At 45.9% G+C, this 144,179-nt stretch overlaps 2 long non-coding RNA genes and 1 other non-coding gene across 3 annotated transcripts; 1 reads left to right on the top strand and 2 right to left on the bottom strand.

Annotated features, from left to right (window-relative positions):
- Positions 1 to 28,610: 28,610 nt before the first annotated feature.
- On the bottom strand, positions 28,611 to 28,713 carry LOC112206454 (small nucleolar RNA U13). The gene has a single exon (XR_002940823.1). It is a non-coding gene; the product is annotated as a small nucleolar RNA U13 (small nucleolar RNA).
- Positions 28,714 to 84,741: 56,028 nt separating this feature from the next.
- LOC134809043 (uncharacterized) lies at positions 84,742 to 91,337 on the bottom strand. Its single transcript, XR_010153564.1, has 3 exons — positions 90,831 to 91,337; positions 87,041 to 87,116; positions 84,742 to 86,597 (listed from the first exon to the last, which is right to left on the bottom strand). It is a non-coding gene; the product is annotated as an uncharacterized LOC134809043 (long non-coding RNA).
- LOC107969713 (uncharacterized) lies at positions 90,451 to 107,860 on the top strand. Its single transcript, XR_001711718.2, has 5 exons — positions 90,451 to 90,551; positions 94,791 to 94,838; positions 102,197 to 102,350; positions 107,480 to 107,555; positions 107,638 to 107,860. It is a non-coding gene; the product is annotated as an uncharacterized LOC107969713 (long non-coding RNA).
- Positions 107,861 to 144,179: the final 36,319 nt, after the last annotated feature.

Raw genomic sequence — 144,179 nt, 5'->3', positions numbered from 1 at the left:
GAATGTGTGTTCATAATTCTAGTCTATTATAAAGTAATTAGTTCCCCACCCCAAAATTTTAAAAAGTCCTTTATGTAGTAGGCATATTCACTCATTGCCTGAAATATACATTGCAAATATTTTATCCTGTTTTGCCATTTGACTATTTGCTTATTTTTTCTATTGCTACCAGAAAGGGGTCCCAATCCAGACCCCAAAAGAGGGTTCTTGGATCTCAAGCAATAAAGAATTCAAGGTGAATCCACAGAGTAAAGTGAAAGCAAGTTTATTAAGGAAGTAAAGGAATAAAGAATGGCTACTCCATAGGCAGAGCAGCAGCTTGGGCTGCTGGACTAAGGATACTTATAGTTATTTTTTGATTATATGCTAAAAAGGGGTGGATTATTCATGAGTTTTCTAGAAAAGGGGTGGGCAATTCCTGGAACTGAGGGTTCCTTCCCATTTTAGACAATATAGGGTAGCTTCCTGACACTGCCATGGCATTTGTAAACTGTCATGGCACTGGTGGGAGTGTCCCTTAGACTGCTAATGCATTATAATTAGTGTATAATGAGCAGTGAGGATGACCAGAGCTCACTTTCATTGCCATCTTGGTTTTGGTAGAATTTGGCTGGCTTCTTTACCGCAACGTGTTTTATCAGCAAGGTCTTTGTGACCTATATCTTGTGCTGACCTCCTATCTCATCCTGTGACTAAGAATGCCTAGCCTCCTGGGAATGCAGCCCAGTAGGTCTCAGCCTTATTTTACCCAGCCCCTACTCAAGATGGAGTCACACTGGTTCAAATGCCTCTGACACGATCATACTAAGATCTTAAATATTTTATTTATTTAAATTTACCAAACATTTCTCTTACGTTTTAAAATTTTATGTTAGGAAAACATTTCTTTACTCCTAGATAATAGAAAAGTTCACCGAAGTTTTAAAAATTATTTTGTTGCTTTTTTTTACATTTAAATATCTGATATATTTAGAATTTTTTGGTATTGAATGTAATGAATAGATCTAATTTTATCTTGTTCCATATAGGTATATGGTTTTTCCAATACTGCTTTTTAATAATTCTATTTTTCTCCACTAATTTGAGATGTTGCATTTATTGTATACTAAATTTCCACTTATATTTGGCTATATTTCTGAAGTTTTGATTCTGTGATTGGATTTTTTAATTTCCATAAAGATAAGACATATTGCAAAATATGTGAATCTTTATCACAATAAAGTTGATTACGGTAAGGGTTGAAACAGTCATTTTTCCTCCACTCTTCTATTTAGCTAGGATCCCCTGTAAAACAAACAAACAAAAAAAGGACAAAACAAACAGAAGTTTATTGACATGTATTCTTTAGGTGTGCATGGGAGATACTCAGGAAAAAAGGGGAAACATAAAAGAAATGGCTTAGAATTTAGGCTTAAATACCATCTTCATCTAAAACAAAGAAAGAAGACTGTGGGGGAGGCCAGTCCTGGGGAGTTGACCAGGGAAAGCACGATAGAAAAGGGTGAGGTTTGTTATGCAGATTTAAATTGGTGCTTTCTCCATAGATGAGTCTTTTGTGATTTAGCCATCCTTTCCTTCCTGGTACTGAAAGGAAGATATCCTTACAAAAGGAGATTTTCATTATAGAAGTAAGTCTTCCTTGCAAAAGAGTAACTTCTACTCTGTTTCTCCGGTGTCTGCTGTTTCTCAAAAATAGTTGGCTCAAAATAATGCTTATGCCAAAGAGGCATATTTTGAGGTGGTATATTTTGGTCTCTTAAGTTATCCAAAGGTGGAAAAGCACATTAGACATGCTTAACACATGAGAGAGGCTTAAAGATGTCATCCAGAGTGTGGAGCTAATAATGCTGCAATGATTGTTTAATTACCAAAGAATTGCTCAACAGTTAACATTGCTGGTACAAAGAGAGTCTAGAGAGTGGAGAGGAATAGCCCTTTGAATGGTGTCTATTGCTCTCATGGAACAGGAGGATGCTAGGCCATTGTGGTGTACCAACCTTAAACAATGAGATTCAGAAATTATGATTAAGTATAGAGTTTATCTGAGCTTGAAGATGGCCACCTGGGAACATAGCTTCAAGTTGTCCTGAATATACACTCTCATTGTAGCAGTTACAAGTGAGTTTTTAAGGAAAAAAAGAGATAGTTTCTAGAGTTTACATTGAAATAATATGTTATTAATTGGCTATTCATTGTTCTTTGTTTCATATATTACAGGAACATGAAGGTAATGGGCTGGGCGGCTACTCAGGAACAAAAATGTCTTAAAATAATTGCCCCTGGGAATGGATGCAGGGGAAGGACTGAAGTCCAAAGCTCATGCCTCTCTGGGCCTGATAAATTTCGCAGACCTCACACAGCTCAATCTGCTATGAGCTGCTTTCCTTCCTCAGGTGGCTGTTATCTTTTGAGATCCTCTATACAATACTCAATAGGGGTGCCTTGGGATGCACTGAGGTGTGAAAGCCTTCTGAATTTTTGCTCCTGCTCATGAAACCAAAACATTACCTGCCCACAGCATCCTCTGAATACCTCTCACAGCCGTGCTCAGACAAGAGATTCAAATGCTACCATTTCACAAGTCTGCAATAATGACAGCTAACATATTCTGTATTCTGGAGAAATGGCCCAACCATTTTAGAATAATTAATCTTGGGACAAAGGAAGCTTATGGGAGGAGTGGAATAGCCAAATATTTAAAAAATAGAGGGTGGTTTTACACATCTTGTCATTTCCAGTGGTTAATAATTTATTACCAACTCAGCCACAGCTTTGCAGAAAGAAACTTTTTAGGATAACCATATAATTTTTTAGCATTGACACTGCTGCTCACTTATTCTAAATATAAATTCTAGGAATTCTCCTACTTTTTCTCTTTTGCCCACCTAAAAAGAAGAAAAGGAAATGCAAAATGAGATTTAAACAGTTTACTTGAGACTGAGAAATAAAAATCCTAAGTCCCTCAGTGGACTAAACGGATTCCCCTGTTGGCCAGGAGAATCCCAGATAAACCTTAAAAACTGAGTTCCTGGCCATGATGGGATGGGAGGTCAGACACGCCTCAGTAAGTCCCTTCCTCATTAACCTTTAACCAGAATTCCTTCCTAAGGAGTAAACAGAAACCAGCTCTAGAAAGCAAGAAACAGACAACTCATTTTTTAATCACCTTTAGCCAGTCATCTGAGGCCACAACTGGATTCATTTGACATAGACACATTTGACCCAACAGCTCGGCAGTTTCACGATGCTTCCCCGCCTAAAAACTGACCATCTCTGGACTAGTTTTGGCCAACTTGTGGAGGATGCTTAGTGAGAGTTTTTGTGTCCTTCTCTGTGTCACCTTTCGGATATCTGAGGGCCCAGATATCCACTCTTAGATCATGCCAACATCACCATTTTTTAAAACATGTGACCCACGAAGAAGCATGAAGCTCAGTTGCACATGTGCTTGTTTCTCCTTTCACAGATATTCATGATGTCTTCTATAGCTTGTTAAATACTTATGTTTAGCCAGCCTGTTGAGCCTAAATTCCTGTTCCCTCCACACCTCCCTCAACGTGCTTGCTTTGGGCTTTGGCTGGAGGCTACACTTCCCAGCCCGTGGGATGGCCAGCCTGCAGGTTGCAGCCCTTCATGAGAAATAAAGATCTCCTTTCCAAAGTTGTGAGCCTTGTGAGTCTTTAGCTCACATTCTAAGATAAGGACAGCTGCCCAGGAGGTTCAGGTCCAAGTAACCTTGGATATGAGCTTTATTTGGCCTTTGTTACAGGCAGGCTTTTAAAGGAAAAAAAAAGAGAGAGAGAACGGGAGACAGAGAGAGTGTTGGTGCAAGGTTCTGTGAGGAATTCTTATTGGTTTACAGAAATAAAACTGATCACTGATCAGCTATACATTCTTTACACTGTGGGGTGTGGAATACAGTGTCTGGTGAAGCATTATTAGTTTAATTCATAGCTATCTGTGACAATAGCAAGCTGTTTCAATAGGTGAATACATAGCTTAAAGGCAGGAGTAGGATGTGATTGCTGTCTCATTTTCATGTCTCTCTAGGCCTGATCATTTGAAAGGGCTTGCATTCCTCCTATAAAACTTCTTTTCTTTCCTCACTTGAATTTGGGAGACAAATAACTTATCTCTTTACACTACTCTAGTTCCCTCTCATGTCTTCCTTATACATTTTCTTGACATTATAATTTTATATTTAGTTATCGTTTTAGTTATTTTCATGACCATAGGTAATATACATGTATCTCTATTTCTTACTCTATTAATAGTTTAGAGAGTATGAATTTCTAGATTTGAAATTCCACACTCTTTATCAGAGTTTATCTGTCTCAGATAGTTCCCCTAACTATGTAATCGGGCAAATTTGGATAAGGAAAGATATGGGTATTACAAGATGTGGGTGACGTTTAGGAAAATCAAAGGGATCATGGCAGATCCACTGCAAGCCCAAAGAGAGAGAAGATGAACAGGGAGGGCTTCCTGGTTTGACCTGTGGTCTTGAGTAGAGAGATGCAGCCAATCTGCAACTCTCTGGCAGGAACATAAGGAGGGGATACATACTTTGACTTCATTCTCTTTCTCCTCTCAGTCTTCTACTTTTGTCTCTCATCCTTACAACCCAACTGAAAGCCAGAGGGCAAGGTAACACATAGCTGCTGGTCTCCCGGGGCACAAAGCAGGATGGCAAGAACAGGGAAGCCTGGAAATACCCAAGCTCAAAATAATTTTTCTTCACAACATCATGTCTCTGCCTTCTCATGCCTACTAGTGGCAGTGAAATATTTCTGTACCAGTCTGAAGTTTCTGGTTCACTTCTGGAAGTGAATAAGCTTCTCTTGACACTTGGTGCTTTGAAATTTCCTGGGAATAAGTTTATGTCTAGGTCATTTGCTATTCATGCTACCAAGAAATCAGTGGACATTTTAAATCTAAAACCTCAGATACTCTTAGAACCTCAGTTCTAAGAAACATTATTCTTTTTCTGCAGTAGCCTCCCTAATTTTTTTCCACTTCTCTTTTTCTAGAACATTTATTAGATGGCGACTGCCCTCTCAATAAATTTATTGCCAGTGCTCCTCAAATTTTATTTTTCTTTTGTATTCCTTTGTGTTTTGCTCTATACTTTGAAAGATTTGATGACTTCTACAACTTTTTAATTGCATTTTTATTTTGGCCATGGTATTTTTCATTTCCAATGATTTGTTCTCATTTACATATTGTTTCTTTTATATAGCAACTTGGCTTTGTTTTGTTTCTATGGATGTGATGTTTTCTTGAATTTCTCTGGAAAAATTATTTAAAGTCTATAAGAAATTATATCCTTTTAACTTTCTCTGTTCTCTTCAGAGCCACGCAGTGTATGTTCATGACAGACAGAGAACCTGGGTTCTCATCCCAGCTCTAGCATTCGCTTGTTGTTGACCTAGAGCGAGCCACCTAGGCTTTGTGCTTTGGTTTCCTCCTTTGTGAAAACCACTCCAGAGGCCAGGCGTGGTGGCTCACCTCTGTAATCCCAGCACTTCGGGAGGCCTAGGCGGGCGGATCACGAGGTCAGGAGATCGAGACCAACCTGGCTAACACGGTGAAACCCCGTCTGTACTAAAAAATACAAAAAATTAGCCGGGTGTGGTGGCGGGTGCCTGTAGTCCCAGCTACTCAGGAGGCTGAGGCAGCAGAATGGCGTGAACCCGGGAGGCGGAGCTTGCAGTGAGCCGAGATCACGCCACTGCACTCCAGCCTGGGCGACAGAGCGAGACTCCATCTCAAAAAAAAAAAAAAAAGAAAAAGAAAACCACCCCAGAGAATGGATGTGAGAATTACATCAGTTAACATTTGCAAAATCTTTAGAAAAGTGCCGGCACAAAGTGCTCAGCGAGTGCTAACTAGAACCTTTACACACCTCTCTTCTGTGCTCTGTTTACCACAGCAGCTGGCAATTCTTCATTGTTTCAAAGTATTTATAAATTAGGGATTTGTGAATAAAGGAGTTTCTGTTTTATTTCTGGCCATTCTCTCACAAGGCTGACAGTGAGCTCTGGGTGGATGGGTGGATCTTGTTCACTGGTGGGATTTACCTCAAGGCTGGGGATGGACAGGCCTACAGGCTGCTCTGCTCTTATCCCACAAGCCCATGGAAGAGGGCATGTAACGATTCTACTCACAGGGCCCTGCCACCACTGAGAAGCAGATAATTCACTGTCTTGCTGCAAACTCCGTCTCTCCATACGTGTGTGTTAGGCAGGGCCACTTTCTTAGCCATCCACCAGGCAGTTCTTCAGGTAAACATTTCTGTGTGTGCCTCTTATCTTGCAAGTGTCTGTACCTGCTCATTCAGGAATGGGATTCTTCCCTTCTTCCCCCAAAAGAGAGCTCCTACCTTTCCAGAGCCTTGTCCTGGGTCAGCTCAGTCAGCATCCACACTTGAGATGCTGGAAGTCTTTAACAATTCTCCCTCCTCTGATATTTTTCCACTCTACGCTGGTCTTCTTGGAAATTCATTCCCTTTCTGTCTCTTTACTCCGGTTTTTTAGAGAAAGAGAAAATGTCTTAGCTTATTTGGGAACGCAAAATAAATAAATAAATAAATAAATAAATAATAATGGTAATCATAAATAATAAATTACTGTGGCTTACACAACAAATATGCATTTCTCTCAGCTCTGGAGGCGAGAAACCTGAGAGCAGGGAGCCAGCACACTCAGGTTCTGGTGAGGGCCTCTTCCAGGGCGCAGACTGCTGAGCTACCATTGGATCCTCACATAGTAGAAAGAAGGCAAGAGAGTGTTCTGGGGTCCCTTTGATAACAGCACTAATCCATTCATGAAGGCTCCATCCTCATGATCTCATTAACTTCCAAAGGCCCCTCCTTCTACTGCCATCATGTAGGGGTTTGGGATTTCAACATATGAATTTTGGAATGGCACATTCAGTCCACTGCAGGAAATAAATATGTGCTCACTCTGTCAGCTGAACCAGACACTAAACTCAACTGAAAATTTTTACTTCTTAGATAGATGATATTCCATGCTGAAGGGATACTTCGAGTTTTGCTATCTAGGAACACTTGGCTAGCTGCTGGTTTACACATCCTTCTCGCAGGTCTCCAGGCACCTTGTGCACACCTATGCTGTAGACGTGGTCTCACTGCACACCCATGTCTGCTTGTCCACCTCTGCCATTATGGCAGAATGGGCAGGAGCGTCCTCCCAGCATTCACGGTCACTCACACAGCACCTGATACATGCTCAGCATCTTCCCATGCCTTCACCTGTTCCCCACCTCACTACACAACAAGAGGATTTGACAAGATCACAAATTTATACTGAACCAAGACAGTGGAGTTCTAAAACATTTGGGCCAAAGGAAATGTTCAGCAGAGCTGAGGTATAACACCAGTTAAAGGAGTGAGCAGTGGGGAAGAGATGACATTCAGGGCCTCAGGGCCTCTACAGTCATGAAAACTGGGCTACAAATGTGGCCTTTGGCCTCTGGGAGGCCACAGGAAGAGTGAAGCACATTAGAAACACTTATTTTGTATATAATGTGTTGTTGAAAGCATGCATAAAAGACATTTCAAAACAAATAGTATTATACTTTTAGCTGTGGTGGCAGCTGGGTGGATGTGCTCTGTTGCCAGAGACTGAAAACTAGCTTAAAATATCTGAACACATTGTGCCTTTCAGGCACAATATTTAACACATTTCATTGAATCTAGTTCTTTTCCTTTATAATGCAACCATCTGAAAGTCTATTGAGATGGAGACTTACGCATGCAGCTCATTGATCAATTCCATCTTGGCCTTAATTATATTACAGAGATGGGACCAACATCTTTGTTACTAGTATCAGCGCTTCATTTTTCTGTTGTAATTTATTTTTTGAAGCATAAAATAACAGACACATAAATAGTGGCACAAACACTGGCTTACTGAGCTGGACCTTTGGGAGGCGGACATTGCTGCACCTGAGAAAGCTAACACTTGTCAACTGATGCGCAAAAGTCCAAATTCAGACTGTGAAACATTTAATTCTACCAATATATAATTAATGCAAGTCAAACACATGAACGTTAAAGAAGACTGTAATCACAACATTTACATTTTTTCCAAAAGAAGAAGTAACTCAATTTATGACAATAAACAATCCAGGCCTCAGAGTCTTGTACATTAGAAAGTGGGGCCCCCCCCCACAAACACACACACACAAACACACACACACAAACACACACACACAGGTGTAGTTTAGAAGACAGACGTAGGTGTAAATGTTTTTACTAAGGTTTTCATTTGCCTGGGTAAGCTAACATACAGAAGGAAATGTTTTCTGATAGGTAATATGTATTCTTACCCTAAATAAATTATGATTATTTATATATTTTTTAAAAGCAGGGCTTACCCACGGATGAAAGAAGGTTAAAGTTGAGATTCGTTCTCCAAAATGGCATTCCTTCTGTTTGAGTTTTGGTGGGTACCTCACCAATATAGATGCCAACTATTTCCATAATCCGCAGCAAGTTGCAAAATCACCCGTTTTAGTTCAGGTAGTACTTGCTGCTTTAAAAAAGAAATCCCCACATCTCGAAACTTAAAACAGAACTTCATAGCCTGGCATGGTGGCTCTGGCCTGTAATCCCAGTGTTTCAGGAGGCTGAGGTGGAAGGACTTCTTGAGGTCAGAAGTTCGAGATCAGCCTGGTCAACATAGCAAGACCCTGTTTCTGCAACAAATGAAAAAAATAACTACGTGTGGTGGTGCATGCCTGTAGTCCTAGCTACTCAGGAGGCTTAGCAAGAGAATTGCTTGAGGCCAGGAGTTTGAGGCTGCAGTGAGCTATGATTGCACCACTGCACTCCTGCCTAGGCAACAGAGCAAGACTCTGTCTATAAAAAATAAAATAAAATAAATTGAACTTACAACATCTGAATTTTATTCCTGGACATAGACCATCTCTTAACCCCTCTGGCCTCAGCTTTGGTATCAGCACAATGGGAACAGTATTACCCACCACCCGGCAATGTGGTCAGTGTAAAAGAACATAACAAATATCAGTGAGCCTCCCACCCTCTTATATCTGGAGTGGAATGTGCTTTCTGCGTGGAGTGCCACGTGTCTCTGAAGTTCCCCACAAGCCATTGACCCTCACAGACTTTGTTCTTCACTGTCATTTCCAAGTCTGTCCTGGTTACTGTTGTGTGTGGTGTAGATAAAGCACTTCTCATTTTCTTAGTATCTCGACTACAGGGGAAAATTATAGTCATTAACGCATACTATTAAATTATGTCAAACACTAGACTCAAAATTTCTGCTGAATACCAAGTAGGTTTTGGTTAAAAGGAAAATCTGATGTAGATTTAGGACTCTGCTTGGGATTGTCCCTCTAGCCTCCCCTCCGCTCTGCCCCATCTTCTTCAAGGTGGTATAATACGTTGCTGAATTTCAAAGGAGATAGGAATAAATAGCCCGTGGGAGATCTGGGCCAGGGGTAAAGTCCAACCTTGAACCTGGCAGTGTCAGACTGTGGACCTGAGTCAGGGGCTGCGGTGCACCAGCGCAGCTGTGGGAAGAAGCAAGTGCCCTCTTCCCATGCAGCCTGGCTGTGGCATGTCTCCCATGGGCACCCTCGTGTCTAACTTTGCGGCAACCTTGCAGCCCCCAAATGCAAGCTCCTTTTAAAAAAGTGGCAGTCACGTGTTTACCAAAGTTTTCACTGGGAGACCCAGAAAAAGGTCTCTATCACTCACCACCTGTCAGACAACTTCAGAACCTGCCCTGTAACATTGCAGCCCCCGTCATTCCCTTTTCCTGCTACCCGTCTGCCAGCCACTCAATTTCCCCTGGCCCCACCCCAACCCTGTGTTAGCCACTGCCTTACTTTTCATTTATTTTTCTGTGTGTTGGAAAATTCAGCTCTGTACCAACTCCTCCTCTCCTGCATCTCCATACTCATCACCCCCTCAGCAGGGGGCCCTGATGAGGGATTCACCTCCCCGCCATCTCCATAGCCATCACCCACTCAGCAGAGGGCCCCTGATTAGGGATTCCCCTCCCCTACCTCTCCATACCCATCACCTATTCAGCAGAGGCCCTGATGAGGGATTCCCTTCCCCGCCGTCTCCGTATCCATCACCCACTCAGCAGAGGGCGCCTGATGAGGGATTCACCATCCTGGGAGGCAGCGGGGGTGGTAATGTACACATTTATAAGTGCTTTCCTTTCTCTCTATGGTACCATGGGTGGCACAGTGTGAGGCTCTATGACTCCAGCAATGATTAAGAAGCAGGTCTTGGCCAGGCATGGCGGTCACACCTGCAATCCCAACACTTTTGGAGACCAAGGTGGGATCATTGCTTGAGGCCAGGAGATCAAGACCAGATTGGACAGCACAGCAAGACCCTGTCTCTACCAAACACTTTAAAAAATAAACTTTGTGTGGTGTTGTGCACCTGTACTCCCAGCTTCTCAGAAGGCTGAGGCAGGAGAACTGCTTGAGCCTAGGAGGTCGAGGTTGCAGTGAGCTGTGATCCCACCACTGCACTCTAGCCTGAGTGACAGTGAGATTTTGCTGAAAGAAAGAAAGAAGGAAAGAAAGAGAGAAAGAAAGAAAAAGAAGGAAGGAAGAAAGGAAGAAAGAGAAAGAAAGGGAGAAAGAAAGGAAGAAAGAAAGAGAAAGAAAAGAAAAAGAAAGAAAGGAGAGAGAGAAAGAAAAAGGAAGGAAGGAAGGAAGAAAGAATCAGGTCTTGTTCACAAAGTGCTCTCCCTCTGTGGGGTGAGCAGCCGGCTTTCTGTGCCTCTGTGGGGTGAGCAGCCAGCTTTCTGTGCCTCTGTGGGGTGAGCAGCCGGCTTTCTGTGGTGGCTTAGTTTTTCATCATGCATTTAACGTCATTCATCACTGTTTGTGCTCATAAGAACCCCCTCCAGGAAGACAGACTTCCTCATCCGCACACAGCAGCAGGTGATGCAGGGCCTGTGAGTTGTGGCTCCTCTGGCATCACATGGGGGTCTCAGGCAGAATAGACCACAGCCTCTCATGTTTTAAGAAAATGTGGTTTTGATTCTATAACAGAAAACTCACAGGCCATCCAAGAGAATTCCAAATGACGAAATGAACAGAGCAGGCTTCATTACCACACGGAGCCTCCCTCTCTGTGGAGGCATTTGGAATTTGGTGAGGACTCACCATGTCCCTATAACAAGAACCAGGGCAGTGTCTGGAGCCTGCACCCCAAGGCCTCCCAGAGAGGAAAACAACAGGGAGTTCCCAGGGAATCACGCCTTCCCCTTGCTCTCATCTCCAACCTGCCCCATCTCCTGGAAAAACATGGAATAAACTTTCTGCTTTGAGTCTGGAATTTGGAGCCAGCTCTGGTGGAAGGAAGAGGGTGCCAGCCCTCCAGATACCCAGCCGCCAGCCCTGGGCCCCTTCCCAACTTCCGTGGTGCCCCTTCCTTTCTGGCAGAGTTGCTGATGGGAGCTGAGCAGGGCCATCCATCCGTGCAGCTGCGTATGTTTAATCAAGGGTCTGTCTGACGGTGCTGGGACTCAGCGAAGCAGCTCCCCCGCTGCGAAAAAGCGCTGATCGATGCTCCACTGTTCTTTCATTTATGGGTGGCTCTCCCCCTCCCGTGCCCTCCCCCTCCCCCACTGCTGCTGTGCACCCATGACAGCGTGAGAGGCTTGGGAGAGCAAGACTGCTCCAGCAGACGCCTTCTTGCACATCCAGAAAACCAGGGGACAGTTTCCACGTGGACTTGGAGGGGCTGGAGACGCAGCTGCACCAGGCCGCCCTGCAAGTAGAGGGAGGAGGTCCCGCGGAATGGCTTCACTATAGTCTTCCCAACTGTCGGGCACTCTGCCCTCTTCCTTTTAGGTGCAGATTCCTGTACAGTTCAAAGCAGTAGCTGAAAGAGGCATGTTAAGTAGTCAACAAGGCTCCTGGAAGCTTCGTCACTCACCTCCAGTGTTCAGATTTCCCGTCCTCGTAGACCAGGGCTTTTTGACCTGGGCCCCACAGACATTTTGGCTGGATCATTCTTTCTTGCAGGGACTTTCCTATGCATTGCAGGGTGGTTAACAAGGTCCCTGGCCCCCACGACTGGATTCCAATAGCACCTCCCTCAACAGTGTGAACAACTAAAAGTGTTTCCAGGCATTGCCAAACATCCCCTCTGGGTGAAATCACTCCTAGTTCGGAACCACTGACCTAAATGGTCCTGACATGGCAGAGCCATGTTCTTTCTTGTGTCCTCACTGTTATCCCATCGTCACAGCAGCAGCGTAACCACACCTTCATCATCACCATCACCACCATCATCATCCCTTAGGCAGCATCTGTGTCAGTCATGATTACTAACATCTGTTCATGATGATGGAGGACCTTGTGAAGGAGCTGTGCTGCTCCCCAGGTGCCTGGCATGTTCCTGGAAATGTGTGCAGACTAACCCAAGATCCCTGGGAACCCTAAGAGGTTAATCCTACTGTGCCCATTTTAGAGATAAGAAAACTGATGATCACGGAGCCTAAGTAACTTTTCTCGAGATGCGGCAGAACACAACTGTGCCACCGTTTAACCTAAGCGGGAAATTTTCACTGTACTCTGCTGCCATACATTTCTCTTTGTTCCATTATCTCTGCCCTTAAGCTCCTGGCAATGGTCAGGCACAGGCTTGGCATCCACATCAATGTAAGGAACAGGAATCAAGTCATTCAGCTTAGCTCAAGTAATTCAAATTAATGTTCACCTTGTCTGTTGAGGCAATAAAGAATTGTTTGCAGCACAGGACTAATCCCAGAATTCTGATTCCAGCTTTGACTTGCTCTGTGAGCTTAGACAAGCCACTTGACCTTTCTAAGCCTCCCACACTTTATTTGTAAATGCACTAATACTTGTAAGAAGATAAGAACCACACCTGGATACAGTTAACCCTCAGTGAAAGCCGCATGTTACTATTAGTGACAGATGCTCTCCGGGTAAATCAACATCTGTCTTTTTGTTCTCTCTGCAAAAGTGGTTGGGGAGGTGCTGTGTGAGCTTAGGGGAGATTAGAACCCCAGTGTTGGGGTCAGACAGGAAGATGCCTGGCTTCTTCTCTCAATTTCTCCTCTGAGAAATGGCAGCTTGTCTTGGACAGAGCCCAGCCTGGGTGACAGAGGTCCTGAATTTCAGTTTTGGGAATGGACCACATACAGCAAGACCGAGCAAGTCATGTACCTGCCAGGGCCCTGATTTCCTTATCTGCACATTAGGCTAGATAATCACAAAGCTCCTACATCAGCATGTTGTACAACAGACAGTTTTACTCACCTGCTATTGTAATGCGTACACTAGCACCGTCTATTTCAGCATTGGATGAGGTATTTCTCCAGTGCTGACTGGGCTGGCTAAGGCCAGAGAGTGGTCGGGCTCCCTCCCTGGAACAGCTCTCCAATGGCTGACACCCATCCTTGCCCATCTCTGATGGCAGACACCCTGCCCAGGATTAAGGACCAGAAGTGTATATATGTATAATGGATAGATAGATAAATCAATAGATGCTTTTTCCTTTTATACACATTTTATCTTTTTCTTCCCTTTAATCCTTCTACAGCAACAGATTCTTCAAACAAGCTGCACTCTCATGTGTACTCAGTCGGGTGTGCTTTTCTTAGGCAAAAAGCAGGACATGCAATCAGGTTCATACACAGCGGGTGCGACTTCATGAACGCATCTGAAGAACCGATTGGCTGGACACGTTTTTAAAGATGTCTCCTCTTGACCTGTAATCTGAAGATTGATTTTGCTGAAAGAAAGGGCTGAATTGCAGGTCAATACCTTTTTTTAAGAACCTTCTCACTTTAATTAATTGTCCTTACAAAGTCCTAGATTACAGCTGAGGGATAGGTGATAAGAAAGTAATGAAAGTGCAGAGCGTAGGGAGGAGGTAAGCTCTGACAAGATTATGGGGTGCGGGAGAGGAGGATTTGGGAAATAGACTGAGAGGAAGCAACGTCTTGGGTGGTAGCAAAGGGATGATTTCCTGTCTGTCTGTCTACTTGTCTATCCATTTGACAGCACTGTCTCTAGGGCATTTTTTTCAGGGGTGCTGGACACAGCTCACACCATCACCGTTATTTATAAGACACACGGTTATTGGAAGGAGCTCGGGGTTTGCAACCACACGATCATGCTGGCAGCTCCAGGTCTGTCCATTGCTCACCTTGGCTTGCTTCTCTGGTAAATGAGTATAAGAATTTCTACTGCATAAGGAAGCTACTTGGCTCTATAGCAAGCAGGGGCTGTGGATGGGCCAGGGAGGAGGCTGGGAGACAACCCAGGGTCACACCAAAGTCATGCCTAGCGTCTGCCTCCTCCCTGAGCTCCCCGAGGCACAGTGTGCTTCTCCTGCCAGGTAGGGAGAAAGCCCACAGGGGCTTTGGAAGTCATTACAGTGGCGCTCTTCCACAGAGTCTTCATGCATTCTTTCTGCTTTTCTGTTTCTTTCACTTCCCTTCCTTCAGGGAGGGTTGGGTAATGAAGTGCCAAGAGTAGAGATCTTTGAAATCAGACAGCCACCATCCAGCTCTGCCTGGCTTTGTGAGCTTATGGAAGGCATGCATTCAACAGAAGACACGCATGCCAAAGCATGCTAGGAGTTCTGTAAACCATGCAGGAAAACTAGATGGTGGTCACTAGCCACTGGAAGCTAGACTGGAAGGTCAGCAAAGCTTTCTCTGAGGAAGTGATATTCAAAGACTGAAAAGACAGCTGGGAATCAACCAGGACACAAAGAGGCAGGGAAAGGAATGGAGAAGAGTTCCAAGGGAGGGAAGAGCCTGCTCAAGGCCCCAAGCAGGGCAGAGGCCAGTGTGTGAAAAGCTGAAGGCCTTGCCAAGCAGGACTGGCAGAAAGGAAAGTGCAAGAGATGAGGTTGGAAACTAAAGGAGCAGAGGGAACATGAGGGTTTATAGATGCAGTAGAAGTTGGTGTCATATCTAAAGGGCAAGAAGAAGCTCTTCACAGATGGTGACTTCTTTTTTTTTTTTTTTTTTTTGTTTTTTTGTTTTGTTTTTAAAGAGGCAGAGCCTTGCTCTGTTGCCCAGGCTGCAGAGCAGAGGCACAATCATGGCTCACTGCACCCTTGAACTCCTGGGTTCAAGCAGTCCTCCTACCTCAACCTCCTGAGTAGCTGGGGCTACAAGCACATGCTACCATGCCTGAATAATTCAAAAAAAAAATTGTAGAGATGGAGTCTCATTATGTTGCCCAGGCTGGTCTCCAACTCCTGGCCTCAAGCCATCCTCCCACCTCGGCCTCCCAAAATGCTGGGATGACAAGTGTGAGCCACTGTGCCTGGCCTCTAGAGACTTCGGTGCATCAAAGTTTATGGTTTCTACAAAGGCTCTCTATTAAATACCAGAGATATAAAATTAACAAGTCCCTACCCTTGAGGAGCTCCTAAAGTTGTGGAGTATCATCTTTATAGATCTAACATATAGTCACCCACAGTCTTTGCTTGTTAGATCTGCTATGTACTGGGCTCTACACCAGGAGAAAATCCAGCATAATCTATGCCCCACAGGGCTTACTGCCGAGTGAAGACACAGACATTGAACAAATAACCCAACAAAGCTATGGGACATTTTAACTATAATCCAAGGCCATTGCAAAGAGGAGTAGAGGACTTTAGGGAAAGCACAGCGTGTGCGAAGGCCCCGTGGCAGGAGGGGTCCAGATGCATCTGAGGGGCTGCAGTGGGAGTGATGAGAGGTCACTCTAGGAGGAAGGTTGGGGGCAGACCCTGCAGGTCTGCTGGGCCTTGTGAGTAGCCCTAGACTGTGGTCAGAATCCACAGTGCGTACAATGCACAGAGGGAGCAGGGGGAAGAACGACCCCAGCTGGAGGATGAGGGAAAGGCCCCTGGACAGGGATCTGGGTTTAAAGGATGCCTTGTCACTCTCTCAGCCTGGTATAGAGAAAAGTATATGAACAGCAGGATCAGAACATGTTCAGAAAATTCCTGTGGCCGGAGGGCCAGAAGGTGGGGGTGGAAAGTGAGGTTACAGAGGGAGGCAATTGGGGTCAGATCCTGAGAGCTTTCTAGACTAAGCCAGAGCAACTTGGAAAAAAGGATCCACCAGCTTCTCGAAAAAGCACTTAGCCTGTGAGTGCCAGGGCAGGCCTAGAATTCAGGTCCAAGGGAGTAGCTTGTCCAACATCTTCTCTTTAAGCGGAGACTGAGACCCCTTCCAGCTCTGACATCCTCTGACTCTCGAATGTGATTTGCAGACTCAACCATTGCACCCTTGGAGACTGCTGTTGGATAATTCTTACACAGTTCGTGGCTTCAGTGACAGAAGTGTGATCTGTCAAAGCTCTGGGCACCAGAAGCTGGATGTTGGCAGGGCCATGCTCCCTCCCAAGGCTCTAGAAAAGAACTCTTTCTTCCTCTTTCAGATTCTGGTGGCTCCAGGTGCCCCTTGGCTTGGGGCAGCTTCTCTCCAGTCTCTGCCTCCACTTTCAATGGCCCTCATTTCTTCTGTGTCTGTTATCCTGGGATTTATGGCCCATAAATTAAACCAAAATGATCTGCTTCTCTTGAGAACCTTAACTCAGTTACATCTGTGAAGACTTTTTGCAAATAAGATCACACCCACAGGCTCTAGAGATTAGGACGTGGGCATATTGTTTTAGGGGCCACCATTAACCCACTACTGACCAGCCTCAGAGTCTACCACTAGATTGTTTTTCTGCAAAGGTGTTCACGTAGTCTCATAGGACTTTCTAGTATTTTAAACCTTTTTGTTGTTGTTGTTGTTTTTGAGATGGAGTCTTGCTCTGTCATCCAGGCTGGAGTGCAGTGGCATGATCTCAGCTCACTGCAGCCCCCATCTCCAGGGTTCAAGCGATTCTCCTGCTTCAGCCTCCTGAGTAGCTGGGATTATAGGTACATGCCACCACCCCAAGCTAACTTTGGTATTTTTGGTAGAGAGAGGGTTTCATCATGTTGACCAGGCTGGTCTCGAACTCCCGACTTCAAGAGATCTGCCCGCCTCGGCCTCCCAACGTGCTGTTAAACTGTTTTTTAAGATCTTTGTTTATGCCAAAGCAAAATGAGAAAAGGGGAATTCTCCACAGTGGCAAAATTTTTACTACAAAATTTTCACTTGGATTCCCTCTACACCCAAGTCCTGTGCCCATACGTGGGTTGTGAAGGTCTGGCCACAGTTGATTTTCATCCAGCCTCAATAACAAATACTGTGCCACCTCTGTAACCAAATGCAAGGAGACAAGAGGCAGGAAGCCTCATGAACCCACTGGGATTTCGAGGCGCCTTGGTGCCCACTCCCGAATGAGAGTCTCAGCGAATGCTTGTTGGCTGCGGGGCTTGAATGCATGAACCCTGCTTAGTGAGGCTTCCCTCCCTTAACCAGCACTCCGTGGTTATCTGATGCCTTTCTCCACAATACCTGGTTCTGAGAAATCAAATTAAATATAAAGTCCCTCTGCCGCTGAGCAGTTCATTGGAACCCTCCTAATAAAAATTCTTTTGAATGTGCCACTCAGCGGAATTCTGTGTAATTCTAGACAAGAAAAATTATTTCAGAAATATGTTTCTGTATTCAACGGTGTAATGAATACAATCCTTCTTATCACCCAGCACCGAGATTGCGGGTGTGACTGCATGTTAAAGACTGTTTGTAAAAGGGGCGCCTTAGCTATCCTGGCAGCACACCCAGCCACCGGTCCACGTGGGATCTGCCTTATCTCCTTTCTACGGCAACGATTGTGGGAGAGGAAGATAATGAGGTTTTTTTGTTGTTTTTTAAAAACCATGTCACAAAAGGTAAATAGAAACTTAAGCCCCAAAAGAAATTTCTCCATTAACACAACTTCTGAAAACATTCTGTACAAAGAAGTCTGTCATGCTACCTCTCCAAAACCCTTGCAGAAGAAAAACGTGGAAATTCATCTAAAAACAAAGTTGGAGTGTTCCTTGTGGCTTGTTCAAGACATCGTTGTCCTCGAAAACTCTTCAATCTTCTCAGAGGCCAGTCTGGATGACTGAGGTTCACATTAGACACTATTTGAAAATGAGGACTGTTTCATTCTGCAGACCTTACACTACACATAACAATTAAATATGATGTCAGAGAAGAGTGGGAGAAACAGAGCCTGCTGAGCCAACTTCAATGAATTGATAAAAAAGACTACAATTAATGCCACCAAAATTTATATTTCATGTTAAAATCATGTATTTTCTTACATAGGTTAAACATATTCCTTACAATGTTATTTTCCCCTTCTACAGAGAGCACACTTATGGCTAATCAAGGCTGAGTTCTTAGTGCCTGATTTTTCATGTGCATAGATTCATATGTTTCTCAGGTTCCTAAACGCCAGAAGTCAGAAGCCAGAGCACTTGGAATGTGAACTGAGCTCACAGATTTACCACTGCCAGTCGAGACATTCCAACATGTTTTCCTGACATATCTGTGTCAATTGTCATCTCTACAATTAAAACTATTTTAAAACTAAGTTCCCTTCCTTAGACTGTTTCCATCACTGCCAATCTCAAAAGAGTCACTTGAAGCATGATTCAAATTTTAAAACATGTTAGGGCCAGGGAAGTGCCTCAAAATTGGTGTGACCTGCTCAGGCGTGGGAGCTGGGTTCAGAGCATGTGTGAGCCCTGCCTGTGAGCAGTGTACCCTCATGAGCTCTGTGGTTCCAGCCTTTCCTGCAGAGCTGAGTCAGACAGACAGCACTATGCAGGAACTCCTTCTCACACTGGAACTTTGCCAAAAGATACTCACGGGCTGGAACTGCCAGAGTCACTTTTTGGCTTAGAATATCACACAATGTCCGTATGATCATTTGCACAATGGAATCTATGTTGTGGAACAGCCAAGGTAAAAGAGGCAGATTCAGCAAGGGGGACTCTCACTCTGATTCATAAGCACTTGGCGTTTAATGTAGAAACTCTCTTGGTCCAAACTCTGCTCTCCTTTGACTCCCTGATCAAGTGACAGGCAATGCATCCTCCTCTCTGTCCCACCAAACCACAAAGAACCTGTTCATCCCTGAATTTCTCCACATTCCCCAAACCTGGCCAAAGCCTTTGGGTCAGAACTTTCTCCTACTATACCTGCTTTCTAGCTCCCCTGCTTCCCATTCCTTCCCTTGGTGCTATGATCTTAGTTAGATGCCGGCATGGGCTTCTTTTTGATTAAAAACCAAAGGCCACCCTTATACCTCAGTGTCTTTCATCATCTCCCAACTCCCTGCCAGAGCAAGTCCGGCCTCTTGAGGGTGATTCCTGTCTTTGCAGCATCTGGTCTCAACCTGCTCCCCCAGCCTCCCTCTTTGCTCCCCTCTACCAACACGCCATGCCCTTTCTCACATGAGCATGGCCGTCTCTGAGCTCTAAGGAATACAAAGCCTATGAACACGTGAGCACAACCCCAGGTATTCCCAGCTACCAATAATTAAGCAGGTACTTTGTTAACCCTGACAACAGCTATGAACAAAGCTCCAGTACACAGAAGTTGCAATTTCCTGTCTGTGTGGCAGATATGAGCTGCTGTTAACATCTGTGCTAATTATTGAAATGTGCCCTCTCCATTCTGAAAAGCATTCTTTTTCTCTTTTTTAATTTATTTTTTATTTCAATAGGTTCTTAGAGAGCAAGTGGTGTGTGGTTACATGAATAAGTTATTTAGTGGTGATTTGTGAGATTTAGGTTCACCCATCACCCAAGCAGCGTACACTGTACCCAGTGTGTAGTCCTTTATCCCTCACCCCCTCCCACCCTTTCTCCTGGGTCCCCAAAGTCCGATGTATCATTCTTATGCCTTTGTGTCCTCATAGCTTAGCTTCCACTTGTAAGTGAGAACATACAATGTTTGCTTTTCCATTCCTGAGTTACTTCACTTAGAATAATAGTCTCCAATTCCATCTAGATTGCTGCCAATGCTATTATTTCATTCCTTTTTATTGCTGAGTAGTACTCCATGGTGTGTGTGTGTGTATGTGTGTGTGTGTGTAAGTATTATGTAACATATGTGTGTGTATATATATATACACACACACACACACACACACACACACATACCACATTTCCTTTATCCACTTGTTGATTGATGGACATTTGGGCTGGTTCCATATATTTGCAATTGCAAACTGTGCTCTGGGCAGCATTTTCATGCAGACTCATGGGGTCCTGCTGGCTGCCCAAGCATGACATGCTTCACTTCTCATTGAAACTCAACTTCCCTTCCAGCTGACTTTCTGCACATTGAAGGAACCACTGAGTATGCATGTCAGAAAGTGTGCTCCATGGAATGCCAGTTCAGCTGCAGGCTAAAGACTGTTTATTGAGGCCATGGACTATTCACTTTTCTCTCTTTGTAATAAGATACTACTGGTTTGTTTTTCTCTAGGATTCCTAAAATCTTTAAATCAGTTTTTAAAGGCTGGGTAGCAGGGCATTAGAGTGTGTAAACTTTCCCAAACTTTGCTGTTCTTCAGCCTCTGCTGGTGATACCCAGGCAAATAAGGTCTGCAGCAGACCTCCAGCAAACTCCAGCAGACCTGCAGCAGAGGGGCCTGTTAGAAGGAAACTAACAAGCACAAAGGAATAGCATTGACATCAACAAAAAGGACGTCCACTCATAGGCCTCATCCAAAGGTCACCAACATCAGAGACCAAAGGTAGATAAATCCACAAAGATGGGGAGAAACCAGCACAAAAAGGCTAAAAATTCCAAAAACCAGTAGGCCTCTTCTCCTCCAAAGGATCACAACTCCTCGCTGGCAAGGGAACAAAACTGGATGGAGAATGAGTTTGATGAATTGACAGAAGTCGGCTTCAGAAGATGGGTAATAACAAACTCGTCCAAGCTGAAGGAGCACGTTCTAACCCAATGCAAGGAAGCTAAGAACCTTGAAAAAAGGTTAGACTAATTGCTAACTAGAATAACCAGCTTAGAGAAGAACATAAATGACCTGAAGGAGCTGAAAAACACAGCACAACAACTTCATGAAGCATACACAAGTATCAATAGCCAAATCAATCAAACGGAAGAAAGGACATCAGAGATTGAACATCAACTCAATGAAATAAAGTGATAAGACAAGAATAGAGAAAAAAGAATGAAAAGAAACGAACAAGGTCCCCAAGGAATATGGGACTATGTGAAAAGACCAAATCTACATTTGATTGGTGTACCTGAAAGTGACGGGGAGAATGGAACCAAGTTGGAAAACACTATTCAGGATATCATCCAGGAGAACTTCCCCAACCTAGCAAGACAAGCCAACATTCAAATTCAGGAAATACAGAGAACATCACAAAGATACTCCTTGAGAAGAGCAGCCCCAAGACACATAATCGTCAGATTCACCAAGGTTGAAATGAAGGAAAAAATGTTAAGGGCAGCCAGAGAGAAAGGTCGAGTTACCTACAAAGGGAAGCTTATCGGACTAACAGTGAATCTCTTGGCAGAAACCCTACAAGTCAGAAGAGAGTGGGGGCCAATATTCAACATTCTTAAAGAAAAGAATTTTCAACCCAGAATTTCATATCCAGCCAAACTAAGCTTCATAAGCAAAGGAGAAATAAAATCCTTCACAGACAAGCAAATGTTGAGAGATTTGTCACCACCAGGCCTGTCTTACAAGAGCTCCTGAAGGAAGCACTAAACATGGAAAGGAACAACTGGCACCAGCCACTGCAAAAACATACCAAATTGTAAAGAACATTGACACTATGAAGAAACTGCATCAACTAACAGGCAAAATAACCAGCTAGCATCATAATGATAGGATCAAATTCACACATAATAATATTAACCTTAAATGTAAATAGGCTAAATGCCCCAATTGAAAGACACAGACAGGCAAATTGGATAAAGAGTCAAGACCCATCTGTGTGCTGTATTCAGGAGACCCATCTCATGTGCAAAGACACACATAGGCTCAAAATAAAGGGATGGAGGAATATTTACCAAGCAAATGGAAAGCAAAAAAAAGCAGGAGTTGCATTCCTAGTCTCCGATAAAAGAGACTTTAAACCAACAAGGATCAAAAGAGACAAGGAAGACCATTGCATAATGGTAAAGGGATCAATGCAACAAGAAGAGCTAACTATGCTAAATATATATGCACCCAATATAGGAACACCCAGATTCATAAAGCAAGTTCTTAGAGATCTACAAAGAGACTTAGACTCCCACATAATAATAGTGGGAGATTTTAACACCTCACTGTCAATATTAGACAGATCAATGAGACACAAAATTAACAAGGATATTCAGGACTTGAACTCAGCTCTGGATCAAGTGGACCTAATAGACATCTACAGAACTTTCCACCCTAAATCAACAGAATATACATTCTTCTCAGCACCACATTGCACTTATTCTAAAATTGACCACATAATTGGAAGTAAAACACTCCTCAATTTTTCTTTAAAGTAGCAGTCACACTGGTTTTCTACAGAGCTTATTTTGGAACACACCATCTTAAGTTTTCTGTTGTCATTCCTGTAGGCATCCTGTAAAACCCTGCCATCAAACGTCATTCCCACAACATTTACTTTTCTGTTCCTGGATCCATTTTTCAAGTGGGACATCTGGCCGTTTGCTGTCTGTATTAATTTTCTGGGGCTGCCATAACAAAGTCCTGCAGTCTGGTTGGCTTAAAAAGCAGAAATTAATTTTCTCACCATTTTGGAGGCAGGGAGTTGCAGATAAAGATGTTGGCAGATTGGTTTCTTCTGAGGCTGCTTTTCTGGAATTGTAGATGGCCATCTCCTCCCTGTGGTTTTCTCCCTGTGTGTCCAAATTTTCTCTTTCTATAAAGACCAGTTATAATGGATTAGGGTCCACCCTAGTAACCTCATTTCAGCTTACCTCTTTAAAGACCCTGTCTCCCAATGCAGTCACATGCTGTTATGAATTTTTGGGGGATAGCCCATAACACTGCCAGAGCATTGCAGTGCTAAATAGGGGGCATTGCAGGCAACATGAATAAATCACTAAGTTCAAAGTTTCAGGATGCTGTAAGAAAATACATAATCAAAAATACATATGTAATCTGGCTAGGTGCAGGGGCTCAAGCCTGAAATCCCAGCACTTTGGGAGCCCAAGGCTGGTGGATCACCTGAGGTCAAGAGTTTGAGACAAGCCTGGCCAACATGGTGGAACCCTGTCTCTATTAAAAATCCAAAAAGTATCCAGGCATGGTAGTGGGTGCCTGTAATCCCTGCTACTCTGGAGACTTAGTGGGGAGAATCGCTTGAACCCAGGAGGTAGAGGTTGCAGTGAGCTGAGATCACACCACTGCACTCCAGCCTGGGCAACAGCGCAAGACTCCATCAAAAAAAAATACATATATAATCAAAGTGTTCAATCATATAGGAAATTCCATTGGAAAAGTGGATTCCACAAAGAAAAGAATTTCCTGGCTTTGGTGGATGTGGCAGGAATAACATACACAGCAGCATGTTTTTATGGATCAGGGTTTCCAAAACCTAAATCAAAAACAGAAGGTAGTGGATTATCTACCTCATCTGAAATACACATCACCTAGTCCTCTTCCTTAGAATACACACAAATCACACTCATACATACACACACTCATATATCCTGCTGGAATTTAATTTTTGAAATTTCATGTAAATTTTTCTAAGAACTCTGACGTCTTTTATCCTGGCTGGTTTCTAATGCAATCCTATTAAACAAATACAGATAAGTTCATTATTTTCCATTGACAGATAAGACCACTCAAATTCAAAAGAAATTAAGTGATCTTCCTACAAGATATTCCCCTCTCGGCTCTTTTAATAAATCTATTAGGATTCTTTGGGTAGCAAATAGTGCAAACCCAATTCATATTAGTTTAAGTAAACAGAGAAAAAATAAGCTTATGTAACTAAAGACCAAGGGTAGATCTTTTTGACCAAGAGGATAGCTAGGTCCAGGTTTGGAAAGGACATCATTAGAAATTAGTCTCTCTCTGTCTCTTGGCTCTGATTTCCTTGATTTGTCTTCACTTTCAGCTAGCTTCTTGCCTCTTGGTGACAAGATGGCTACCAGCAGCTTCAGAATTCTCTCTTCATCTGAGCAACCTCAATAGAAACCATGTGCCACTCTCCAACATAAAACATACTTTGTTTTAGAGAAGAATTTAGTGAAGGCTGTTTTTTTTTTCTCATAGGCTTTTTTGATGGATTAATACTCTTTGTTGTTTAATGATGTAGTTGAATTTCTTTTTGTCTTCATTTGTCTATTCCACAACCATGGCAGACATCACTAGTCAGTCATGGAATATTTGTTTGCTGCTTTCTTTTGTTTTTTTTTGTTGTTGTTGTTGTTTTGTTTTGTTTCTTTGAGACAGAATCTAGCTCTGTAGCCCAGGCTGGAGTGCAGTGGTGCGATCTCTGCTCACTGGAACCTCTGCCTCCCAGGTTCAGGTGATTTTCCTGCCACAGCCTCCCAAGTAGCTGGGATTACAGGCAGGTGCCAACATGCTTGGCTAATTTTTTTATTATTAGTAGAGACAGGGTTTCACCATGTTGGCCAGGCTGGTCTCAAACTCCTGACCTCAAGTGATCCACCTGCCTCAGCCTCCCAAAGGGCTGAGATTACAGGCGTGAGACACCGTGCCTGGCATATTTGCCATTTTCAATCAGTAAGATCTGGTGTGTGAGTTGAAACCCTAGACCTCCTGCCAGCAAGGATGCACATCCTGGTGTCATTTTCTTCATCATACTCTTTTTTTTTTTCTTTTTGAAAATTCATCAATCACTTGAATGTTTTTTCCAAAAGTCTCTCTGGCTGTTGATGATAAGTATTTCCCCAATAAAACCTAAATGAACCAAATAACAGTGAAGTGACTCATTGGAGCATAGCTGGACTCTTTTTCACCCTCTCCTTGGCCCCATCCTCTCCCCAGCAGACCAGGAGCTTAACCCTAAAATCCAGAAAACTCTGCAGAGCCATTTGCCCCAGTCCATACTGACTAAGAACAGGCATTCATGATAATGATGTCTTTTAAAATTAGAGCCTGAGTATTTGCTGCTACCAAATATTCAGCATAATAGCATTTGAAAGACTGCATCAACTGACACAATTTGGGCTTTTTTATTGAGACGGAGTCTTACACTCTCGCCTAGGTGGAGTGCAGTGGCACCATCTCGGCTCACTGCAAGCTCCACCTCCCGGGTTCACGCCTTTCTCCTGCCTCAGCCTTCCGAGTAGCTGGGACTACAGGCACCCGCCACCACGCCCGGCTAATTTTTTGTGTTTTTAGTAGAGACGGGGTTTCACCATGTTAGACAGGATGGTCTCGATCTCCTGACCTCGTGATCCGCCCTCCTTGGCCTGCCAAAGTGCTGGGATTACAGGCGTGAGCCACCACGCCCGGCCCAATTTGGGCATTTTAAAGGAAACACTGTTTCTAAGAGTAAAATAAAGCAATCAAGCCCAGTGGGGACCTGGTGAGAGCATCGTCTGTGTCTTCGGTGGGAGGGTCTTGGCCAGGGCTGCAGGAGGCCAGCCTCTGCTCTCAAGTGCTTGAGATCCTGAGTGAGAGGCAGGTGAGCACTGGGTCCTCCGTAATGCAGGTGGCAGGGAGAGTGACAGGGGGTGTCAGCAGGAACACAAGGCAGGAGGCCCAGGCAGGAGCGCACGTAGTGGAAGTGCACAGGCAGGAGGCAACACAGTGGAACTTGGTGCAGGGAATGAGGCTTCCTGCAGCTGAGTCTTAAAAAGTGAGTAGGATTTGGACAAACCAGGGAGCTACACCGGGCAGGGGGCCTCATAGCAGTGATGCCAAGGGACCTCCGTCTGGAGTGTGTTCCCAGGTGAAGAAACCAGGCTTCATTTCTGTAGGCAGAAGGAGCCTACAGTGACTGATTGGAGGCATGACTGTGAGAAGAGCGTTTGTGAGGGCTCTGAGAGCGGTGCTTTCTATCCATCACTTAACTTCACTGCCTCTTTCAGACCGACGTGTGTGCTAAGCTGTCATTTATTTACTCACAACTTCCACTGAGCGCCCGTCTGTGCCTGTGCTGTGCTCTGTCCATGAGGCAGGCACGGGCTCTTTCTGAGGTCACGTGGGTGTGAAGGACCTTTGGGTCTCACACACTTTGCACAGCTCCAGGTCCAGGGTATACACCTATAATTATGTGTTGAATAAATATCTTCATACCATGTCTTCAGATGATCAGTCAGACAATCAGACCTATTGTTTATTTCTCATTTTGTTACCCACATGACAGGTGGGTTCAATGGCTTGGCAGGTGACGTCCAATGACGACAGCCAAGGCAGGTGTAACAAGGGGATTTGATGCCTTGCAGCAAGTAAGGAGGACATCGGGGATAGTTCCCAAGCAGTGCCTCCCAGAACAAAGGTGAAAGCCTGGCTTTTATTGAGCTGAGTCATTGAATGTGGAGATGGATTAAAGCCCATCACTGATCATGTTCCACATACCTCACATGTACAGAAAACGGTGCATGAGCTCCTCCCTGGGTGGAGATTTCAGTATGCTAACAAGGGGAGTTCTTCAAAGTTCATCTCCAACTCAGGCATCTCTGGGTCAAACCCATTTTTGTTTTCCAGGGCTGAGATTCTTCCTGGAACTTTTTGAAACAGCAACACTGGGTGCGGTCTTTACCAGTGGGAGCTTGTTCACAGTGCATGCACAGAAACCTGTAGACCATGGGTTAGGCTCTTGCAAGACTTCCCTGAAAGATCGGACCTGGTCACTGACAAGATTTGTCTGCATTTCCCCATGACAAGAAAGTCCACTGTATGATGAAGCTGGTTCTCCAAGGCAGACTAGATATAGAATGGTTCCTGGAAGAGAGAGCTTGGGAGCCACAGCTTGAAAGATACTTCAGAGATCTCATTGTGATTGCCTTCCGGCCATCTATTCTCCCTTCTGCTGCTGCCAGCATCTCAATTTGCCTTGAAGAATCGTCCTCCTGTTGGTCTCAGACAACGTGGGTCTGGTGCCCAGCTCCTTCCTGTACACACCAGCTTGAGCAGTTGACAGCTGACTCAAGACAACAGCTGTGCCATTCCCCTGACCCTTGTGGCTGGTTCTGGAGTGTGCATGTTAAATAGGTCAGTCTACTATGGACCAATCCCACACATTTTTCTAGAACTGGGAAAAGGGAAATTATCTTGTCTTAGGCAGTAAGGCCTCTGGGGTGGACTCCCCCAGAGTGTGGTCAAGTAGTGAAAATAGAACCAGGAGATGGAGGGGGGCAGGGTCTGATTAGAGCTGGGAAAGATCCAGGTGGTTGGCCTGATGTGACAGTTTCTAAGTACTGAGGACAATTTGTAGGTAATGAGGAAGTGTCCTCCAGCTATGCTGTAGCCCCAAGCAAGCTATCTGGTTCCCAAAAGCATGGCAGACCAATAACTCCTTCCAGAGTGGACCCAGGGAATACTAGACGGGATTCACTGAAGGAAGCACCACACTGAGTGACTTCCATCCCAAAGGTGCAGTAATGGCAGATTTGGCAAAAAAATAATTGGAAAAACAGTGTCATGGCATCTCAAATTATTCCACATCTCTCCATCTCTATCACCACCACAGGCATTCAGGCCACTGTTGCCTCGCCCTGAAAGTCTAAAACAGTCCTCAGTTTTCATCCATATCCTCCTGTCTTCCATTCTCCACAGTGCATCCAGAATCATCTTTTTAAAATACACATTCTGTTAAGTCACTTTCCTGCTTAAAACCCTCTCATTCAAATGAGATGACTTCTCATTCAAATGAGAATAAAATCCAAATTTCTTACCAAGATCTGTTTGGTCCTAAAAGACCTGTCCCAAATCTCCTCCTCTACCTCATCTCATGTGACTAAAATTCAGCCACAGTGGCCTTTATTTTGTTTCTCAAACACATCAAGCTCCTTCTGATTCCAGGGCTTTGTTCTTGTGGTCCCCATCACCTGGAATATACTCTCTCATACTTTCCTCATAGCTGAATCCTCAACCTTCTGTCCCAGATAAAATGCCACCTCCTCGAAGAGTTCTTCTCTTGCCACCATATCTTCTCTACCTCAATCAGTTTTTAACCTAGGCAACCCTGATAAATTACTTCGTGACATTCAAACATGTATCTATAGAGGCTCTAAATAACTGAAAGTCAGCTACACAAGGGCAAGGATCTTGTCCATCCTTGTCTACAGCAGTTTTTTGAGCTCCTAGAATGAGCGCCATGTTCTGTATTCTGTTAGTATTTGTTAGATAAGTGGCTGGATGGATGGCTGGATGGATAAATGGTGATTGTCCATGGCAATGTAGTTCCTAGATGCTATGGAAAGCAGCCAACCTCAACCAGAAGCACTGGACTTAGGAAATTTTGAAATCAAAGAATCTCCAGCTCTTAGAGCCACAGAGCACTTGGCAAGAAACAGGTTTCTCAGCACACAGAGTACCATCAAGTATAGAAGCAGACAATTCAGATGAGAGCCATCTTCTTCCATTGCAATGAGATTAAATCTCCTAGTAGGGTCAAGTGCAAGGCACCTTAGTCTCTCCCATCTGCTTGCATTGAGATGATGACTAACTTTCAAATTGCCATGTTGTGCAACCTGTCTTATTCTACTTCACATGCGATGGGTTATGTGCTGGTGGCATGAGAGGGTTTGAGGGAGGCACATCTCACACATGAGTATGAAACCCAATCATCACACTTATAAACTATAGAGGGATCAAACTATTGTATTTTGGAAGGAAGGGAATAACTTTGGGAATCAGTAAAAACCCAGCGTGTGCTTCAACTGTGTGTGGGCACTTGTTTTCCCCACTCCAATAATGACCCATTCTGGAATAATCTGAACACATTTAGCTGTGCACTTCACCTGGCAGACACCAGACAGCCATGGAGTTCAGACTCCTGACACAAGATGAAAGTGGTTCTGATCCTGAATTCCTTCCAGCAGTGACACTCCCGACATCGTCAATCACTCAGACCCAGAGAGTGGGCAGAGAGCTTTGGGCTAAGGTCCTCGGCAGTCCTTTAGCTGATGAATGTGTCTGTGGGCTCAGAGACATTTTCTGTGTGTTCTTCTTTTTTTTTTTATCAAAGTAATACATTGAATGGTAAAAAAAATTCAAAAGGTTATTATGAAAGCCAAATTTAATGCACTTCTCCCATCTTATGTCTCAGAGATAATTTCTTTAGATAGTTTCTGTCTTATTTCCTTTGTTCTTTACCTCCATTGTGTGAAATAATATGAATGTATATCTGTATTGATTTATTAAATTGAGGCCAGTCACAGTGGCTTACACTTGTAATCCCAGCACTTTGGGAGGCTGGGGCTGGTGGATCGCTTGAAGCCAGAAGTTCAAGGCCAGACTAGGCAATATAGCAAGTCCTTTTCTCTACAAAGAAAAAAGACTTTTGAAACATTAGCTAGGCAAGATGATGTGCACCTGTAGTTCTAATGACTCGAGAGGCTGAGGCAGGAGAATTGCTTGAGCCTGGGAAGTTGAGGCTACAGTGAACTGTGATGACAGTACTGCACTCCAGCCTGGGTGACAGTGAGACCGTGACTCTAAGAAAAAAGAAAAAAATAAAAATAATTTAAAAGATTTATTAAATTTAGAGAATATCTATTGACTCTCAACAATAAGAAATAAGGACTTAGCTCACCAGTACCTCTTCCTCTGTTTCTCTTCTTTATGTTTAATAGTTGTATTATTTTTAGCTCTTCCATTGATTACATTGTTCCCCACATTTTATTGACTCTTTTCAAACATACACAAAGTTCAAAGAATTTCACAGAGAACACCCATACTCACACCACATAGATTATTTCATCAACATCTTACTCTAGTTGCTTTATCGCACATCTTTTCATTTGTCTGTGCCTCTGTCATCAATCCATATTAATTTTTGATGAGTTTCAAAGTAAGTTGGAGACATCAGTGCACTCCACCTGTCAACACTTCAGCTTGCAATACTGATCCAGAGTTCAGAGTCAGCCATGCAGTCATCACCACAATCCAGTCTTAGAACATTCCACCACCCCACGCTGAGGCAGGGGAATTGCTTGAACCCAGGAAGTGGAGACTGCAGTGAGCTGAGATCATGCCACTGCACTCCAGCCTGGTGACAGAGAGAGACTCTTTCTCAAAAAAAACAAACAAACAAACAAACAAAACTTTCCAATACCCATTTATAGTCAATACCACTCTCACTCTCAGCCCAATCCTTTTCCTTCTTTATCTTTTTGAAATGAAATGTGTATAAAATTCAATACACGGATCTTAAGTGTACTCTCAAATGAGTTTTGACAAACGCATATTCCTGTGTAGCCGAAGCCTCTATCGAGGTACTGAACATTACCACTGCCCCAGGGTTTTCTCCACGTCCCTACACTGTCCCCAGCACAGAGACAATGACTGTTCAGATTTGTTCCATGGTAGATTAGTTTTCCTTGTTCTATAACTCATACAGAAAGAATCTGTAAAATAAATAATGTTTTATAAACAGCATTTCTTTTTCACTCAGCATAATGTTTTTTGAGATGGTTCATGCCACTGCCTATGTCAGTTGTCTATCTGGTTGTTTACTGGTGGACTCATGGCCTGTTTCCATGAGTTTTTGCTCATCATAAATAAAACTGCTATAAACATACTTGTACAAGTATGTTATTGGCAGACATATGTTTTTATTTCTTGCAGATATGCACCTAGAAGCAGAAATGTTGTGTGTATTTAGCTTTATAAGAAACCACCAGAACATTTTTCCAAAGTGAATGTACCACTTTATGTTCCCATTAATAATGCTTCAGAATTCTAGTTCCTCAATATCTTTGCTGATATTTTACTGTTCTGGTAGTTGTGTCTCATAGTTTTAATTTGCAGTTCCCTGTTGACTAATGATGTTAAGTGTTTTTTTGTGTGTTTATTGGCACTTGTGTTTGTGTGTGTGCCTGTGTGTGCATGTGTATGTGTGAAGTGTCTGCCTATGCCCAAGTCATAAGGTTATTCTCCCATAATTTTCTTTTAGAAGTTTTACTTATTATATTTTTAAAATATAATATTGAGATATAATTTCTATGCCATAAAATTGTAAGTGATCAATTCAATGGTGTTGGTAATTTATAGAGCTGTGCAACCATCACCACAATCTAGTTTCAGAACATCCCTGACATCCTAGAAATGTTCTCCTACCCATTAAAAGCCAACATCACTCCCATCCCAGCAGTAGCCAAGCACCACTCTGCTTTCTGTCTCCATACATTTGCCTTTTCTAGACATTTCCATTTACAGGAATTTACCCAAGAAAATTAAAACACATGTCTACGAAAAGACATGTAAGTAAATGTCCATAGCAGCATTATTCATAACGGCCAACAGCTTGAATTAACTTAACTTTAAATATAATTCAGCGCTATTGCTTGCTCCAGGAGTTCTCTGCCCTCCACTTTCTGGATGAGAATCTCAGCACTTCTAACATTTTCTCTGCCTTTTCCATCAACTCCAGCCTCTCCCTCCAGCATCCATCCTTCATCAGCCATGTTTCTACTTTTACATCTGAAGGCCATTCACACTTTAATGCATCTTGGGTTTTTTTATTTGTTTGTTTGTTTTTGTTTTGGAGACAGAGTGTCACTCTGTCACCCAGGCTGGAGTGCAGTGGTACCATCTCGGCTCCCTGCAACCTCCGCCTCTGGGGTTCTAGCAATTCTCCTGCCTCAGCCTCCTGAGTAGCTGGGACTACAGGTGCATGCCACCATGCCTGGCAAATTTTTTATATTTTAGTAGAGGTGGGTTTTCAGTGTGTTGCCCAGGCTGGCCTCGAACTCCTGAGCTCAGGCAATCTGCCCTCCTCAGCCTCTCAAATGCTAGGATTACAGGCTTGAGCCACCAGGCCGGGCCTTAGTACATCTTTCCACCTCTATTAAGTCTCCCATTCTTTGCCCAACTGTGTTTCTAAAATTGAAATCTAATAAACAATGTTTGTAATATTAAGGCGGTATAAGCACTCATTTATGCATTGAAAAGTGCCAGGTGGTGCTCCAGCTGCTGAAGTTACTGTGATGAACAGACAGGAGGAGTCCCCTGGGAGTGAGGGGTGAGATGCAGACAGTAAGTGAAAAGACAGGGGGATCACGCAATGGTTTAAAGAAGTGTTGTGCTGTGGAGAGTAGGGCTGCACGTCACTCTCCCTGGGTCCAGCTACTTCACTCCTGTACCACAACTGGCTGTTCCCAACACTAAGGTCAAATGGTCTTTCTTCTTCCTCTTTATTAATTGCTTAAAAGTATGCTTCATTTGGTTTGTTTCATATTTGGACTTAAAGTCGCAGATATATTTTAATAGGCAATTAAAAACTTAAAGAAAAATGAACAATAACAATAAAAAATCTCTATCCCATTCTATTTTTATTTTGTTTTTTTCTAGCAGCCTTGAACTCCTGGGCTCAGGAGATCGTCCCGCCGCAGTTTCCTGAGTAGCTGGGACCACAGGCATGCACCACCACACACTGCTAATTTTTTAATTTTTGTAGAGATTTTTTAAATTTTGTGGAGATTGAGTCTTCCTATGTTGCCCAGGCTTGTCTTAAACTCCTTGGCTTCACAAGGTGTTGGGATTACAGGCATAACCCACCATGCCCGGCCTCTTTTTAACTTTTCTAGCATCTAAGGTTACTCATGAGAAATACTGCATTTTCATTCCCACTCTTCATAGGTGAATTTATTTTTGTCTTTCTGAAAGCTTTTAAGATAGTCTCCTTATCTTTCATGAGAATGTGTCCAGACGTGGGACCTTGGTAGACACTTGTTAACTTTTTTCAGAGACAGAGTCTTGCTCTGCTGCCCAGCCTGGAGTGCAGTGGCACAATCATAGCTCACTGCAGCTTCCAACTCCCAGGCTCAAGTAATCGTCCTGCCTTCAATCTGAAAATCAAGTGTTTCAGCTCTAGAAAAGCCTTTTCTGATATTTATTTGATCATTTTCTCCCATCCATTGTCTCTTTTCTTTTGGGGGCTTTGATTAGATATGGGATATTCTGCACAGTTTTCTCTCCCTATTTATTTTTTACTTTTTGATCTTTATTCCAGAAGATTCTTCCAACTTTACTTGCCATATTTTTCATTCCTTCTCATTATCTGTATTTGATTTACCAATTTCAGTTATTCTTTTTATTTTATAGCTAATACATGTTTTGAATCTTGTTGAGTAAATTCGGAATCACGTTCTCTTTTCTTTTCTTTTCTATTCCCTTAATTGACTACTGTCTCTGGGGTCATGTTTTCTATTTGTGCATTTTGGTCCTTCCCTTCCTGCTTGCCAATTCTCCTCCTACAGTTGGTGATGCCTGGGTGGCCCCGCACTTATACAGTGTCTGACTAGGAGCTCTGTGTAGGGTGGGGGAGAATATTAGAGTCGAGTGTCAGGCCTCTGTCCATCCCTTTCCTTGCCAGAATGAGGAGGGTGTCACACTGGGCTGCCATTGTCCACCCCAAATGCCTTTGCATCCACCATGTATCTTTTCAATGTTTTTAGAGAAAAGCCATCTTGGGCTTTGCTAGAAGCAAGCTGTCCTTACTGAGTGTCCTCCTCTGGGGACCAGTGGGTGGGGAAGGTAACCTGCTGGTGTACTATTGCAGACTTCTAAGAATTCTCTTGATCCCAGCCGCTCCCGAAGGACCCTGAGCCCAGTCTTGTCTGGGGTGCTGGAGGACAGACTGGCTTTCATCTTCTCTACAGTCCAGTTGCTTTTCTAAAATGCAGCTTTCTCTGTCCATTTCATTCATGAACTTGTTACATAAAACTGTTTGTCTTCTAAAATTTGATGATAATTTTATTTGTGATTGCCTTTTTCTCTTTGCTGTTTACTCCCTTTTCAACAGATAATTTTTATTTTAGCAGTGTCCCAAGGAAGTCATAAATAAATGAATACTCACATTCTCCCTCCGGGAACCTGAAGCTACTGAAATGCGACAAGAACAATTTCATCGACACAACTGGAAGATTGTCGTTGGGGTTCCAGGCATAAGCAACATATACAAAATTTACACATTTTGTATACATAAAAATGCCTTATCTTTAACATGCATTACCTTTAAAAATTGCTTTATTTTCTCTGGTGATATTAATGTTTTCATACTTATTATCAAGTCTTTCTTTTAAACAACAGGTATGCTTCCTTTGATAAGATAAAAAAAGAGCCAGGCAACTGAACTTGTTTCTGATTTTGCCTTGGCTACCGGGAAGTGCTGTGTTATATTTAGTGTACAATTACAGAAATGATCTCAATCTCTCAACTGTAATTCTGCTTTTAAATATATTTAATCTCTCAAACCAATGACATATATATATATAGCATATATAGCTTATGTCATTATTTGAGAGATTAAAAACATATTTAATACATTTATGTAATTTTGAGTTAATCTCATCTTTTAAAAAATAAGTAGAATACAGGCCAGGCATGGTGGCTCACACCTGTAATCTGAGCACTTTGGGAGGCCAAGGGGGACGGATTATGAGGTCAGGAGTTTGAGACCAGCCTGGCCAGCATGGTGAAACTCTGTCTCTACTAAAAATACAGAAATTAGCCAGGCATGGTGGTGAACGCCTGTAATCCCAGCTATTCAAAAGGCTGAGGCAGGAGAATTGCTTGAACCCAGGAGGCAGAGGTTGCAGTGAGCCGAGATCGTGCCACTGCACTCCAGCCTGGGTGACAGAGCGAGACTCCATCTCAAAGTAAATAAATAAACAGAATACAAATTGTAAATGAATAAAGTAAACTTAAATGTGCTCTTGATCTCCTATATGATGGAATAAAGGAATTCTTAGTATGAATGGGGCCTGAGCCTAAGCACTGTGCACAGCTGCAATCCAAGTACAACTGGTAAACTGGTAGCCGGGCTTCCTACGTGGCCATTTTTCAAGGTTCCAAGAATCTTTCTGCTAGAGTCCCCACTATAGGGGAGAGGGAGCCAGGCATGGCAAGATCACCCAGTAAGAACACTCTTGTGTTCTTGGTTGTTTTATAGGAGAAATTCTGATGGAGTGTGCTGTCTGTTATGTAGATTATCTCCCAGCCAAACTCCTCAGGGATTCATAATTTAGAACTACAAAGACTAGAAAGACTGTGAGCATAGCAGAACTATTTCATTATAAACTCAGATTCTCATGCAAAAGTAACACTATTGGGTCCCTTAGTAGAGGTTAACCAAAAAAGGAGGAAGGTATAAACATAGAATTTGTCTGGGCTTGGCTTGCTTTTTTAAAAATTATATTCACATTGCCATGGTTTGGGATGAAAGTGTTGGAGTGAAAGTCTGTTTGTTCAGCTGGACACCTTGAAGGAGAGGTGAGCCTGAACTCTGACACTGGATATGCATACATTGACATTTGAGGTAGCTTTCTCCATAGCTTTGGAGAATGGAAAGGTCTCATGTGATTCAGGGATAATAATTCTGTGTTCCCAGGGGAGACCCGACGGAGAGGGGAGGAACAGAGAAGGAAGCCATACATATTTCATGGTGTCGCGGCTAGGGGCCAGTGGCCGTTTTCCTTAACCATATGGTGGATACCATTTTAAAATGTTACCATGTCCTGGAGCCTAAGTCAAGGAGGACAGGCTTCTCTATTCTCTCTCTGTGTAGTGGCCTCAGTGTTTCTAGCCATTCTTTCATGGGGATGGCACCCCTCCAGAGCTCCTGGCTTTCTGTGGGGTGGGCAAGAGAAAATCTTAGCTCCAACTGCGCAGCTCTCTCAGGCCCATGGCTTCATCTCCCTGAAGCCATGAAAACCTAAGCTCACTGGCTGGGGAGACTGGCAGGTCATGGTTATAACTTTAGTTTTAGTTTCTGCCCTGGTTTTATTTTCTGGATATTTGTCTTATTGTTGTGTGCTAATTTATGCATTTGAAAACTTGGTTTGTTTTATGCATTTTATCCAGCATTATTGGGAGTTTGTTTTGGAATAAGCCTTAGCAATAATTTTTATTTAGTTAGTTGGCCGCTGTGCTGATAAAGGGCTCTCCGTGTCCGCAATGTGAACCTTGCCCTATAGCTCCATGAAAACTGCTTCATCAATGTCACCAATCACCTTTACTTTGGCCAAATGTATGGACAAAAAGCAAAATGTCCCTATATTTTTTCCCTCTGCAAATTTTTGACACTAGTGACTACTTTCTTATTCTTGAGGAGTTTTACCATCTTGCTTTCAACATATGCAAATGCTTTTCACATTTATGCCTCTAGCCAAGACCTTAGCCGTGAGCTCCAGCCTTGCATATCCGACCGTCTCTTTGACATCTGTACTCAGATGTTTTAGAGACACCTCAGAATACCATGTCTGAAACACAGCTTCTGTAGTCCCTCCCTCAGTGCCAGGACACCCCAACCCCCAAACCTTTACCTCCCTTTTTATCACATCTCAGAGAATGGCACACCATCTACTACTCACTTAAACTAATGGTGAAATGTACTCCTTGGTTATTTTTTTCTGCTCCTCCCTCCCAATTTCCACCAGCCTAGACAACCCTGTCTTTTTTGTTTTAATGTGCAAACTGTATTCAGATTTCAAACTTAGCCTTGACACCACACTTCTCTATCTAGACTGCAGCCCCTCTTGTGTAAGGCGCTCCCAGCCCCTGCATTCTTCCCCCGGTCATCTTCTGCCACACTCATGCCTTCTCTCCTTCTGTGTGTCCTCCTCAGAGGAACCAGGGGACCTGCTCATGGCACTGAGCACTGCAAATATTTCTTTCTTTCAATAAAGAAAAGAGATGTATTTCTTATATTTCTGGAAGCTGGGAAGTTCAAGGCGGAGGAGCGGCCTCTGGGGAGGGTCTTCGTGCTGGTGGGGCCTCTCTGCAGAGTCCTGAGGTGGCACAGGCCTTCACACAGCAAGGGGGCTGAGTGTGCCAGCTTAGACATCTCTTCCTCTTCTTATAAAGTCCCAGACTCATCATGGGGGCTCTACCCTGATAACCTCATCTAGTCCTAATTGCTGCTCAGAGGTCCTGCCTCTCAGCATGGTTACAGTGAGGATTATGTGTGCACATGAGACTTAGAGGGGGCATTCAAACCACAGCCTTCTGCCCCAGCCGCCCACAACTCACGTCCTTCTCACATACAAAATAGATTCATTCTATCTCAGTACTTCCAAAGCCAAACAAACAAACAACAAACAAAAAAAGCAAACAAACAACAAAAAAAGTGGTCTCACTCTGTTGCCCAGGCTGGAGTGCAGTGTCACAATCATAGCTCACTGTAACCTCAAATACCTGGGCTCAAGCAATCCTCCTCCCTTGGCCTCCTAAGCAGCTGGGACTACAGAAACATGTCACCATGCCCTGCTATTTTTTTTTTTATTTTTTGTAGAGACAGGGTCTCACTAGGTTGCCCAAGTTGATGCTGAACCCCTAGGCTGAAGTGATCCTCCCACCTTGGCCTCCCAAAGTGCTGGGGTTACATGTATGAGCCATGGCAGCCTGCCCAAAAGTCCTAATTTATTCCAGCATTAAGTTGAAAGTGCTAAGTCCAGAGTCCCATCTGAATCTGATGTGCGTGAGACTCAAGGTTCAATTCATCCAGAGGCAAATCCTCCTACTGTGAGCCTGTGAAATCATACAAGGCATCTGCTTCCAAGATACAATGCTGGGATGGAATAGGGCAGGGTATTCCCACCCCAAAAGGCAGAGATAGTCAAGAAGAAGGGAGTGACGAGCCCAAGCAAGTCCAAAACCCAGCAGGGCAGACACTAAATCTCGAAGCTGGAGAATCACCTGTTTTCACTCCCAGTCCAGCATCCAATGCACTTTGGGAGGTTTGGGCCCCCAAGGCCTCGGGCAGCACCCTGCACCCCCGCACCCCATCATGGCTTTGATGGACTCCATGTTCCTGCGCCCATGGGCTGGAATCTTTCCCATGAGATGCTGCAAGCTGGCTGCTCTGCAGTCTGGGGGTCCCTGAAGTGGCCCCCCTCCCATGGCTCCACTAGGCATTACCCTAGTGGGGACTCTGTGGCAGCTCTGACCCCACCTTTCTGTTTGGAATTGCCCTAGAAGGGGCTCTCTGTGGGGGGGGCTCCACCCTTGCGGCAAGTTTCTGCCTGGCGACCCAGGAGGAAAGCCCCCACCACTCTTGAGATCTGCACGCCTGCAGAATTAACACTGCGTGGATGACGCCAAGGCTTATCACTTAGCAGCTCAAATATTTCTTAACTGCAGTCAGAGCTGAGTCCCAAATCCTCGCAATTCCCCTTGTGCGCTGCCTGGCCTGACCCTCCAGCCTCTCACTCCACAGGCCAGCCACCCAGCTTCCTTTCCATCCTCCTCAAATGCGCAGAAGCCTGTCCCACCCCAGGGCCTTTGCCCTTGACATTCCTGGGAGAGTGGGGCTCTCTTCCAGCCCAAATCCTTCCAGGCCCACCTTTTCCTCCCGTTTGGAGTTCACCATAGAATTCCCTCCCCGGAGTCCTTCCCTGACTGCACCATTTGAAGCCGACCTACCACCATTCTGTGTTATCATAACACCTGTCTATTTTTGTATGTATTCATGTGCATTTCTTGTGCGTTGCCTGAATCCCCACTAGTATATTAGTACCGTAAGCACAGCGGCATTTTCTTTCTTGTTCTTTAATCTGTGCCCAAGACTGGCACTTAGCTGCTCCTCAACAATGTGTTGAATGTGTGACTGCTGAAAGGACAAACGGAAAATCAGGGCCCATTGAGGATCTTTCAGTGCACAGCAGGCACTTTGCTGGGCGCTGCTCAGCCTCCCTGCAGAGCAGCTGTCTGTGGCTGGGAGGAGTTGCCCTCAGTCGCATTTCATCTGAGCTCCTGGGAGTGCTGCTCTTTGCAGCGTCTCTGATTCACAGAGCCCCAGCTGATGGGAGCAGAGCTGTTCAGAATGAGAAACAAAGCGCAAAGCTGGAGACTGCACCCACCAGGCGTGGGGCGGGAGCTTGCGGGCCTCCACTCCTGGCCCCAGGAGGGTGGCTTTGTGAAATTCCGACAGAAACGTGAAGAGGTTAATATGCCTTGAAAAGGAGGCCAGGCATTTTATTTTCCACATTGGACTATTTCTGAGAGTAAAAAGGGTACTACTAAGTATGCCAGAAAAATAGGCAAAAATTAGGGCTGTGCTAGGCAAACTCAACCCGTTATCACTCAGGGGAGATTCTAGCTGATTTTTAGAGAAGGAGCGACTGCCCTTGAAGTCTAAAAAGGCAACTCAGATCACAGAGAGCACGGGCTAGATGCCAGGAGGCCTGAGGTCGGCCCACGAGGTCTCACCTGTGAGCTGTTGTCACGGAGGGTGCCACACGGCCTCTGGGTTTCTTCCTTTGTAAATTGGAGATGATAATGCCTGCTCCATCTCCTCTCACCGTCACATGAGCTATAGCACTCCAGAAACTGTAATTGTTTTAGGAATTTTTGGTGGTATTGATATTTGTTATTGTTCTCAGTTTTCTTTAGCTCGAAATTAGAATTTTTTAACTTTAAAGAGAATTTTTTTCCACTGGAATTTCAATATTGCTTACATTATAAAACAGAAAAAGGGGCCAGGGGCAGTGGCTCACGCCTGTAATCCTAGCACTTTGGGAGGCCGAGGCAGGTGGATCACCTGAGGTCAGGAATTTGAGACCAGCCTGGCCAACATGGTGAAACCCCGTCTCTACTAAAAATGCAAAAATTAGCCGGGTGTGGTGGTGGGCGCCTGTAATGCCAGCTACTCAGGAGGCTGAGGCAGGAGAATCGCTTGAACCTGGGAGGCAGAGGTTGCAGTGAACCGAGATCCCACCACTGCACTCCAGCACAGGTGACAGAGTGAAACTCCATCTCAAAAAAAAAAAAAAAAAGATGTGATGTCTCTTAAAATGTCAAAGTCATCTCTTTTTTGTATATTTTGTTCTAGTCTTTTTTCTGACATATAAACATGTTTATGTGCATATTTTTAATATTTGTTTACAAATTTAGGATTATACCATATGTACAGTTGATTCAGTGACAGGAAAAAGAAAAGATACAGGCATACAAAACAAGGTAATTCTTTGCTGGAAAATACTGCCCAGGAATGAAAGACTTAGATCTATTTCTTTCTTTATTTTTGAGACAAGGTCTTGCTCTGTCACCCAAGCTGGAGTGCAGTGGTGAGATCATGACTCATTGCAGCCTCAAACTCCTAGGCTCAAGCGACCCTCCCACCTCAGCCTGCCAAGTAAGTGGGACTACAGGTGCACACCACACCCAGCTATTTAAAACATTTTTTTTTTTGAAAAGACAGCATCTTGCTATGTTGCCCAGACTGGTCTCAAACTCCTGGCCTCAAGTGATCCTCCTACCTCTGCCTTCCAAAGTGCTGGGACTCCAGTTATCAGTCACTGTGCATGGTCAAAGGACAATGATTTTAATCATTGTGTATTTTGATCGGTGATCTGTTTCCCTTGGTTTTTTTGTTTGTTTGTTTTTGTTTTTATTTTTTTATAATATGTGAGGAAGAGAACATTGTAATACTAAGATTTGTGCCACAGTTTCTGATAACTTCTTAAGAAGCCACAGGAGAAAGCTTCTGGGTGAAATGATCAGACATTTCTAAGCTGCCTGTTGCTGCCAGTCATGCTCCTGGTGCAGTGTGTGAGGATCCACCTCATGTACCCCACAGGCATGGAGGATGGCTGGGGTTTGTTGTGTTTCAAGATTTAAAATTAAAATCTGCTGGGCATGGTGGCTCATGCCTGTAATCCCAGCACTTCAGGAGGCCGAGGTGGGCAGATCACGAGGTCAGGAGTTCGAGACCAGCCTGGCCAATATGGTGAAACCCCATCTCTACTAAAAATACAAAAATTAGTCGGGCGTGGAGGCGTGGGCCTGTAATCCCAGCTACTCGGGAGGCTGAGACTGGAGAACCGCTTAAACCTGGGAGGCAGAGGTTGCAGTGAGCCGAGATTGTGCCACTGCACTCCAGCCTGGGCAACAGAAAAAGACTCTGTCTTGAAATAAATGAATGAATGAATAAATTAATTAATTAAAGTTAAAATCTTTCTTGAAGAACAGCTTTTTTCTGGACATCTCATTCATGAGCCCCCACTGGCTCTGGGCTCCCCATCCTGCTTTGTCCGAGTCAGAGAAGTCTCCTAAAATGTGGAACTTTGAGGGATACAACTTGGAGTAGTCCTGGGAGCCCAGTTGGCTTGTCACCCAGCAACAGGCTGCTCACTGGGAGCACAAAAAAGCCACACCTCTTTGGAGGGCCTCTTGGTCGAGTTGCAGATTTAGCCCTTCCTGGGCTCCCCACAACGTTTTGGGTGGAAAAAGCACCATTTCTGCTAAATGATTTCTCTCAGAGCTGGCCAGGAGCAGCCACAGGGACCACCCAGCACCACCCAGGATTGCTGCCAGGGCTTTTCTTCTCTGGTGAACACCTGGTCTTCTACGCCCAGCTCATGAGGAAGGATGTCCCCAGAGATCCCTCCAGGCCCAACCATTGCTTCCCAGACAGATGCCCTATGGGAAGAAAAAGGAAGACAGCTCCTTTTCTAGGCTTTAACACAGAACGTCAATGCCGCCCAGCGCTGTTCCTCCTGCCCACGGGCTGACGGCACGAGGGGCCTTGCCCTGGAGGAAAGGAGGCCCTGAGTGCATCTGGAAGCACTGAGAGAGCCTAGCCTGGAGGGACAAGCGCTTCCCCCACACCCTTCTCTCACTCGCCCCATGCTGCGGGGCTGCCGAGCCTGAGCTATCTTTGGCAGCTCCCCCAGGGCCAGAGAGGAGCCGGTGCCTCAAAGTTTATGGCTTGAATTATTCGTGTGTTATTAACAGCAGCAGTGATGAGGACAGGAAAGTGGCAATCCTGACACCATGGCAGTGGCCCGTCCCAAGAGAGCCAGAGAGGCAAGGCTGCCTGTGAGTCCGGCCATACTGGCAGGGGATGAGTCACACCTCTCCCGTTCTCCTCTTCTCTGCAGACAGGGTCAGGGTCATCACAGTCCCCACCCCGAGAGAGCCCCTTCCCCAGCTGAGGTTCTGTGGGCTCCTGGAAACCTGTCATGACTAGTGCAGCACAGTGGCTGAGAGTCCAGTCAGGGGCAGCTGAGGTCCCATCCCACAGCCTCCACTTAGGAGCCCGTGACCTTGGGCAAGGGCCTCATCTTTCCTAACCCTTCCTGAGGCTCCAACAGGGATGAGAGCAGAACATCCCTGTAGGGCCACCCTGAGGATTAGATGAGAGAAAGGACAGAGCGTGACGCCCGGCATACAGTCAGTGCCAGGAAATGGAGCTACCTGAGCCTCCTTCATGCTGTTGGTGCTCACTCTGTGCTGGCTCGCACTTATTCCTCACCCCACTCAGGTGGCCCTCTTCGCTCAAATTGGAATTGCTCTACTGGTTTCGAGTAAGCAAATCCAGCCTTCTCCAAGGTGGATGTACCTTACCAAATCGTTTCTGTCCTTACCGAGGTGGAAGGTCGGGTCCCAGGAGGGGCTTCTGAGCACACGGGGTTTTGCACTGGTTGGTGAATGGCAGTCCTTAACTCCTCATCAACCAGTGTTTCTGCCTCTTGCTTCAGCCTGGCCTGAAAGGCAGGGCATCTGAACCAGCCACTCCTGGGGGAACTTGCTAACTTCTTCCAGGTCTTGCTAATGGCCATTGCCCACTCCAGGAAGAGAGACCATGCCAGCCGCCAGCCTCTCTCTTTCACTGGACTCTAGGTGTGCTAAGATGGATTTCTTAAGGCTTTGACTCCAGTCTCCTCTTCATTTGTGAGAGGGAAGAGAAATATGATCATTCATTCTTCACAGGGTTGTGGCAGGAATAAATGGTAGCTCACAAATAGAACTTCACAGTGTCTGGCATTCTGGATGGGCTAAATCAATGCTGAATATGTTATAATTCTTCTACTCATAAAAGTTCTATTTTGATGTCTACTTTATCCCAAATCACCCTGATTGGAATTTTCCAAGACAGGTAATAAGGTGCTTTGGTTGGGGCATTTTGGCAACTCCCTAAAAAGATTTTGAGCAAAATCCTTAAAAAATTCAAGACTTACCTCTGGTACTCACATCCCAAAGGGTGAATCCGGCTGAGCGGGAATATTTAAGATCTTGCTCAGGATTTGAACTTGAGCCTCAGATTCTACCATAGCTCTGACATGTCCACAAAGAGGCTACTGGAAGGCTTCAGGCCTGGAAGGGAAGTTTCTGATGAGATTCTCATCTTAGGATGGATTTCCTAGAAAAAGAACTGAAAATATGGATCTGTGTGAACACAATTATTCAGAAATGACTAATAGAAGAGTGAGAAAGTGGGGCAGAGAGGAAAATGGCACCCAAGGATGCAGCATCAAGAACAGGCCCCAGGGGGTGCTGGCTTGGCCCCAAGAGGGAGCTCTGGAGGGTTTAGAGAGCTGGCCTGATCAGAGGCAAGGGGGCCGGGCGCCGTGGCTCACACCCGTAATCCCAGCACTTGAGGAGGCTGAGGTGGGAGGATCACTTGAGGACAGGAGTTTGAGACCAGCCTGAGCAACATGGCAAGACCCTGTCTCTACAAAAAAAATAAAAAACAATTAGCCAGGCTTTGGGACATGCACCTGTAGTTGGAGAGGTTGAAGTGGGGGGATTACTTCAGCCCAGGAGGTCAAGGCCGCAGTGAGCTGTGATAACGCCACTGCACTCCAGCCTGGGTGACAGTGTGAGACCTTGTCTCAAGAACAAGCAAACAAAAACAAACAACAATGAAAAAAGAAAAAGCAATTAAAAAGAAGCAAGGGGACATTTACACCTCCCCACCCATTGTTAGTGGTGGCTGATCCTGGGGTGATGTAACTCCTGAGGCATTTTTAGCCCTCAGTGCAGGCAAACAAGGTCAGTCAGGACAGCTGGCACAGAGACCCAAGGAGGCTGAGGGGAGTGGGCATGCACCGAGTGGGTGTGTTCCAGAGGGTGACAGGGGCCAGGGAATGTGGGGGGAGCCCCGATGGCGGGCCTCTCCACAGGGCAAGGTAAAGCTCCCTGGGAACCCACTCTTGCCATGATAAGAGACCCCAGGTACTGGGCTGTCTGCTCTTCCTTCCCTCTGGCTTTTCCCTACCCAAAGCGCTTGCCTCTTCTTCCTTCTTCCTTTCCTTGGACATTTACGGGGCATCTTCTAGACACGAGGCTTGGTTTCAGGGGCTGTGGGAGCCACAGAAGGCAGAATGAGCTGTGCAGATCAGGGAGAGCATTGAACCACAGCAGCTGGGCTCCTTCTGATCTGAAGCCATCCACTGAATTTGCATCCCAGATCAGCCACGGAGCATGAATAAATGATGTGGCTCACTAAGCCTCATTTCTTGAAGTAAAGGAATAGCACTTATATACACCCACTTCGCAAGCCTATTTTCAGAATACTGTGAGGGGATGGGTGTAGAGAGCCCAGCCCAGTGTGCAGTTTATGCACTGGCCCCTCCTTTTCTCTCCATTCATCTCATTTCTTTCCTTTGCCAGGTGCCAGGTTGCCACCCTCCTGCCCTGAGTAAAAGTCCTGGATCCTTGAGCAATGACCCCTATTAATTGGTTCCTGGGCTCATCATCCCAGTTACTGGGAGATTCCTATGGTAACAGTGAGTGAGACTCTTTAAGAAGAAAGTGGCGGGGTGCAGTGGCTCACGCCTGTAATCCCAGCACTTTGGGAGGCCAAGGCAGGCAGATGACGAGGTCAGGAGATCAAGACCATCCTGGCCAACGTGGTGAAACCCCATCTCTACTAAAATACAAGAAATTAGCTGGGCATGGTGGTGCATGCCTGTAGTCCCAGCTACTCAGGAGGCTGAGGCAGGGGAATCACTTGAACCCCAGAGGCGGAGGTTGCAGTGAGCCATGATCACACCACTGCATGCCAGCCTGGCGACAGAGCAAGACTCTGTCAAAAAAAAAAAAAAAAAAAAAAAGAAGAAGAAGAAAAAAGAAGAAGAAAGCAAGAAGGTAATTAGGAGGACACAGGCCCACTGGAGGCATGCCAGAAGACCTTCTGGAGGGGACTTGTTTTGGGTGCAGCTGCTCACTCTCCCTCTCTCATGGCTGGTATATGCCTCTCATACTCCAGCTGGCCAGTCCTTTTTGTAAGCTCAGGTGCAGGCCCCAGAGCTATGGATGGGTCAACTCCTCCCCAAGTTGGTCAGAGCCCCTGGTGGGGGCCCCTTCCTAGGCTGCTGGCCTCTGGATGGCTGCCCTTGTGCAGGTGTTGACCCTTGATCCAGAGATCACATCACCCCATGTATGAATAGACCTGTGCTGCTCCCCAGAAGAGTGAGGGTGGGCTGGGGAGACAGGGGTGGCCAGCCTGCTCACTCCTCCCAACAAGGGCCAGTTTGTCCCTTTCCTCCTTGAAGATCTTGGAGCTTGCCTGGGAAGTGGCTGGGAAACAAGATGTCATAAAGAACATATGATTTGGCTCAATCCATCTCTGTTGGCTTTCTCCTTTCTCCTCCCTGTACTCATGCCCTCTCTCTCTGGGCTTCTGCTTGCTCAGAGGGTGGCTGTGACATGCCTGGTGTGCCCTGGGCCTGTAGACAGAGCACTTTACCTCCAGTCATGAGGCTGGGCTATGCAGGCTTCTCCCAGGGAGCAGCTCTCGTCTTGTGTTTGCTCCCTTTGAATCCTCATCATCTGAGCACAATCCCCGGCACACAGTAAATGTTTAATAAACTGCATTTATCCAATGAACCAGTGAGTGAATTCTCATGAATACACATGTGTGGCATATGTGAGAAAGAGGCTGTGCAGGTCAGGGGTGCTGTCCAGGTCCCGTGGCACTCACTACAGGTGCCAGTTTCAATGAGAAACACACCAGGGACCCAGCTGAGCTTGTGTGCGTAACCTGACTTACAGTCATGGCTGCCCAGAAGGGTGAGCTGGAAAGGCCGTTTCCAGGCTCAGGATTGATTGGTGATGTCTGCCCCAGGGAAGAGCAGGGTGGTAACTGCACCTGTGTCATGTGTCTCCAACCTTCGGCCTAAGCCATCTGATCATCATTTCTGAAACCTCTTTAGCCTGAGGGTAGGGCCCAGTACAACTCTGAGAAAAACACATTAGTCTATTCTACAGGTAATGTCTGGCATAACCTGGTCAACATTGTCCTCCTGGCTGCCTATAGTTAAGAAGGGGCAGGGACATCATTTCAGTCCCAACACGGTGATTGTCACGTGAAATGCCAGGCAACCCTGAAGCTGTGCACACAAGAACTGCTTTCCTGAAACATCCTACACAAACCCCAGACTCTCAAGCCCGTTTCCCTGACAGCTCAGATCAGCCCCAGTTTCGGATCTCTGGGGGCCCTTCTTCTTTTCCTGGTGCTCTTTCCTGACAGGAGGAAACTGAAGTGTTCCAAGGCTCAGTGCAGGGCTTTGACACCCTAAGCTAAATGCAATTCTGACTTTGGAGCTCTTGCAGGGGGGCGGGGTGTTCAGTGAGTGAGCTGAGGGCTTGGCCTGGAGACAGAATGAATTTCTGTTTCAGAACAGCAAGGAGGAAATTCGCCCAGCTGTCACTGTCACTGCACAGCCCAGCAGGGGATGGCAGCTCTGCAGAGAGACAGGGGGCCTTCATCTTGCCGGGTCTTGGTGCTATTAGGGCTCCAAGGGAAGCAGGGTGGTTTTTCTTCTTTAGAAATTAGCAAAACCACATATGCCTTTGGTAAGCTGAGGCTGAGAAGTTAGGCCTTGGTGCCCAGAGCGTTCTCCATGGAGCTGAAGAAAAGGCAGCAGGCATGTGTAGTGGAAGAACCTGTGAGCCTGTCTCAGCAAAGGAGGGGATTTCATGCTGGGCTGCTCCTAAGGCAAGCTAGTTCAGCATCAAGCAGAGAAGTGTTTGCACCCTGGATGCCTACAGTGGTTCGCTTGGGTATGCAGCAAGGCTTCTGAGAGCTGGGATTCTCCTTTGCCGAACTCTGTGTGCACCATGAGATGGCAATGACAGAGGTGGAGCCCTAATGAGGCGGAGATTGTTGGTTTCCCACTGCACCTCCATGAAGTCAGAGTCGCCGACAGTCAACATCTGCAACTCCACCTCCCAGGGGTTTTTGTTTCTGGCCATTCCTGCACACGTCAGAAGCAGCCCTCACCAATGCTGGAGGAAAGCCGACAGGTGGATACCCCGAGAATCCTCACTCCTTGGCTGTGACCACCTTGTGCTGTGTTCCACACTGACTCTCAACATTCTCTAGTGGGATTCAGGCCAGAGACCCATGCCCTAACCCAAACATGCCGACAACTCAATTCCAATTAGCTCCTCGTCCCTGCTTTTCCTGCTTCCCAGAACCCTAATGGTACTTCCGGGAATCGCCTTCCAGGTAAACCAACTACACTCCTCCCTTGTTTGTGGTCTGCTCCCAGGGCAGCCTGGCCTGAGACAGCTGCTCTCAAGATTGGCTTAGGCTCACCTGGGCAGATCAACATCCATCACATTCTAATCCAGTTGAGAGAACCCATCTTCCTGGATAGGTTGGTGCAGTTTTAGATCACATGGCCCCTTGTTATACACACATGAACACTTTTCTCCTCTTGGTAACTCATTTCTTCCTCTACCAATGTCTGTGGAGCAGAAAGCAATGAGGCTCAAAGAGTCCCTGCCATAGAGAGGACCACATCTATCAGAGGAGGACGGCATGGACTGTGACTATCTACATACAAGAAAGAAAGGGTTGAGGCCCCTAGGGAAGTGCAGAGTTGGGACCACAGGGACCCTGAGGTGGGTCCCTTCCAGGCTAGAGGGAAGGAGGCTTGGGAGCCACCTCAGAAATGGTGGAAGAGAGGAGCTGCAGGTCCGGGAACGGTGGCCCCCAGGGTAGCAGCCTTGATGGGATAATACCATGAAGCAATGGGAAAGGCCATGGGTGTACCTGGCGAAGGGTGGTGTGTACCCTGGTGGGCTGGGAGATGATTTTAGGCTGCGCATTTGTTGCAGTCTGGGTTCCCTAGAAAGCAGAACTTGAGGCAGAAGCTGACTTTACTGACACTTTGCTGTCGAGTGCAGTCCCAGGAAAGCAAAGTGAGGCAGGCAGAGGGGAGCTGTGTCTGCCTTGCTCGTGTTTGGCGAGAATATCATGAGTTAGGGTGAGGCTTTGTCACAAGTGGACTGCTCAGTATCTTAGCAAGTCTTTAGGGAGGCCAGGGGAACTGCTGGGTCCCAACACAGCATAGAGGCTGGGGAGTGGGATAGGAAGGGGAAGGATTCAGCCATAGGCCCCTGTTTCCCACTCATCCAAATTTCACTCTATGGGGTGTAACGCCCCAACACTCCATCCCTGGGGGCTGGTGTGGGCACTGTGGGTGGACTTCTCAGTATCTCACACTTCCACAGCAACGGGGAAACTCCAGGGCAGGAACCAGAGATACGCACAGCAGGAGAGGGCAAGATGCTCTTAGGGTGGGCTCGTGAGCCACTGAGGGCCCAGAATGGCTGTCTTAGAAGGCCCCAACCTGTGGAGGAAGTGGAGACAGCTCCGTGGCCAAGGAGCAGCACCAGCTGGGCCAGAGCCATGTCAGCCAAAGTGGGCAGCCCAGAGATGACATCTGATATGACACAGACACATGTCAGAGGCTATGCGCTTATTTTCCTGTATCTTAGAAAAATAGGAATCCAACATATCACACCCATGACAACGCAGACTTTATTTAGACAATGTAGATAAATAAGCACACAGCTGGAAGGTAATCATGACACCAGTTGTGAAGGGGCACAAGTGTGAAGCGCTGGGGCAGGGGAGGCAGGGAGAGAGCTGCCTGGCTTGTGTCTGTCCTAGGCCAGGGTGTCTGGAAGGAAGATGCAAGGCAGGAGGCTGATGAGGAGCCTGGGGCCGGGGACTGGGGGGCCTGGCATTCACAACAGGGGACGCTTGCAGGCAGGTGTGTTTTGCTGACATTCAAAGGTTGGAAGGAGAATACTGCTGTGACTTGTTACTTTGTCAATAGGAGCAAATAGATCTGCACTGGGGGCCACACCTGGGTGTGGGATAGCTCATCCCAAAACAGTGCATACCCTGGAGAACTTTCTCTAAATCCAACTTTCTTTTCTTTGAAAAATTAGATAGATAAAAGTAGTATGAAAGGTATTATTATGAGAAAGACCTTGAATCTTTCTAAAATAATAATTTTAAAGGACTGAAATTGCCAAGTGTTGGTGAGAATGTGGAACACACTGCACTCCCATGCTCTGCTGGTGGGAGTGTATATTGGTGCAACCACTTTAAAAAACCATTCATCAATATCTCCTAAAGCCAAACTTATGCCTATACTATGACCCAGCCATTATATTCTTAGACATATGCCTGACAGAAATGTGTACTTATGTGTGCCAAAAATGTGTACTTATGTGTGCCAAAAGTCTGTGAAAATCCCTCAAGCCATAGGCTTGCAATGTGTGGATTTTTCTGTATCCATGTTGTACTTCAGCAAAAGTTCAAAAGAAAAAAGAAAGGAAAGTAAACAATTTGTAAATGTCTACACTTCTATACTGTGGTGCTCTATTTAGTAACAAATCATGTCATAACTGATTAGAGTGTTCAGCTGATTAAAGCTGAACCAGAGATAACGGAGAAAGAAGCCCATTTGGGGGATTTTCCTGTGTCCGGCAAGAGGAGCAGGTGATGGAGGAGTTGAGCTTCGTGCCTACGGTCTCAGAGATGCTGGGACTCCCTGCAGCCCACATCAGGATGTGAGGTGTGAGATCTTGCTGCAGGGTAAGGACTCGCTTCTGCCTGCAATCATCGCCCTTCTTCAGATTAGCCTGGGGAAGTTCCCACAAACGAGCCATTTAGGGAGATAACTCAAAATCAACGCCATCATCTCGGGGAGGAAAAAAAGTGGGGGCCAAAAATTTAATCACTTCTTTCTTCTTGGTCATTCTTGAAGTAATTGTGTGGCCTCTCATTTCTTGTGCTGAATGTGATAGAATGTATTGCTGTTCCCATGTCAGACGGTTTTAGCAAGCCAGCTGTAGGGAAGGTCAACTGTGCTCTTGGAGAGAGCAAGACAAGACACAGTGGCTGAGCCAGCCGAGCCGAGGGAACAGGCAGAGCAGAGTGCAGCAGCTCCAGAGTCCCTCCCTCTCCCTGGAACACAGCGGGGCCATCCCCCCGACTCCCTGAGGGACACTGGGCTGCTGTGTCACCCTATCATTCAGCAAGAGAAGCAACCACTTGCAGGTGTAAGTCATGGTTTTGCCATGGTCTGGGTGCTCTCAAACTAACCCTTCGAATTCCCTGAACTTCAGTTTTCCCATCTCCAAAATTATACCCACCTTGCAAAGTTGTTATAAGGACTGCGTAAATCAGGGGTCATTTTATTGTAAAGAATGAAACAGTAAATGTTTTAGGTTTTGCTGTCTATGAGGTCTCTATCCCATACTGCAGTGTGAAAGCAGCCATAGACAACCATAACTGAGCAGCTGTGGCTGGATTCCAATGAAACTTTACTCACATGACAGGTGACAGGACAGACTTGGCCTGTAGGTCATGGTTCACCAACCCTAGCATAGGCTAAGAAGTTAGTTCGCTTATATAAGATGGAATGCGTGGCATGGTCTATATGCATTACTTTCGTTCTTTCCCCTTCCCGCTGTGTTTTTAGCAGGGCTACATGAGCCATGTTGAGAGAAGCATCTAGCTCAATATCTGCATAGAGCTGGTATTCAGCATGTATTTGGTGTTTCTACCCATTTCTCAGTTGAGCATTCATTTGTCCGAATGACTCCCAAGCTGTGCCCTGAGGGTGTCTGTTGGTAAATCGGAGCCCTGGAGAGATGAGTGGTGAGGGAGGGTGCAGTTGAGCAAGAGGAACCTCGGGAAACTCCTTACTTCCCTTCCAAGTCAGAGCAAGACACTGACGACCCCACCATGCCCAGACAATGTGACCCGAGCACACTACTTAACCTCCCCATGACTGTCTCCTCATTGATAAACCAGGATGTGGACATCAATGAGGATTAAATGAGTTAATATCTGCAAGTAGTTGTAATGATGCCTGGAGCATAATCTAGTAATGCAAATTGTATTCACAATAAAGCAGCAGAGGCTTGGGGTCTCTGTCCAACCCTCACGAGTTCACAGCTCAAGACCCCCTGGGCTCCATAGGATGAATGCACCAAGGAGACAGGTGTGTACTAGGCCAAGCCATGTCCAAGGCTCTGCTTTCCTTTTTTCTTTATTAAATATAGACAAGGTCTCACTCTGTCAGTCAGGCTGCAGTGCAATGGTGTAATCTTGGCTCACTGCAGCCTCAACCTCCCCAGCTCAAGGGATCTTCCCACCTCAGCCTCTCAAGTAACTGAGACTACAGATGCACACCACTATGTCCAGATAATTTTTAAATATCTTGTAGAGATGGGGTCTTGCTATATTGTCGAACTCCGGGCCTCAAGGCATCCTCCTTCCTCAGCCTCTCAAAGTGTCGAGATTACAAGCGTGAGCCACTGTGTCCAGCCACCACTTTCCCTCTTATCTTGCTTTGTGGGTGTAGGCAGAGCCAGCGTCAGAGAAACACAGCCTTGGGAAATACATTACAGGTGGAAAACCTGTGTAAGTAACGGCTGTGGCAGGAGCTGGCACATTTTCTCCTTCATTGCCTGGACCTGGAATATGTTCCCTGATTTCACTCTCGTCGGCTGCAGTGTTGAGATGGGTGGCTGCTTTCAATGCAATTGCTCTGGACTGTGGCCTCCTAGATTACAGCAACCTCAGGGGCTCATGTCATCTGTGTGTGCATGTGTGTGTATGTGTGTGTGCATGTGTGTGTGTGTTGCAGCCCAGGTAAACAGGCACTGGGACAGTTTCTTTCAGTCCAAGAATGAAAACTGGCTTCTAAAATGTCAATTTCCCCCTGCCTGCCCCAATTAATTTCATCAAGGAGGCCCAGGAGGAGAGATGTAGAGTCTGAGCTGAGCCCCAAAGGATAATTCTCTCCTACATAGATAATGTGTCATTAATTAGACAACTGGGTGCACCCAGAATTCATCTTACATAATTGTCTATCTCAACTCAGAAAACGGGATTTGCCCTCTGGGCAGGGAGCAGTCAGCCAGTGGCTCTTTGCTTAAAGTAGCCCAAGGTTTCTAAAACTTCCACATGGAAGGGGCGGTGAGAAAGTAGATCCTTGAGGAAAGGCATCAACTACCCACAGACTCACAGAGGGTAGTGATGGGGCACCCAGACCAGGGCAGTCGAGAAGCGCTGGCGAGAAGACAGGACTCAGCCAAGGCAGAGCTGAGAGCAAATCCCGCTCACTCCACACGTGGCTGTGGGAAAGGCAGTGACCCCTCTGAGCTCAGCTTCCTCACCTGCCACATGGGGAAAGTGGTACCTGCCTCCCTGGGTTGTTGCGAAGGTTAAATGAGACAGAGCATTTGTAAAGAGCAAGAGAAAATTACTCACCAGCAGTCTTTCCAAGGAAAGACCATGTTTGTTTGGGAAAAAAAATACATTCTCTGATAAGCCACTGGATTGCCCAGGATTTGAGGGCAGGTGATTTTCTTGGGAGGTGACCTCAGGAAGCTTAGGATCATGTCAGAGCATCGTGGAGGAACAGAAAAGAGTTTGGGTATCAAGCGTAATAGAAAAAGTGAGAAATTGTGGCCAGGTGCGGTGGCTCAAGCCTGTAATCCCAGCACTTTGGGAGGCCAAGGGGGATGGATCGTCTGAGGTCAGGAGTTTGAGACCAGCCTAGCCAACATGGTGAAACCCTGTCTCTACAAATAAAAATACAAACATTAGCCGGGCATCGTGGCCAGTGCCTGTAATCTCAGCTACTCGGGAGGCTGAGGTGGGGGAATCGCTTGAACCTGGGAGGCAGAGGTTGCAGAGAGCCCAGGTGACAGAGCAAAACTCGGTCTCAAAAAAAAAAAAAAAAAAGAGTGAGAAATTGTGAACTTCAAAAGCCCCAACAATAGAAGAATGGTTCCAGTCAGAGAATTTACTAAATCTTCAAAGATGACTTTAAAAATAACATCTGATGATAGGGAAAAACAAATAATATATTAAGCTAAGTAATAAAAACTGTATACATATATGCAGAGGAAATGAGAAGAAAAATATCAAACTATTTGAAGTGTTAGCCTCTGAATAGGGGGTTATAGATTTATAGATAAATTTAATGTTATTTTTATATAACAATCTATACTGTCCAATGCTATATTCAAGGTATATACAACTTACTATTGTATTACATTATCAGTTTTGAAGAAAAATAAACATAAATTATAACAGCAAACACAGAAGACAATTAAATGCAATTGGTGGTACCAACATCCTTCTAACTTACGAAACATTAATACCCACAGCTATTAAATTCAAAATTCCACTTCTTGAATTTAACGTTTTTAAGTAGTCCATGTGGTCAGAACGAAGATGCATTAGACGCACTGTTCAAGTCTAGTATCTATCCCCAAACACTTCATGATGGATTTTCCTATAGACCGGCGTATGGCATTCTTCACACAGCGTCCTCATACATGCAATGTTTATCATCAGACAGACTATTCGTCCCGGTCATCAGAAGGATGACTCAGGCTGGAGCTTCACCCCCAAGATTACCACAGTCACTAACCAGTCACAACCAACAGCTGTCTTTGCTGGAGATCCAGAAGTCCCTAGTGACTCAATGGATGGGCTCTGAGGGTCTACCCACTATATCTGTATGCAAAATGTTGACTGTGGACCTAATGATATTGGTCTGGGGGAAGCCGACCAGCCTTTTATCAAATCTCAAAGTTATCTCCAAAGTTTAAGAACTCCTGTTAAGTGAAGCCATTTGAGGCTTTGTGGCTGTAAAATAACCTAAACATATCCAAGACCATCTCCAAATAGAGTCTCCATTTGCAAACTGATCTAATATCAACTTGAGAAAGAGGTTAATAGCAGCAATGCCCAGTTCGGCACATGAGTTTTAATACCAACAGACTAAATGTAAAATTAGGAAACGTAAGCCACTTGTTTCCCTACTAACTGGATTCTGGATGGCTTGTTCATCATGAAACTTAGGTATTTGGAAAAAGGCCATGAGGAAAATGTTATCTTCTAAACCCAGACCTGGGCCACTGGTCCTGTGCCTACAGTGTTTCCCGGACTTGGCAATAGGATGGATTTTAATAATGGTGAAGCTCTGTCCTGCAGGAGCTTCCCTGGGGCCACACTTACAGATACTCCATCCTCCGGCTGCCGGGCTGCCATGTTCCTGGGATGACGTCATGATTCATCCGGTTTCCTGCACCTCCAGAATAGGCCATTTATCTGAGCCTGGCCAGATGGCACCGGAATGATGACTAGAGAAGGGGCTTCATTGTTCGATAATAATTTACACCAGCCTGGGGAAATACTGTCTGTCTTGTAAAAGAATGTTCTGCATGAAGGGAAGCATGCACGTACTGGAGGATGAAAAACAAACCAAATCAACAACAAAAAAGGAGAGGCTTCTATCAGAAATTGGTCCACATAGGAAATGAATTTAACCTAAAGTAAATGGATACTGACACTAAGTCTCCCTTAATCGTTTCCTGGGCTCTGAAGGAACTTTCCGCACCTGCAGAAACCAGTTTCCCTTTATCTCAGATTAAACCAGAAGCAGACCTCGTGATGAAGATGTGGGGGCCAGGAGCGACTCCAGGGAGCACTGAGTGAGGAGAAGGGAGCTGGGAGATGGAGAGGAAAGAAAACAAATGCAGGGTGTGTTAGAGCAGCTTGCCTTGCGGGAAAATGGAGTTCAATCCTGTTGGATTTGGTGCATGCTGTGAAACACGTTTCAGAATTGTTCTAGCCGCGGGGCAAAGAAGCTGGAGTGCTCACCCGCCATATCCCAGTGGTGGCTGGTGGAGAGCTGTTCCAAGGTACATTTACTCCCTGGCTCTTGTTGTCTGCCCTGTGTGCAAGATTGAGTGTGGAGCCACTGGTATTTGCTGTAAGAAGTCTTTGGTTTGCACACAGTGAGTGCTAAAGGGAAAAGGGAACGTCTCTGAGGGTGCCTGCAACAGCCCACTCAAAACTCCACGACCATCACCATACTCCAAGAGCAGAGCCCTCCACCCCCGGCCTAGAAAATGAAATGGTTATGCCTGTTCCTCTTTCGGTTCTTTAATTAAGCAACACATCTCTTCCGAGCATCTTCAGTGTATCCGCCCCTCTGTTTTGTACAGTGGGAGAAACAAACAGAAGGGAAGATGTGATCCCTGGCTTCAAGCAGCTCATTATGCAGTTGGAAAGGCAACATCCACAGACCCAAAACAATCCACGAAGCTGACGCTAAGCTGAAAACTGGCTGTGAGCAGCGCAGTCAGCCTTCTTCCAAACGAGAAAAATTGTGACCCTCTCCCTGGCCAGGCATGGCGCACGGGCATTTCTTCACCACCAGACCCTTCCCTAGTCATGCCGAAGCTGGAAAACCAGGGGACGGCCAGACCCCCCCTGCAGTGAGGCTACTGTTAAGTCCATTAAAAGAGAGCAGCCATCAGTTATAAGCACATTGGTGTTTGCCTCTAGAGAGAATGTGTCTTAGGCTGGACTGTCTCAGGAGCAGATGCTGAAACAAGGATTAGGGGGCAGGTGGTTTTCTTGGGACGTGATCCCAGATGGCACAGATAGGGGATGGGGAAGTGGAAGAAGAAAGGAGGGACACTAAGGAGCAGGTTACTGCTGGGGACCACTAGGGAACTGGGGGCTTCACTGCCCTGGGGAATTATGGGACTTGATGTAGAAGCCACTTGGGGTCTTTGCATCTGAGAGATGAGAAATCTAAATGTTGATCTCCAAGGAAAGAAGCAAGCAGGGACTCATGGGCGTGCCTGGAATAGGGAGTGCAGAAGGGTGATGGGCGGGAGGGGTTGATGAGACACTGACAGTGTCTGTCAAAGAAGGAAAACAACTTGGTTTTTGGTGACATTTCCATCCTGACTCAATGAATGCATGTTGGGGATTGCTGCCTAACTCACAATCAACTCCTCTCCTTGGAATGGCCCCAGCAATTACACAGTTGCATGGCCCTGCCTCTCTGGTCTTAGCTCATCAATTCATTGGCAAGTACCTGCCTCCAGCTGGGCCACTCCAACTTTCTCTCTTATGAATTTGAAATTTAAAACAATAAGACACAAGGACTTAAAGTCACTGTACGTGAATCTCGCAGAAAGTCCGTAAACTTTTGACGGCTGAGAGTCTCGCTGCTGTCCTGTCCCTGTTCCTTCACCTTCCTGGTTGTTCAAGCTCTTCTTCCCACTCCATTCTCTTTGAATAAATTCTTTATTTGCTAGTTGTGAAGAGAACCGTGGTTTGTTTCTGTTGCTTTCCATGAATACAATGTTAATATGCATTTATGTAGTCTCAATGTTAAAAACTCTTATAACCTGAATGCAATTCTAGCAGTCTAGGATTTTGTCTAAATCAGTAGCACTTACCAACTGACTCTCCATCCAGCAGGCATGTACCAATGGGAAATCCTGACAAAATGGTAAGGCTATTCAATATTGACAAAAGTATATCCATATATCCCCCAAGAGCTCATAAGCAAAAACACACAATTCATGTATTTAGTCAGATTTTAATGGGAACAAAACAGTTAATCCCCAACTCTCCAGTATAAAGGAAATCTGTTTGCTTTTCAAAAAAAAAATGAGAGTTTAAACTGTGAGTTAAGTAATCCTTTAGACAGCAGTACCCACACCTCAGTATATTAAATGTTTTTCAATCATCCACTCTCTGTTCATTATAGAAAAGTAAATTTGCTTAGCCGCTAAATACCAAATGTTCACTTAGAAAACATTAAGTAATGTGATCAAGAGATTTTCTTTCTTGTGAAATAATTGCCTCAAAGCTGCATAAACACAAAGTGCACATTTTCCAAGGGAACGCGGGAATGACCTTCGGCAACGGGCAGATTTATTTGCTGCTGGAAATTACTCCCTCGCCTGCTGCAGCCCTGGTGCTTTTCTTGGTCTGTCTCTTGTGCATGTCACCCTCCTAGGGAAGAGCCCGCTATGGGATTTAGGTCCAGATTTCCACTGGGAGGTGTGGCTTTTGCATCTATACATGTTTGGTCAATAGTCAGACCCAAGAGCTAAGAATAGAAGCAGGGGATGGGCGCGGTGGCTCAGGCCTTTAATCCCAGCACTTTGGGAGGCAGATCACCTGAGGTCAGGCATTCGAGACCAGCCTGGCCAACATGGTGAAACCTTGTCTCTACTAAAAATACAAAAAACTTAGTTTGGTGTGATGGCACGCACCTATAGTCCCAACTACTCGGGAGGCTGAGGCAGGAGAATCACCTGAACCTGGGAGGCAGAGGTTGCAATGAGCCGAGATCATGCCACTGCACTCCAGCCTGGGTGACAGATTGAGACTCTGTCTCAAAAAAAGAAAAAAAAAAAGAAGAAGAACAGAAGCAGAAAGAATTCTAGACTGGAAATAAGGAGCTCTGGCATTTTCTGAGGGTCAGCTGCTATTTTGCTATGTGACTTTGGGTAAGACACTTTCCCTCTCTGTGCCTCAGTTTTCTCACTGTAAAAGGTTGATCAGAGAGACTTCCTAGTTTCATTCTATGAATTAATGCTTCCCTAGGTCTATGAGAGCTGTTATTTACAACATGGAATCTTGGTGCTCCTGGGTTCCATCTTTAATAACACACTCTCTCTCTCCCTTTCAATAGCAATAATGACAGCAACAACTGACACATGCGTGATGGTTATCATGGGCCAGGTGCTGCTCTCAGCACTTTGCGCATTGCCTCATGATCCACACTGCAATTTCACCCGACAGGGCCTATTGACTGTCCCCATCTTAGCAAGGGGGAAATGTAGGCTGAGAGAGATATAGTAACTTGCCTAAGGTCACATATCAAGTAAATGAAGAAGTGAGAATTTAAACCCAGAACATCTGGCACCAGGCTGAACCAATATGCTATACTATCTCTCTTCTAACAATCCACATCTGGAAATACACTGAAAGTATATTTTCTTTTTCATTTCATATCTCTGGTTTACTATATTTCTCTGGTTTATAATATTTTGAGAAATATCACAAAGAGGTTTTTAGAAAATGAGTCAGCAAATCTTTATTAAATATTTTTAGTGCATGCACATGTGTATGTCCTAATGTTAGGTACGCAGGAGAGAAAGGAGAAGGAATTGGCCCTGTCCTCAGAAAGCTTACTGTCTAATTCAAAGTCTGCCCCATGCAATCTTGACTACCTTCCTGTTGGAGCAGAAGTGGGAGGCAAACATCCAGAACTACCATCAAAGTTTAACTTGCTATTCTAACACTGAACCTTCACACATGAGCCACCATACCCGGCTAATTTTTGTAGAGATGGAGTCTTGCCGAGTTGCCCAGGCTGGTCTCAAACTCCTGGGCTCAAGCAATCTGCCGGTCTTGCCCACTCCAAAGTGCTGGGATTATAGGCATGAGCCACCGTGCCCAGCCTGAATCTCCTTTTTGACGCTGCCTGTTTCTGGAACTGAGTGATTCCTTGCCCAGCTGATTGCCATCAGATTCCTGGAAATTACTGGGTGTTGGGTTTCTGGATCCCAGGGCTGGGAGAAGGAGGATGTGGTAACATCTCAGTTGAGCAGTGCACAGGCACTGAATTGGCCCAGCTGGGGGCTCTGGAAGGAGCCTCTGCTCCACTGTGACCTCCTGCACAGGCCCTCATTCACTCCGCAGTCTGAAAGACTCTCACCCATTCACCTGTTTGGCCTCCCAGATTCATTATTTTCTACATTAGCCCCGGGACACTTACTCATGGTGCTTTCTGCTATGCTGATTGGGGCCTGACCATGCCTTATCCACAAGAAGACAAGTTCCCCAAAGGCAGGGCAGTGTCTTCATCCCCCCGACTTTGACATACATCCAGGATAGACTCTTAGAGAGGGTAAAACTTACTAATTAAGCAACAAAGGAATGAGTGAAAAAGATGTATTAGGACACTTTGGGTTAAAAGTTAAATGTCAGCCTGAAACTAGCTAATCAAACAAGGCAACCTAGGTGCTCATGTAGCTGTGAAATTGAGAGGTGGGTCTAACGCCAGGACCCCAAATGCCGTCTCTCCATCTCTCCCTCTGCTTCCTTCTGTGGCTTCTTTCTCAGGCTGGCTCTGGTCACACGGTGGCATCCAGGAGTGCCAGGTTTCCAATTCACCAGCTAAGAAGCCTCCAGTAGAAGAGACAGAATACTTTCCGGTTATTTCTGCCAATTTGAAGGACCTGACTCTGTCACTTGCCCAAAGATCAGTTAAAAGGCTGTTATAATGATGCAGAGAAGTGGAGATCTGCTTTGAGTGGCCCAGTCTAGGGGAGCAGGGAGGACCACCGTGGGCCCAGCAGTCTTCCCCATGTATTACCCGTCATATGAAAGAACTTAGAAAAGCATCCACAATGTATCCTTCACCATGGATGCCGTGTTTGTGCACATGAATTGGAGATGTAAAAAATGTAATGTTTCCTTAGTTCCACTAGTTAAAAAAAGAAAGTATTGCTGAGGGAGGATGGATGCTCGCCAGTGAAAATGCCAGGTGTCTTCCACAAGAGAAAGGAATTGGAGTTGGGACCCAGCAAGTTGCTCAAAAGGGCTTATGCAAGGGTGAAAAGAAGAATCTGGCCTCACAGGTATCTGAACTGTCCTAGAAGAAGACTGTCTTAAAGTAAGATTTGCCTCGTGTCTACCAAGCGTATCTTCAATGCTCAGCCCCATGGGTGAAACTTAGTAAGAGAATGAGTGAACCGTGTGTTAAACTGTTTCCCAAATTCAGGCTCAGTTAACTTGCTGTCTAGTTCATAAACTGCTATAACAAAATACCACAGACTGGGTTATTTATTTAACAAATACACATTTACTTCTCATGGTTCTAGAGGCTAGGAAGTCCAAGACCACAGCCTGGCAGGTTGGCTGCCTAGTGTCTGCCTCAAAGGGGACCTCCTGACTGCTGCATCATTCTGAAGGGAGGAATGCTTTGTCCTCATATGGCAGAGGGCAGAAGTACAAAACGGACAGACTCCCTCTATCAGTCCCTTTTATAAGGGCACTGATAATCCCATCCATAAGGGCTCCACTCTCATGATTTAATCATCTTCTTCTGGGCGCCCCAACTTTTAATTTGTTAGACTGGCTATTAAATTTTAGCATGAATTTTGAAAGGAACACAAACATTCAAACCACCACACTTACCTGTAAATGCAATGGGGAAAAGTGTTATTTCCCATAATTTGTCTGTGAGGACATAGAGATTCGCCCTAAGCTCACAGAGCTAGGAAGAGGTGGAACTGGGATTTGAACCCAGGGCCTCTGGAAGGCCTCCTCTGAAATGTCTAAATAGGGAGATTGCTGCCTGCTCCTGGCAGCCTAATAACTTACCTACCACGCCCATCACAGAGCTTCTGCCAGCTGCATTAGCACCTCCTCGGCAGGGAAGCTTCTTTCAGTGTTAGCAAACAGAAATGGCTTATTTGTCCCCTGACAGCCCATATTGTAGCAAAACAGCCTCACTCTCTATTAGAAGGCCAGGAGAGCAAAATCAGGGATTGCTTTAAAAACAAACAGTGTAGCAATAAAGAATCTCAGAAGGAACCCAGTTTTCCCTTTTTTTCTGTGCCTCCTCACTGCTCTGCTCACATCTGTGTGATCCTCAGAGAGAAGACTCAGCAGTTCGGTGTGCACAGGGAGGCCCTCTGAGCAGAGCTGATGCCTCTCATGCCCACTGTGTGGGGTTAGCATCTCTCTTCCCATACCCCCAGACACCCTCTGAGGCAGGAGTCCTGTCTTCTGTTCCCCACTGCCATCGTGCACAGAACCCTGCCAAGGGAGCCACTCAAAAGTGCAGACAAGGCTGGGGGTGGTAGCTCATGGCTCAGCCTGTAATCCCAACACTTTGAGAGGCTGAGGAAGGCAGATTGCTTAAGGCCAGGAGTTCGAGACCAGCCGAGGCAACATGGGAAAACCCTGTCTCTACAAAAAAAAAACAAAAACTAGCTGACATGGTTGAGGCCCTTGGAGCAGACCCTGGGTCTCAGGTACTTGGGAGGCTGAGGTGGGAGAATCACTTGAGCCTGGGAGATCTAGGCTGCAGTGAGCCATAATTGCACCACTGCATTCCAGCCTGGGTAACAGAGTGAGACTCTGTCTCAAGAAAAAGAAAAAAAAAAGAAGTTCAGACAAGACATCTGGAAGTAGCACTCCCTCAGCCTGTCCCCAGCTAGCAGGACAGCTGAGATGCTCACCCAGTGGAAGAAAAAATGCTCAGCCTAGTCAGTGACCGCAGGGCAGAGACTCTGCCAAGCAATGGGACACGCATAGAGGGGAGAACAGACAAGCCTCTGCCCACAAGAACTTAACCATTCAGCAGGCAAGAAGCACTGGAAACGGTCATTGTCATGATGATTAGGACATTGCAAACTGTGCATTATGAAGCAAAAGGAGCTGGGCCTATTAGAGCGTGTAGTCTTGGCCTAGGTGGAGGGGAGAGGTATGAAGATGGGTGAAGGTTATCCAAGGACACTTCCCTGCAGAAGGCGTGAGAGACAGCACAGCAAAGTGGGGGCCCCAGTTCAAATGCTGGCTTGGCCACTTACGCTTTGCATAATTCTGGACAATTTCCCTTCTCTATCAAAAAAGGGGTTGTGACAACTACAGTTCCTACACCCCAGCCTGTTATGAGCGTTCACGACTGAACAGTGGTAAATTCTTTATTTTCTTCTGAAATTCTTTATTGCCACACTGTTTGTTTTTAAAGCAATCCCTGATTTTGCTCTCCTGGCCTTCTAATGGAGAGTGAGGCTTTCTCTTCTAATGGAGAGTGAGGCTATTTGGCCATCAGGGGCCAACGAGGGTCCTGGCACTTCCATGCTGCAGAAGTATTCACTGACTTCAGAACTCACTTAAGTGGAGGCCTGAAGGTTGATCTAGAACGACAAAGACAAGAATGAGGACCTGGTTCCAGGCTGAGAGGACAACACATGTTTCTATGTTTTAAATGTTTCTTTCCTCCAAAACTTACGTTGAAATGTAATTGCCAATGTAATGGTCTTGGGAGGTGAAGCCTTTAAGAGGTGGTAAGGCCATGTAGGCTCTTCCCTCATGGTGGGTTTAATACCTTAAATAAAAGGGCTTTCGAGAGTGGGCTCTCTCTTTCCTCTTTTGTTCTTCTGACATGTGAGGAACTGTGTTTCCTCCACGCTGGAGGATTCAGTGTTCAAGGCATCGTCTTGGAAGTGGAGAGTGGGCCCTCGCCAGACACCAAACCTGTTGGCATTTTGATCTTAGATTTTCCAGCCTCCAGAACTGTAAGAAATATATTTCCATTATTTATAAACCACCCGGTCTCAGGTATTCTGTTATTGCAGCACAGAACAGGAGGCTAAGACACACGTGGAAACTCTGAGGCTGAGCAGAGGGTGGCACATGGAGGCCCTGGGAGCAGGCTCAGCCCATGGGTTTGGAAAGAGCCATGCGATGGGGAGGCTGAGGAAGGGCGGGTGCAGTGCACGTGGGGCCTCAGAGGCCGAGAAGCGGATGCTCCAGTTCATTCCAGAGACAAAGTGAAGCTTCTGAAGGGTCTGAAACGGGGGCAGGGGGCATGATCAGAGTTACGGCTTAGGAAGGTATAGCTGACTGTGACATGGGGAAACAAAGTAAGAGGCAATGGAAAGAAAGCTTTCACTTCTGGCTTACTATTGACCCTACTGGTAGCTGAGAGTGGGTGAGGTTATCCTCCAGTTTCTGGGTAGTCTTCATCCAACTGGGCAATTTTGTGATCACCCTGGCACTGTGACTGCCCCTCAGCTGGGAAGCATTTGTTGGTCCCATCCATGGTGGGTAGAAGCTGGGGCAGCATCACCCAGGTACAATATGCACGTCACTTGGCCCATGTGTGGTCCTCTTTGACATATGCAGAGCCCTAAGGGAAAAGCCAAACTCTGTTTTGCCTCCTTGGGTCCTAAGTCCATCACAGACTTTTTTTTCCACACTTTCTGCAGAGCTGGGTCCGGTGAAACATGATGCTGCCATTTTATGTGGGCTTGGGAACTTGGTGAGAAGAACAACCTACTCCAACCCTGTATGAACCCCCAATGTGGTGAAGGCAGGATCTAAGAAGTAGAAATATTGAAAAGGAACACTGACATTCTATAGCGGGCCAAGGAGCAAGACACTTTGACTCATTTAAAATTATTTATTTAATATAAATATAGCAGAGGAGAGAGTTACAAGGACCCTAGGAACAGGGAATACAACTATTTTAAATTAAATGTGTAACCCCAGAATGCAAGTGACTTTTACTGTCTTCAAGGTACAATCCTTCTTGTCATCTTGATATTCGAATCTTGGTTCCATTATATGCGTTTTCACAATGTCAGATACAGAATGCCTAACACTAAGATATTTAAATCAGATCAGCCTGACCTGAGATACACATTTTACGTCAAGTTGCCATAAACCGGCAGATCCAATTTCTAAGATGTAGCATGTTTGATCATTGCAAGTGTGGGGAGGGTTCTCTTCAGGGTCCCTGGCCTTGCTTGGTTACTGTCAACTCCAAAGTGCGTTTATTTCAGTGAAGCACCACCTCAGCCCATGACCTTTCCTGGAAATGGATATAGATGAACTCACAAGGCTAAATTAAAAGTTCAAATTGTGTTTGAATGTTTACCACTTTTCTTCTCACGAGTTAAGGTTGGTTTTTAAAGATGTGGATGCTTCCTCCAGCTCCCACCAAACTCCTTAAAAAAGCGGCTCTGGGAACATGGCACACCCCAAGTCAGATGTCACCTGCTATGGTGCAGTCAGGCTGGAGAGGCCCTACTGAGGACCGGGCTCCTATTGCTGCCAGGGAAAGCCCTGTCCACTCCTGCACTCTGGCATGGGGAGATGTGTGCATTTCAGGATTTGTACAAGTATTTCCTCATTTGCCATTCAGGTCACATAGCATCCAACACCAAGATAAATGGAAAAAATATGTCTATGAAATACTTCATTAAGAAAACCGCATCATCTCATTCCATGACACCAAAAGGGTAATCATAATAAATGATTTATAACGGGGGATCTGAAATATTTAGATAAAACGTTGCTTTGGTGGTGTTTCTACATGAGCTCACTTTTATAACTACTCAGACTTGAGATACCCGCTGACCTCAAGGTGTAATAACTGGAGGCCAAACTTCTTCTTGCTCAAAAAGCTGGAAGCAGCATCTCTTCATTAATTTCAAGCTCCACCTAGGCCCATTCTGCTGAGCCAAGGACTCATCTGTAATGAGAGAGGATGGAGAAGGGGGTAAAGGATATGTCTATAAGGCCTGGGCCACCGTCTCCCCTCACTCTGCTAAAAAATAGGGACGTTTCCACTCAGAATAATAAAGAGCATCTGAGCATCACGGCTGCCCATCAATGGAATTAATTGCATTAGAAGCCAGTTAAATACATCACGGAAGACAGGCAATAGCTGCCTACAAAGTCCCTCTTCACTCAGAGATTATCTGATTATTTAATTCTTTCTAAGTATTTTTGAGCACAACACACTTATCAGTCCTGGAAAAAGATAAAAGTAAACAATGATTGAGGACTCGTTGTACAGTAAGCACTATAATAGGTACAGGCAGGGGAAATGGTTACAGAGAGCAGACACCTCCAGGTTTCAAGAGGATGGCAACTGACTGGGAGATTTTCCTTTCCTCTGGATAAGAAGGTAATTGGGTCGGGTGCGGTGGCTCACGCCTGTAATCCCAACACTTTGGGAGGCCGAGGTGGGTGGATCACCTGAGGTCAGGAGTTTGAGACCAGCCTGGCCAGCATGGCAAAACCCCATCTCTACTAAAAATACAAAAAATTAGCCAAGTGTGATGGTGTGCGCCTGTACTCCCAGCTACTTGGGAGACTGAGGCAGGAGAATCACTTGAACCTAGGAGGTGGAGGTTTCAGTGAGCCAAGATTGTACCACTGCACTCCAGCCTGGGCAACAGAGCGAGACTCTATCAAAAACAAAAACAAAACAAACAAACAAACAAACTATATATATATATATATATATATATAATCAAAGTGTTTAATCATATGGGAAACTCCATTGGAAAAGCAGATTCCACAAAGAAAGGAATTTCCTGGCTTTGGTGGATGTGGCAGGAAAAAAAAAAAGAAGGTAATTGGCACCAAGTTTCCACTTGATGTCTAGGACTCTTCACCTTCTGCACCTCCACCCCACTTCTCCTGTTTCATGTATCACCAGGAGCACATGCAGGTTTGGTCCAAGGAGAGGCCCAGGCCTCAGTCTCAGCCTCCAGCAGATAATGGAGTTTGCAGGGAGCAGGAGAAAGGAACCAGGCTGAGCTCAGTCAGCAGGAAGCGGCATCATCCATTCAAAGTAACAAAACTAACTTGCGGTGGGGCCAAGCATCTGACCAATCAGCAGAGCTAGCCAATTTTTCCACCTCTGTTCCCTAGTTGTCTTGCTGGCCTTTGGCTGGATCCCAGACTCCAGAAGACTCCCTGTGAGCTAACCTTCTGCTGACAACTGTGCTAAATCCTAGATGACTCTGGCAATCTGGCCACAGCCATAAATTCATATCACCTACAATCTCCAGGCCTAGATCCATATCTTTCTTTCCTGTTCATTTATTTGCCTACTGGTTTTTAAGGAGCTGACACTCAATATTTGAAACATGCAAATGGCATGTGTTCATGTGTGGAGTCCAAACAGAAAGAGGCTTTAGAGATTTCAGGGCCAATGGGATTCCTAATGCACATCGGTCTCGTGCTCTGTGCAACTGGATTATAATCAGAGGATTTTGATAAAGGCAAAATTGGAGATGAGATTGAGATATGATTTTAAACATCTTGCTTGTTGGCAAAGTCCCCAGCCGCACCACTTGCCAACATGCACGTCCAACCTTACTAATGATCAAAGGAACACAACTCCAAATAATCAGGGCTGATTTTATGTTCAGAAACTCTCATACCTGAACCATGGGACGGTTAATTGGTTCAATTAGCAGAAAAAGTAAGCTAAGGTGGCCAGTGCTTTAGATCAAGTCCATTGGGCTATGAAGGGCAGATATTAAAACTAGTAATTAGTTAATATTTATTGAGTGCCTACTATATGCCAGGCACTCTTCCATGTATTTATAAGTATTATTTAATCGTCACATCATTTGTATGAGGAAAGCACTCCTGTCATCTCATGTTATAGAAGAAGAAGCTGAAACACACAGATGTCCCAATAACTTATAAGTCAGAAAGCTGGGGAGCGAGGAAACTAGAATTTAACACTGAGCAGTGTGACTCCCTAGCTCAGGTTCACACATATGAATCCACATGTGTGTGAAGCACCACATTCTGACATTCGTTTTCTCAAATTCTAAATGAATTACTCGTTGTAATAAGTGACTTAAAGGGCCAGTCATTTCACACCGGCTGTTTTGCTGCCATCTTCCCCAGGCCCTGCTCTAGCCCTGTCCGTCACCTCGTCTACGATAGCTGCTATCTTCCTAAGTGGGGCAGGATATCAGGCCTACAGCTGCCATAGGCATCAGTGGAAACCCCTAAAACTCCAGCCAGCATACAGGATATTATAAAACCGTGCTTGTGTGCACCAACCACGTTACAATACTGCCTGGAGAACTAGGGCAGACTTGAGTTTCAACAGGACTCTTCGATTGATTTCTGGGTAACTTTGGTCAAATTGCTTCATCTTTCTAAGCTTCATATTCCTCCTCTGAAAAACAAAGCTCTTCAAGTCAGGTTTTGTTGTGATAATACGTGTAACAAACATCTCCCAAATTTCTGTGGCTGAAATCACATTCATTTAGATCTCATTCACGGATAAGCTACTGCTCATCAGCTGCTGCTCGGCTGGCTGGGATCCAGAGTGACACTTGGGCTTAAGTGTGTCCCATATGTCTCTTCATTCTGGGCCCAGTGACTAGCGGGGCATGCTCTCGTCATGGCTGAGGGCAGGAGGGAAAGAGGATGGGCAGAAACTCCACACACACGTTTAAAGCTTCTGGCACGTGTCTGTTCATGTCACAGTGGCCAAGCAAGTCATATGGTCGTGGTCAAAGGCAGGAGGGTGGGACTGTGAACTGCTCTCAATGAACCAAAACTAGGAAAGGAAGGGAAGGAGGAATTATGAAGAAATATTACCAACCAACACAGAAAAGTGGACTAATATTATTTTGGTATTTTTACCTCCACAACATAAAAAAAAAAAAAAAAAAGCAAAAAGAGGCATGGCCATAGTAACCTATCCAAGAATTTCAGCTTTGTTTTGGGAACCCTCTGCCTTCAGGAAAGCAGAAGCATTTTATGCTGTATGTGGTGGGGCCGGTGTCTTACTTTGTATCAGAACAATTTGTAATACGTTCATTCTTTGATGCAGTCATTTTTAGGAGCCTCCAGGAGTGCATTTTAAAGAAATAATCAGAAGCATAAAAGTATTTATGTGTAAAAGTGCCCATCAAGGCATTTTTTGTAATAGCAAAAAATAAGAACAACAATACGTCCATAAATAGAATATTTAAAATCCATACAAGGGAAGATTATGGAGTTAATTTTTAAATGGTATTTTTCTAAGAATATCTATGGAGGCAGAAAAATGCACCTAATACAGTGCTAAGTACATAAATCAGAATGTAAAAAACATGCAATAGAATCTCACTTTTGTAAAGCATATGGCTCTGTATCACTGAGAAGTGATTGGATGGAGTTTAAAAATGTTATCACTGGCTAGCTACAGATTATGGACAGATGATGCAGCCTGGGTATTTAATTTTTCATAACTATTTTTTTTCTATACCCTCCAAATTTCCCACAGGAAAAAAAATAGAATACTTTTAGGCCGGGTGCAGTGGCTCACACCTATAATCCCAGCACTTTGGGAGCCCAAGGCAGGCAGATCACTTAAAGTCAGTAGTTCGAGACTAGCCTGGCCAACATGGTAAAGCCCATCCCTACTTACTAAAAAATACAAAAATAATAAAATAAAATAAAATAGAAGAATGTTTTTAAACTGCTAAGCTGGTTCATGAGATGCTTCAACTGTGCAGGTTCCCAACCAAACCCAGCTAAGAGTTTGGACCACGTGCCCTGGAACTGAGAATTCCCAGAAAGCATGAGCACTGCTGCAGCTCACTTATCTCCACCCTCTAATGACAAACAATCGATGCAAACGGCATGCGTGCCCACTGCTGAATCCACAGTTCTATCAGGAAGACACCACGGCCTATTAGCAATACTGACGGTCTAAAGGCTGTTCGGTGCTGAACAGGATATTTCATTTCATTTGATTATTTTCTAGACCTTGAACATTGCATTTGGACAGGAATCCAGTTACCTTGTTTGTCAAGGGCTTTGGGAAATGGAGCGGAGGCATCTGATGATGGAGAACCAGGGTTTCCCATTTGGGTCCTCATTTATTAGGCAAAGTAATTCTTTTGGGACCTGGATGACCTAGAAGCAGGAATTTGACTTATGACATCGGGAGGACAGTCAGAACTGAACAGCCTTTAGATGCCAGGTTTGATGGATTCCCTCAGAAAGGTCAGGAAACCAGGCACAGTTCCTAGAGCCTCAGATCCTATCTGAGCTCTTTCTAGGGGCAAAGGTGCCCCCTCCTCTACTCTCCAGCAGCCACTGGGCCAATGCTCTTTGCCCAGAATTTGACCCACCTATAGGCACTTCCAGTTAAACATCAGGCAGGTACTTTCTGGGCAAGATTTCCATGAACATTCCCCTACCGTTAACTTGCTTGCAACCAAAATTGGGTGATTCGTCCCAGTGCCAGACCCATGTGCACACTCAGGACAGATTTTCTTTACAATCTCAAATTGATCTGAACTAATCTGTTCAGGTCCCTCTTTCTGGACAAAGACCTCGTGTGCCAGGTTTCTTCTGCTTGGAGCACATTTTTACTTTCAAGTTATAAACCCTGAAAAATGGGTTTCATAATGGGAAGGCTGACAGAGTCTCAGCCATCGAGACTCAAGCAGCCATCAGCCTTATCTGCCAAAGATATGTATTATTATTTCCTCAAATAGCCACTATTTAATACCTGTCACTTTTTTTCCTTACAAGGATGAGGACTGTGTAGTCTTGGTTGCAAGCTCTCTTGGTTGCCGTGATGACTTGTTCCGTGGAGGCGGGTGCTTAGAGACAGATCCTTGTAGCGGGGAGTTCTGCGCTGAACTCCCCGGTGGAGGGAACAGTCACAGCCACTGCATTAAGCCCCCATTGCAATGCAGGGTGTGGAACCGCTCTGCTCTCTGACAACGCCTACAAAAGCTCGGTGGAGCAGAACTTTCCAATGTGGTCATCTCCTGGAGGGCAAGGCTGAAGGCCTGAATCCCCATGGCATCTCCACACACTTCTTTGCATATTTGCTGCCTGGCGCTGTTTTCAGCTGTTGGCATGGATAAAGCTGCAGGGCTGGCTCCTGAAATGTGGTTGGAGATGTCTTCCTCCCGTGAGAGGCATCTACAGAGACTGCCTGGAACAACCTTTGAAAACTCATTGTTTAAAATGTATTAACTCAAATCCTTTCCAAGTCTTCTCTGCCAAAACCCAGCACAGAGAACCACTTCTTCTCTTCCTTCACATGCCCTGACATCATTACTCCAGGGCCTCTCCATCCTGCCTCACCCCAAATGCCCCTCAAGAGATGGGTCTTTGTAAAGCCAAGGGTTTCACCCAGGAAGCCTAGAGGGCCGGGGCAGCTGCTGCTGCCTTTCCTTCTGCACAGCCTGAGACTGCCCTTTTCCGTGCTCCCTGCCCCTGCTCACAGGACACCTGCATTCCACATCTTGTGTCCTCCATCCCTGGGGGACTCAGCCTCTGAATCCCGCCTTCTGTAGCTCCCTTCCTTTGTGCAAGGCCAGCATTCCATCCAGAGCCAGACTGGGCCCCGGCCTGCAAGCAGACGTGGAAATCCCTTCTGCCGAGCCAGATGCCAGACACACGGGAGCTCAGCCGGCCTTCTCAACAGGACTCTATCTTAGAAAACACTAATAAGACCTATTACAGATATTAAGCAGTTATTGAAGAGGGGCCTCTGTGTGCTCTGCTGGAAAAACTCATTTGGAACATCATTGATTTGCGAGGAGAGCTGCTTGCCATGTGGGTGGGTTTGGGTGAGTCCTCTTAGATTCCAGTGGCAGTGATTGGAGATCCCAGAAACAGATCACCTGTCCCTGCCTAACTGATCCAGGGAGTCCCCTTGGAAGACAAGACAGACGTGGAGCACACCAGCCACACACTGCAGCACCCCTGAGCCACTACCAGGAAAGAGAGGCCTCATGAGTCCGTCAGAGTTTCCTGAAAGCCTGCGAAGGCACCCACAGTCTCCTGATCGAATCTTCCCCTGGCTCCTGGCTTGCACCAGACAGAGCGCCCTTGCCATGGAGGAGTCTCTGAGTGATGCCCCGGGGCGCAGGGACAGCATGAGGCAGGAGGTGTCTGTGATGCCCTGGCTCCCCGATCCCAGGGCAAAGGCTTGGCCCTCTAGACTCCATGGGTAGCAGGGACCCAGGGCTTCTGCTGCTTCTCCTGGGCATCCCTCAGACACTGACCAGGGCTGATGGGAAAACCAGGAGCACCTCCGACCTGCTCACCTCAGAGTCCCCCTCGCCGGGCCTGGAGGCCTGGCCACTCAGGTGAGCACCGTGCAGCCTCTTTCCACCAGATTCCCGTTTCACCAGCCGTTCACGGCTGGGGAGCAGCTGCTGCACCTCTGACTTTTCCACCCATCTGCAGCCGGAGCTGGAGCCCAGCCTGATTTTCAGTTAGCCACACTTGTCTCTGATCTCTGAGCCCCACTTCCAACCCATGTCTCTAATTCCCGCTGTGCATCCCAGACAGAATCTGATGCCCAGTAGAGCTGAGTGTGAGCTCCAATAGGGCCCTAGATGCTGATCCCAAGGTGATGGCAGTATCTACATACCCGGCATGGAGACAGCGGCTGCCAGCCCGCATGCCCCTGAGGTCGCAGGTCCCACACCCACAGCAGGGCGTCGCACGATCCTTGTGCCCACCGCCTCCCATTTCTCTATGCAGCTTTTACCTGACTTGGGTCACGGATACAAAACACACAGGAATTCATCAGTCAGCAGGTGTGAGGGAGACGGGGGTCTTGTGTGAGCTGGGACTCTGCCCAGGGTCCTGAGGGAGCAGGGGGGTCCTGTGTGAGCCGGGACTCTGCCCAGGGTCCTGAGGGAGCAGGGGCGTCGTGTGTGAGCCGGAACTCTGCCCAGGGTCCTGAGGGAGCAGGGGCGTCGTGTGTGAGCCGGGACTCTGCCCAGGGTCCTGAGGGAGCAGGGGCGTCGTGTGTGAGCCGGAACTCTGCCCAGGGTCCTGAGGGAGCAGGGGCGTCGTGTGTGAGCCGGAACTCTGCCCAGGGTCCTGAGGGAGAAGGGGCGTCGTGTGTGAGCCGGAACTCTGCCCAGGGTCCTGAGGGAGCAGGGGGGTCCTGTGTGAGCCAGGACTCTGCCCAGGGTCCAGAGGGAGCCAGGGGTCCTGTGTGAGCCAGGACTCTGTGTCCAGGGTCCTAAGGGAGCCAGGGGTTCCTCTGCGAGCCGGACTTTGCCCAGGGTCCTGAGGGAGCCGTGGGGTTCTGTGTGAGCTGGAACTCAGTTCCTATCAGGCAAAAGCTCACAGCTGGCCAAAGAGAAAATTGAATTTTCAAATTTTAATTCATAGGTAAAATCCATTAGAGGAACACAATTTGTTTTCAGAAGTTGTGTAATTTCTGTGTGCAGTACAGTCATTGACTTGCTATTTCCCCACCTTGACAAGTGTGAGCCTTCGAGTCAATTAAAATACAAAATTCACTGCATTTCACATTGTATTCTAGCGGCCTTTTCTCCAAGGCACTTTATGTAGCACATTTCAAAGCCCTTTTGAAGCAATTTTCCACCCTCTTCACAGAAAAGGTGCCTATCATGTTTTTAAATGTGCAAGGAGCACTGTTATAGGAGTCAGATCACCACTGGTAGCCTGATAGCTTCAGCATCTCAGGGCCTCGGTTTTCCCATCAGTAAAATGGGGTTGTTCTCATGAATTAGTATTATAGAAACTACTATTTAAATTACATTGAGTGGCTCACACCTGTAATCCCAGCACTTTGGGAGGCCGAGGCGGGTGGATCACTTGAGACCAGGAGTTCGAGACCAGCCTGGCCAACATGGCAAAAGCTCATCTGTATTTAAATACAAAAAATTGGCTCGGCATAGTGGTGTGCACCTGTAATCCCAGCTACTTGGGAGGCTGAGCACAAGAATCAATTGAACCCAGGAAGCAGACGTTGCAGTGAGCCGAGATCGTGCCATTACACTCCAGCCTAGGTGACAGAGTGAGACTTTGTCTCAAAAATAAATAAATAAATAAACAAATAAATAAGTAAATTACTTGGAATGAACTTTGAAGGTGACCAGGGATATGAGAATACAGTAGAATTCCCCTTAACCCTACACCCTACATCCACCTCTAGATATTCAGATATTAATTTATGTTCAAGTGAATATTTGACATTTGTATTTAAATTTTTGATACTTTAATATTCAAGTACTTGCACGAGCCAAAATAGCTACTAGACCAAGACAGCAGAGGGAGGTGTAGTGTGGGTGGAATTAGTCCAGCTTGCCTTGTCTAAATACATTGAAATCCATCTTCTTTTTCTAATGCTGTAAAAGAAAAACCGAATCGCAGGACCTGAAACTCACCATGCCAAAGGGAAGGTAAAGCTTGGGAACCCAGTCATGCAAAAACTGCCATCCTTTTGTTCCCAGATAGCTGTCATTTCACATGCTTGCTTATGTAAAATGTAGATTTACTGGGCATCAGACAAAAGCATCATTAACTGCCCACCCCCTACCCTTCGCCTTCCTTTTCGCATGTGAAATGAATGTTCACTGAGCACAGATCCGGGCTTTTCAAGAAGGTAACACTGCCCTCATTGCCTACCTTCCTTCCTTTTTTTCATTTCCTCTTCCCCTCCCACTTGATCTTTCCCCTTTAAATATTGAAGCTCCTGGAACCCTCTTTAGAAAAAACACAGGCCACAGATCCTGCTGGGACTTCTGTTTCTTCTTCCTGGGTGCACCCTCAGCCTGGCCAGGGAAACCTTGAATCAATCGAGACTTGCCACTTTGGGGTCACTTTGCAATGCTGTGGGACTGGACCCAACAGGGGCCTCTGCTTTGTGACTGTGCCTGCACAATGATTGTAGGGTGTCCCTGCTACTGCCTTTATCTTGCTTACTTTTAGGGTTTGTTTGTTTGTTTTTATTTTAGACCCTGAAAACGCCCTATTACCATTGGCAGGTGAAAGTTAGATATTTGGGATCTTTAAAGGCGAGAAGCTTGATTTCGATCCAGGAAGTCTGAGAAAGTAGAAAAACATCCAGACGTGCCATGTAGCCCAAATGTCAGAAATATTTTTGAATCCAGAACTAAGGTGCATCAAAGACTTTTCTTCCTGTTGACCTTTACAAAAAGGGGGCTTTTGGGGATCCAGGCAAATCTGAATGAATGTATCTTCTTTGGAGGTGAGCTGGAGAAGCCCACACGGTGTCTTGCCTCTTTGAAGATAATCACATTTTCCAGTTAACATGACCTTGCTTTGCTGTTTTCTTTTCCACTAACCCTTGAACTCACAGGGAACACACCCACAGTGGGGAGAGCCCCAGGTCAATATTGCAGACGCCTCGCAGGCACTACCCATGGATAAGGTGGCCTCTCACTCGGCCCCGCTCTCCTGTTCTTCCGTTTCTACAAGAGCAGTGGCAAAGGTCTTGTTCTTATATGTTTTTTTAAAATCCACCTTCCCTTGGGATCAATGTTGAAGTGTGTTACCAAATCGTGTTGTTTTTTCAACTGTGCCCCCACTTCACCTCCCTCTCAGGGTCTTTGCCTGGCCTCCTCCTGGTTGCTGTGGTTCAAGAGGGACGTGGATGTGCCGACAGAAGCAAATGGCAGTGGAGAAGGGCTCAAGGTTCAGGTATCACCAGGAGCCCACTATCTGCCTCCCCGCATGACAGCCCCATTCTCCCAGGATGACTCCGGCCAGAACAGGAGGATATTTATTGATAGCACAGAGACTGTGTTTTTCACCATCAACTCCATTCAAAAAATCCCCGGGTGATTCCATGATTCTCCCAAATGGCTCCAGTGCTCGCGTGTGGATCAGCCATTGTGTCCAGGAGTAGGTAGTAAGAAAGCCTAAAGGGTGGGACCCTATGAATTAGGGGACGTTCTCCTGGAGGCGCTGCTGAAAGGAGCATTTCCCAAGGGTTGGACAGACCAAGAATTAATGTCTACTTGGCTGGCCTCCAGCCATGCTCCCCTGCACCAGTCCAAGAGAGGTAAAAACTGTGGGGTTGGAGAAGGTCAAAATGGACCAGTTATTCTCCAGCAGAAACCAGGAGCACTGCCTACACAATGCCACCTATTCCTGAGGGCACAAATGGCAGGTGCGTAACAGGAGCACAGCCCACACAACACCATCTATCACTCAGGGCATGAGCGGCGGGTGTGTAAGAGGAGGGTTGTGATGTCCCTGGAGAGATTGGATAGCAAGAGCGGCTAAGCCTCTGATGGGGCTCTGGGCAGGCAGCATGTCCCCTATGAGAGGTCACATTGTCACAAAGGAGAAAGGACCCCTCGACTGACGAAGCGCACGTGCAAAAACCACAGGGCCAGCTCGCAGCAGAGCTGAGATTGAGCTACTAGGTTAGAGGGTGCTTGATGTGTTTGATATTTGTCCTTTCCAAATCTCATGTTGAAATTTGATCCCAGTGTTGGAGGTGGGGCCTGGTGGGAGGTGTTTGTGTCATGGGGGTGGATCCTTCATGAATGGCTTGGTGCCCTCCCTGCAGCAATGAGTTCATGTAAGAGCTGGTGGTTTAAAAGAGCCTGGCGCAAGGTTGCGTGGAAAAGGGAATTCCTGTACACTGTTGGTGGGAGGGTGACCTAACTCAGCCATTGTGGAAAGCAGTGTGACAATTCCTCAAAGAACTTAAACAGAATTACCATTTGACCCGGAAATCCCATTACTGGGTATATTCCAAAGGAAAATAAATCATTCTACCATAAAGACAAATGCACACATATGTTCACTGCAGCGCTATTCACAACAGCAAAGACATGGAATCAATCCAGGTGCCCATCAACAGTAGACTGAATAAAGAAAATGTGGTACATATGCACCATAGAATATTATGCAGCCATAAAAAATGAGATCATGTCTTTTGCAGGAACATGGATGGAGCTGGAGGCCTTTATCCAATGTGAATTAATGCAGAAACAGAAAACCAAATCCCGCATGTTCTTCTTTATAAATGGGAGCTAAATGATAAGAACCAATGGGCACAAAGAGGGGAACAACAGACACTGAGGCCTGCTTGAGGGTGGAAGGTGGAGGAGAGAGAGGATCAGGAAAAATGTCTACAGAGTACTACGCCCATTATCTGAAATAATCTGTACATCGAACCTCCATGACACACAGTTTACCTATATAACTAACTTGCACATGTGCCCTTGATCCTAAAATAAAAGTTAAAAATAATCACACAAAAATACAATAAATAATAAAATAAAAGAGCCAGGCACCTCTCTCGCTCCCTGTCTCACTCTGTGAGATGCCAGCTTCGCTTCCCTTCTGCCACGAGTGAAAGCTTCCTGAGGCCTCCCCAGAAGCAGATGAGGGCACCACGCTTACTGTACACCCTGCAGAACCATGGCCAATTATACATTTTTTTTGGTAAATTGCCCAGTCTCAGATATTTCTTTATGGCAACACAAAACAGACTCATGTGGCATCCCACGAGGTTTTGCAGAAAAGAGAAGGAAAGAGAGGAGGGCTGGAAATTGACAGGTTGTCCCAGGGCAAAGGGGTGGGCAAAGAGATACATTCATAGGGGAAGGTGAGCGAATGAGCTGATTAGTGGGGTTGGAGAAAGGGGTGCTTCAGGCAGTGATAGGCAGACAGGATGCTGTCATCTTAGAATATGCGTGCACACACACGCGAACACACACACTTACCCCTCCGGTAGCATGCAAGCAGGCGTCACCCTGGCTTAACAGTAGATCCCAGGAGCACAGAAGCTGCCTTCACCCCAAGGAGCACAGCTTCTCACCTCCATGCTCTTTCATTGCAATTCCCTGCCTTCCAGCAAGTGTCTGATGCCTGCTTAACATTATGCGAGGCAGGCTGTCAGTGAGAGAGGCTCAAGCCTGCTGCAGGGACTGCCTCTCGGGAAAGAGAAAACAAAGCCAGAGCCTTAAAAATAGAGCTGTCCACTGATGGAATTCTCTCCTGCTGCCATGACCAAATATTTAGTCACAAGGGAAGCGGCTGATCAGACACACTCCCAGCAAGTTCACGAGGTGCTCAGAGAACACACACTGAGGCAGGCTGCTGGCACCGGCTCCCCTCGCCCCTGGACCCTCGAGGTCCCCAAAAGAGAGGGAGGGAGGGCCGCTCCAGTGCCAATCTGTAACCACAAAGCATGCCTTTGCTCTTATGATGCTGGATACCAGCCTAGCCCTGAAGTCAGCTGCTTGCACAGACAACATTCATTCATTCAGACACAAATGAGATCAGTTCTTATCCGAATCACAGGTCAATAGGATTTGGGAAGCCGCAGAGTCCTAGAGATTACATTGTTTTAAAGACTGCAGAGTTCAATACAGCGAGATTCAAAACAGAGGGAGGATTTTGTTTTCATACAGATGTCCACCCCTCCCCACACCGCACCGTGGCGCCTGCTTGCTCCAGTTCTCCTGGTGTGTGGCCTCCCACCATCCACTTCCCAGGCAGCTTGTCTGGATCTCTTGCAAGAGCAGGGCCTGGAGCCTGGTGACCTCAGCTGCTGCAGGGCCCAGCACACAGTCGGGGCTCCATGAAACCCCAGGAGGAAGGGATGGAGAGGGAAGGAGGCCATGTGTCCCAAAGGGGAACCCTGGGGGAGTGGTCCTTTCCTATCTGCCACTGGTGCCTGGAAAAGAGAGAGCAGAAAACCCCAGCCCCAGCTGGCACATTGCTCTGAGCCCAGGGCCTGTCCCTCCAGGAAGACAGTGCGGCCACCATTGGCCCGCGGGCACTGCCTCAGCTGAGGCCCCTTCTAGCTCTCTGTCTTCTTCTTTGGAAGCCCCCGCGGACCCTGCCTCACACTGTTCTGGGCGCGTCTGTTCCCTGTGGGTATTTGCCTTCTGAGGTTGCAGCCACAGGGGCAGGGCAGCAGAACAGCAGGATCCCACCCACATGTGTTGAACTGAGCTGATTTGTCACTTTGTAAAAAGCTTGTTTCAGGTAGGCATGGTGTTGGGCCTGTGGTCCCAGCTACTTGGGAGGCTGAGGCAGGAGGATCACTTGAGTCCAAGAAATGGAGGCTGTGGTGAGTCATGATTGCACCACTGCACTCCAGTCTGGGCCACAGAGTGGGACTCTTGTCTTTAAAAGAAAAAAAAGATGTAAAAGCCTAGTGCATTGATAGGTTGGGTAGCCCCCAAATTCGTTTCTTGAGACAGAGTCTCGCTCTGTCACCCAGGCTGGAGTGCAGTGGTGTGATCTTGGTTCATTGCAACCTCCATCTGCTGGGTTCAACCGATTCTTCTGCCTCAGTCTCCTGAGTAGCTGGGATTACAGGCACTCACTACCATGTCCAGCTAATTTTTGTATTTTTAGTAGAGATGAGGTTTTACCATGTTGGCCAGGCTGGTCTCAAACTCCTGACCTCAGGTGACCCGCCCACCTTGGCCTTCCAAAGTGCTGGGATTACAGGCGTGACCCACTAAGCCCAGCCCCAAATTCTGTTTTAAACACAAGCTAGAGTCAACGTCCACACTGGAAGTCATTTTCAAGGGGGAGATCAGAAAGCAGCCGGGTAAGTGGCTACTTTGAAGCAAAGCGACTGACATTTTAGAGCAATTAATAACTGTGTTTCCCCAGAGACAAGCCGCGGGTGCGGGGAGCGGAAGTCGCTCCTCTCATTGTTCCTCCTGTGCTTGGGCAGCGGGCTGGAACCCTCTGGGCAGCTTCTCAACTCAGCATGTCTTGCTGATCTATTAAGTTGAACATTAATCATTAGTAGAGCTCATCTTCTTTCCCTGAATTTAATTTCATTAGTTATACTTTCTTTCCCTGTTAGAACAGTCTCTGACGCATTTGCTTAGAAGGCAAATGGGCACCGGCCCTGTCCCCCACCTCTCCTGGATGGAGACTTTCCTGTAATGGCACAGACAATTGTCAACATGTCCAGGTCAGGCTGGTTGATCTGGATACAATCAGAACTCAAATCTTTTCTTATGAACTCTCAGGAACTGTCTCTAAGAAAATCAGGGCCACTGTGGTTTTGTTACTGGAAAGGGGTTTCAATCCAGACCCCAAGAGAGGGCTCTTGTATCTTGCACAAGAAAAAATTGGGGGCAAGTCCACAGAGTAAAGCAAAAGCCAGTTTATTAAGAAAGTATAGGAATAAAGCAAGGGCTACTTCATAGACAGAGCAGGGCGCTCCCAAAGGCAAGAGGAGGAACGCATCCATCTTAGCTGAAATGCTTGATTATATATAGAATAACAAAGCAAAAGCTGTGGGGGATGTGCTCCACTACCAGGGCTGTGTCAAAGGAGTGCTAATCTTTGTGTAACTACCATCTTCACAAGAATCTGTATCTTTAAAGCGAAACTTATTCTTAAACTAAGAATGCTTTTGTTCTTAAGATATCGGGACATTAGGACATTTCCTGGGTCTGTTAAGTCTTGGGTCTGTTTGGTCAACATGAATTCAACTATTCCTTTAACCATAAACCTCATGTGGCTAAGAATGCCTAACCTCCCGGGGAACAGGCCAGCAGATCTCAGTTTCCATTTATCCAGCCCCTACTCAAGATGGAGTCACTCTGGTTCAAACATCTCTGACAGTTTTAAACCAAAAAATAGGATACCCAATCTCTGGGTTCCGTTGTCTTTAAAAATATATGCAAAAAACACACCAGGAAACTGCAGGCAATGGGGTCCCAGGATTGCCACTTTAGACCTGGACAGGCGCTAGGGCAGGACAGGGGCCTGTGCCACTGGAGATTAGAAGTGGGAGTTTGACCGGAGGGAGCCCCAGGAGAAAGTCATTTCTTCATCCATCTGCTTGTCCATCCATGATTTAATGCTATTCTTCCAGGCTGTACATCAGGTATGGTGAGGGTTCAAGGATGTCCAAGGCGAGTGTTCTGGCCTCCTTGCCTTCCTTGCTCCCTCCCTTGAAGAAATATTTGAGTGCCTTATCTACCCCCTAGCCCTGTGCCCAGTGCTAAGTATCCAGTGATAAGGTTAAAACAACAAACTTACAACCAGTATGGAGAACAGTTTGGAGGTTCCTCGAAAAACTAAAAATAGAGCTACCATGTGATCCAGCAATCCCACTGCTGGGCATAGACCCCAAAGAAAGAAAATCAGGCTATTGATGAGATCTCTGCACTCCTATTTTTATTGCAGCACTGTTCACAATAGCCCAGATTTGGAAACAACCTGTCCACCAGCAGATGAATGGATAAAAAACATGTGGTCCATGTACACAATGGAGTGCTTACTACTCAGCCACTAAAAAGAATGAGATCCTGTCATTTGCAACCACATGGATGGAACTGGAGGTCATTATGTTGAGTGAAATAAGCCAGGCACAGAAAGACAAACTTTGCCTGCTCTCACTTATTTGTTGGGGCTAAAAATGTAAAACAATTGAATTCACAGAGATAGAGAGCAGAAGGATGGTTACAGGGGCTGGGAAGGGTTGGGGGAGGGGAGAGTGTGCATGGTTAATGGGTATAAAAACATGGAATAAAATCTAGTATTTGATAGCACAACAGGGTGACTACAGTTAACAATCATTTATTGTACATTTAAAAATAACTAAGATTTTTTTGCTTATAACACAATGAAAGGTAAATGCTTGAGGTGATGGACACCCCACTTACCCTGATGGGATTATTATACACCGCATGCCTGTATATATGTGTGTGTATGTATGTATATGTATATGTGTATATATATATATATGTATGTATGTATTTTTTTTAAACAGCCAAGTTCTTGTTTCCCAGAAGTCAGCCCAGCTAGGGTGGAAACCAACAGAAACACAGTGCACCTAGATCCACACTCTGCTGAGAGCTTCAGTGAAAGAGAACTGAGTGCCTGAGAAAGGCAACTAGAGTTGGGATAATAATCAAATCCAGTTTGAGAAAGGAGAAGGGCGCTCCACACAGGTGGGAGAGAGGGAGTGCGCGGATGGAGCCGACCGTCTTACAGTCTTGGAGGAATTAAGGTATCACAGAGGTAGGGTCCAGCCACTTCAGTCCTTCCTAGAAATTTAATATATTTAATATGACTATAGCTCAAAAGCCCACCAGGGGGCGATGCAGGACAACTTATTGCTTAGCACTAGCAGGGCTACATCCATGATTTGTGTGATTCACAATGAGTGCCTTAAAACTCTGGGTGGGGTGAAAAACTCCTGAAAACTGGAGGCCCAGGGCAGTCCAATGATAATTCTAAATAATAGCTTGAAAGGGACTGAGCTAGGAGTCCAGAGACAGAGATTCTAGTTCCACTTCTGCTCTTGCATTTATTTTTCCTATGGCATATTTCTTTTTTTTTTTATTGTAAACAAAATGTTTTTTATTTTTTCATATTTCAGACATGTGATAGGATTCTACTCCTGGCCCCATTGTGGTAGGTGTGGCAAGTTCTGGCCAATGAATTGTGAGTATGTCACTTCCAGGCTGAACATTTAATTGCTGACTTGAAATCTTCCTCCAAGTCTCTCTTTTCTATCTCACCCAAAGATTAAATGCATTTAAGATGATGGCTGCAGCGTCAGCCTGGGCCCCTGAGGGAGGACAATGAGTAACATTCTGTGCTCACCCACGGTGGACATGTAGCATGAATAAGGAGTAAAACTACATTTTGACTTAATGAGAATTTTGATTTTTTTTTCTGAATTGTTCTTAGCCTATCCTGACAGAAATACTACTTCACTGCAGTGTACTATGACCTCCATTTATTTTACAGATAAAGAAACTGAGATTTGGCCGGGTGCGGTGGCTCACGCCTGTAATCCCAACACTTTGGGAGGCTGAGGCGGGCGGATCACGAGGTCAGGAGTTTGAGATCCGCCTGATCAACATGATGAAGCCTCGTCTCTACTAAAAATACAAAAATTAGCTGGGTGTAGTGACACGTGCCTGTAATCCCAGCTACTCAGGAGGCTGAGGCAGGAGAATAGCTTGAACCAGGGAGGTGGAGGTTGCAGTGAGCCGGGATCGCGCTACTGCACTCCAGCCTGGGCGACAGTGAGACTCCATCTCAAAAAAAAAAAAAAAGAAACTGAGATTTAAAATCTTATTTCCCCATGATTACCTAGCTAGTAAGTGACAGAGTTTGGTTTCTGCCTTTTTTTTTTTTTTTTTTTATACTTTAAGTTTTAGGGTACATGTGCACAATGTGCAGGTTAGTTACATATGTATACATGTGCCATGCTGGTGCGCTGCACCCACTAACTCGTCATGTAGCATTAGGTATATCTCTTAATGCTATCCCTCCCCCCTCCCCCCACCCCACAACAGTCCCCAGAGTGTGATATTCCCCTTCCTGTGTCCATGTGATCTCATTGTTCAATTCCCACCTATGAGTGAGAATATGCGGTGTTTGATTTTTTGTTCTTGCGATAGTTTACTGAGAATGATGATTTCCAATTTCATCCATGTCCTTAATCCCCCCTAGACCTGGGTCCTCAAGGGTCAAAGGAGAGGAGTGGTCCAGCACATCCCTGAGCTTTCCTGGTGCAAGCTCCTGCCTGTGCTGCTGGGAGTGCAGTGGTGTCTGTGGAGCTGTAGAGGGAAGAGGCGCTCCCGCGCTGAGTCTGCAGGTGCTGTTTGCTCCAGTGAGTTTGAGAGGTTTTCTAAGGAGAGAGACACATGGCTTTGGAAATTAACACTTTAGTTTTTTTTTGTTTTTTTTTTTAAATAGAGATTGGGTTTCACCATGTTGCCTAGGTTGGTCTCAAACTCTTGATTTCAAGTGATCCTCCCTCCTTGGCCTATCAAAATGCTAGAATTATAGACTTGAGCCACCACACCTGACCAGAAATCAACAATTCAACCTGTGGTTTTAGAAAAGGTCTGAAGCACATCACTGGCATCCTTTCCTCCGACCCTCTCCCCGTTGTGCCAGCCTCACCCTGTCTTCTCCCTCATCCCATATTCCCCACCAGGTGACAGGGGAGTGGGAGGCACGGCTTAGAGCCCCAGAGCCTGGAGTTCAGATCCAAGATTTCCAGAGACTCGGAGAGGGCTTCTAAGTCCCCTGACCAGCAGCAGGAAAAAGGGCCCAGTCAGTGGCCGTGGTTCCTTCCTCAGGCAGGAACATCCAGGTCATGCTCTCCACCCTTCAGAGAGCTGCCAGAAGCCCATCCCAGGTGGGCCTCCTACCCCTAACTAACTGCAGTCCTGCAGCTGCCCAAAAGCTTGAGCCAACATTTGCTGTGTGGAAGAGGAATCCTAATTCAAAAAGAAGTTAATGGGCAGAGAAGGCCATTTTCTGTGGAGAGCTCCCCCCTCTCCAAAACATCCCCCAGTAAGTTGGCCACCAGTCACCTCACCATCTGATGGACAAATGAGTTTTGGAAGACAGGCTGGTTAATCTCATTTACAATATCAAATTAATTCCTGCTGGGGCCATACAGAGCCAGTTTCAGAGGGACATTTTTACAAGTGTCTGCTCCACTCTATGGGGCATGGCTAGCAGACAGCTGCATGGCACAGCCATCTGAACTCAACAACTTTCAGCCCAGAGGGTTGTGGAGGGGCCTTGCTTGGCCTTTGGGTGCAGACATTTCTGCTTATCCCCTGAGATCTCACAGATACTGTGCAGGTTGAGGTGGTCAGGGGAATTTGTCAGCCAGGCAAATTGCACAGCGGAGAGAAGCCTGGAGCATGGGCAGTGCCCCATGAATGCATGCTGAAGAGGTGAAGAAAAGGCTGAAGGAAAAGATCTCAGCCCTTCTCTTTTGGTAGGCATTCATTCCATCATTCAGCACTTCCTGGGGGTCTACCATAGACCGAGGACTTTGCAGGAACCAGGCATTTGTAAGACCAGGTCCCTTAACAGGGTCACGAAACCCAACTCGTTCTTTTTCAAGGGGAAAAAACCACAATCACAGTGACTTGGGAAAACAACACAAGAACAAAATCCCCTAAAATTTACAAAAAAAGGTCTTGGTTAATTCACACAGCTACATACTCACAGGGTCTAACAGGTGGTCACTGACAGATTCAGGCATTCAGAGCCGGGAGTTGGTCTCCATTGCCTCCTTCTGCTTTACTCAAAGTTGGCTTTGTGCTTGGGCAGGATTTCTCCCATCCCATCCAAAAATGGGCCAATATTTCAAGCCCAGATCTAGAGACCTACCCGCCTTGGACCCACGTATGTCCCGTGCTCACTTGTGAATCAATCACTGTGGCCTTGAAGTAGAATAAGATTGGTCAGCCCAGACAATACGCTGTAGGATCAATCCCACCACACCACATGGATTAGGATTGGGTGGCACAAAATTTCCCAAAATAAAACCAGGATGCCATGAGCAGGAGAAGGGTGAATGGGTCCCAGACTAGCCACAGGGATTACTCTACTCATACAAACAAGGAATGTGGATAGGGAGGAAGCTCTGGGAGAGGGGCTAGTACAAGGCAGGAGTAAGACAAGACAAGAGCTCACAGGCAAATAGATCAAAGGATGCTTGAGTAAAAATCTGAAAGATGAATACAGGTCCATCATGGACAAAGAGAGCCATCGCAGACAGAGCTGAGGGTGTGCACAGTGACCTAAATACACACACATACATAAGTGCACACACAAATACACACGCATGCACACACATACACACACGCAGACACTAACCCACGTGTGCAAATACATGCACACACACACATACATACACACACACATGCACTCTTACACACAGACCCAAAGAGTGTCAGCCCTGTAACTGCAGATTCTTGGCTAGATGTGTTACACATCTTGTTTCAATTTAATCACTGCAATAACCCTGTGAGAAAGCTAACATTTCGTAAGGTTTGGGGTGAGGCTTGTGTTCTTTTCTTTTCTTTTTTTTTTCTTTTTTTTTTTTGAGACAAGGTCTCACTTTGTCACCCAGGCTAGAGTGCAGTGGCATGATCTCGGCTCACTGCAACCTCTGCCTCCCAGGCTCGAGTGATTCTCCCGAGGAGTTGGGACTACAGGTGCCCACCACCACACCTGGCTTATTTTAAAATTTTTGTGTAGAGATGGGAATTTTCCATGTTGCCCAGGCTGGTCTCAAACTTCTGGCCTCAAATGGCCCACCTGCCTCAACCTTCCAAAGTGCTGGGATTACAGGAATAAGCCACCGCACCTGGCCATATATTTGCTTATTTATTTATTTATTTATTTTTATTTTATTTTATTTTATTTTTTGAGACGGAGTCTTGCTCTGTCAGCCAGGCTGGAGTGCAGTGGTGCAATCTTGGCTCACTGCAAGCTTTGCCTCCCGGGTTCACGCCAGTCTCCTGCCTCAGCCTCCCAAATAGCTGGGACTACAGGTGCCCACCACCACGCCTGCCTAATTTTTTTTGTATTTTTAGTAGAGATGGAGTTTCACCATGTTAGTGAGGATGGTCTCGATCTCCTGACCTTGTGATCTGCCCACCTCAGCCTCCCAAAGTGCTGGGATTACAGGTGTGAGCCACCGCGCCCAGCCTATATTTGCATTTTTAACAAGTTCCGTGGTGATGCTGAGCCTGCTGTTTCAAAGCCCACTCTCAGAGACCATTGTCCTACTCTACAGTAAGGCACACTAGCAGGAAGTCAAGAGGGCATCCAGTCAGTGAATCTGCAGAACATTTATATGTAGGGGATTTTATTTGGAGCTTGAAATCAAATGTAAAAGAAGTGTCAAATATAGGGACCCAACTACACTGAGAGAACACAGTGCCCTGTCCTTGATCTCAGGAACAACCCATATATCTCAGAAGACCCAGAAAGCTGGAACATACCTGGGGCTGTGTTTTTAGCTGTTTGATATGGGCATGGGTGGTGCCAATCACTCCGTGTGAAATCGTAAGGAAGTTGGCTTTGTACCAGGGATCCCAAATTGTGATTCCTGAAAAACAACCCAAACCCACCTCCAGCCTGCTGTCTTCCTCCTCTGGAGTGGGACAGGCATGCACCATAGCCAAAGACCCCCGGGTACATCTGCCTCTAGGATAACTCTATGGAGGCTGCTCAAAACGACTTAATTCCTGTTCTTCACAAACCCCGAGGAGGCACACGGGGAGAATGGCCCATGCTAATGACAGCATTTTCTCTTTTCAAGTTCAGTCAATTTATCCTTTTGCACCCACCTCCATTCCTCATCTCTCCTTCCTCCACTCCAAATCTGGGTCAGCTGGGAACCACATCACAAATATGGTCCATCTATACTTCTGGGGGTTCAGGGAGCAGTCACCAGCCTCCTGCCACCTGGAGGCAGTAAGACGCCCAAGGTCGGGGGAGCCTGACGTGCTAACGCCTGACTACGGAAAGCAAACACCATGTCCAAAGGCAGAATTGCTGCTGTATCAGTCAGGATACTGATGCAGGAATCAGAAACCACTCCAGCTATTTCAAGAAAAGGGGGTGAATACTGGAAATGAGGCGCTTCCAAAACCCCTGGAAGGCCTGCAGGGGCAGGCTCTGTAGGACTGGGACCCAGGACCTCACCGCAGAACTGGCCCATCCGGAAAACTGCATGCTGCTTTTGCTATAATCACACAGGAGGTGAATCGTCATGTCTTATCCTAAGCACTAGCTCCAGGTTCCACCAGCTTGGCAGTGATACGGGGATCAAGCAGCGCCTCTGCACCTGCTGCACACACACCAGCGAAACGGCTGCCTCCCCTCTTTCATGCAACTTGGCTGCAAGTCAAGTCTCATAGGACAACACCTGGTTGGTGGAACCTCAATCAGATACAGAGCCCTAGCTGGGAGGGGCCTTGGAGTTGGAGTTTTGCTTCCCCCACCCCTGCAGTAAAGGAACACCCACTAGAAAGGACTAGAACAGATGTCGGGTGAACCAATCTACTGTATCCCTCCTGGGGCCTGGGGCCTCAGAACGCTTAGTGTCCAAAGTAAATTCACCACAAACTGGTCAAGAACAAAGCAGATTTACCGCTTCATAAAACTAGAAAATCAAACACATATGTGACTTTCAGGTGTGGTTTGATCCAGGGACTCAGAAAAAAAAGTCACTGGAGCTTCATGTCTATCTCTTGACCCGGCTTCCCAGCCTAGGTCTCGGGCTTCAGCTTTTGGATAAAGGATTTAAAAAGGCACCATCTCCCCATCCCCCCAGCATCCAGTCCACTGGGAAAAAGTCATTGCTCTCAGTAGCACCTGTGCTCATCCTGGGGACATTCTCATGGGACCGGCTTGGGTTACAAGATGTGCCATGAAGTAATCACCATCTCCAGGGGTATCTGAAGGGCTGATTGCTCCAGGCACCTTGAACCAGAGGGCCCCAGAGCCTACCTGGAGCATGTGGACTAAGCCTGGCGTTGGTGTTGGTTTTCTGGGAGACCATATGTTTGACCTTGAAGACAGAAAAACACAACACACTCACCTCTTCTGGGATCTCCTGCCATCCCCTGCATCTCTTCCATCCCCTCCTGCCTTCTATACTATGAGCGAGTTGGGCCACTAGACACGGCAAATGCTCCCGACAGACCTGGCTCACCTAGATCTGTGAGTCCTCCCCAGCGTCCCTCCTCATTGCCGTTACCGTTTCTTAGAAAACCCTTAGATTCTGGATGGTTTCTTCCTTCTCCCAGCCGTGGAGACTATTTTAGCACAGCCTCGTTTGCATTTCCAACCTGCTTCCCTGTCACTCCCAGCCCTTGCTTCTCTCCTCTCTAATGTATTTGTTTGGTTTTGCTTTAATTTTAATTACACCTTCCAGGGCAGCATCACCAGAAGGTCTCATCGGCGGGTGGATCAGATCGATAAGAAAGTTAAATGATGACACAGAAGACTGACCTCCATAGAGTTCCAGGAGACATAATCCCACTCCCTCAGGGATGACAACCTGAGCTCTGTTTGCAGCTATTCATTTCTGAAACACATTATAATAGTCAACACTAATTAATTGCCTACTACATACAGGCAAAGTGATAAACGCGTTTTATGCTTTGTCCCTCATCCTCCCAACAGCCCTAAAGGGTGTATATGTATTACTGTTCTCATTTACAGAACAAGATTTCAGATTCAGGTGACTGTTACCAAACAAGTGACTGCTGAGGGCTGAAACATGCCAGGCACTTCTAGGTGCTGACAGTGTGGGCAAAAGAAGGTGAGAGCCAGTTTCTGCCTCCCAGGAAAACAACCTGGAGAGACAGTTAGATACTAAAGACAGTGCCAGTATGAGACGGTGTATACTGAACCTCTGAATGCAGAATGCTGGTGCTTGGGCAGATGAAACTCCGGGAATGCTTCCCAGAGGAAGTATGACTTGAGTTGGGACTCAAAGCTCCTCCTTTGCAAGTAGCATCATCAAGTTTAAACATAGCTGATGAAAAATTCTCATGCTTCGTCTAACGTGATGATTGCTTTGGAAGAGAACACAATGTGGACATCAGCCTCTGGCAGAAGCCCATCCTGGGAGCCCCTCTATGCAGTCCCAGGTGAACATCTATCCTCTTCTTAACAGACCCGGCACAATTTGTTCCTGCCACAGAGCTCTGGGTCAGCAACTTTTTCCCGTTATATTTAGAAAAATTAATAAAATGTTTCTCCCCACAGGCTTTGCCAACTGGATGGTGTTATTTCAAATTAAAAAACAAAAGCAAAAACTGCAACAAGGAAGGAGACCAAATTACCCACTTGTGGGAAGGAAGGTGCAGCGATCAATCATGGGGCTCATTCCAGGCTGCTCACAAGCTGCCCCCCAACCCCAACAAGGGTGGGTCTTGGACTCCAATCCTGGCAACTCCCTGAGGTCACCAAGATGTGAGGGATGCCTGGCTGTGCCCCACAAGTGTAGTGCAAGGTCTACAGAATTGCAAACCCCTGCTTTCAAATCCTGATCAGATACTTAGCAATTCTGCATTAACCTCTCTCTGCCCTCTCACTCATTGGTAAAGTGAGAAAGATAATAATATCCATCTCCTCTCATTAAGATGAAGGGAGATGATACAGTAAGGCCCTTATATGGGAACTCGCACATCGTGGGAGCTTAGTAGATGGCACTGATCCTGATTACTGTGGATCACTTTGCTTGCTAATTGATTTTCCTGGGCCCACACTGTTTAATCAAACATGAATCCACTCTCTCTGTCTAAACACAGAGAGAAAAAGGTGCGACGAGAGCAGCACTCAGCATGAAGGGCTCTCTTGTCACAGGCAGCCAGGGGGACTGGATTTCAGGTGGAAGCAGGCTGCTGATCATCTAGGGGGAAACTTCAGCACCCACCTGCCTGAGGGCCTCTGGAAGCCCTGTGATGAGGCTACTGTGTGAGGACAGAAGGCTGATTTCTGTGTAAGGTTCTCCTTTGCCTGTGGAGGGGTAAAGAACCCAAAGTTCCCTGGCAATGGGGACAGTCCCCAGAGCAGGTGGCAGAGAGGCACATTCAGGGCACCCTTCCCCGTGTGCTCCCAGTGGGAACTTCCAACATGGATGCAAGGGGATTATGGAGCCCAGGACGATGTTGAAGACTGGCTCTTCTAATTTCTTAAAATCCAAATGTGCACAAGGATAAAAATCTATTTTTTCTATAACAATCTTTGCAAAAATGATCATCATAATTAATTCCAGATACAATGAATCCAGAAATTTTTCCTAGAGTGTTATTTAATTTTGCAAGACTCATGTGACTTTTAAATATTAGTCTTGGGAAGATAAAATGTTATCCTTTGGGCATCCTCTGTCCACACTGACATCTGCAGAGCTACGGGGTTCTGACTGATCTTCAGCCATTATGTACACACTCTGAATGCTCGCAGTTCTGATCACAAGGCCTCTTTCAGCCACTTCCTTATCCCTCTGGCCCTAGTCTTGAGTTGGAAGACACTACAATGTCTGCCCACTCGTAAAGTGCGAGGTACTCCCGCGTCTGCCTGGTCCTAGCTATGAGGGGAGGCAGCATCTGCACAGACCTGGGCTGTGGGGAATGTAGCATGTGCACAGGCCTGGACTGTGAGGTGCTGTGGGGTCTGCCCAGTCCTGGAGAACAAGGGAAGGGTATGTGTGCACCATCTGGGCCGTGTGGGACTGTGGCGTCCGCACCGTCCTGGGCCTCATGGGACTGTGGTGTCTGCACCGTCCTGGGCCATGGGGAACTGTGGCGTATGCACTGTCCTGGGCTGTGTGGGACTGTGGTGTCTGCACTGTCCTGGGCAATGGAGACTGTGGTGCCTGCCAGTCCTGAGTTGGGAGTGACGATTGACAATTTTGTGTGTGCAGTTCCGGCCAGCCTAAACTCTGAGGGACTACGTCCAACCCAGTGTTCCAGGCCACTGTTCTAGGCTTTGTGGAGATCCAACACCAGGGAGGTAGAAGCGGACCCTGCAGTTTTCATCATGTCCACCTGGAAACTGGCATAGGTCCTCTCCAAATCCAGATCTAGAAACTGACATAGGTCCTCTCCGAATCCAGATTCTCCTGCCTTTCTGGCATTTCTGTTTCCTTTCCTGGTGGACCAGGGGCTTGTTCTAATCTCAGAGACCTTTCTAATGTCGGCATGTCCTCCCCTCAGCTCTCATCAACCCGCCCAGCTCAGCCCACACCTGTGTTCCATATTGATAATGGTCAGAGCAAAAATGAGTTTCAGTGTGGAGGTTTAAACAGGACCAACACAGAAAGAGGGGGGCTTCAGAGGTAATCCATACCAGACCACCCAGAGACCCCAGGATTTCTTTAGCGTGCCAACTGCTGGCTCTGAATGATGGTTGCTGCTTCCTGGATTTGTCACCAGAAGTCCCCATGCAGTTTTAACAACTCCATGAAGGGAAGGTCCAAGCCTCAGGTACTCCCCCGGCTCCCCTGCTTGACCCCACTGTCAGCCGTAAGACTCCTGGACTCGAGGGTCATGGTCCTGGCCTTAGGCAGGATATCGTCCACCCCTTCTGTGACCCCTGCAGACTCTGACAGGAAAGTTCAAGGGGGACAGCAAGTCACTGAGAAGGGGCTGCCCAGGGGAAGGACAAGATAGAAAGGGCCATGCAGAAGACCAGGGTAAATCCTAAAAAAAGGGGTAAATCCTAAAAAAGGCTCCTCACCAGGAGGGCCACGTCATGAGGAAGGGCAAAGAGGAGTTGCCCTTCTATAGAAGCTCATTGCTAGGCAGAGGCAATCACAGATGAGGGCGCGTTCCCAAGTTCCCTTCACAGAAAAGGGCGGGTCATCAGGGCTCCCCTCACAGAGGAGGGCGGGTCCTCGGGGTTCCCTTCACAGAAAAGGTGGGTCCTCGGGGTTCCCTTAACAGAAAAGGACAGGTCCTGGGGTTTCCCTCACGGAGGACAGCAGGTCCCTAGGAGCCCCTGACAGAGAAGGGTGGGTATCCAGGGCTCCCCTCACAGAGGAGGGTGAACTTCTGGGGTTCCTCACACAAGGAGGGAGGGTCCCCAGGGTTTCCCTCAGAGAAAAGGGTGGGTCTCCAGGTCTTTCCTCACAAAAGAGAGCTTGTCCCTGGGGTCCCTCTCACAGAAAATGGTGGGTCCTTAGGGATTTCTTCACAGAGGAGGTCAGGTCCTTGGGGTTCCCCTCACAGAAACTGGTGGGTCCCCACGGCTCCCATCACAGAGGAGGGTGGGTTCTCAGGGTTCCACTCACAACGTAGAGCAGGTCCCCAGGGCTCCCCTGACAGAGGCAGGTGGGTCCTCAGGGTTCTTTTCCCAGTAAAGGGTGGGTACCCAGGTCCTTCCTCACAGAAGAGGGCTGGTCTCCAGGGTTCCCCTCACTGAAAATGGCAGATCCTGTCTTCACAGAAGAGGTCGAGTCTTTGGGGTTCCCCTTAGACAAATGCATGGGTCCTCAGGGCTCCCCTGATAGAGGAGGGCAGGTCCTCAGAATTTCCCTCACAGATGAGGGCAGGTTTCTGTAGTCCCCCTCACAGAGGATGGTGGATCCCTAGGGCTTCCCTTACAAAAGAAGGCCGATCCGGGGGCTCCCCTCACAGAGAAGGGCAGGTCCCCAGGGTTCCCCTCACAGTAAAAGGCGTGTCCTTAGGGCTTCCTTCACGGAGGAGGTCAGGTCCCTAGGGCTCCCATCACAGAAATGTTTGGGTCTCTGAGGCTGCCTTCACAGAGAAGGGCAGGTCCCAGTGGTTCCCCTCACAGTAAAGAGCAGGTCCACAGGTCTTACCTCACAGAAGAGGGCTTGTCCCCAGGGTTCCCCTCACTGATGATGGTGAGTTCTCAGGGCTTCCTACATAGAGGAGGTCATGTCCTTGGGGTCCCCCTCACAGAAAAGGGCAGGTCCTCATACCTCCCCTCACAGAGAATGGTGTGTTTCCAGGGTTCCAGGGTTCCCCATAGAGAAAAGTGTGGGTCCCCGTCTCCTGGCTTGAGACACCCATTCTCCAGCAACAATAATAAAGATCATCTTTGGGTGCCGGAGTGTTCTGGATTCCTGAGACTGGGCCATATGGAGTGTGTAGCCTGCGGGGAAAGGAACCAAACAAAGACCATGGAAAACCATGAGGCAGGCAGGGAACACAGTGCACGTGTGTAAGTGTGTGTGTGAGAGAGAGACAGTGTGCGTGTGAGTGTGTGTGACTGTGTGTGTGCTTGTGCATTTCTGTGTATGACTGTGTTGAGTGTGTGTGTGTGTGTGAGTGTGCATGTATCTGTGTGTGTTGAGTGTGTATGCGTGAGAGAGTGCATGTGTGAGTGAGCGCCTGTGAGTGCATGCGTGTGTGTGTGTGTGTTATATACGCACTTGTCAGGAAAGGCTTCACTGACAAGCTGTTACCCGAGCCAGGACCTGAGATATTAAGGGAGGGAGCATTTCATGAAGAGAGAGGAGGCCACCAAATAATGGTAGGAAAAAGTCCCTGAGAGTGAGGTGTGGTGGGGACAGGGGGAAGTGGTGCTTTAGAAAGGGCAGGTCAAGGCCCCTCACTTAAGTATGCAGATCAGATTTCCCTTCCTCCTGCTGTTTTAATCTAGGACGGTTTCTGGCTTTAAGTGGTTAAATGTTCCTTTAAATTGGTTTATCCTTGTATTTAACAGTATTTTGGCAACCAGCACATAGATCTCTATTTTTTGGCTTAAGAAACTAGGGATACAAAAAAAAATTATTAAAAACTAATATAATAGGCCCCAAATGCCAAAGACCATTTTATTTTATTTTTAATTTAAGAAAAAGAATTTCAACTTTTATTTTAGATTAAAGGGTGCAGGTGCAGGTTTGTTACATGGGTATACTACACGATGCTGAGGTTTGTGCCACAAATGATCCCATCACCCACATAGTGAGCATAGTACCCAGTGGATGATTTTTCAGCCCCCTCTTTTCCTGCCCCATCTGGTAGTTCCCAGTGTCTGTTACTCTCATCTTTATGACCATGTGGGCCCAATGTTTAGCTTCCACTTATAAGTGAAAATATGTGATATTTGGTTTTCTGTTTCTGTGTTAATTCGCTTAGGATAATGGCATCCATCTCCATCCATGTTACAGCAGAGGACATAATCTCATTCTTTTTTATGGCTGCATAGTATTTCATGGCATATATGTCCCACACTGTCTTTATCCAGTTTACCATAGATTGATTCCATGTCTTTGTTATTGTGAATAGTGCTTCAGTGAACACATGAATGCATGTGTCTTTTTGGTAAAATGAATTATTTCCCTTTGGGTATATACCCAGTGGCAGGATTGCTGGGTCGAGTGGTATTTCTGTCTTTAGTTTCCAAAGACCACCTTGAATCCCACTTGAGTTATTTTATTTTCAGCTTATCTTAAAACCTAAAGGTATTAGTTTGTTCTCCTGTTGCTATAAAGAAATAACTGAGACTGGGTAATTTGTTTTTGAACGGAGTCTTACTTTATTGCCCAGGCTGGAGTGCAGTGGCACAATCTTGGCTCACTGCAACCTCCGCCTCCTGGGATGAAGCCATTCTCCTGCCTCAGCCTCCCAAGTAGCTGGGACTACAGGCATGTGCCACCATGCCTGGCTAATTTTTGCATTTTTAGTAGAGACGGGGTTTTGCCATGTTGGCCAGGCTGGTCTCAAACTCCTGACCTCAAGTGATCACACCACTGCACTCCAGGCTGAGCAACAGAGCAAGACCTTGCCTCATTAATAATAATGATAATACAGAATATCTATGGAGAAAGACGGCCATCCAGAGAGGGGAACCATACAGTCTGCTGCCCAGGACCAGGGCAAAAAGGAAGGGCTCTTATGAACCAGACCAACTGCCTTCAGTCTCTACCCAGGGAGGGTGAGCCATTGATCCAGCCATACAGCTCATTAGAGGCAGGACTAAGGCACAAGCAGGACCCCTGGATCCTGAGCTAGTGTTCCCCTTTCTACCATAGGGCCCTGGCAGACAGTTTTTACTCCTGCCATGAAGCTCTGGAGCCACAGAGAGATGAGGAGTCCCCTGCTTGTCCTGGGGCAGGAAAGAGAGAGGCAAAATCCTGAGAGCTCTTACCCAGAGGTGGAGTCCTGGACTCACAGTCAAGGTCTGGGCCCCATGCACCACGTGGGTCCTAGTTAAAAGGTGGTTGTAGCAGATGCCACCAGAGTCCTCCCGTCTTCCCACAGGACTCCTCGTTCTGGTGCTCTCTGCTCTGACTTCCAACAGCCAGGACCTGCGTTCTTTGGCCTGAAGCCTTTCCCTGGCTGTTAGGATGCTACCAGGTTTGAAGTGATTGAGAATCAGCACCCTTAGGAGTAGCCTAAAAATGACCTACAGGGGCCAGTGGAGAAATACCCCAGCTCGCTGGCCCGTCAACTGGGAAAACTCTGTGTGCCTCCCAGAGTTCCCCACGGCATTCAGCTCCACCCGCGCATGGTGGTGGCTGGCTCCATAGCTGCACCTTACTGTTGGTTTTCCCTTTTCTTCCTAATTTCATCTAAATAAACTACTTGCCCTCAAATCTACATCTCAAGATCTGCTTCTGGGGAACCTACACTCAGATCCTCTTACGTATACAAGAGGATGGAGGCTCCTAAACCTGTCTCTCGGTGTGCTCTGATGATAGCTGTTCCAACCACGAGAAAGTCAGAGTTAACTTAACAGATGTTTATTGAGCACCTAGTATCTGTCAGTCACTTTATCAAATGCAGAAAGAGCCAGACGGGAAAGCGTGACACAAGGTTACTCCTCTCGGGAGACCTTCTAGCTGAGAGTGTGTGGCTTAAGCACCTCAAAGGTAAAACAACTGCCTAACGAAGAAAATATGGCAAGGGCATTTGTCAAGGAAAAATCAAATTTCTCTTTTCCTCTACTCTCACACTCAATGCAGACCACTTCGGTGGCCAGATGCATGGGCGTCCTCCCACACACCGAGCAATTCTCCAGCAGACACCAACTGGGTGTCCTGTATTTTAATTCAATGCTGACTCCTTCTACCTGGAGTTAGACTCAGATTCCACAGTCTAAGGGCTCAGTCTCACAAGGCTGCCCCCACTTCAGATACCAATTACAAGTAGTAAGTTGCCATCTATGCGTCAGACCCGTCAGCTGTAAGTTGGGATTCCCACCACTCCCTTGGGTTTGCTTAATTTGCTAGGATGGCTCACAGAACTCACGGAAGCATGTTTACCGTTTTATTATAAAGGATGTCATCATGGACACAGATGGACAGCCAGAGGAGAAGAGTCACAAGGTAAGGTTTGGGGCGGAGCCTCCATGCCCTCTCTGGGTGTGCCCCCCTCTCAGCACCTCCAAGGGTTCAGCAACCCAGAAGTTCATCAAATCTTGTTGCTGAAGAGTTTTTACAGAGCCTAGTTTCCAGCCTGCCCTCTACTCCTTCCCAGAGGTCTTCAAGGGGCTGAGAGTTCAACTCATTTGGCCTCTCTGGGGACCAGCCCCATCCTGAGAAGATCTAGGGGCCCTAGAAGTCCTTCATTAGCATAAATTCAGGTGTCATGGGAAGGGGCTGATTATGAAAAAGAAAAGATGCACCTATCACTCAGAAATGTTCAAGGGTCTTAGGAGCTCTAAGACAAGAACTGGAAAAAAATCACAAGTAGATTTCTTATTATACCACAGCATTCACGATGTTAGTGTCCACTCACTTATACCACAGCATTCATTACATTAGTGTTCACTCACCACAGCATTCATCACATTTGTATTCACTCACTTATTAGCTATTAATGTGTAGATTTAACAAGCATTGGACTAGGCCACAGAGGCTCAGAAATAAATGACAAGGCGTGGGTCTTGCTGGGGTTCCTGAGGATGTGAGAAGCAGATGCACAGCCTTGGTGTGGGAGTTGGGGTCTTGGGGAAGGCAAGTCCAAGCAGAGCCTGCGGGAACCCCGAGGGGCAACATGGGTTTCCGGGGACAGGGAGCAGTAGGTTAATGTTTTTCCCTCTGTGATGTTTGTTTGCTTCCTGAATTAGGACTAATCTTTATAAAACCTCTGCAAAGGCTTCCGTGGTCCTGTGAAAATCACCCACCATGGTTATGAAGCTTCCAGGAAAACTCACATGCACACAAACTCAATTTTAAACTATTAAAATGAGAATTAATGAGATAATATGTGTGAAATGCAAAGTGGTCTAGGTTGTATAAATTCAGGGAATAATTATGACTGTCGTTCCTAATGCATCCATTCGTATGTTTGTAATTGCTCAATTCTTCAACGTTCTTCAGAGTTTTAATTTTTTTTGGTTTTTTTTTACATCCTGCACGCTCCTCTTCTCATCCCAGTATGAAACCAGCAGACTCATTTTACAACCTTGTTTTGGCAGAGGAGGCCCAAGAGCCTGGCCTCTTTCCCAAGCCGCCACAGAGATATCAGCTTTGGAAATGTGCCCAAAGCTCGTAGCTGGAATGACCTGCATGGAGTCCTAGGAAATGAGCAGGCTTGGACCCAACCCAGCCAGAAGGTCATTCCCCACCCGCTGGTCTCCCCGCCGTGCTTTGGAGCCACCGTCACCTCCAGAGTGTCTTGGTTGCTACCACTATTCTGACCCCAGTTTTTTGTTTTTGTTTTAAAGCCCTTGAGGAGGCACAGCTCTCCCCAGAAGGGCTAATTCCTTGTCTCACAGCAAGACAATTTGTATGAATTTTCACTAAATCTCACCATGGCCTTGACTCCCCACCAGGAAGGGCAACTTTATTTCCCAGTTTCCAGGCTCTGGAAGGCTGTGGATGCCACCAGCATCTCTTCTGTTTTTAAACACCATGTGAGGGTGGTGGGGATTTACAGGGACCACATTGCAAGTACTTGAAACTTGTAAAGGTTCTTTTTATAAATGATTCCTTATCTGGTGACTGTTTGCATTGTGGTTTCTAAATTTGGAGTCCCTTGCATTGTTGCTCACTGCATTTTTAATTGACAGATTTTTGTTGGCCATCTATTGTGCCCTCAGCTCTCGTTACTCATGCACAGATGTAGAGAGTAGGTGTTTGCTTTGAGGAGTTTAGACTCTGGCAGGGGAGAGCCTGTGTGACGCACCTGTCTGTCTCTCCCTCATAGCAGTGAATCATGTGCTGCCTTGATTTAAGTGCCTGTCTCGTCTGTGAGCTGCCCAGGGACGAGGGCCGTACCATTCTGTTTCTGCTCCTAGCCCACTGCCTGACGCAGAGCTCACACTCCAGAGATATGGGCCAAATGGATGGGGAAAGGTGTCTGTGGTGTTATGTGGGCACTTTCTCTGGGGCACAGCACCACGTACTGGGTGTGCAGTTTTGGGTGGAGTGCAGCCCAGCAGCTGGGAATTGGCAGCACTGATCACAGCCATTCCCCCAAGCCCCCCACCTGTATTCCCTGTTGCCTCAACCTGTTAGGTAAGCAATGGTGCCATGGCTTTTCCCAGAATGCTCTGAGGGAGGAAACACGTCCCTGTATAATTCTCTCCTTTCGAAATTAGCTGTTTTCAAGGCAGCATTGTTTGTCAACTGCAAGAAATCGGGCAGGAGGGCTTATCACTCAGAGCTATTTTTCAGGCTGAAGGACACATCCAAACAGCATCCCCAGAGCCAGCAGCGCACTGTGAAAGGAGCCATGGCTGCCATCAACTCCAGGCACTCACAGTGCCTGATGACGGTCTGGCCTGGTTCATGAGGCAGGAGGCTCAGGGCTTCCCAGGGGGTTGGGAATGCCCTTTGCAGGTTCCCATTGTGCGCCATGCACCATGCCAAGTGGCCTTATCTCAGGTATTCCATGAGGTCCTCACAGGCCCAGAGGCAGTCGCTATGTACTGTCAGCCTCATTCTCATTTTGCAGATAAGATCCCTAAGGTGATCCAACTGCAGCTAGCAATCATTAAGTGCTTCCTAGGAACCTAGCAGGGTGCTAAACCCTCCACCTGCATCATCCACCACTTTCAGGGCCTGCTGAGGTAAGGCAAGAGTGCTGCCCTGGGTGTGAAATGTAAGGAGACCCTCACTCTTAGGCTCCTGCAAGTGCAGGGCTGGCTACTGTCAGTTTTTGTGCCCCAGGCGCTTCTCTTGCCTCACCTTAGCATCTCCCCTTCCAGAAAACATCCCTGCAAGGTAGATATGATTATACTCATTTACTGATGAGGAAATGAGCTTTGGAGAGTGGCTTAGTTTATCCAAGGACACAAAGGTCGCAGAGCCTGGAGTTAGCCTCCCAGCCCTATGTCCCTAACCACTGTACAACCCAATGTCATTCTGCAGGTGCATGATGGAGCTCATGATGGCCTCATGTTGCCTTGCTGAAACAGCACAGATGCCGCGTGAGTGGGGCACTGCCCTGGCAGTTGTAGAAAGTAGGTGTTTGCTTTGAGGAGTTCAGACTCTGGCAGGGAAGCCTGTGTGATGTACCTGTCTTTCTGGGCCCTGAGAAGACCTGAGTGTCCAAGGCCCCTCTCCACTCATGAGGCTTCTGGCCCAGGCTCAAGCAGCTCTGGTTTTTTGGCTGATTTCCTGCCACATGGGTGCCATGCACTCTAGGCAGAGGCTGTCCACACTGAACCTGCAGACAGTTTAGCCCCAAAGAGCAGGCTTCTAGAGCTACATAGCTTCCTCAAATCCCAGCATCTCACTGCCTCGCTGAATGGCTGAGGCAAATTCCTTAATCTCTCTGTACTTCAGTTTCCCCGTCTAGAAAATGTGTCCTAGGTCACATGTTATGGAGGTTATGTGTATGACAGCAGGGAATTTCCTCATTCACTCATTTGCTACTATTTAAGTTTGACAACTTCTTGAAAAGTTTTTCCTGCACAGTGCACTGACAAAACCATTCACCAAGACCATGGCGTTGCAGTAAAAACAGCTTAATAGACATGAGGCCAGCCACATGGAAGAGAGAGTTATCACTTAAATCAGTCTCCCTGAAGGCTTGTGGAGGTTAGAGTTTTTCAAGACTAGTTCGATGAGCAGAGGAGGGAAGGAGGAATGTTGATTGGTTGAAAATGAAATCATAGGGGTGTGAAAAACAATCCTCATGCACTGAGTTCACCTCTGGGTGGGGCCACAGGACCAGCTGAGTCATGAGTCTGAGGTGTGGGTGGTAGGGTCAGTTGGTTGCCAAAATTGCAAACGTCTAAAAAGACATCTCAAAAGGGTTGTACAGTGGATAGGGTCATAGGACTGGGAACCTAACTTTGTGTCCTTGGGTGAGCTAAGCCACTCTCCAAAGCTCATCCTCTCATCAGCAAATGAGCATAATCATCTCTACCTTGCAGGGTTGTTTCCTACAGAAGAGGAGATGCTAAGGTGAGGCAAGAGAAGTGCCCAGGGCACAAAAAAGACAACTTATTGGGAAGGTCCAACAGGAATTCACTTACACCTCCACCTTTGTAGTTCTGCTATTCACTGTACTGTGTGGTAGACGTAGCATGTTGCCGCTGAATACTAGCATTGCTTTTGGAAAATTAAAATGCCCATCATCTCTTAATGCACTAGAAATAGGAAATTAGGAACACAAGTCCAAGCCTAAAATTTTAGTACTTCTCCATGCAGACTAGTGCACATGTGAAAGGGCATTCAGTTTGTCTAGATAGTGATGCAGAGCGTTGGATCATTCATAATTGGCTATATTCTCCAGAAAGTCTAGTGAAAATGTTATGCCCTAAGTAACAGCAGAGTAACATGAAAACAGAGTTATTAAAAAGTGCCAGGCACTCTTGGTGCCTCCTCGGAGAGTTGTCAGGGTTATTTAGGTTGCTATATGTGGAAATGCTTCCAAGAACGCCTGGCACTTTCTTACTACTTTGTTTGTTCTTCTTACTATTTGGCAAATAGACATATTCAACACACACAGTGTTAAGAATGTGAACTAATTATCAATATTTACGAATCCAAGGAATTTATGTAATTACGTGGATTTCCAGCTTCTATGAGAAGTCAGAAGTTTTGCCAGTGCTGGGTTGACATGTCCGAGTTGTCGGCAAGCTTCCTCCTGCTGCCAGGGTCTTCCTCCCAGATGCTCAGGTGGAAATGCCACTCACCTGGCCCCATACAGCCCGTGAGTCTGCACCTCCTGATTTAGTCTTTGCTGCACAACTGGCATAGGAGCCAGCAAGATGCAGTCGCTACTTCTGAGTTGAAGCAACAGAAAAAAAAAATTCAGGCTAGGATATGAGTCTGGAGAGTGTGACCTGGAGTGAGAGCCTTGCGAGGAGACTATACACTCTGGACTGAGACTGGATGGACGCCCTTTGTCTAGCGTGTCTTCTGACTGTGGAAATCATAGGTCTCCGCTGAAAGCTTTAGTCAAGGGAATGTTGCCAGCTTGAAGGGGTAGCCTACGCTCTGATCTGTCCTCACCTGTTAACTTACAGCACTTGAAACTATCCAGGTACTTGGTCACACCTTTCTGGTCATCTCTCAAGGACAGATCATGCAAAGGACACAAAAAAGATGTCCAGCCTGGTCATTTGGCACCGGCAAGCTAAGCTCCTCCCCAGGGACACAAGGTCCTGCCAGGCTGACCCCTGCCCACCCTCCTGACCTTACTTCCTGGTTACTTTCACCCTGCCCCCAGGCCTCAGCCATACTGTTCCTCCCCTGTTCCAGGAAGTTTCAATTGTTTTTCCCTCTCCCTGGCTCACTCTCCCCTGCACCCCCTTCTCATGGCTGCCTCATTCTCAGCTAAAATGTCCCCTCCTTGAACTGTTCCTGAACCCCAGTTCCTGTAACCACCTCTGCAAAGAATATGACAATCAGAGAAACTTAGTATGGCTGACTCCATCTTGCTTCTCATCTGCAGCCTGTCCTCACTCATTCCTGGGCGTAGGCCAGGCTAACCATGGAAAGAATGTAGTTGATAGTTTAAAACAAGGATGATAATAACCTTTCTTAAAACGAAGCCACCTTTAAAAAAAATGAAAGCCCACAAGATTAGGATTATGAGGGACTGAATTCTGCTAAGACATAGGCATAGTCAAACAATAACCAGCCATTGTTTCCGAAGTCACATTTGTGACCTACCCAGTTGCTCCTGTAGATAACATCACTATTGCAGGACCCAAGTTTGGCCTTTTGAGATGCGTTTTCATACTTTTGTAGTTTTGGCAACCAACTGACTCTACCTAGACCCTCGACTCATGACTCAACTGGTCCTGTGGCCCCACCCAGAGGAGAACTCAGTGCATGAGGACTGTTTTTCAAACCCTTATGATTTCATTCCCAACCAACCAACATTCCCCCTTCCCTCTCCTGCTCACTGAACTATCCTTGAGAAACTCTAACCTCCACAAGCCTTCGGGGAGACCGATTTAAGTGATAACTCCCTCTTCCGTGTGGCTGGCCTCATGTCCATTAAGCTTTCTTTACTGCAACACCACAGTCTCGGTGAATGGTTTCGTGGGTGCAGTGGGCAGGAAGAACTTGTCGAGCAGTTAAATTCTTCATAGCCACTTCCTATCACATCACTATTTCATTTCTGTTGTGGCTCTTATCACCCACAGGAATTATTTCATTTACTGACCTTCTCCCCTCAGTAGGTTTCCCCAGGCAGGAACCTCAGTGCCTTGTTCACCTCTGATAACCCCATGCTTGGAAGGTGTGTGGACACACAGCTGACAGAGTAGCATGTCTGGATGAACGGTCTGCATGTTTACCATTCAGTGTCCTTGGTAACTGTCTGTTAAATGAACGCATGAATTGAGAAGAGTTTTATTTTAAGAGACAAACATGTACCCAGTCAATAGTGTAAGGACAGGGTGCCTCCAGAAAAATGCAATCAAAGTGGGAGGGCACATGGCAGGAGAGTCATTCATTCTATCCAGAAGATCAGGGACTTCCTGGAGGAGACGGCATGAATCATCCATCTGAATCAAAAGAGATCAGCAAAAAGGCAGCAAAACAAGCCTTGAATGGATATCTCTCAGGCAGACATAAGTATGCTCACAGAGGACTATCAAAGATCTCTTGAAAGAAGTCTTTCCAAATTCCATGCATCTGAAGAGTGTGTTGCTTCTGCCTCATGGAAATGAAGCAAGGTAGAAATTAAGATAGTATGTAACCTTGCACGTTTCTCTGCCATTTTGAAGCACATTCAATACAATTTTATGCCATTGCTCTGCCCAATTGATTTATGTTTCACTATAGGAAGCTCCATATTCTATTTTCTATGCAGGTGAGTCCTTTCTGTTTGATTAATGGTTGACTCCATGCAGCATTTTTGTGGCCAGTCCTGGAAATCCAGGCAAGCAGTTCTTGCACAGGAATACAGATTCCCTCTGACAGCACCATTTCATCAGACAGTCGGATGTTATCTCAATGCCATTCCATCCCTCTTGATTCCTTTGTTGGGAGCTTTAAAGCCTGCTACAATAAGAGAACAGTGTTCGGCATTCAGCACACACATGCACATCTACACACTCACACACACAAACATGTCAATTAATGAAGAAGTCTTGGTGTAAAATGTCTCTGCTTTTCCTGCTGTGGTTGGATAAATGTTTCTCTTGGCCTGTGACCCGATCTGTCTTCCCAGTTCTTTTTCCCTGTCTTAGGCACACTTTTCCACATTTATCGAGTCCAGGATTTGTATGCAGGGAATTTACTAAGAAAATATGCTCTGGGGGACCCCATAGGAAGTCGGGGAGTGGACTCAAAGAGGAGCCCAGCAAAGATGGTGCTTCAGAAGTTACAGCTGCAGTCTGATGCTGAGGAGGACTCTGCTATATAAATTACACCTGGGAATTTGTGGATGTGGCACAAACACACTTCCAGCCTCTGCTCTTGAAGGTAAAGTGGCCCTAACCTGAAGGCAGCATTTGGGCTGCTGGAAGATAAAGCAAACGGAAGCCGAGGGGAGGGAATCCCAAGAGATGGAGCAAACCACCAACACCGGCCCTTAGAGCTCATTCCCCTTCCTTTCCTTCCTCCCTCCTTCCCTCTCTCCCTCTTTCCCTCCCTCCCTCTTTCCTTTCAATTTCTGTGGGCAGGGAGGTTAATGCCAACAATCATAGCTAGTGTATTGCTTTTTATTTTTTTCAAAAAGCAAAAGCATAAGGTGATCAGTTTACTGATGGAGAATCTGAGGCTCAGGAAAGCAAAATACCATAGTTAACCAAGGCCACAAGGCCAGTCGGTGGCAACACAGGATCTAACTTGCAGCTTGCAGCTCAGTGTACCAGGCAGTCTTTGAACTGCACTGAGCAAAGTGGTTCCAGAACTTCACAGGTTGCCTGAGAGGAAGCAGCTTCATCCGCTCAGGCATATGTGACATTTATGTGCATAATATGCACATTGCAGCAGACACCCACTTACGACATTCTTAATGATGTCACACGCCTGCATGCAGCCCCTGGGACATTTCTCACCCTGGCCCAAGCAGTAGATCCTGTGATCTGACAGCTTCACTTTAATACATCTAATAAAATTAAATGGCATCATATAAAATTAAAGCCATAATTAAAAATTAATTAGCATGTACTATCTGGCAGCCTCAGTATCTACTGTAGCATCTTAAACACTACTCATATAGCTTTATTGACTGGAAAAAAAAGACAAAGTGCAAAATAAAACTAGCAAGCTAGCTGTCCATGGGTGAAAGCAGCAGGACTGTCAAACTGCAAATGCTACAACAAAGTGTCAGATCTGATGCTTTGGAAGCGTGTTTTGGCAAGGGAAAGTCAGGGCAGGAGATATTGACCTCAACAATAAACATGCCTCTGAGAGCCCTTCGTAGAAGAGCAAATGTTTGCTTTAGACATGGAATGTTGGTGGGGTTTTAACCCTCTTGGGGAGGTTTCAAGTGCATAAAAAGTCCAATCGTGAATATCAACAAAAAACCTAAATGTTTTTCTTTTCAATGGAATGGGAGGAAGTCAATAGTCAGAACTCACCTGGTCATCTCTCTCCACATGGTTTGCTAATAGGGAATTGCAGGCAGGCAGCACATTTTTGTTTCAGACAAAGGAACAAGGACATCATCTCCTATGTTTCCAGAGTACTCTTCATTTCTTTTCTACATTTGTAAACTTCCTGTAAGGTTGGTTTTCAATGTTTTGATTATTTGTTCTGCATTAATAAATAAGTAAGGTTGTTTTCCTGTTTGTCATCATCAGTTCTACTAAGGCAGAAATATAAGGAAGTGTTTTGTGTCTTCCCCCGCTGCCCAAATAATTCTTAAACTTGGTTTATGCAAATGAGGTGCTAGAGAATTTTAGAAGATGCTAGACCTTAAATTTTCCTAGGGAAGCTGAGTGTGGACCAGATGAGGAAACTATCGAACAGAGATGCAGAAACAAAGCTAGACCTCAATTAATCAAGTCAGCGTTGTTGTGATCCACCATTGGTAACTACCACTTGCTGACTGTCATCTTTGCCAGCCATGGTGTTAAGTACTATATGTAAATAGCCTGGTAAGATTGGCACTGATATTATCTTTATAAGGTGGATGGCAGCACCCAGGCTCAAAGCACATGTTACTTTCTTAATGATCACATGGTTAGAAAAGATCAGTGCAAGGATGCAAATCTGGGTGACTTAACTTTGCCTCTGGAATGCTGCCCTCAACTTCTCCTTCAATTCAGGACTGTGAAAAACTAATATATCAGGAGCTCTGAGAACCTAGTAAGAAATGCTGGTGTTAGAGAAAGAACCAGGAATGTTCATGCGGCTTCACTAACTCAAGCAGGAAAAGGTCAACCCTTTTTTTTTTTTTTTTTTTTCTGAGACGGAGTCTCACTCTGTCACCCAGGCTGGAGTGCAGTGATGCGATATTGGCTCACTGCAACCTCCGCCTCCCAGGTTCAAGCAATTCTCCTGCCTCAGCCTCCCAAGTAGCTGGGACTACACGCACCCGCCACCATGCCCAGCTAATCTTTTGTATTTTTTTAAGTAGAGACAGGGTTTCACCATATTAGCCAGGATGGTCTCGATCTGCTGACCTTGTGATCTGCCCGCCTTGGCCTCCCAAAGTGCTGGGATTACAGGCGTGAGTCACCGCGCCCGGCCCGAAAAGGTCAACCTTCATAAGCACATTTGATGCCACCTTACTGCAGACAAAACGCTAGAGGGAGTTTTAACTCAAATTTCTTTATTGCTTTAGAGCTTTCAAAGCACTTTTACATCTCCCGGTCCTTAGCTCCTCTGTGTATGACCTCTGGGGATACTGAGGCTCAGAGAAGTGAAACCTCATGGCCATGGCTACTCAGTGAAAAAGTGACAGACCCAAGGTTTAAACTGTGGACTTCTGCTGTCAAATGCAGAGGTTCACAACCTGGTGTTTCCAAAAGAAGACTGCAAAGACATGGAGAAACAGTTACTGCATGTTCCAAACCCAAATGATGGCTCATGTTTAATTGTATGTATGGAAAACCCAGGTATAGATGATGTGAATATGAGAATGCAGGTGTACTTTCAAGGAACTTTTGATGTGACTGTAGTGAAAACTACAGTGAGCAAAGCTCCCCTGAGATGGTAGCAAAAAGAAAGAAAGAGAGAGAGAGAGAGAGAGAGAAAGAGAGAGAGAGAGAGAGAGAAAGAAAGCAAGCAAGGAAGGAAGGAAGGAAAGAAAGAAAGAGAAAGAAAGGAAGAAAGAAAGAAAGAAAGAAAAAAAGAAAGGCTTTTTAGCTGAAGAGTTCCCATGTACATACTATTGTTTCTTAATAATCCGAAGAAGAATTCCAAAAGGTCTCATTGCAAAACATTGCAGAGTGGGAAAAAAAAAAAAAAACCTTCAGTGTTCTCTATAACTAATTTAATCCCTCAAACACAAAGGTTGGCTTTGAAGTCACACAATTAAAAACTAAGCATTGCCTTTGTTGGAGGTAAGTTAAAAGTGCTGAGCCTCAGGCTCTTTTCATGTGTGAATGGAGTGATCATTTCTCTGAGAGCAGGAAAACGTGTGAATCATATCATGGCCTTCTGCTACCAACAAATACTGCTATTCACATCCCAAACCTTCTCCACTTTTACCCTAGAGAAGAGAAAGTTTGCCAGTGTCCACGTGAAAATGATGATGTTGCTGTTTTGTTTTCCCTGATTTACATTTTTCATGTTCTTTGGATGTTGGTGGCAAGAACACAGGTTTTTAACCCTGACTAAACTGGATTCAATGCCATGCTTTGCCATGTACTATCTTTCTGGCCTTAGGCCATTTATTTAAACTCTCAGTCTCAATTCCTCAACCGTAAAATGGAAATTAAAAGCTACTTCATAGTTGTTATGATGATTAAGGGAGATATTATTGTGCAAAGCCCTGCTTCTGAAAGCATGACTTACACAGCAGCATCTTCAGCAACCCTGGAAACTTGTTGGAAATGATGACTCCGAGGTTCCACCCAGACTTGCTGTACAGGAACTTGCATTTTAACAATACCTTGGGTGATTTCTTTGCACATTATGGTTTAGAAGCACTGATATACAGCACATTGTATTGGTTTCTATTGCTGCAGTAACAAATTATCTCAAACTTTAAAACAACACACAGGTATTATCTTACAGTTATGGAGGTCAGAGGTCCAAAATCCATGTCATTAGTCTAACATCAAGGTGTCTGCAAGGCTGGCTTGTTCTGGAGGCTCTAGGGAAGATCTGTTTTCCTACCTCTGGTTGTCTTCTGGGGGCTGCCCACATTCCTTGGCCCACAACCCCTTCCCCCATCTTCAAAGCCAGCAAGTGGCACAGCATCATCTCATCTCCCTCATGGACTCTGATCCTCCTGCCTCCCTCCTATGAGGGCCATTGTGATTATATCTTCCCCACTTAAGTAATTCAGAGAAGCTTTTCCATCTCGAGATCCTTAACTTAAATCAGCAAAGTTTTCATTGCCCGGGTAAGGTAACACAATCACAGGTTCTGGGGATCAGAGGATGTGGACGTCTCTGCAGGGCCATCATTTAGCCTAGTAGGTCCTTATGGAGGTTGACTATTGTTTTAGTCCATTTTGCCTTAATATAACAGAATTCCACAGAGTGAGTAATTAATTTTTTAAGACATTTTTTGGCTCATGGTTCTAGAGGCTGGAAAGTCCAAGAACATGGCATCAGCACCTGGTGAGGGCCTTTGTGCTGCATCACAACTTGAAGGAAAGCAGAAAGGCAAGCAAGAGTAGGAGTGAGAAAGGGAAGAGGGCTGAGCTTTCTTCTTTTACCAGGAGCCCATCCTCCTAATAACTAACCCACTCCCAAGATAACAGCATTCATCAATTCTGGAGGGCTCTGCTCTCATGACCTAATCACCTCCTAAAGAACTCACCCCTAATACTGTCACAATGACAATTAAATTTCAGCATAAATTTTGGGGGAGACATTGAAACCATAAAAGCTATTATGCTTATCACCACTATCTGCTCTCCTCCTTCTCCCCCTCACTTTTCTTAACAAAAGGTCTTCATTAACTAGGAAAGCCCATTTGACAAGTGCTCTGGTTAATCAAAGCTTTTTACACCTATGGTCAGCATTCCATCAACTAGGAGGATATGGCTTTGTTCACAAATTGCTTTAGACACTAGATTGTAAGAAGAGTCAAATACAGTAGTGGGCTCTCAAGATGCTGAGTCACAAAGCCTGGATTCAAATTCTGACATTCCCACTTATCAGCTCATTAGCCTCAGGCAATTTCCTTCACCTCTCCAAGCCCCAGTTTTCTTCTTGTAAACCAGAAGTAACAATAGGCCCTGCCTCAAAGAGCTCAGGGAAGATTAAGGAAAATGAGAGCTCCTGGTAGCTCTTGGTGTCCAATATAGACTAAGAGTATCTTGTTTTCCCTCTCAAGGGCTTGGTGTGGGGCTGGCCTAGAGCCAGTGTGCAGCAATCCCTTGGCAAGTCTCTGATGCATAGCAAATTGAGATCATATCTCTCTTAGCAAGTCCCCAATCATCTTTGGGAATTCTGAAGATCATGATTTTTTTTTTTTTTTGACAGGTTGTTTCTCTGTCACCCAGGCTGGAGTACAGTGGTGTGATCCTGGCTCACTGAAGCTTTGAACTCCTTGGTTCAGGTAATCCTCTCACTTCAGACTCCCAAGTAGCTGGGACTACAGGTGCACACCACTATGACTAATTATTTTAATTTTTGTTTAGATGGGGTCTCACTGTGTTGCTGAGGCTGGTCTCAAACTCCTGACATCAAGCAATCTTCCTGCCTTATTCCCCCAAAGTGCTGGAATTACTGCACCAGGCCTGAAGGTCATGAATTTCAAGTTTTCCATGGCACCAAGTCTCTGATCTTTCTTTAACTTTTTCTGAATTTCAAGGCCTATTGGTGAAGGCATCCCATGATGGCAATAAATGTTCATAGTTCTGGAAAAACAAAGAAGCCTCAGAATTATGATGTAATTCAGCCAAGATGAGTCTTTAAATACAGCAGCTAAGTTAAGAATCCACTAAAAAATCAGTCCTTAAGGTAAACACAGACACCATGAATAGATCAAAGTGGAATTATGATCTCGTTGAGTGCAATAATGATGGTGAATTGACTAAGAAAAAATCAAAGTTGGACACAAACTCATGAAACAAGATGTTGAACTAGTAGTTACACACATTGAGTTCTAAGGCCTGCTGTCTCCTAAGATTACCTAGAACAGTGCCCTTTGAAGCTGTGGCATCTTAGAAATAGAGTCTTGAGCCTCTCAAATCCATGCCACTGTGCCCCATTTCCCCATCGCCCCACAATACAACACACACACATTTTCTATCTTAAAATTTTTAGGTGAAATTCATCAGAAACTGCCACTATCTGTTTCAGTAGGGTGAGTAGAGTGCTTTATGGTCCTAAGGCAGTTGCCCTGCTTTCAAAGCTAACAATAATTTAAATGTACAAAAATGCAAATGTTCCAGGAAGTCGTAGTCTACTTCCCTAGAAGTCACTGCATGATCAGTTAAAAACAAAAATTATTAAAATAAAGATAAGATGCAGAAACTTGGGAGATGCCTTTGGCCATAAGTACAGGCCATATGCTAACACAAGCTTTGTTGGTCTTTGAGAAACAAAGAGGCTGCTATTAGCAACATTTTTCTCTGGGTGATCCTAAAAGATGGGGGTGGAAGAGATGCTTGATCTTCTGCCATTACTTTCAATTCCTTGACCTTCAGAGTTGAATTGCGGGCCTCTGTGTCAAGCAGGTCTATGGACTAGAAGTTTTAGAGATAGTCCCAGGGACAGAGGCAACTCATGCAGCAAAGTGCCTTTCCAGGTCATGACAACTTATACAAACCCTACCATTCAACTTAGAGGCCCATGTTTGGGTTCAGAATCAGCTCATTTTCAGGGAAGAGGCTTTTTAACCATTATCCCACTGGTCCTTGGCTGGCTTTGAGACCAGGTGGGTGAAATGTTGAGATCTGTAGTGGATCTCAATGACTGTTTTTTTGAGAGAGAGAGAGTCTCATTCTGCCACCCAGGCTGAAGTGCAGCAGCATGATCTTGGCTCACTGCGACCTCCACCTCCTGGGTTCAAGTGATTCTCACGCCTCCACCTCCTGAGTAGGTGGGACCACAGGTATATGCCACCTGGCTAATTTTTGTATTTTTAGTAGAGATGGGGTTTCAGCATGTTGGCCATGGCCAGGCTGGTCTCAAACTCCTGGGCTTAAGTGATCCACCCGCCTCCCAAAGTGTCGGTATTACAGGCATGAGCCACTGCACCTAGCCTGATGACTCTTTTTGTCTTTCACGTTCCTTCCTTCGGGAAGTTGTTCTTTCCAGCATGAGGACATACTCAACCCAAAGGCCCTCACTTCCTAGCCATAGGTATGAAAACATCAGCCAGTGAGGATGCCCCAGTTCTCTGAAGACTGGTTTTTCTGGACAGGGGGAGGAGAAAAGAGGGGTATGACCCGAATAAGACCAATGAGGTTCTGTAAAAGAAGTTGCCTTGCGTGTTAGAAGAGATAGCATTGCTCTCTCCTTCAGAGACTCTGTGCTAATGGGATGAATTATGCCTGGAGCTTCCTAGAGTCAATTTTGTGTCAGAGAGAACTTGCCAGGGAATGACACAATAATAATGATAATAAAAAGAGAGCTAAGAAATAGAAGGAGATTTATTTCATTTGAAGTCCTGGATTCAGACATGCCTGAAGCCCCTAAATTTTTAAATTTTGGTTACGTAAACCAAATATTCCTCTGCAAATATTCCTCTGCTTAAGCCAAGTGGTTCAGTTGCAAATGGTAAAACACAAACTCGGAGTCCAGATAGGTACAATTCCTCCAAGCCACAGTTCAAGCTCCATCTCTCTTGGAAAGACTTCCCTGGCTACTTCAGCCTCAGGGCTCCTTAGCTCTATTGAACTTAGACTGCATGTTACCATCGAGAAATGCAAGGCACCCCAGATGGTTCAATGAAGAGACTACAATATAGGGACAGTGTATAGAGTTACAGGTAGGGATAATGAAAACTAAAAAGAGATGCTGAGACATCCAAATACTAGCAACAAGCTCTCCATCCCCTAGGAATAAAGACAGGAGGGGAGGAATGGCATTACTGGGGCCTAATGAGAGCTAGAACCATCAGGCTCCATCTAGGATCTGTGGTCATGGAAGGATTAACCACTGCCAGAAACATGGTTATAAAGCAGGAATGGAGTAGGGAAAAGACATGCCTTAACTTCTTTCTCTTTCTGCCCTTGCATCTCCTGACAATGCACCTCATTGTTAAAATCAAAGAGAAAAGCAGAGGGAAGAAATCCCAGGTGCTGTGGTCTACAGTGATGTACCTCTGAGCCCAGGACAGGTGAGAGAGGGTAAGAACTGAATTCAGTGCTGGGGGTGACAGACGACAGCCCACAGTGTGTTGAGGTCTCACCCCCCTTTGATAGCTGACTGTGTATGGCTCTTCCTGGGGGTAATTAATTGATGTACCTTGAGGCCTTACAAAGCTGGTGATTTTGTTCCAAAGATTGAATCCATGGTGTGAAGAACAGGCATCCCCCTAAGGGAAGTTTGCAGGGCACCTGGTGTCTCTGTTTTCCTGTCTGGTATGTGGGAAGAGTGGAGCAAAACCACTGCTGACATTTTTAACAAATGTCTGACGTTTTTAACACTTTTAAGTGAATCTGTGCAAACCAACAGTGTTGTCAGAAAGCAGAAAAGACTCCTCGGGCAGCAACATTGGGTCCTTTACTCATGGTCTGGAATGTAATTTCTGCAATCAATTGAGGCAGCAAGGGTAAGAAGGAGAATGAGACAGTGAGGCTGGAGAGACAGAGCACCTGCTAGTTCCTGAAGTGGTGTAAAAAACTGGCCTCGTTTCAGTGTGATTTCCAGGTAAATTTACGCACTTCTTCATCTTGTGGTTGGTGCCTTCCAGTTCCATAATGTTGCTGTTTTACAGGTGGTGGCTCTCTCTTCCATCTTCTCCTGGCAGCCCATGCATGTCATTTCTCTTTCCCAGCTATTTTCTCCCCACCTCTTAGCCACAAAATAACTTCCCAGCCTGTCATTTCTGAGCAAGCCCCACCTTTGGATCTCCCTTTGGGCAAAGCCATTCTGCACAGCCTGGGCTGCAGAGGAAAAAAAGGACAGGCGGGGAACAGTGGTCCTCAGCCTGATTTTGTGGCTGGTCTGCAATCCCTCATGCAGCATTCGTAGAAAGTGACAAGGAGAAATTAGCCCCATTGATTTCATTTTCATAGCATCTGAGAAACAATCCTTACCAAAGATGCCTTTCAAACATCTTTCTGGCTGAAAATATAGGGTTCTGTCTCAGAGAAAACATGTTTCTGAATACACATCCAGAGCAATTTCTAAGAAAAGCAGAATCAGAATCAATATTTCCACAGTTTATGCCATTCCCTGCCTTCGTGAAGATATGCAACTTAATTTGCAGGCATTTTTCGTTACCAGGGAAATTGCCTGTGATGCTGACTGGATCAGAACCACTCATTTCAGACTCATTATACATTACACAATATCCCAAATGTCAACTCCCACCCACTACATCGGCATAGCAGCAGCGCTTTCAATAATAAATTACATCTATTTACTTCGATACAGTGGAAAGAGAATTTGAAGCATTAAGAACTCTTTTGCACCTGAAGGTAATTACAAGTGACTATACTGAGCCAGGATTGTGGCTATCTTCACTCAGCTAGGCTAAGAATGTTAAAGGGATTTTAGGGAAAAAAAGATGAGGCTCTTGCTAGAGCTTAAAAAAATTACAAATATATGAATACACACACACAGCAGTCTCCAAATGTTTTCATAGTGTGGAAATCAGTTGCATTGCTTTTATATTAAGACAATTATAAGTGTTTAGCAAAGGGTGCCTGAAGTCAAATAAAAGAGAGGAAAAAAATGACTTTGTAGTTGAAAGTCATCAAGCAGTGAGAGAAAGGAAAGGTCTGTTATTTATATGAAGAGACTTTTCGATTCAATTAACTTAATTAGAAAAATATACAATGAAAAATCTGACAGGAAACTGGTAAGCTGAAATAGTCTTGGAAAAGCTTCCATGTGCTCCAAAATGCGATGCAGGGGGAGGGGAGATGCACCATCACACAGGTCTAGAACATAATGGGTAAATGTTCGACTGAGTCTAAACCAGGGCTGCAGGGTCAGAAACAGAGAGCACAGCTGGGCAGGGCTGTAGATTTCTCCTCCAGAGCTATCCACAGAGAAAATGAATGGGTTATTGAGACTAGTTGCTAGGTGTCCTGGCCTTGAAGAGGAAATGAGAAGTCAGAGGAAAAAAGCACTTCACAGGCTGCTAATAAAGACTCTTGGGAGAGAACTATGTTATTTACGTACTTGCTGTATCAGTCAGGGCATATGGGGTTATGCTGGAGTAACAAATATCCCTGGATGTTAGTGGCTTATTATAAAAGAAGACTATTTCTTGCTAATGCTCTGTGTCTAAGCACAAGCTTTCAGGGAACTCTATTCCTGTGGCCACTCAGGGATTTGGGCAGCCCAGGCACCACTTCCACCCATCTCTCCATGATTGGCACAGTCAGAGAAGACCACATGGGCAATTAGGACCTGGGTGCAGAAATAACAAACATCACTTCCACTTGCATTTCACTGGCCAAAGCATGTCACATGCAGCACACACTTCAAAGAGGGATGGGAAAGTGCTGTCCTCCTGTGGGCTCTGAAGGAGGGAGGAGTGGAATCATCACCATCAGCCTCATGACTGCCATCTCACTCAATAGAATTTCAGCCAAACAGACACCAAGAACGTTCTCTCCCCTGCAGCCCAATACCAAGAGCCCAGATAGGAAAAACAGCAACAACAGCAACAGCAGAATTTTTCTCTTATTCTCTAATTGAAAATACCTTATTCTCTAACTGGTTAAAATCAAGCAAGACCTTAAAAAGTGATAAAACAGGCCGGGCACAGTGGCTCGTGCCTATAATACCAGCACTTTGGGAGGCCGAGGCTGGCAAATGAGCTGAGGTCAGGAGTTCGAGACCAACCTGGCCAACGTGGTGAAACCCCATCTCTACTAAAAATACAAAAATTAGCTGGGCATGGTGGTGGGTGCCTGTAATCCCAGCTACTCGGGAGGCTGAGGCAGGAGAAATGCTTGAACTCGGGAGGCGGAGTTTGCAGTGAGCAGAGATGGCACCATTGCACTTCCAGCCTGGGCAACAAGAGCAAAACTCTGTCTCAAAAAATAAAAATAAAAAAATAAATCATAAAGCAAGAGTTTCTTGCAGCTCTATAGAGGGTGTTATTCAGCAATACAGTGATTTGCTAGAAGGAAGCATCACACAACAGTACAAGAGTGACTCATAGGAGAGAGAGAGAAGGAGAGAGAGAGAGAGAGCATCCAACCCATGAGGCTCCCTCAGCAGGGCTCCAGCAAAGCCTGGAAGAAGAGGGTGGGAGGCTAAGGCACTCACGGTGTCTTACTCAACACAGCAGCACTGTTGGGCAAGCAATGCTACTGACATTTACCATGAGGAAAGGAGTTTCTGAGAGATCAAATGACTTTCCCAGATCAGGCAGCTCGCACATGCAGGTCTGGCAGGAAATTAAATATGGTGATGTGGGAAGCAGAGGAAGGAGCGAAAGTGAGACTGCAGACTTGAGCCACAGGGAAACCAGGAAAACATATAAAGCAGTCACAGTGGTGTAAAATGTAGAAGCTTCAGTCTGCTTAGTATAGGGGCAAATTGACCTTTATGTCCCAAAAGGCAGGCTCTGACAGTGTCTGAGGGTCTGTGCATCAGGCATGAGAAAGCAAAAACAAAAATTCAAAACTACCTCCAAAATATGTCCGAGTGTATTTCCTTACTGTGCAAGAAAGAATGCAAACTATAAAATATGAAAAACTTTTCTTCCAAAATGATTAATGTATTTTGAAGAATTTTGATTTTAAAGGAAACAAATTCTCACTGACCAGTAAAACATGACTATCCAGAATGGCTCATTCCTGAAGGCTTCTGATTTTGGAACCTATGCCTGAGACCTCCTCAGAGCTGCTGAAAAAGCCTGAGAGCTGGGACTGGCACCACAGAAGTTCCTGACCTCCATTCACTGCCCCGTCCAGACTGCATGCATTAGTGAACTGTATTTTCATTGGTTTCTCCTGCTGTTTAGTCCTGCTGTGAATCTGGAACAGAGAGGGCAGCTCAGTAGGAAGGGTTCCAGCTCCCATCCCACCGCAGAGATACAGATAAAGTCTCATCCAAATACACACACACACACACAACCATACATGCACATACACACACAATCATAAACACATAATACACATATACACACCCATATACCCAACACACACAAATACATGCACACATATATACACACACACCCACAAACACATTTATAGACAACACGTACATCCATGTACACATCCATACGCCCATATACACACATAAACACAACACGCTCACATGCACACACATACACACACCCACATAAACATAAACACATACTTACACAAATATAGACACCCACATATCCATCAACACATACATACATATACACACCCATACACCTGTACACACTCATACACACCACACACATCCACACACATATCCACACACATCACACATATATACACACATCCGTAAACACATACACACATACACACCCATACACACATACACACAACACACACATACATATACACACACATACACCCATGCACATATGCACATTACACACAACACACACATACACACACACCCCCATTCAGATAGATACACATACACACAACACATACACATACATACCAATATACACATGCACACCAACACACACCCACACACCCATACATGCACACACAACACAGAGACACACATACACGCACAAAACATTTACACACACATGCACACACATGCACACACAGCCCATACACACACACAATAGAGACTCCAGAATTATCAGCCTTACATTGTCACCATTAGAGGCTCCTTCCTTTGAATCTCTTAAAAGACCAACCTAAAATTGGGGAATAAAAATGTGCATTATCTTCTTGGATCTCACTTTATGATCTTAAGTGTGTTCCCTTGAATCTGAATCTTGGCTCCCCATCCTTAAAATTAGAGCAGTGAACAAAAAACATATATTTTAAAGGGTGTTCTGCGGAGCCCTAGTCCCAGGAACTGTTAGGAGTTCTAAGGCCTTGCAGCCAGATAAGATTGGGAAGGCCTGGGTGTCTTACTGGAATTTCTCAGGACATTTAATGTGCTGCTCTGTGAACAAATCCTTCGGAAGCACCGTGTTATCCACCGTTCCTTAATTACTCTGACCATGGAACCCCCTAGTGTGTGAGGCGCCTTAGGAAATAGTCTTCCAAACCACTCAGCCCCGCCCTCGCAAGGTCCTCTGCAGCCATAACACTCATCACCCAAAGACGTAGCTGCTGTCATCATCCCCCTCAGAGGCTCAGAATGTTAGCTTCAGCCTCACTAACAGCAGAAGGGAACGCCTGGGGACAGGACTGTTCTAGGTGAAGGACAGGTTGGGGATGTGCAGATGGTAGCAGGAGGCTTTGTGAAGGAGAGGCCAAGGGGTTCACCAGGGCCAAACTTGGCAGCCTTGCTCACAGGAGTCTACAGATGCTGCTAACTCAGCCTCAATCTCAGACAGACGATCTCATCCCCACTGTGAACAAGACATGTGTGCTCCTCCAGACAAGCATGGCTCTGGGGCTGGCATCTGATTCCGATACTTACTGGACCTACATCTTGCGTAAGTCCTCGTTACCTAGAAATTTCACTTTCCACTTCCTGGTTGAAATTCAAGAGCAATGAAATTTTAATCCTTGGCCCTTTGTATTAGAGGTTGAAGAGGGGAAGGGGGTGGGCAATGGGTGAAGATATGCTAGACTAGCTACATTATTTTCAGGGTCCCTTATACAAAAAGCAGGAAAAAACGTACAAAATATCACTAATGAAACATTGTATGCTGTGTGTATTTTGTCAAAATATAAAAGCAGAAAAAGTGTAGTTAAAGGCACTAAAATATAAAGATTTATCCTTTAAAAATAATGTTATTTGTAATACATTAAGGTAATCATGATATTCAACAATATAAATTTAAAATTAAGAAAATATTTTTGTGTCATAATTTATACAATACAACAAATAACAATTTATCAGTATAATACCTTAATTGATGATAAATTTCTGGGGCTTATATTTTTGCAAATTCATTTATCAGGTCATCAGAAATTTTACTTTTAGCAACTTAATTTCCAATTGACATATTTGAAAGCAATGTCAGTCACTTGGCAAATGTAAGGTCACAAATAATTTTTGATAATTTTAATTTTAGAGACCGATTTTTTTTGCTAATTTAGTTCTTATTGGAGTCGTTAAAAATTGTGAGTGACAGTATTGGGATACATTTCTGAAAAGTTTTTAGTAAAACTAAAGATGATAATTTTTGTGGAACAAATTTTCTAAGAGGTTTTATGTCTTCATATCAATCGGTTTTGCATAATTCTGAATTTAATTTTAAAGGCGAGTTCATACAATGTCATTTTAATGTGTCCTCTGAAATTCCCTGAAATTGGTGAAGATCGTACAAAAAAAGAAAGGACTTCCTGCTTTGTACAAAATTTTAAATGTCTGTTTATGTATTCTATCACCATATGTTTACATTGATAAATTATAAAAGATAATTTTAGAATTAGCTCCCTTGTTAGGAGATACTTTATATGAAACATCATATGCAAATAGTGTTCTTTCATGTTGACTATGATGTTCTTTAAGTTCAGTTTCCAATCCTGTGGTTATCTTCTTTGCAATGTTGCAGCAGTTTTCAGAAGTTTAAAAACTTTAATAATTGAAATCTCTGATATGCTTTATAGCAATGTACATGCATATGCTTTTATTCTGTAATAATTTACTGACAAAATTTACCACCTGACTGCTCGAAGTTCTTTCAGACTTAGGAGATGTTTTTCCAGCAGCTCAAGAAATTCTTTCTTGGGAGGACTTCCCATGCTCCAGGGACTCTACACGCCTCATTTCTCTTAATTCTCACAAGCAGCCAAAGAGATGGGTGATACCACATCATTCTGTAAATGAGCAAACAGGGTGGCAGAGGGTTCAGATTTGCATTCAGGTCTGTCCAGCAGCAGAGCTGGAGGCATTGCCACTTCAGCTCCATGAACTCCTGTAGAGCCAGAGGCCCAGATCAGAGGCTTCTCACTCACAGTCCACCCTCACTTGGGCCCTGGTTCATCAGTGTTTATATGGAATTTGAATGGACTGAGTTCCCAAAGCCTGAAACATAGTAAGAGCAGTGAGTCAGATGTGTGAGGTATGTGTGTGGGGAAGACAAAGACGCTCTAGGAGGCTTTCATAGGTGATAGTGGAAGACAAGGCAAAAAATAATCATTTCCCCCAATCAGACACAATGATGCCTCTCTGCGGCAGGCTGGCATTGAATGGCTCTGCACAACGCAGCAGGCTCTGGTCCTATACTTTCATTATTATTCCTATCTTAAGTCCCTGTTAGAGCACAGCAAATGCTCCGCCAATAAATGGCAGACACTTGTGTGAGGAGAAGCCTCTGAATGCATTTGGGGGAAATACAGAGGGTGAAAATTATGGAACAATTCCAAGGTTCAAGGTAAAAGAACAGGCTTCAGAAGGAATTTTGCAGATGAGGTCAGAGCGTAAGTAAGTTGAGGAGCCTTATGGTGGGATTCTCTCAGCTTCCCAGGGGATCCCAGCAATTCTCAAGCATCCAGTACAAAGTCTGAGAACTATGGATCCAACGGACAGTGCGCTGGCCTCTTTTTTTTTTTTTTTTTTTTGAGATGGAGTTTCACTCTGTCACCCAGGCTGGAGTGTAGTGGTGCAATCTCGGCTCACTGCAGCCTCCGCCTCTTGGGTTCAAGTGATTCTTCTGCCTCAGCCTCCTGAGTAGCTGGGATTACAGGTGCGTGCCACCATGCCTGGCTAATTTTTGTATTTTTTAGTAGAGATGGGGTTTCATCATGTTGGCCAGGCTGGTCTCGAACTGCTGACCTCAGGTGATCTGCCTGCCTCAGCCTCCCAGACTGCTGGGATTACAGGTGTGAGCCACTGAGCCCCCCAACCCAGCCTCTTTCTTAGAAGAAAAATTGTCAGTTGATGACTCTGAGCAAAATGCTTCACTCATATTAGTATATAGGAGCTTAGGATTTCTCACAGTGAGTTTGACATTTAGAAAACCCTACTGTTTGTCTATCTTGAAGACTACCATTATCTTCTCAATCTGTTTCCTATTATGAAATGCAGTTCAATTTGGACCATGAGGAAGACTGAGAAGGAACATTATTCTTTTTAATAGCTGCATAATATTTCACTTCGGGATGTAATCAAAATCTATTTAATCAATTCTGTTTTGGTGGCATTTAAAAAGTTGTCCTGAATTTTTGGCTCTTAAAAACAATACTGGCTGGCACGGTGGCTCACGCCTGTAATCTCAGCACTTTTGGGAGGCTGAGGTGGGTGGATCACAAGGTCAAGAGCTCGAGACTAGCCTGGCCAACATGATGGTGAAACCCTGTCTCTACTAAAAATACAAAAGTTGGCCGGGCGCAGTGGCTCATACCTGTAATCCCAACACTTTGGGAGGCTGAGGCGGGAGGATCACGAGGTCAGGAGATCGAGACCATCCTGGCCAACATGGTGAAACCCTGTCTCTACTAAAAATACAAAAATTAGCTGGGTGTGGTGGTGCACACCAGTAGTCCCAGGTACTAGGGAGGCTGAGGCAGAAGAATGGCTTAAACTCAGGAGGCAGGGGTTGCAGTGACCTGAGATCACGCCACTGCACTCCAGCCTGGTGACAGAACGAGACTCCATCTCAAAAAAAAAAAAAAAAAAAAATTAGGCATGGTGGCGGGTGCCTGTAATTCCAGCTACTCAGCATGCTGAGGCAGGAGAATTGCTTGAACCCAGGAGGCGGAGGTTGCAGTGAGCCAAGATCGCACTACTGCACTCCAGCCTGGATGACAGAGCAAGACTCCATCTCAAAAAAACAAAACAAAACAAAACAAAACTAAAGCAATACTGCCATTGACATCCTTGTAAATCTCATTTTACACTTTCAGAGGCCATCTGCCCACAGGAATTATTCTAATTCAACCCTCACAAGAACCCCATGTGTTAGGTGTTATCCTTTTGGCTGATGTGGAAACTGAAGTTCATGAAGACCGTTTTTATGGCTAAGGGTCCATAGCCGGTAAGTAATGGGACACTGATTCTGTGACTTACCCACTGCTCTGTGCAGGGAAACTGTGAAAACAGAAGTGTCATAGGCGTGCAACCTCACTGACAGACAGTGAAACTCACTGTGGTGAGGGGTGTGGGGGAGGCCTCAGGAAGGCCAGGGAAGGCTTTTTGAAGAAGGGTATTGAGGCTTGGCTTTGAGGTCAGGCTTCAAAAGGCATCAAGCAAAACACCCCCTTCCCCAGTGTGAAAGGCCTGGAGGGAAGGAAGGATGGGGAGCTGTGGAGTAGGGGAGGCAGCAGCATCAAAACTGCATATCTGAGCATGCGGTCCCTGTGGCTTGGAGACCCCGCCCCCTCTGGACAGAGGGAGAGGTTGTGGTCAGAAGCCTTCAATGCCAGGAGGGCTCTTCCTTCCTCAGTCCACCTTCTCCCCACACACACAATGTTCTGGTGACTGTCTTGGAAGGATCGTCACTCTTCAGCTTTGCACAGAGTCACAGACGGTTGCTGATGACCTGGGAGCTGTGGACAACCTAAGCATGGTGCCCTCCATGACTGAAGCTGCTCCTATGAGGGCTTAGGAGGCATACAGGTGAGGAGGAGGCAGCTCAGGGACTCTGGGCCCCTGGTCTAATGCTTCCTTATCTTGTTGAATGTAAGAGAAAAACTGAAGACTCAGGAAAGTTGGCAGTCAATTGTCATTTTACTGCAAGAGCAGCCACGTGGGGAGCGGAATTTCAGTTGTGTTAGAGATGAGAGAGTTGAAGAATGCCTGGCATGGGCCCGGGAGGCACACGTCACAAAAACAAAGTATCCTGGTGGCTGATTACTCTTTCTTTAAATTCTTAGGGTTTTTTATTTTAAAAAATGAATTTTATATGAATTGAAAATAAAGTCTGCTTTTCTTACAGTAAAATGCCAATATTTAAAGGTAGAAAGAGAATAGATTGAAATATAATAAGCTTTCATCTCATCACCAGAAGCTTAAGGAGGCCCAAGGAACAGCATAAAGTGTGGAATACTTCTGCAGAAAAAAAGAGAGGAAGCCTGTGCCCTGCGATGGCCTCTAGGATTTGTTGAGTCAGTCGCCCAATATGTATTCAGTGAGCGTCCATCGTGTGCCAGGATTGGGCCGTGCAGGGCATGGCTGTGAACAGACGCACCTGCGCCTTCTTCCTCACCTTCGTGAAGCTCACGGCCTGCACAGGGGCAGGGGTGCAAGAGGGAGGCCAGTGGGACCAAGGGAGTCAAGTGGACTCAAGAGCAAATGAAGGGAAGAAAGTCCTTCCTCCAGGAGTAACCCCTGAGCCAGAGTGACTGTGAAATCTTTGGGAGACTTCCATGTGCCAAGTGCTTTAATATGTGAGATAATTTATAGCAACAAGAGATCAGTATTCATATCTACAGCTTATGAACTAAAAAAAAAATTGCTTAGAGAGAGGAAGCAATTTTCCCAAGTCACATGGACAGTAAATCACAGAACCAGGGTTCTTTGCCACTCGTACATTTCCCATCCTGTTCCTTGGCTTCTCGGGTGCGCTAGTCCCCATTTACATGAAACATCCCCAAACTAAGCCTCTATCTTGGAGAACGCTGGGGACATATGATCCCTCTGCTGCCCAAATCTGGGAACTGGGAGGCAGGAGCCTTTTGCATTTTGCAAATCCAGCTGTTTTCTTTTTGCACCTAGAAGCTGGGGGACAGAGGGAATTGCTTATTTTCTGGAAAAACCTGGCAAGTTGTTACATATTTGGGAGGCATTTCACACTCCTCCTTTTCTCCTCATCCTCCCTACATGTCCCGAAGCTGTTTGAATTCCTTCCTCACTTGGTGCTTAAATGCTTAGGCCTGATGAGAGGAGGAGCCTGACTCTGGGAAGTGCAGTGGAACTCAGCTGGAAATTACTGGAAGGCTGCACATGTCTAAGAGCACTTCAGTTTTTCAAATTGGACTTCAAATTTAGAAGACAGCAGGTCCCTTCAACAAGTGAATCTCTTCTGTAAACTTAAGTCATGCCCTCCACTGGGAGCCCAGCATCCCATTGCTTCCAAGTTGAGGTGCTTATGAAAGTAGCTGTGTATCAGTGGGGGCTAAGCATCAGGTACCCGTGGACACAAAGATGGGAACCAGACACCAGGGACTGCTAGAGAAAGAAAGGGTGGGGACAAGGGATGGAAAACCACCTGTTAGATACCATGCTCACTACATGGGGCACAGGATCATTTGTGTCCCAAGCCCCAGCATCACACATATACCCATGTAACAAACCTGCACATGCACCCCATGAAGATAAAATGAGGGTCAAAATTATGTTTTTCAAGAGTGGCTGGAATGGCTATGACAACCAACACTGAATGAGGGGTGTCTGGAGGACAGAGGCCACCGCAGTTTCCTGAGAGCCCAGAGCTGCAGTGGAGGCTCTCATTCAATCATTCACTCACTCAACAGAAATAAACTGAGTGCTTGCTGCACACAACAAGCCCAGGGTAAGCATGGGGGCGTGTGACAGTGGCCTGCCTGTCCCCTGGAGTGCACACACAGGGCAAGTCTCTTTCCTCAGTGTAGCTACTTTGATAGTCAGAAACAGCAAGCACCAGAATAATTGGAGGGTGAAAGGGCTTCCTGCCAGCCTCACTCAGTCTGTTTGTGTCTCTCCGAGGAGCCCTTGCCTTGCTGGGTCAGTGCTCAGACTCCAGCAGGGTGCACCTGTTCGGAGAGTGCTCCGGGGCAGCATGGAGGGACAGACGGGATGTGGGAGGAGGGGAGTGAGCTTCCAAGGAATGAGGGGACTGAAGGGAGAGCAGGAGGACATGTGAGTGGGCAGAAGCCTTGAGTCTGAATCTCCAGGAGGCTCCACAGTGTCTTCGGGATCTGCTGATCTTCAATAAGAAACCGGCTCTCCATGAGAACTGACTAGAGGGATTTCAGCGTCATACACCAGATTCCCAGCACAGCTCTTACATCTGTGCATGTATGGCTGTAATGACCCACATATGATAAGAATCATACACAGAACTTTTGTTACTCATCCATATCTGAGAGCTGGAGACTCAATGCAATTTAACAAACCCGATCTCCCCTTCTTCTCAGGGTTCATTGCCAGCGTTACTGGGGAGAGATTTATCAGGATTGCAATGTAAACTTACGGGTGAGCTTTCTCTTCAGACATCTATTTCCAAAGTACGGTTAATTCTGCTTTATGTCTTGCTTTCTGGATGACATGCAAATGTGTTGACAGATCTCATCTCTTTGCTGTGATATTCAAACATACTTGGGGAAATTAAAACAGTAATGCCATTCATTATTGACCACTTAATAATTTATAATCAAGGTGCAACCTGCCGTGTAAATCAGCAAAGTCAGGTTTGTTTGAAGTGTAAACAGGAAATAATCTATGAGTTTATTTGCTAATTGTACTTGTAATTGACCCTAGAAGACTTTGCTGAATTCAACCCAGGAAATATATTATTTTCTCACTCATTTGATTAGTTTCAGCATGCTAATGAGGCCCAGACACCCACTTTAAGATAGTTGTTTGGCTTACGTGCATTTGGTCCGTGTAAATATCTGTCCACATCAGTGATCTTTTACTGATTACCCAAGGTTGTACACGAGTCGTGATCTATCAGCGGCTGGTCTTTCTGCTTCGTTCAACTAGACAGAAGCCCAGTGAGGGAAGAGACTATTCCTATTGTGTTCATAGTTTCATTCAATGACAAGCACATCTGTTTAAGAAATGTCTGTAGAATGAATGCCATCAATCCCAGGGATACTGGTTGTTTCAGCAGCAGTCCCTATGTGACATGGCAGGCTCTGTTTTATAATTATGCAAAAAAACACCAGTGAGCAGTGGGAAAAGGCAGGACCCCTTCTTGTGCTCTGAGCTCACACCAGCACCCCCTAAAACACACAGTCACATATATGCATGTGTGCACATCCACATGTGCACACATGTACACGGCCTGCCCCTCCTTGAACAACCAAGGGTTTCACTAAGAACAAAAGAGACATATTCTTGTGGCCAGATTTACATTCCCCTTTTGTCAAACTCATTGCTCAAATCTCTTTCATTAAACTCAAATGTGTGATGTGTAAATGCCATGATGTGGCAATTTCATAAAGAATTTTATTAACAATTATTCTGACGTAACAGGGATTTTAGAGCCGGGAAGCACACACTTCACCCTCATAGGTGCCGTCTTGCCATAAATTCTGTGATGCTGGCTGACAAGTTATTCTCTCTGAACTTAATTTTTTTCATCTGTCAAACAGAGCCAATAGCAAACAAACTAAGATTATATTGTTAGTAAAATTACTTAACACAAGGTAGAATAATGAAGTATTATTTTTATCTATTAAACTAGCAGGCTTTTTTAAAAGATAGAACTGGCCAGGCATGGTGGCTCATGCCTGTAATCCCAGCACTTTGGGAGGCCAAGGCGGGCGGATCACGAGACCAGCCTGATCAACATTGTGAAACCCCGTATCTACTAAAAATACAAAAATTAGCCAGGCATGGTGGTGCACACCTGTAATCCCACCTACTCAGGAGGCTGAGGCAGGAGAATCGCTTGAACCCAGAGGCAGAGGCTGCAGTGAGCCGAACAGAGAGAGTAGGAAGAGCACAGTTGGACACCTATCATTACCTCAACTTTGTATATATGTGTGCGTATGCCTACCAGGATGAGAAAATGTCTAAAAGGATATAGAGCAATATTTTAACAGTGACTATTTGGGGAGAGGTAAAATCATACATTTTTAAGATTTTCTTCCTTGGGTTTTTCCATATTTGTGAACATTCTTATCTCTTTTGAAACCAGAAACATTTATTTTAAACTTACTTTATAGATGTGCAGGTACTGAACCATTGTGACATATTCTTGTCTTGTTCCTTCTGGTGACTTCTTCCATCTCTGAGGACTGGGGGCTTTGCTTTTCTTCCTCTCAGGGTCCACTGACCTACAACTGAGCTGCCTGAAGCATGCCATCCAGAGGCCCTAAGTTCGAGGCCCAAGCAACCAGCCTGCCTTGTGACAGCGAAGGCAGGCAACATATTGATCGCTGTGGTTGCTCCCTGTGCATTTAAATAATAGATCATGGACTGGGGCTGTGGAGAGAGGAAAATCCTGGCCACCACTCTATCATTTCCCCAGCTATGGATTTTGTCATTACTGTATTTGCCTTGTGTTACAGTGGGCGAAGATTGTATTTGTGATTGATGGCAGCAGATGGGCAATTTATTCTGCTGTTTACTTTTTATGGTGGTGGATGTGGGAGTAAATGCAGCCAGAACACTTGGCTAAGCATTTGCTAATATCCTCTATTGACTGAGACACACAGGGAGTTTATCTGAGGTCCATGGACACAGCCTTCACATGGAAGAGGGGCCCAGGATGCTCAGGAACTGTGCACTCAGGGACTGAGGAAAGGGGTGCCAGGTACTTGACACCAGTTAACCTGTGTAAGCACCATGATCAGCCAAGAAGCAGATGCGATTATCTTCACTTTATAGGTAAGAGGGGCGGGGAGATGGTCTCCAAGGTCACACAGCTGGTGGGTATTACAGCTAGATTTTGAGGGCAGGTCTTGTGATGCTAAAACCAATTCTTAGTGTCTGGGTTCTGGATTTTTTAGAATTAGATTTTAAAGCAAGGACTGATTACGGAAATTCTGAAATATGTCTGTGCATGCACACATACACACACACACACACACCACCAAGGGTGTGGAAGAAGCAAGACAGAAAACAGAAAGAAGGAAGCCAAGCAAGAGTGTGATTTCAGGAGAAGCCCCAGACATAGGCAGACCCCACAGGGAGCACTGGAGCATGAGTCGACCTCAGAGTCTGTCCTGAGCCTAGCGGGGAGCTGTGCGGTGCAGCCTCACACCAGCCAGTCACTGGCTGTGAGCCATCCTGCATTTCCCATGGGCAGGGCCACTTTAGCATCTTAGGGCCGACCCCCAAAGAAGGACCAGCAAAGAACAGAGCTGTGGGACTGGCATGCAGAGCTAGTGACAGGGATCTAAGGGGATTTTGGCAGGACAGGGTCCCAGGGCAGGAGTCTGGAGGTTTGAGCTAGCCTTCAACTGAAAAGGACCTCCGAGTCAGTTTCCTCAAGCCAGTATCTGGCAAGGGAACAGCAGGAAAAGTTTGGGGAGGAGAAAAGGAGCTCTGCTGGTCTGTGCCTCACCTGTCACAGACATGCCCTGAACACCCCCAGCATTCTGCTGTGGCCCACCATGAATCTCACCTCATTTTTTGTTTTGTTTTGTTTTGTTTTGTTTTGTTTTGTTTTGTTTTGTTTTTAGAATATCACCCTTAAGTGTGTTCCTTTTATTAATTCCAAGGACTCTAGGACCAAAGCTCTGATATTGGTCATAACTACCAAGACTTTCTTTAATTTGACTGGGATGGTCTCTGTTTCCTCTGGGGCAAAAAGAAAGTTAATTTTTTTAAAAATAAATGTTCAATTTTATAAAAATTTTAGATTACAGCAGAAGCTTTGCAAAGATGGTATAGAGAGTCCCCATCTACCCCTCAGCAGCTTTCCATAATGTTGACATCTTAAATTCCCAGGGCACATCTGCCAAAACTGAGAAATTAACATTAGCACGTCACTCTCCACTAAACTACAGACTTTATTTAGATCTCACCAGTTTTTCCGCCAGTGTCTTGTTTCCATTCCAGGATTCTATCAAGGATCCATGCTGCCATCAGTGACTTTGCTCCTCTGATTCCTTCCACCCTGAAAATGCTTTTCCTCCATTTCTACACATTGTAACTCTCAATCAAGGGTGAGTTTTGAAACCAGTCCACACGCTTGTTTATTTGTTCCTTCAGGCATTTATTCAGCGTCACTTATTTGGAGACTCCTCGGTGCCAGGAATTAACCCAGTTCTGAGACTACACTGATGAGCAGGAACATTACATGTGTGTTCTTGGGGTGCTCCCAAAGAGTGGGGGAGGTAGACACTCATTAAATGAACACACGCATAGGTGTGACACCACAGGCTGACACAAGTGCTGGAGAGAAAGACAAAAACACCATGAATACATTTCTCTATGGCCAGGCAGGCCCAGACAAGGAAGACTCCAGGGTGTCTGCCTATGCAGCAGGTGGCTGGTACCCTTCTGAGAGAGAGAACAGGGAGAAGCACCGGGTTTATAGCGGCAGGCTCATGAGTTTGGTTTGAGATACCCAAGCCAAGACCTCAGGCAGGCAGGCGGAAAGATCTGTCAGGACCTCAGGATAGTGGCTTTCTCTGGTTGTCCCAGCTGGATACAGTTTTTTTCTCTTTTAACTTTGACTCCCATGACATTCTGTCTATTTTATAACACTTACCTTAATCAATAAGGAAAGCAATTTACCTTGTTGTAGAGCCATTTTTCTTCCTAACTTATCTTCTGTCATGTCATAGGCTCTAAGCTTCATAGAAGCATTCTTTATCTGTCTTTCGCACTCCACCTGTCTCAGTGGGGGCTTAATTAGTGTTTATCACACTGAATTGGAAGGCAGGCCAGTTGATAACATCACAGATATCTGACTATATCTGTGGAATGGGCTTGATTTTCTAAAGAGAAAGTCAGACTGATGCTTCTCAAACTACCCTTCCCAGGTACTTCTGATGGACATCACAGGGCAGGCTCTGGGGACTGCAGGCCACCTCCCCCATGATAGGGGGTGTCAGTGGCAGGAGGTTGTCCCACAAAAGGGAGAGTTTCATGGCCACTTACATTTATGAAGCTCTGAGTTAAAACTTATTTTATTTACTGTAAGAATTTCAAAGAGGAAAAAGACTATGAAATATTTTCAAATGTATTAAAAACTCACCCTTCCAGTGCCCTCCCCGCTGATTTGTAGAGTATCTAATAGAACTAGTGCACTTGAGAATGGCTCTGAAATGCTACAAATGCCACCTGGTTTCCTCATACCTCATTCATAGTGGCCAAAATTCCTGCATAATGAAGTGAGACATCATATACACAGAATAGGTATTTCTGTGGGTCCCCAGAAATGACCAGGGACAACATTATGCCACAACATTTTCTTCACTGGGAACGTCACCTGCAGCCCCCAGAGCCTATCCTGTCCTTGCCCTTACATAGGTGCCCCGAGTGGCAGCACACATGCTTGCGGCTCCTGCATCCTGCACGACACAGGCACCGGGCTGGGTTGGCAGCTATCGTTCCACAGAGCCAGCCCCGTCCCTGATGTCACGGAGCTCTGGGTCTCCTGTGCCCGCCAACACCAAGCAGCCCAAGGTAGGACGTAGGCAGCACAAGATGGGTACAGGGGCTCAGAGAAGGAGTCAAGACTGAAGCTAGGAGAGGGTGAGAGTGATGGAAGCTTTGGCTCTTCTGCAGCTCCATTTAAGCAGCTGCTCAGGGCCTGGGGATGGGACCCACAGCAAGAGGGCGGGTCCAGGAGCAGAGCTGGAAAAAGTGCAGCCGAAGATTGCCCATCATCCCAGTGTTCAGGAACATACGCCCAAGACATGGTGGGAGCCCCCTGCTCCTTGTCAAGGAGAAGTGACATTCCCAGAAAGCCTTGCCCCTATGCGGGATGTGGTCAGTGGCATCGTCTTCGTCAGTGACACAGGGGAGGGGATGGAGGGGAGGGAGGTCCCCAACTGCAGCTACCGCCTTTCATTCTGCAGCATCGAACAGCCCCTGGGTGTGGCAGAGCCCCCTGACAGCCATAACTGAAGCCGACCCCGAGAATGACCCTATGGTCTAAGAAGAATGTGTGTTCAGAGCCCCGAGCTAAGGAATCTGAGCTCCACTCAGAAATCCACTCCTGGCCAGGCGCAGTGGCTCATGCCTGTAATCCCAGCACTTTGGGAGGCTGAGGTGGGCGGATCACTTGAGGTCAGGAGTTCAAGACCAGCCAGGCCAACATGGCAAAACCCCGCCTCTACTAAAAATACAAAAATTAGCTGGTCATGGTGATGCGTGTCTATCCCAGCTACTAGGGAGGCTGAGGCAGGAGAATTGCTTGAACCCAGGAGGCAGAGGTTGCAGTGAGCCGAGATCGCGCCACTGCACTCCAGCCCAGGTGACAGAGCGAGACTCTTTCTCAAAAAAAAAAAAAAAAAAAAAAGAAAGAAAGAAAGAAAGAAATTCACTCCTTATCCATGAAGGACATCTGAACCCCTGGCCCATCCCTTGGAACCCAGTCTATACAGGGAGTCGAGGCCCTTTTTGTTTTGGGTTAAGTGGAGGGTACTACGTGAAATGCTATATGAATGGCATGCTTTTTACAAACTGTAGTGGTTCTCCTGTCCAGCCTGCTGCTACTGGACCACCCTCTATGCAGGTTCCCTCAATAAACCCTGCGTCTTGGTTGCTGTCTTAGGTCTCTTCTTTAGCCCCTCAGACACAGTGCCATCCCTACTGGAACCCATGGGGTACAGCGCAACACCTGGGCCCTGAGCAAGGACCCCTCCTACTCACACATGGTCAAGTGCTCACGTAGAACCCCCGAGGGGGATATCAGGGCTCTCGAATAGAAAACTAAAGTGCATGCAAGGTATGTTTTTTGGCTGAAACAACAGAAATCCATTTTCTATCTTCTCACTGTTCTGGAGGCTGGCGGCCTGAGGGCCAGGGTGCCCATGGGTGCATGACTGGGTGCTGGCGAGGCCCTCACCCTTGCTCAAGTTCTCCCAGAGTGTCTGAAAGACAATTTGGGGAGGAAGAAGGTTGTGCTGGATCCCTAACATCTATATTCTGAGAGTGAAAACACATCCCTGCTGAGCCTGGGTTTACAGCTTTTAGGTGAAAATGTTAGGAAATTCATTCTGGTTTGAGCTTTTTCTAAGAAATCGAACCAAAATACTACTGGTCACCTCACTCTACAGAACCATAAGGAAAACAAATGGTACAGTTTAGAAGGTAGAAAATGGGTGTGCTCAGTCATCTGTGTCTGCCTGGAGACAGCCTAAGAGATGTCTTCACTCTCTGATGCCTTTCATAATGAGGGTTCCTATGGACTAAACTGTGTTCCCCCAAAATTCATCTGTGGAAGTCCTTACCCACAATGTGATGGCATTTACAGATGGCGCCTTTGGGAGGTGATTAGGTTTAGACAAAGGGTTCTTTTAGGCACAGAAAGATGGCCTAGAGGAAGGTTGACATTAGAGCTTCTTGCTGTCATGCAAATGTGGGGTCAGTCCTCCCTCCCCCTTCCAGACTCTCCTAGTTGTGCTTTGGATCCCAGGTGGCTCCGCCCAGGACACACAGACCCGGAGAGAGTCCATCTGCTCCGGCAGATAGGCCACACCAGAGAGATCTGACCTTAACACCAACTGGAGTTGGAGTTGGAAATGCCTTCTGTGGTTGACGCAGAGATGGCTGCCCAGGGGCCCTTCAAGGGGGGACTTGCCCAGCTACTGGAGTGTGGTTAGCGGACAGCCTCTGGCTTCTGGGCCTGTCTGGTGCACACTTTCTAAATATCACCTTCCAGGGACTTAGCAGGGCCTGGTTAGAAAGGCCTGACCTCTTTAGTCTGAGGCTGGACTTAGGACTCCAGGCCCTCCACCTGCTGCTCCCCCTTGGCCAGGACTCCCTGGGCCCAGCTCCCCTTGACTACTCGGTCACCTCCTCTGCCCAATCCTGCTTTCTCCCAGTCCTGTTAGCTGTTGATCTCCATACAACTCGTGGCCCACACCCCTCTATCTCAGCACCTGCTTCTGGAGAGCCCAACAGGAGACACTTTCCAAAAACAAAGCTCTGAAAAGATCTGAGGTGGCTTCAGTGACAGGACTAGAAAAGAGATAAGAAAGACAGAGGAGCTTGGTGAGCCCCTCCTGTAGAAGAACTGAATTTAGGGTACTGTTGTTTCCCCAAGACACCGCCCCACCCTGTTGACCAAGTCTAGCTCTGTTGACTGGTCCACGCGAAGTTAACAACTCAGTGTCTTCAAGGGGCAAACGGGTAGAATAAATATGTGTAGAGTGCAAGGTGAAAGACATTAGGGACTGGTGGGGTCTGTGGCAAATTGGGCATTTTATGCCCTGCTCAAAGACATTGAAAGAGATAGAAACAGAGATAAAGATAGAAAAATACACACACACACAGACAAACACACATACACACACACACACACACACACACACACACACACACACACACACACATTGTTATTTCTATTTTGGCCAAAAAAAAAAGGTCTATGTCCAAATTCCCTCTGAGCTGCTGGTTTGTGGCCCTGGACTAAAGGAAATGTCTTTAGCTTTTTGCCTCAGTTTCTGGGTCTGTTAATAAGACCCACTTCGTATGTTCATTTCGACAGCTGAAAAAGTTAATCCCTTTAAATAATTTAGTATAGTTCCTAGCACAAAGAAGCATTCAGTCACTCCAGTGACTGCTCTAATCATTACCTTGATTTTCTATAAAAGAAATAAAGAATCCTACCAGTCTCACCACTGCCATCGCAGAACAAAGCCAATGCTATTGGCCAGGCTCAGCTGCCAGGACCTGGCTTTGAGAGTCAAGCACCATCACTGGAAAATATATATTCATAGGCATCCTGAACCAATTGATATTTCAAACTCCCTTCTTTCCCACCCCACGAAAGCCTCACTTATATTTTAGTTTAATTGTGGGGACCGATTATTGCAGAGTAAATACTCTAGGATGGAAGCCAAGTTAAAACATTGCCCTAATGAACAGGCATGGAGCCCTTTTCCGGATAATTTATATATTAGGAAGTATTTTCAAAGTAATATCTCCAGCTCTAAATCTTTTATGGTCAGTCTTGAACAGTTTTTTGGGGTCCAGGTCTCCACAGATGCCAACAGGGCACATTAGAGTATGGGAAGCAATTTTCCAAGAGTAGTGAGTTCTGCTGTGGCTGCCGGATGACCCGACTGGGCAGCCAGCACTCTGCTGGGTGGCAGGGAAGGCCAAGAGCTGGCAGGATGACTGTTGCCTCTGCAAAGCAACTGCACAGTGAGTTGAGGGACTAAATACATGAAAGCCATTGCCATCGCCATGCTGAAGTGGTAAATGACAGTCAAAAGTAGACATTTCAGCATTTCTATACCTTTTCCATTAGAATTTTTTGGCAATTAAAAATCTTAAAGCTTATGGATTCTAGTCTATAATAATAGAAATAATTTCAGACAATAAGATGTCTGGTTTGTTTCTAACGCTGGCTGCACTATTTTATTAGCTGCTCACCTTGAGTTACTTAGCCAGGACTGGAGGGCTGGACCTCAGCTTGCCTCCTCCCTCCCTGGTGCTCCTTTCACCCCAGCAATGCTCTTCCCTCCAATCTCACCCTCCTCCCTTGAGAATGCAGTATGCATGTCTCTTGCAACCACACAACAAGCAAAGGAAAGCAGGACAAATGCCTGGGGACTACTTATTGTGGGTGCGGCTGCTTTGCTTTGAGATGATGCTCCTATCAGGGGATGTGTGGACAAGTCCCAGCCTAGGAGCTTGCCCAGCCTCTGCCACCATGGTCTTCATGTTCTGTGAGACCTCAGATCCCCACTGGTATGAGGAGGGGTTCTCTTAGCATTCTAGATGGTCCTGTCCTCAGGGTCACCAGGCAGGCTCCCAGAGAAAAGGCACTGCCCTGCCCATCCTGAACCCAAACCATCTCTCCCCAAATCCAAACATGTAAAACACCAGTCACATTTTCTTGGATAATTTCTGGGACATGGATCATGTCCTTTCTTTCTCTGCATAGCTACTTGAACTTCAGCTAAACTATATATATCAGCTTTAAAAGTTTGAACCTTATTGTGCATAAATATTTTTAGAATCCAAACTTGTGTCTATTCTGCAGACTGCCTGATCCTTTGTGAGGGTCAATGAGTGTGACATGGAGAATGGGGCCCCCACTCTAAAAGCAGCCCCTCAGCCCCACCCTAGGTAGCTCATCCAAGACTTCCAGTGGCACCGGCTTTACTGACCTTTTGTGAGTGGAGCGAAAGCCATGTGCAGATAGTAGGGGAGGTCCCGAGCCTTCTCCTGTAATTATCCTCCACTTCCCTCTCCCTTTTCTCCTCTCATCCTCCTCTCAGCAGTCACTCTGCAGGTCTCCAGGTTCCACTTCCTTCAGTTCACTCTGTAACGTATGGAGCATCTAACCTGCACCCCACCATGGCCTGGGTGCCGTGGGCTCAGGCCACGAGGAATGAGTGCCACTTCCTGTCCTCCACCTGCTGCCAGGCTGACCAGGGCTAATGAGCTCAGCAGCAGTGACTCCATTCTGGATGGTGCTAGTGCTTTGTCCTAGATGTGACGAGTGCTACAGGGACACAGAGAAGAGGGGACAGGAGGGACTGGGGTGGTGTTAAGCAAAGATGACAGAGGAGGGCATTCCAGAGAGAGGCGCCAGCGTGAGCAAAGGCACAGAGACAGAAACCTCCAGCCCAGTGTGGGCGAAGGGTGCTCAGTGGAGATAAAGTTAGAAAGGTGGTGGAGGAGACTGCTGTGAATCAAACGTCAGAAGACTGTGTGATCAGCAGAATTCTCGGGTGGCCACCAAGATCCCCTTCTCATGTATACACCTTCTCCATGTCATTCAGTCAAACAAGAATCTATGTGCTGGTGTCACAGATTTTACAGATGTAATTAAGTTCCCAAAAATCAGTTGATCTTAAGATACAAGAATTATCCTCAGTGGACCTGTTCTAACCAGGCAACACTTAAAAAAAAAAAACCAGGATTCTCCCTGGAGATGGAGATATAAAGCTTGGGTGGAATTTGATGTGAGGGAGATTGTTTGTTCCTGGATTGGAAGATGAAGGGGACAAGGTAGGAAAGAATAGAGATGGCCTCTAGGAGCAGACAGCGTCCCTGGCTGACAGCTCACAAGAAAAAATAATCACAAGGAACTGAATTTGGCCAACAATCTGAAGGAGTTTGGAAGTGAATTCCTTCCCAGAGTCTCCAGAAAGGAGCACCCAGCTGGCACCTTGATTTTAGCCTTGTGAGACCCCCAAGCAGAGGACCCAACCATGCGGTGCCCAAACTCTTACCCTAAGATAAGAGTGAGCCAGTAAATGGGTCTCGCTCTAAGTCTCTAAGTTTGTGGTAACTTGTTTTGCAGCTATAGAAAACTAACAAACAAAAAGTATATGCCCAGACAGAAAGTCTCCCCCAAGAGGATCCTACAGCTGAGCTACGAAAGGCAAGTAGGAATAAATGTAGGTGAAGGCAGGCTGGGGTAAAGAGACAGTGCCAAGGGAGGGGCTGCACGCATAGAGGCCTCGTGATGCCCACAAGCGTGGCCTGTTTGAGAAGCTGAGCAGTGTTCCTGGGCCTCAAAGAGCAAGGGAGAGGCTGTCGCCCGGTGAGGTCAGAGGAGCACGGTCAGGCTGTGCAAGGTCTGGTAGTGCCACGTTAAGTGGAAAAACAGGATCCCTTTTCATGTTTAAATATCCCTGAGACAGAAGTGCCATGGTTATCATGGGGGTGGGTGGATGTAACAGACACGTAGAATGTAAAATATCTGGGGATTGGTGGTGGATTAAGGAAGGGAACAGGGTGAGAAAATAGTAGAGCTTTCCAGATAAATTATACAGATGGATGACAATGTTACGCAGCTGGATCGAGGGCCAGATTTGGGGGTAGTTCACACCCAGGACGCGGTAGTGAGCAGGGCCTTCAGGAGCTCTAAGCAGAGATGCTAAGTGGGGGCTGAGGGTTGCTCAGGCATGACCAGAGTTCAAGGGTGAGTCTGTGCTAGAGCCCTAAATTTACAGATCTCAGTGCCGGACAGTAATGGATTATTTGGAAGACTGTGGATTTGCCCAAGGTGAGAGGTGAAGGTAGGACATAGACGGGGAAGGCTGGGGACCAAACTGTATAGCAGGGTTTCTGGGGTCGGCCCGAGCATTTGCGTTTCTGACAAGCTCCTGGGTGACCCTGCTGCTGCTGATCTGAGATCACACTTTGACAGTCACCTCCTTATGCTAGTGGCTCATGGTCATGTATGGAGAGGGAACCAGTAAAAAAAAAAAAAAAAAAAAAACAGAGACAGTGGCCAGAGAGCAGTAGACAAATTAAGGGCATGTGGCAGAGATTTGTGCATTTGGGAAAACAATCTGATCTCCTCTAACCTTCTCTCCAAGTTCCTTGCTTTTTAGTCCATTACTCAGTTTGCTCCCTGTCTGTTCTCATCCCGGTCAGTTATGGAAGTTAAAGCTGGGCCCACTGCTTGTGCCTCTATTGGAGATGGGCTGTCTGGAGCCAAGCCCTGGGTCCTGATCCGGCATTTCCACCCTCCTTGAGTGATAGCTGGATGCCGGGCCACAGGGACTGAGAGGACAGTAAGAACATATCCCTGGCCCCAAGGAGCTCTTGGCTAATTAAGGAGATGTAAGAAAAAAATAACTACCCTTTAAACAAAATAAAATTTTGTTATAGGCATAAGAGAGGTAAACTCATCTCAAACATACTCGGACACCCACTAGGGCATAAATTCTAAATCGTACTTGTCCTCAGTGAGCTCACATTCATTCCAATGAGAAAGACAATCATACAAGTGACAATGTTGACAACTGCCTTGATCATATCACACTTCAGTGTGTGGAAGGAATGAAGGAAAGTGTGGGAGAGGGGCCAGTATCTCCATGTGGAAATTAAGGGGTGGAGAAGGGCTGAACGGGGTTGATATCTGAAGAAAGGTTTGTTTTTATGTTGATAACTCTGAAAATATGAAAGCAAAAAACTAAAACAATAAGTGTCCTTATTTTCACTATCCCAAATGATCAGTTTTTTGTTGTTGTTGTTGTTTTTGAGACGGAGTCTCTGTCGCCCAGGCTGGAGTGCAGTGGCGTGATCTTGGCTCACTGCAACCTCCACCTCCCGAGTTAAGCAATTCTTCTGCCTCAGTGTCCCGAGTAGCTGGGACTACAGGCACGTGCCACCACGCCCGGCTAATTTTTATATTTTTTAGTAGAGACGGGGTTTCACCATATTGGGCAGGCTGGTCTTGAACTCCTGACCTTGTGATCTGCCCACCTCGGCCTCCCAAAGTGCTGGGATTACAGGCGTGAGCCACCGTGCCTACCCCAAATGATCAGTTTTTAATAGGTTGTCATATTTACATCCAGTCTTTTTAAAATAAATAGATTAAAAATAAAGCTAAAGCCCTTTGGCAAACAGCCTAAATTTTTTCCTTTCTTCTCTTCAGAGAAAATAATTGCCATGTATTTAATGTGTATCTTTCAGTCTATTTGTAAATTTTTGTATTATATGTATGTTTTTATTTACAAGTGCTGATTTGTGTATGCTTTCACATGTGCAGAAGCTGTGTGCGTGCTGTGACTATCACTGTGAAATTTGCTTTTCACTCAAAATTATATTTCTCAGATTTCTTCAAATATTCAAATATACATGTGTGTATATATATGTGTATATATGTATATATGTGTGTGTGTGTATATATATATATAAAGGTTAAATATATTTATATAGAGAGAAGTTTCCTTAAACAGCTGTAGAATAAATATTTATGGTCTCTGTCTCGACTTTTCCACTCTGCAAGGGTAGTGCAAAAGCAGCTGCAGTTAATATACCAATGAAAGTCATGCTGTGTTTCAATAAAACTTTCTTTTTTAAGAGACAGAATCATTCTGTCACCAAGGCTGGAGTGAAATGGTGTGATCATAGCTCACTGCAGCCTCGAACTTCTGAGCTCAAGTGATCCTCTGGCCTCTGCCTCCCGAGTAGCTGGGACTACAGGTGCACACCAACATGCCCAGCTAATTCTTTTCTTTCTTTCTTTCTTTCTTTCTTTTTTTTTTTTTTTGTAGAAATGGATCTTGTTCTTTTGCCCAGGCCAGTCTCAAACTGCTGGGCTCAAACGATCCTCCTGCCTTGGCCTCCCAAAAAGCTGGGATTACAGGGATGAGGCGCTGTGCCTGGCTTCAGTAAAATTTTATTTACAAAAACAATAACAAGCAGTTAGCCTAGATTTGTACGGGGGGCTGTAGTTTGGAGATCCCTATGCTACAGACGGCCAGTTAGGAGTAGACTGTGGAGCAAGAATGGAAGTGAGTTTTGAAGGCCGAGAAGGAGTTCACCAAGCCAACAAGACTGTGTGTGAATGAACATGTGTGAGTGTGTGTGTGTGTGTGTGTGTGTTGGAGAGTGAGAGGCATTTCCTGCACAGTGACCTCATATACCAAGAGGACAGATGGGAGAGGTATGTCCTGGGCTGCACTGGACACCACGTGCTCAGAAGAGAGCAGTGGAAGCACAGGTGTCAACCATGAGGCTGGAGAATGGGGCTCTGGCCATATCTGGGCCGGGGAACTTAGACTGTATTCCTCAGCTGATGGTGTTTTAAGCTGGGGAGGGACAAGGTCAGATGTGTGTTTTAGACAGATTGGAAGAGTACAGAGTGACTGCAGAATGGAAAATACGTTGGAGAGCAGAAAGACCGGAGGCATGGAAGCCAATTTTAAGGCTGTTGCGATGTTCCAGGAGAGAAATGACAAGCATCTGAAGTAGGGCAATGGCGGTAGGAAGGGAGAGAGGAATAGATTTGAGAAATCTTTAGAGGCTAAATCAGTGAGATCTGGATGGCTGATTAGTTATGAGGGAGGAGGAGAGATCAGGCAAAGGCAGTTTTCTGTTTTCACTTTCCCCTTAGAATCCTGTAAAGATGGTGCCACTCCTGACCAATAAAGAGAATACAGAAGAAATTATAAATTATGGAGGAGAAAATGATTAATATGAAATGCTGAGAAAACACCAGTGAAGAAGTGAAGTGAAAATTACATAGAGGAAATGGTGGTTGGGCTAGGAGGAAAAATGGGAAGAGACGTTCTATGGAAGGAATCTCCTGGTGAAAGCATTCGGGGTGGAAACACAGGGCGTCCCTGGGGCCTACAGGCTGCTTGGGTGTGCGTAATGTGCACAGGGAGATATGGGGGTGGGGAGGAGATTAGAAAGAAGGACTGGAGCCAGGGAGAGAAGGGCCTTCAGTGTCTCCCCGGGGTGTTGGGCTCATTCCTTAGGAACAAAAGGGAGCTCTTAGGATGTGCAATTTGCATTTGAACATGCTTGATGCTTTGGAAGGAATTGCTCTGCAGAATGGAGTGACGATAGAAGTGGGAAGGGACCCAAGCAACCTGTGTTTGGGAGAGATCACTCGCAGCAGTCACACTGAGCAGGGGAAGAATGAAAACACAGAAACACAGTAGGAGAAAGGGAAAGAGAGACAGACGGAAGGTAAAGAGAAGGAAGGAGGCACATCTGTGGAGAAAAGGCCTGGGTAGGAAACGCTCCTCTCAGGATCTGGCAGCTGATCACACACCTAGGAGGGAGGTGAGCTCTGATTTTCTGCTTCTGAATGCTGATGACTAATGGGGAAGACGTGCTCTGCCTTCAGGCACTGAGAGCTCACGAGTTGATGAAAGTGTGAGCCGCGGTTTCTCCCTCTGAACCTACCTGTCCTCCTCTCTCAGATCTCAAGGAACCCCCCCCCCCACCGAATATGGAATCTCTGCGAATCTTCCCTGCATCATGAGCATAACTGCTCCAAGTCCGGCATCCCAGATGTCTTCCTCTTGCTAGACGTGTCCTCCCCCTGCAGCTGTATGTGACACACCCAGAGGGGATTCCTCAGCATCACCCAGAGGTTGAAGCCTCTGTCAGGAACCATTCTGTGCTACCTTTCATTCCCACCCCCATGCCCCCTCTCCACTCTTCTCCCTGCCCCTGCTCCAGGAGGAAGGATGTTGTGTCTATGACATTCACAAACCCCTGTTTTCCAACATCTAGTTGGGTTCAACCAACAAAGAGCTATGGCAGAAAATTTGCAGGAACCAAAAGAGTGAGGCTCCCTTCCTGGGGAGTCTCCCTGGACTGGCTCTGCTCTTTGAGAAAAATGTTTGTGAGTTTAATGTGAAACCCTGAATGGTTTTAGAAAGATAAGTGTGCTAGTTGAAGGCTGGTCAGGAAAAGGATGGTCAACTCTAATTAGAATAAGAAAGGGACAATTCAATAAACGGACTATTATAGTGAAAGCGAACTAAATGTGGCCTGAGAAGGACTCCCTACTTCTGTATTTGAGTCCCTGTGGACCAACCACAACCTAACTTAGTAGGTAGATGATTGAAAACCTAATTTAGGAGTATGTACCTGTAACAATAGCTGAGTCTCAGCCAATCCAAGCAGCCATACTTCAACCACTCATACACCGCTGAGTGTTCAAACTGTGTTCAAATAAAGCAAACATCTGTAACCAACCCAAATGTCTCTGTACCTCACTTCTATTTTCTCTACATCACTTTCCTTTGCTGCCCATTAATCTTCCACCACGTGGTTGCTCTGGAGTGTCAGAGCCTACTCTGGCTCAGGAGGCTGCCTGATTCATGAGTTGTTCATTGCTCAATTAAACTCTTTTAAATTTAATTTAGCTGAAGTTTTTCTTTTATCACTTTTTAACAAGGAGTGTTCAGCAAGCCCATAAGTAGGGCAGTAACATGGTTCTAGTGACCGTATCAGGCCCAAAGGGATTTGGGGAGAAAGTTATTTCTAGCATCAGAAGGACAGAATCATGGAGAGCAGGCCTCTTTAAGAGGAGCTTTGACCTTTGTTGGAGGGAAACAACCAGGCTGAGATGGCCTCACAGAAAAGCAGTGGCAAAATAAATACTGAATTCATCCTCCTTTCTCATTCTGGTCTCCTTGCATCTCTCAAACTCCCAGTTAGTTAAATCCAATCCACAGCCTAAGGACAAGGGCGACCTCTGATGTGCCTCACGTACTCTAGCAACAGAGAGAAATATGGAGGTGAGTGTGGGGGTAGGAGGCTGATTGGAAGGTGTCTGGCTTGGGGGTGCTGGGGTGCACTTTGGGGAAGCACATCATGACAGGGCTGAGTGTGTGATAAATCAGAGCCCGTGTGATGTTGTGATAGGTGATGAGTAAAGAGGCTGCTGGAATCATCCATTTTGAGGACCTGAACTAGAGCATGAGCACCAGGTGGAGAAGTGGTCAAGAGCTGGGTGTATTTCAGAGAGGAGTGACAGCCTGACAACCAAGGGGATGTAAGGAACATTTCACAACTTGGATCAACCCCAGGACACCCTTGCTGAGCTGTGGAGAGGAGTGAGAGCTTGACAATCAAGGAGATGTAAGGAACATTTCACAACTTGGATCAACTCCAGGACACCCTTGCTGAGCTATAGAGCCACAGGGCTCTCGGCCGCTCCAGGGACTCCAGTGCAGCATTTAGCAGTGCCAAGCAAGGCATACCTTTGGGAAACAAGCGCAATTCCTGCCTCCAGAAATGTCTTCCTAATCCTGTTGGTAAATCTCATACACTGTGATTTATTAAGATCTTGTTTTAATTTCATAATATGATTTTACAGAACATTTACCAGATAAATATACCAGAACCCAGACACAAGCTGCTGTGCCAGTTATAGATGTGCCATTAATTTGGCTAATAGCTCTGAGGAGGCAGCCCAGAGCCAAGTAAAGAGAGTCTGGATTCCTCAGACCTCTATTCCAAGATGCTTGAATAAAAGAAGTGGTTCCACTTAACTGAGCTCAACTCAGCCCAATGGGAAAACATTCTGGGGCCATGAGGATGGAAGGAACAGCATTACTCCTCCTTCACAGGTAGGTGCTCATGGCAATGGCCCTCACAGCTGCAAAGCACACATACAGGTTCAGATGGGCTAGAAGATAGAACATTCTGAAATTTTTAGGGGACAGAGATGGGTCCCAGAGAAGGCTGTCCTGAGAAACTCAGCTAAAGTTGTAGGTTATTGATTCTGCATCAAGGAAGATAGAATCTGTTTACCAGCTGGTCAAGGCCTCAATGTACTCAATTTTCAACTCTCCTACTGCTTTTTTCACCTTGGTCATAGGATTATGACCAAGGAGAAAGATAATAAGGACCAGAAAATTCTAGCCCCCAATAGGTAGACCTAGGCTACATGAAGGAGGGATGACAAGGTGCTCTGCAATACAGGACAGGCAGAGGCTGGGCTCAGCCTGGGGAGCAAAGGAAGCTGGAAGGAGTCAGTGATGCCCGGGTGGGGCTTGGAAGGCCTCATGGTTCGTCAGGCACAGGACATGGCTAGTTTCTTTGAATGAACATTTTTATGACTGTCAGTCACAAGGGCACGGAAGATGAAAACATTAAGTCCCACTGTCACCTCAGTCACTGTGATGAGAATGTGTTAGATATCAAGGGAACCTGGCTGGCCAGATAGTGAACTGGTGAAGCCCAAACTCATTTCCAGGAGGGAAATCTAGCTGCAGGAACCCAGGAATGGAGATGTATTTCTGCCCTACTGAGTCTCGAGTCTCCATCCTCACCCAGAGGGGAGCTTGCCCTGGGGCTGCAGGGGCTTAATGACCAGGAGACTTCACCACCCACCCCCACAAGGGGGCCACAGTTCAGGAAGAGAATCTGGTGGCAACTCCAGGTGTGTATGTACTGTTGAAACTGTATGAAACTGTTGTATCAGTTTCAGGGAGTCCCACGCAGTGCCTCACTGACCATCACTTTCCAGCTGGCCCAGCCTCAGCCTCCCTGTGAGGACTGTCACTGACGCAAGGTGTCACCATCACACTCAAAGGAGGGGAGTCACTGGAACAGGCTGTTGGTTTTAAAACCTGTTCCCCAGAAAGACAAATACTGCATGATCTCATTTATATGTAAAATCTAAAGAAGTCTAACTCATAGGAACAGAGTAGAAAATAGGTTGACAGGGACTGGGGGTGAGGGAAATTGGGGGATTTGGGTGGAAGGGTGCATACTTTCAGCTATGAGATGAATACATTCTGGAGGTCTTATGTATAGCTAGCTTGGTGACTATAATGTATAATAGTGTATTGCATCCTGGAAATTTGCTAAGAGAGTAGATGTTGTGTTCTCACCACACACACACACACACACACACACACACACACGGTAACTATGTGGTGATGGTTATGTTAATTAGCTTGATGGCAGTAATCATTTCACAATATATACATATATCAGAACATCCCTCTGTACACATTAAATATATATAATTTGTATTTATGAATTATGCCTCAGTAAAGCTTGAAAAAATTAAAATGAGTAAAATGTGTGCCTGCTGCATCACGCACACAAAATCTACCATCTGAAGTCAAACTCTGATATGAGGGGCTTCATTCACCATGCCTTCACCTGCACTGGCAAATACTGCCAGCATGGAGGGCAGAGAGCCTTGAGATACCCAGAGGGGAGCCACCATTACCCACACCCTCCATGCCTGAGTTCACAGTCAGGACTGCCAGCACAGAGGGCAGAAGGCCTAGATATACCTGAGGGGAGCCACCACTACCCATGCCCTCCACACCCAAGTTCATAGTCAGGGTGGTGCAGTGCATGGGAATGGACAACTGGTTAGGAGTCACGACAACTTGCTCCAGCCCAGGTCTGCCACTCAGTTGCCAGTGTCTTCCACTCTCTATCAATGCCCACAACCTAGACAGTTAGTTTCTCCCTCCTTTCCACTCACTAAGCCTTTCACCTCTGATATAAAGGTCATCTCATTATTTTAATTTAATTTTGAGTGAAAAACTAAAAACTCATTGAGTGCCTGCCTTGTTTCAGCACTGGACCATATAGTGGGAATACTTCAACAAATGTAACACGTGTAGCCTTTATTCTCATAGTGTTTGCAATCATTCCATTCTCCTCCTAAGCAAGGTTTTCTTGTCTTGGTGTGGATTGTTCCTCTCTTTTTGCACAGTGGCTAGCAGGAAGCTCTGAATCTAACAAGTGTCAGGCAACCAGATTAGGCTATGCAGTGGTCAAGAAGCCGAAGAGAGAACAAGTGACATCAGGAAGTAGGAGATCCCCTGTTTCTTAAGAGAAGAGTGCTCAAGTAGCTCTGAGCTTAAATTTCTTTGTTCTCCATCAGGATCCTGCTATGAGAATTGCAATAAATATCTCTGAAATGCATTATACACAGCACGTTTGTTCTCTGTAATTGAAGGATCTCATTTTTGCGTGCCTAAATCAGTAGTGGCACTGACAATATTTAAATGTGGTGTGGAATACTGGGTCAGAAGACCACAGTAAGATATCATTTGCCCTTGCAGCTTAACATTCCAAGACGGACAGTGCTGGCTAAGGGATGGGAGACATGGACTCATCTGGCTCTCATCTCCACACCATTGAGATCTAGACATCGGTTTCCAGTTTCTTTTGAGGCTCAATAAAAAGAGGAATGCTTTGTGTAGTATATCCCCTGTGCTTGCATGGTCAGACCAGCTAGTTGGTACAGATTGGGTCACAATGACAGTAATAGCATGGACTTCCTAGCTCAGGTAGCCACACGCTCACATGGCCCAGCTCCTTGAAAAGTTCCCCTCATAGTCCTTGGAGTTTTGACAGGTTGTCTATTTTGAATACGCCAACATTCTCTTGCCTGCTTCTTCCTTCTCTCACTAACGGTTACTGCAGTTTCAGTAGGCACTGTGGTCTCCTTCCCAACTGCATCACTAGGAGGCTGGGTCCCTGATGCAGCCCAGTCTTGGGGGTGGTGTGTGAAGAAATGGATGGATTCATCTTCTTTATGGTCCTCTCTAGCCCCATCTTAATCCTGCTTGCGTGCCTGTATCTCACATGATCCTCATGGCATTGACCTCTGCTTACTTGTGTCTCTTGTCCTCTCGCTAGAATCCAAAGAATTTCCCAGGAGTTGGACTTCATTCTGTATTCAGAATTATTTCTCACTTGCGTTAGCAAACCCTTTGCAGCTGAGTCAAACTAGTTGTTTCTGATGGCTTCATTTAGGATCTCTTCCTTCCCAGAAAACTCTTTTCTATTTTTATTTTTTGAAAACACCCAGGCTGGAGTACAGTGGCACAATCATAGCTTAATACAGCCTTGAGCTCCTTTGCTCAGGTGATTCTCTCACATTAGCCTCCCAAGCAGCTGGGACTTGAGGCGCAAGCCACCAATTACAGGTAATTTTATTTTTAATTTTATTTTTAGTAGAGACAAGACCTTGCTATGTTGCCCAGGCTGGTCTGGAATACCTGGCCTCAAGCCATTCTTCTGTCTCTGCCTCTCAAAGTAATGGGATTACAGGCATGAGCCACCACACCCAGCCCCAGAAAGCTCTCAAATATTCATATTGAATTTCATACGAGTTAGCATATATTTTCACGTGTTTACGCTCAGAGATGGCTGAGTCCTGAAGGTAGACATAGAGGAGGGTGAGCTTAAGAACTTTACTAAAGCACTTACATTTCACTTGCACACACATAGTGACAATACTGTGCTACACATTTTCTCCAATTTTGCAGAAACTTTTTCTCTTCCACAGATCCCAACTGGAATTTTTCTGAGTATACGTTGAGTCTTATAAAAACAGCATTTTAAAAGTATGCTCACTATTGTATTTTTTTCTAAGTGAATGTGAGCCTCTCCAGGGTGCCATGTTCTAAGTTTGACAGGGGCATAGAATGAAATGTCGCCATGCTCTCCAGAGTTGTGTAGAATGGCATCCTTGTCCCTTTTAGAGAGGCACCAAAATGCTTAAGTTTCCAAATTACTCTATGTCCTCTCTTGAAATCTGGCCTACCTATATATATTTCAGACTGTCTCCCCATCAGAATAGCACTGTAAGAATTTTTAAGGACAGAAATGCGTGCTTCTTTGGCTTCAAAACACCTATTCATGCTGAGTACTAGCAGCTTTGTCCCCAGTAAGGTGTGTTTGAGCTATGCTCATAAAAGACGTGAGTTATAAGCATAATTCAATTACAGCAAAGAGACTGCAAAAAGGGGAACAGAAATAATAGAGAAAAAAATAACAGATAAGCCAAGCCCACTAATTTGGGGCGGCCTGACTGTCCCATCCATCTGTGAAACACTTGATAGCCCATTTGTCTGGGAGGGTGTGTTGATTAAGAATTTCCCCAGATGGTAGCATGGAGGATGCTATATTAAAGCTCTCTCCTTATATCTGCAGAAGATGTGACAGGAGGAGAAAATTAGTGCTGAATTCATGAAGGAATCCTGTCCCATAA

The sequence above is a fragment of the Pan troglodytes genome, chromosome 20 (assembly GCF_028858775.2).
Source record: "Pan troglodytes isolate AG18354 chromosome 20, NHGRI_mPanTro3-v2.0_pri, whole genome shotgun sequence".
Lineage (NCBI taxonomy): Eukaryota > Metazoa > Chordata > Mammalia > Primates > Hominidae > Pan > Pan troglodytes.
Note: the sequence above shows the minus strand (reverse complement) of the source record. Positions and strands in the feature narration are given on the sequence as shown.